Source organism: Schistocerca gregaria, chromosome 2 (genome assembly GCF_023897955.1).
Source record: "Schistocerca gregaria isolate iqSchGreg1 chromosome 2, iqSchGreg1.2, whole genome shotgun sequence".
Classification (NCBI taxonomy): domain Eukaryota; kingdom Metazoa; phylum Arthropoda; class Insecta; order Orthoptera; family Acrididae; genus Schistocerca; species Schistocerca gregaria.
The window spans coordinates 786,872,928-787,016,501 of NC_064921.1; the positions used below are offsets into that span (position 1 = coordinate 786,872,928).

At 42.0% G+C, this 143,574-nt stretch overlaps 1 protein-coding gene across 1 annotated transcript; it reads left to right on the forward strand.

The window, feature by feature from the left end:
• The first annotated feature begins 29,128 nt into the window (after nucleotides 1–29,128).
• Nucleotides 29,129–95,895, forward strand: LOC126335045 (probable cytochrome P450 6a13). Its single transcript, XM_049997915.1, has 6 exons — nucleotides 29,129–29,848; nucleotides 43,363–43,687; nucleotides 66,035–66,275; nucleotides 77,630–77,851; nucleotides 85,836–86,075; nucleotides 92,382–95,895. Exons 1-6 carry the CDS (start codon nucleotides 29,538–29,540, stop codon nucleotides 92,564–92,566), a joined length of 1,524 nt encoding a protein of 507 aa, XP_049853872.1. The 5' UTR covers nucleotides 29,129–29,537; the 3' UTR covers nucleotides 92,567–95,895.
• Nucleotides 95,896–143,574: the final 47,679 nt, after the last annotated feature.

The following is a 143,574-nucleotide window of genomic DNA, read 5'->3' on the forward strand; positions in this document are numbered from 1 at the left end:
GTCGTATTCTTTTGCACGGAGTGACAAAATACCGAATGAGATGAAAGCAGTGCTCCCGGTCAGGACTTGACAGCCGTGTTCAGATTTCCTTTCCGCGCACCTTATATCGTCCGTCCAGACGCTCCAAAACCGTTTTTTACTCCTGGCGTCCGAGCGACGTCAGCGCAGTCTTCAACTATGGTGGCATCTTGAACTAACATGTGCAAACAACAATGTGCGTTCAGCGAGTCACTCGTGGGCAGGCATTGTTAAGCAGCGGACGTACTCCGTAGTGTTTCAGTTGTTGCGTCACATATCGCAATGTTGCAACCAGCACCGATTCGATTTGACGTTTTCCGCGGTAAAAATGCTACGGAGACACTTGAGTCCACGAAAAAGGCTTACGCCGACACTTCTGGAAGCATGTTTCAGTAGTTTAACCCTGTTAAAGCGCAGTTATCGGGCGAGAACAACGAGAGATCAGGACATCCCATCTCGAGTTCATTCGACGGCAACAATAACAAAATTTGTAATCTTTTAAAAACCGATCATAACCCATTAGGCAGAAGAGCCATTGATGAAGATATGAACATAATCAAAGTGTTCAAGACATTCTGCAATACGTTTTGAAGGAGAGACACGTGTGTGGTGTGTGAAAATTTAGCTCCACACACCTCGTTCTCCGATTAAAAACAACGAACTGTTTGCGGCTGCTGGGACTTGGCTCAAATGAAAAACGCGGACAATTCGTCCCCAGAAAAAATCGTTACGTTTGAGCATACTTCGTGTTATCAGTAGCAACCTACCGGAAAACAACTGGTGGAATGGGTGCCTGATGTTTCGCCAAGCCCGAAGAAAGTGCGAATAACAGAACTAGTAAGTCATGACAACGCTCAGGGCCTTTTTCTGGCACGAGATTATCGACAGAGAATTTGTTCCTACCGGTACCCCTGTAAATTCCATTATTTGAGTGCGCAGAATCGGTCACACTTTAGGATTTAGAGGATTCAATCCTCGTAATGGGAGGTGAGTGCGTTCTTCTTGCTGCACAACATATGCGTCTGCTCAAACTGCTGTATTTGCAGTGCGGTTTCTAACTGAAGTGCCAGTTCTCAGTCACATCCATATTGACCCTGTTTGGTGCCGAGTGAATTTTTTATTCTCAGAAATAAAAATTCCAACATTCAAGTCCAACATGTCAAACAACTTCTCTGATTGTTCCGCATGGTTGTATGAAGGTACTACGCGTTGTGCTGAAATTGCGAGAGCATGTATAACACTTGAAGCTTTAAAATCGCTTTTTTTTACTTTTATTTGTTTTCTATTAATCTAGTCCCGAAGTTTTCGGATTGACGTGATAATTCAATCTACGTGGTGACTGACCGTTGGAATGGAGTTTTCATCGAAAACATTCTCAAATACATCATACGTAATATATTTCTCTGACCTTTTTCAGGATTTTCTGCACCTAATTTAAACGTGTGCGGGCCATGAAGTTACCCCATTGACTTTCATGCGAGTGACATGATTGCATTATTAGCTATGAAACAAGAACTAGATGCATTACAGTCTCAGTATGTTGCCTAGGAAAAAAGACCGAGGTCTCTCGTTGCATCGGCGCTCTAGAATAATAACAAAACCTTAAAACACAACAACAGCTTATTATACAGTGGCGCCACACCACGCAGTCTATGTACAATGCGCTCAACGATCTGTCACCGATAGTGCGTTTGAACTAAAGCTGAAGTTAGAAGAACAACGAACACAGTGTACATCCCTCTAAAAAAACTGTGTCTAATATTTGGACAAAATTGGAGGTCACACCCATCTGCAGTAACGGTAGCAAAAGTGATACGCACTACCACTGACATATTAAAATATAAAATTTGAATCTCACCTGAGACTTCTTGAGGTATCTACAACAGAACGACCTTCTCCATGCTAGTCAGTATGCATTCCGAAAACATCAGTCACTGCATCAAAGCAAACAGGTAGGTGCAACAGTCCTTGAGTTCCGAAAGACATTTGACTGAATGCCACGACAACTGTTACTCACGAAAGAGCTCCCTGAAGACCTGCGTCTAATCAACATGATTGCTCTGCAGGTCACAATTACATGCCTGGCACAGGTCATCGAACCAAATTCACACAATTTTTCTACCAATCCGTTTTCGAACAGCGCATGGGACAAACGACTACATGCTGTGAATCTTTCCTTGTGAACTCTGATTTCTATTACTTTATTACCACGATCTTTTCTCCCATTGTAGCTGTGGTAGTCAAATTGTTTTCGCCTGCGGTGGAGGAAGTTTCAGATTGAAATACCGTGAAAATATGAAGCTGCAAACTAAAACGCCCTTATGTTAATGACTACCATCGAACTCGCGTACCATATCCGTTATCCTCTCCCCCGTACTTCGCGTTAATACAAAACGAGAAGCCCTTCTTTGGACCATGCACAAACCTGATGCTGTCCAACAACAGCGGATCGCTAAGCCAACTAAAACAACTAAAGAAAAAAGCGGAGAAATAAATACAGAATCTTACGATACAGGAGCCATAATAACCGATCAACCATGGCTAGATGAAAAATTTTAGGTGAGACAAGTGTTTACCAGATTGGCAGTACACGATTTCCACCATCTCATCCGCAATGAAAAAGGTGTAACCGAATTTGCGAACATTACATTTAGAACTCTGTAATATAAGGATCCGATCAATGGATGGCTATGCAAACCTCGATCTTCAAAACTTCTACTTTCTAGTGTTATTATGACTCCACATTGAACTTGAACAGCTGTTTGGTTCCAATGAGTGCAACACTATTAACGAAAGTAATATAATATTATCTGTTACAACAAGACCGCTGGGTGCCTGCTACCTCACGAATATACTGTTGCCTCTCACAACTGAATTCATTAAGACACATTTAAACCAATAATTGACAGTTTTAGGATGCGGATAAGGTCGGGTCCAGTTAAGAGCAGTTATTATTATCTTATCACGAACACTACGGTTTATTACGTAAAGCACTTCTTATAACAAAAATATTTTCAATTAATATTTCGCCTAACCACACATGACATCGATTTTTTTGCACTGGACCTCTCAAGCAAACAAACGCGGCGCTAATCACCATATGCAAAACGAATAAACAACTTCAGCCGAACAACGCATATTCCTAACCTGACTGCTCGCCTTAGAAGCTCAGACCACGACACTTGTTGGACATCCACACTAAGTCCTCGCGCCTAGCAACAGCCATTATCAGATATTATTCGAAACACTGTCAGTGGGCAGCGATTATTTTATAATTCTACTTCGACGAAACCAGAGGTAGCTGCAGTGTAGTCACTACGATTAAACAGTTATATGTTTACTCTCAGTCATTAGAGACCGTACTAAATATTCTGACATATGACAACATAGGATGCTTACACACCCCCGGATCTCAAAAAATAAACTTCTCATCGAAATTTAGGGCTACATAAAGTTTCAGTATGAGACTACTCTCTGAACAAGGGCCGCAGCAGACATGAGGGACAAAACAGAATAAGGATATTTGCAATTAATGCGAAGCTATCAAACTGTTCACTCTGGACGGGTGTAAACATACAGAAATTTGTTCAAAGAAAGAGTATGTGTGACATTACCAACAATTTCTTTATATTATGATAATGAAAATGTTCGTAGAGAAAGATGAAAACAAAACTATTAACCACAAATGTCTGTGACAAACGACAGTAAGTTTCACTGATACAACAGGCACCCTTTCGGTGCGTAACATCTACCTCTCCATGTCTTTTGACGAAAAATTATGTTTTAATTTGGAAGAACAGTGGTTAGCAACGTAATGATAAGAGAAAATTAAAGGTGTCTTAACTAATCGCAATTAAATTTTTTCTCACGGAAGACGTTATCAGCGTATAGTATTCTCTTTTTTCCGTTATTCATTAAGGAACCACCATAAAGATTAACAAACGTTATATCAAGGAGAATAAATTTTGACATTAATGTATCATTTCAAACAAACATTGAATGCGTCAATCGCGACAGAAGGAAAGTAATAAAATGAGCAATATATATATATATATATATATATATATATATATATATATATATATATATATATATATATATATATATATATATCACTAGAGTTAATAACTAAAATAAGGAATGAAGGAACAGAAGGTTCACCATTAAGTAGGTGGCATGCAGTGCACAGATCCAGTTACATGAATACATAAATGTCTTAAAATTTGACAAGTCCAAATATCCGTATTGTCTGATAAACATTTTTATCAAACTCTTGTACTGCACTTGTGGGTATTCCACCGGCCAATGTGGCGAGTGGTTCTAGGCGCTTCAGTTTGCAACCACGCGACCGCTACGGTCGCAGGTTCGAATCCTGCCTCGGGCTTGGATGTGTGTGTTGTCTTTAGGTTAGTTAGGTTTAGGTAGTTCTAAGTTCTAGGGGACTGATGACCTAAGATGTTAAGTCCTATAGTGCTCAGAGCCATTTGAACCATTTGTGGGTATTCCGTTTTCTGTAATGTAGCATAACCGGCACAATAAATATAACTTACTTTAACTAGAGGGTTCGTGACGTCACTCCGACGCACTTGTCTGTGTTGATAAACAAACTGCCACCAGGTTGCTGCTGGGGAAGGTGACTGGACAGCCAGTTGGAGCACTGCGTTCACGCGTGTCTCCTTTCAGATTACGCTGATACTATAGCTCCCTACTTAGCACTCATATACAACCGCTCGCTCACCGATAGATCTGTACCTACAGATTGGAAAATTGCGCAGGTCGCACCAGTGTTCAAGAAGGGTAGTAGGAGTAATCCATTTAACTACAGACCTATATCATTGACGTCGGTTTGCAGTAGGGTTTTGGAGCATATACTGTATTCAAACATTATGAATCACCTCGAAGGGAACGATCTATTGACACGTAATCAGCATGGCTTCAGAAAACATCGCTCTTGTGCAACTCAGCTAGCTCTTTATTCGCACGAAGTAATGGCCGCTATAGACAGGGGATCTCAAGTTGATTCCGTATTTCTAGATTTCCGGAAAGCTTTTGACACCGTTCCTCACAAGCGACTTCTAATCAAGCTGCGGAGCTATGGGGTATCGTCTCAGTTGTGCGACTGGATTCGTGATTTCCTGTCAGGAAGGTCGCAGTTCGTAGTAATAGACGGCAAATCATCGAGTAAAACTGAAGTGATATCAGGTGTTCCCCAGGGAAGCGTCCTGGGACCTCTACTGTTCCTGATCTATATAAATGACCTGGGGGACAATCTGAGCAGTTCTCTTAGGTTGTTCGCAGATGATGCTGTAATTTACCGTCTAGTAAGGTCATCCGAAGACCAGTATCAGCTGCAAAGCGATTTAGAAAAGATTGCTGTATGGTGTGTCAGGTGGCAGTTCACGCTAAATAACGAAAAGTGTGAGATGATCCACATGAGTTCCAAAAGAAATCCGTTGGAATTCGATTACTCGATAAATAGTACAATTCTCAAGGCTGTCAATTCAACTAAGTACCTGGGTGTTAAAATTACAAACAACTTCAGTTGGAAGGACCACATAGATAATATTGTCGGGAAGGCGAGCCAAAGGTTGCGTTTCATTGGCAGGACACTTAGAAGATGCAACAAGTCCACTAAAGAGACAGCTTACACTACACTCGTTCGTCCTCTGTTAGAATATTGCTGCGCGGTGTGGGATCCTTACGAGGTGGGATTGACGGAGGACATCGAGAGGGTGCAAAGAAGGGCAGCTCGTTTTGTATAATCGCGTTATAGGGGAGAGAGTGTGGCAGATATGATACACGAGTTGGGATGGAAGTCATTACAGCATAGACGTTTTTCGTCGCGGCGAGACCTTTTTACGAAATTTCAGTCACCAACTTTCTCTTCCGAATGCGAAAATATTTTGTTGAGCCCAACCTACATAGGTAGGAATGATCATCAAAATAAAATAAGAGAAATCAGAGCTCGAACAGAAAGGTTTAGGTGTTCGTTTTTCCCGCTCGCTGTTCGGGAGTGGAATAGTAGAGAGATAGTATGATTGTGGTTCGATGAACCCTCTGCCAAGCACTTAAATGTGAATTGCAGAGTAGTCATGTAGATGTAGATGTAGATGTTATATGCCGCCTGGAACAGCTCGCACACTGTGGATCCACTGTGGTGTGACGTCTCTCGCTTCCCATAATCCTCCTAGTTGCACGGCCCGACTAACGTTACGATGACGTACCGTCGGTTGCCCGCAGCTGACGAAAGTAAAAAGCTGGATAACTCCAACACAAATTTCGCTCTTCGCTTCGTAAAATTACCACTCGCACGAAAACATTAGTTTAAAACAGTGTAATACGCTCACCTATGGAAACATGAAATATCTGTGTAAAGAAAACTTCAAATATGTTACAAAAATTACAAATTACGGTTATAGCTTTAACCATAAATTAACGGTTTGACATATGTTCTTTTAGACACGTCCTCGCCAATTCAAAGATAGCAAAAATTATTTTCAGTAAGGCCGTTAACATTAAACATTCACTAGCGACTGGGTGAAACATGTCAAGAGGGACATAATATATGTGACAATAAGATAATCGTTCACCTTGTAGGACTATGACGGAATGCCTACTTTTGCAAATTTGAATATCATTTATTACAGACTGTTCGTCTCATAGTAGACGGGTCACTGAAATTTCCAGTTACAGTACCGTTTTACATACATGTTTAATGGTGCTGTACACATCGATACACAAAACATGGCATAAAAGTGATAGCATCTTGGCATATGACAATAATAGCTGTATCCATATCACAAGGATATCTCATAACCCGAGTCTAGGTTACTGATTTAAAGTAAACAAGCATTTGTAACCTTGAAGATCTGAAGGTAGCGGCTTAGCCGTGCCGAATCTACTAATCCAGTGTACCTACATGCGATCGAGGCAATAAAGACTTCATATCTGAAGCCTTCTTTATGCTGAATTCGTGCCCCCTCTTCAGCTAATAATCTTAGGTATCCGTAATATATATCTGTCTGTCTGTCTGTCTCTCTCTCTCTCTCTCTCTCTCATTGGACATTTTGCTGGATGTATAACTTTTGCCTGGTGATTGGTGCTGTGTAATGACGTCTCCTCACGTGCGCGAATAACTTATAGTGTTGATTGTTTCTTTCTGCTGCATGGGCTACGTCAATACTTCTGTCTGATGTCGCGAGTCGCTTTGTTAACGTCAGCTTAAGTACAATTTTAATGTCTTCCCCTTTTCTGTTCTGTGGCGTAACAGCACACTGTTGACAGGGGTAACTGGTACGTTATCTGCTTCACGAAGCTTCTCATATAAACTCTTGGTGTTCGCTGTAGTATCCAGAGTCCAATTATTCGTTTATTCAATCACTGGATTCAAAGATTCAACTACAAATTGCACTTCATCTCTCAGTAATTCAGTTTTAATATCTTCATATTTGAACCTAATCATTTGAAATCTGGTATCAGACTCACGAAACTGTTCACATGTTATGGAGGGGGACGCATCTGAAACTACATCTAGTCTACTGGTGATATCGCATGTTGTCGGTGTCTTGTTATCTGTATGCCGCAGCAGTGAAAGGTTCCAAACTGTTACATCATTCATCACCTGCTTGTTCCACGTAGCACAATCATTTGCCTCCTCGTGTTATTACGAAATCGTTCATTACTGCGCACATTTTCGCGAGTGTTCACATACTTGCGTGTCTCGGTACCACTATTGACTGTCACTTTCTTGACTGCGCGGTCGAAACTATCTCGTCATGGAGTGTCACATTCCTGAAAATGTTAATGAGGATGTGAGACGTTTTTCACCGATTCAACAGGCGTGTCTTCACGGTCAATATGTTCTGAACAATCTACAACTCTTAATAAAGCTTCACAATCATCAAACGTTCGTGATGATGCCAACTGTTTTCTTATTTTCCATGGTAAATGCTTTATAAAAATTATGATTAAATCGCTTATAGAATCATCCAGATAACTATTACTCCCCCAGTATTTCTGTAGAAAATTACGCGTCGACCCTTCGTGGCAGGCGTACTTCTGCAGGGAAGATAATTATGATTTGATGCTTCATTGTTTCTCGTGTGAGCAATATTTGAAGAGAAATGCATTTGCAAAGTCCACAAGTACGGAATACTGATCGGACAACTGTTTGCCTATTTTCTAGCACCTAGACTCATGTGTTGTATACAAATATGATTTTTTAACTGATTCGCTCTGAAATGCTGTAAACACAACTCTTAATTTTTTCGTGAATTCCATATGATGTAACGGTTTGTATAGATCAAATAATTAAAATTATCCTTTACTAAGCATGTCATCGACAATAATATTTCTACAAAAAACTGTACCAAGAATATCTTGCATGACCGTTTCATCCTATTGTCGGATAACACGTATATCGGCTGGTGCGTTGGATATTTTTACATTCTTCATTCTCTCTTCCAGTCCTCGCATTTTTACTCTAAATCGGAACGTTGTTGTTGTGAACCCGACACTACTTTTATCTGTCCTGGCCACACTAAGTCGACAACAGCAGGAATTATAATGTCGAAGGAACGAAAACCAAATCGAGACCACAACACAAGGCAGATGTCTACAGGGCATGTAACTGAGAGATCAAAAGAGATTTCCCTAAACATGCAAACGTGACAATCACTTAATATAAGCACGCCAAACTGCTAAGCTACTAAATACACAACTAACTTCAGTCGGCGTCTGCTGCCATTCTTCCCAATTCGGTGCGTGCCCACATCGTTGGTTCTTCGTCCTCCTTTGCCATGGCTCTGTCGGCAGACGCGGGCACGTAAAGATAAAAGTGCCCAGGCTTTTTTTATTTTTGGTCATCAGTCTACTGACTGGTTTGATGCGGCTGGATGTTTTCCAATCTCTGTCTTCCTCTATAGTTTTTGCCCTCCACAGCTCCCTCTAGTACCATGGAAGTCATTCCCTCATGTCTTAGCAGATGTCCTCTCACCCTGTCTCTTCTCCTTATCAGTGTTTTCCACATATTCCTTTCCTCTCCGATTCTGCGTAGAACCTCCTCATTCCTTATCTTATCAGTCCACACAATTTTCAAAATTCGTCTATAGCACCACATCTCAAATGCTTCTATTCTCTTTTGTTCCGGTTTTCCCACAGTCCATGTTTCACTACCATACAATGCTGTACTCCAGACGTACATCCTCAGAAATTTCTTCCTCAAATTAAGGCCGGTATTTAATATTAGTATACTTCTCTTGGGGAGAAATTCCTTTCTTGCCATAGCCAGTCTGCTTTTGATGTCCTCCTTGCTCCGTCCGTCACTGGTTATTTTACTGCCTAGGTAGCAGAGTTCCTTAACTTCATTGACTTCATGACCATCAATTCTGATGTTAAGTTTCTCGCTGTTCTCATTTCTACTACTTCTCATTACCTTCGTCTTTCTCCCATTTACTCTCAAATCATACTGTGTACTCATTAGACTGTTCAGTCCGTTCAGCAGGTCATTTACTTCTTCTTCACTTTCATTCAGGATAGCAATGTCAACAGCGAATCGTATCATTGATATCCTTTCACCTTATATTTTAATCCCACTCCTGAACCTTTCTTTTATTTCCATCATTGCTTCCTCGATGTACAGGCCTATGACTTAAGAAGTGTGGGGAAGGATGAGGGACAAACTGGAAGCCTGGCCAGCGTTTCGAAATACGGCAACCGTTCATCTCGTCCAACGGACTGTGGAGATGGCATCGGAAGGAGTTAATCAACCTCATTGGTTGTTCCTGACACACTGTGGAAGACAAACACCGCCGTGATCTTAAGTCATACTCAGGTTGTGGGGGTGTGGAGTCCTGTTGCCGCATACGCAGGGGGTTAAAAACTGATGTCGACCGTACAGAGTAATGACACTGGAGGTGCTCCTGAGGCGGTGGCTCACTACGCTCCTGTCGCAAGCGTAAACGGTTCCTGCGTCTCATGCACCTATCGTCTCCGACAGCGACCACAAAATTTTGCCGACCCCTGTGCTGGACTGTCATCCTCTATGTCCCGTCTGGTAGTCGCCCAAGCGTTAGAACACGAACCATCGTACCCTTGTGGAAACTGGGCGTAAAACAAGACTGCTTGGGACGCACGTGTGGCACAAAGGATGCAAATAGGTTTTAGGCTGTCATCTATGCATGAGTTCTGCCTGACTACGTCCATTTACCAGGCTGGTGCAGAACCTGGATAATAAATGCGGAAGCATATGGGTCTTAAAACTCCAAACCATCTGCCTGGCCTCAGGGATTGCTACTGGTTGAAAACGAGTAGTGATCAGGTGTAGGGTACCATTGTTTCAACAGAATGCCTGTAACTTCGACGCAAAAACCGGGGGTCATTATCTGAGGCCGGTGTGACTGCCGCACCATCTGTGGCAAAAATAGCTGTAGGTGCCATGATGGTTGATCTTACTGTTGTGGTTAGCATCTATTCTATACAGCGGATGTTTCACAGGGTGTCCTCCAGTACGAAACAAATCCCCCCCCCCCAAAAAAAAAGAGAATGACGAAATCCACGTGTACTCTGCAAGACTACACTGGTCTTGTGGCATTGATTGAGGCACTAAAGTCGACTGTGTTTACATCTTCACAGCAAACCCTTTTAATTAGTAACCCTTCCAGTCGTCCTCTTGGCCCATACACCTGTTTAATTGATTCTGCATCTCGAAAATGATTAGTGTTGTTGGCATGCATTAGAGGTTATCATTTTTATCAGACTGTAAATAACCTGAATGCTCAAGTAATTTAATGAAATGGTGGGCTTGTAATTACTATAATCAATTACTGATCGGTGGTTAATATATCAACATTTGATGACCTCTTATAAAAATTGTGGCAAAAGTTTACTGATCATAAAATAAGACAAACGACACAAGTTAAGCGAGATAGTAAGTTAATCACGAACAGTTGGGAACACAAATAGATGCAACAAATGGTTAACACTCCACTGGAGGGTGACTGGTTGGGAAAGACTAAGGTTTGTCTGTTTAATCTATTTACTCTGCTCAAAACAAGGATAACGTAATCCGAAATAGAGTTGGACGTTGGTGCAGCTGAGAATGAGTGGTGGGATGTAATTCTGTTTGCCTTAACAAGCCGGTACAGCAATGTTGTAGCCATCTCTCTATGTGTAGCGCTGTCTCAGGTGAGGGTCGTGATGCAAGCGTCTCCAGAGTAGCGATGTGTGGCGCCCATAATTTGCTACCGCGGACACGAAATATGCAAAGTCACGCCTGGCGAAGTCTCAGATAGACAGCAATTACTGTCTAATAGAGTTCTGAGTTCTTCGCAGTTTCCATCTCGTGACATTCCCATCCGCTGGCCATTATTGGACCAATCTGATTCACTTACATGGCAGTGTGCATAACGAGATCAAACGTCAAGGCGGCAGACCTTACACGAATTAGATTGCCCTCAGCACAGTGAGTTGTTCGAGATGACTGAGGTCGGAACTATCGGTACAGCTAAGTCTCCATCACAGTCTCCCCAGTGAAGACCAATGCCAGAGTGAAGTCACGCACAGGTCGAGTGTTCATGTACAACCCACTCATAATGCAGTCAAGACCAGAATCCTCTCCAGGGCGTAGTCTGAAACAGAAGAGCAAGTTTCTGAGCTCCTCCTTCCTATTAAACCTCGGTCAAAAACCCTCACAAGGATTTAGTGCCAATCACAAGACTCAACGAGCTCCATGCTTCCCCTCTAACTCATCTGTACCAGCCTTGGCCAATCCTAATCAAAGTTAATAACATTCTCCTCTTTTCTGGAAAAGCAGCCAATCCCAGACAAGTATCTTCGCAGACATAGAGGAAAGATGCTGCTCTCTCGACTTTCTTTTTCCACTGTCACTTTAGGCATAGTGGCTTACAGTGAACAACACGCTTATCACAGACATCATTATGTGGACAGGCCAAACGTTACAGTGTGTCCTACAAGGGGCCTCGGCGAAACTAAGAGAATTGCTTTTGTGTCCCAACACAGACAGTTTCAAGGTGACCATAAATGTTGCTTTCCTTTCTACAATTATTTCGAAGGCCTGAAGCTTCCGAAAAAGCTCGGAAGACATAGGGACAATATCATTTGATGGCTCCCTCGATAGCGCCCATTCCACAGTGAACATGAGAAGCTGGGTAATTTTATGGCTGCCATCCTTGGTCGCAAAGGAAGTTTACGACACTCTCGAAAGACCTTGGCTAGGAGACTTAAATTTCTACTGAGCCCTTGTGCCTGCCATGGCTAGAGACATCTAACAACTAGATCCTGACAGGTGTGTTTACTTCATCTCTTTGGCCAAAAGCGTAGTCTGCTCACTGGTGCGAGAAATTCTTGGGATCAGGGTTCTGTCCCCAGTAAGGGCTTTGAGATCTTATTTTCTCTAATAGCTGCACACGGCTTCCAAGCCCCAAATGTCCACTACAAGATTTACTGTTAAATTACCAAACTGCCTGCTGGTTCTCCACTCCAAAAAGTGCCATTTGAATGAAAGCCATCATAAAGATCCTGTATACATTAACGAAGTACACGCTCCCATCAAAACTGGCTCATGATGTTAACTTCCTGTCATCTCAAAAAAATGACGACGTGGTTGTAAAATCAACATTAAAGAAGAGCACTGAATATGAAAAGTAGCGAGAGAGTGAGACGTCCTCTCTCAACTCAATCCCACAGATGAACTGGCTGAGGCCAAGACAAAAACTTCTGGTGAGGGCTGCCTGGTTCTGCGAACAAGTGTGACACTGCGTCACAGCACGTTCGACATGAGTATTTACTGCAGGCCTCTATACATGTTGCTGAGCTAACACTTTCGTGCGAGAAAAATGAAGCAACTGAAGAACATGGGGACAGAATGACGGAGAAACTACCAACTGCCATTTATCATCCTCTGTTGTAAGCGACAACACTCCCTGAAATGCGCTGGACTTTTGTGAGACTGAAATAAGAACGAAAATATTGACGGGTGTCCTTAGGTGGGTCCAAAAGCCATCCCAACTGAACTGTTGCAACAACACTGTTCAACAATGGGTCATGACTTATGTCTATCGCTACTACCCTGGCAGTTATGGGAAAACCTTGCAACACCGTATCTAACACATCGTCGAGTGCAAGACAAACAATGTCCTAACTATCAAACTGCATTGGGACGCACTGGGAACGTGGACATTGCATCAGCATTTGGATGCTGTGTGGTGGATCGAAAACAGATATGATAAAAACAACTGTTAATAGTGCCCAGCTATGCAGTATCTGAGCAGTCTTGTCAGGGAGCCGGCCGCGGTGGTCGTGCGGTTCTAGCGCTCCAGTCCGGAACCTCGGGACTGCTACGGTCGCAGGTTCGAATCCTGCCTTGGGCATGGATGTGTGTGATGTCATTAGTTTAGTTAGGTTTAAGTAGTTCTAAGTTCTAGGGGACTTATGACCTAAGCTGTTAAGTCCCATAGTGCTCAGAGCCATTTCTTGTCAGGGAGGTCAGTATTAGGATGGAACAATGATACCAATGGTTTTTGATCTGTGGCTAAGTGAAATTTGGATCATACAGGAAAAGGTGTATTTTCTTAGCACCATAGACTATGGCCAGCGCCTGCTTCTCGATTTGGGATTAATTCCTTTGGAAGTGCGACAGTATCTTAGACGTGAAAGAAATCCATTGCTCTGATCTATCCAGAACTCTGTGGGACAGTACAGCAACAATGCCACACAGAGGTGTGTCAGCAGCCAGTAATAAGCTTTTGACCGGTGTGTAAACAAAGTTTGAGCAACAAGAAAAGTCACTGACAAGTGTACGACCAGATACGTTTCAAATATTTCTTACGAAGCTGACTGAGAGGTTGTGAGACATCCAGTTCATTGGGTATGAATTTGTTATGTTAGTTTACCTTGCTAAGGAACAACTGCTTCTTCAAGTTCTGAGTGGTGGGAAATTTATCAGTCGCCATGATGTGGTCATCGAATGATTTAATGCCCTCCCTCCCTTTAACACATGGAATACATACTTGCCCCTTCGTGCAAACTGCCTGAAACACTAGCAGCATGTTTCGGAAACGATCTTCCCATGTGGCACTCATGACAATAAAATCCTCCAGGTAAGTTGCACACTTTGGGATATCTCGAACTTTCTGCTCAATAAAACGCCGAAAACATTCTGGGACTGATGCAACACCAGACGGTAACACGTTAAAGATGTAAAGCACAAACGCTGTTTTAATACCGAAGAACTGCAAAACTGCTGTACTCACTGTTGGGAGGCAACTTTAGAGAGGCTTCCCCAAAATCAGTCTTTGAAAAATAGTATCAACCAGCCAACCTCGCCAATACTACCTTGATGCGAGGGTTTGATTAAGCTAGTCCTCATTGTGGGCATTAACTACGGATTTAAAATAGCCACACAGCCGAATTGTATTACGGAGGTTTTAATCACAACGAAAGGGGATTCCCACTGAATCAGTGCTACAAGTGAAAAAAAACTTCTAAGTCCTGGAGTCTGTCCAATTCAGTTTCAACGACGTACTTCATGCCAAATGGCAAAGGTCGAGCATGGTGAAACTTAGGGGTTACAGAAGGCTTACGCTGTATGTGTGCAAGAAATTCTTTTTCTTTATCCAACGTTGGCTCAACCAACTGTTTATAGTACTGAAAAAGCGACTCATGGTCGTGAAAACTAATTACTGGAGACGCTAAATTAATGTGATTAAGAACTTGTAAACCAAATGTCCCAAATGGGCCAAACCACCAATAATATTACTTGACGCTCCACACCTTAATATTTTGCCGCCACAACCAACTGACACTTAAGCGTAATGCATTGGTGGTTATAGGAAACCACTGCTTTTTCACCTGCTTGTAATGGAGGGCTCTGGGTAGGTAACCATATCGATGAACGATGCCGCAGCCCCAGTATGAACCTGAAACTCAATGGAGAGTTCCAAAATGCAGAATTGCATTTCAGATGACAGGCTTGGGGGGCGGATATGAAGACCGAAGTTTCTGTAATAAAAATCGCGACAAAGTGTCAGTCGAGAATCTGGCGTGCTCACATATAAGATGGGTGTGTGTCATCCGTCTTGACAGCAGCAGAATGGTTCTAGTTTCGGCACTGACCGACAGATGGCGGTACTTTAAAATGAGTACGGTCAGTTTGGCGTCCAGCCATATGACGGGAAAGCTTAATGGCCGGCAAGTGACTCATAGCGGGCTTTCTCCGGGCCGCTTTGAGCATAGAGCTAAAGTTAATGTGTTGTTGTTTTTGTTGTTGTTGTTGTGGAATTCAGTCCTGAGACTGGTGTAATGCAGCTCCCCATGCTACTCTAACCTGTGCAAGCTTCTTCATCTACCAGTACCTACTGCAACCTACATCCTTCTGAATCTGTTTAGTGTATTCATCTCTTGGTCTCCCGGTACGATTTTTATCCTCCACGCTGCCCTCCAGTGCTAAATTTGTGATACCTTGATGCCTCAGAACATGTCCTACCAACCCGTCCCTTCTTCTTATCAAGTTGTGCCACCAACTAGTCTTCTCACCAATGCTATTCAATACCTCCTCATTAGGTATGTGATCTGCCCATCTAATCTTCAGCATTCTTCTGTAGCACATTTCGAAAACTACTATTCTCTTCTTGTCCAAACTACTTATCGTCCATATTTCACTTCGATATATGGCTACGCTCCATACAAATATTTTGAGAACCGACTTCCTGACGCTTAAATCTATACTCGATGTTAACAAATTTCTCTTCTTCAGAAACGGTTTCCTTGCCATTCCCAGTCTACATTTTATATCCTCTCTGCTTCGACCATCATCAGTTATTTTGCTCCCCAAATAGCAAAACTACTTTACTACTTTAAGTGTCTCATTTCCTAATATAATTCCCTGGGCATTACCCGACTTAATTCGACTACATTCCATTATCCTCGTTTTGCTTTTGTTGATGTTCATCTTATATCCTCCTTTCATGAAACTGTCCATTCCGTTCAATTGCTCTTCCAACTCCTTTGTTGTCTCTGACAGAATTACAATGTCATCAGTGAACCTCAAAGTTTTTATTTCTTCTCCATGGATTCTGGTACCTACTCCGAATTTTTCTTTTGTTTCCTTCACTGCTTGCTCAATACATAGATTGAATAACATTGGGGAGAGGCTACAACCCTGTCTCACTCCCTTCCCAACCCCTGCTTCCCTTTCATGTCCCTCGACTCTTACAACTGCCATCTGGTTTCTGTACAAATTGTAAATAGCCTTTCGCTCCCTGTATTTTACCCCTGCCACCTTTAGAATTTGAAAGATAGTATTCTAGTCAACATTGTCAAAAACTTTCTTTAAGTCTACAAATGCGAGAAACGAAGTTTTGCCTTTCCATAATCTAGCTTCTAAGATAAGTCCTAGGGTCAGTATTGCCTCAGGTGTTCCAACATTTCTGCGGAATCCAAACTGATCTTCCCCGAGGTCCGCTTCTACCAGTTTTTCCATTCGTCTGAAAAGAATTCGCGTTAGTATTTTGAATCCGTGACTTATTAAACTAATTGTTCGGTAATTTTCACATCTGTCAGCACCTGCTTTCTTTCGGATTGGAATTATTATATATATAAGAATGTTGTCTACTACGGGGGCCTTGTTTCGACTCAGGTCTTTCACTGCTGTGTCAAACTCTTCACGCAGTATCGTATCTCCCATTTCATCATCATCTACATCCTCTTCCATTTCCATAATATTTTCCTCAACTACTTTGCCCTTGTATAGACCCTCTATATACTCCATCCAATTTTCCCTTTATACAACCTTCTTTTATGATTCTTGAACCAAGTGTTAGCTATGATTAAGTTGTGCTTTGTGCAAAATTCTATCAGGCGGCTTCCTCTTTTATTTCTTAACCCCAATCCATATTCACCTACTACGTTTCCTTTTCTCCCTTTTCCTACTACCGAATTCCAGTCACCACGACTATTAAATATTCGTTTCCCTTCACTATCTGAATAATTTCTTTTATCTCATCATACATTTCTTCAATTTCTTCGTCATCTGCACAGCTAGTTGGCATATGAAATTGTACTACTGTAGTAGGCGTAGGCTTCGTATCTATCTTGGCCACAATAATACGTTCCCTATGCTGTTTGTAGTAGCTTACCCGCACTCCTATTTTTTTTATTCATTATTAAACCGACTCCTGCCTTACCCCTATTTGATTTTGTATTTATAACCCCGAATTCGCCTGACTAAAAGTCTTGTTTCTTCTGCCAACGAACTTCACTAATTCATACTATATCTAACTTTAACCTATCTAGTTCCCTTTTTAAATTTTCTAACCTACCTCATCGATTAAGGGATCTGACATTCCACGCTCCGATCGGACAGTGGAAAGTGAATGTATGACGTAGAAATAAATAAAAACAGATCACAAGGCGGCACAAAGGAACTTGTAGGCTCATTTTAAAGCAGATAATTTGCCGGTTGTGCTCATATAAACAAGCCTCCAGTCGCCCTAGTAGTTTTTGAATTATAATAAATTCAGTATTTTTATAACTAAGTAAGATTGTAAATTGGACATCTTGGAGACGCTTCGACAAAATTTTCGAACGAGGTGTCAAATGAAATGTCTGAATGAGTAGTATGAAGTTAGCTATGTAACATTTTTACATGTTTTGAAGATTCAAATAAGGAGCCGGAATGCTGTTTTCGTGATTAAAAATGAAGAATTGTGATAGAAAATAAATGCGAACTATAAAGATAGCGGCAGTACGGAAAAGTAGACATAAGGAAATAGGTAATACAATAATAATATCAGTTATTTATAGATTGAAATTATTTTAAATAATGAAAAGTTCCATATAAAAACAAATAAATTTTAATAATATGAGAATAAGACCTAGTACAGAAATTCTGTTGATGAATCTGAATTCAGCGGAAAATTTCCGTCAGACTGTAAGTGTTACATGCATTTTATTGTGTCTATCTTAAGTGTAAAAATAAATTTTATGTGCAAACAAACTTGATTTGACTTCAGAGTGTTCTAACCGAGGGCTTTTAAGGGCATCCATTTTCTGTGGTTGGGGGCAGTTTTTCAGTTGAGCTGGAAGGGGTAGCACGTGTGACTGGCAAAAGTCCGTGCACGAATTGGACTTAGAATATTTTCGTACCGGGAAGACGTGTGGAACTTGTGATTTTCAGCAGTTGGGTGCTGCTGGATTTTGAAGAATTCTCTGCTGTACGTATGTGAGACTTGTGAAAATTCCGCGCACGAGAATATTTTCGTACCTCGAAGCCGAGTCGAACTTAATCTCTGAACAATCGCTGTGGGACACAGTGATTTCAGCTTGCGGTTGTACTTCGGGTTGTGTCTGGTTTATTCTTATTGTTTTTCAGGAAGTATTCTCCTCTCGGAACTTTGATCTCCTAGGGGTTTCAGCTATTTTAAAAGAAACGTTAAGTGAATAATTGCTGAATGATTGTGATTAATATTTGAGCGGCGCTGTTGAGCTATCTCGGTAAATGTCTAAGGTCAAATCTGGAACACTTAGCAGTATTTCAGTCATATCTGTGGTGAACAAGATAAAATAAACTCCAGTTAGTTAAAACTGTGTTGTGTTCACGAAAAATTATTCCCGTCTGCTAACATCTATTTATTTAAAATTATTGGGAATAGTGCAGCGGGTGTGGTTCGAACCCCAAAGAACTGACGTAGTTAATTTAATTAATAAGTCCAACCACATTTTACGGAACCCCAAGGGGATGCATGCTATGTAGGTGCTTGGGTGATAATTGTTTTTTTCGTGCTTTTTTACTAGATAGCTAACTTTGAAATAAAATAATTGTGATAACCCAGGGCAACCAGTGTGTTTCTGCAGATGTCGCGCATAGAGAGAAACCGTAGCACATCCCAAATGTTTTTCTCGGCCCAGCGAAGATCGCAAATGGATATTTCTCGTCCGTAGTAACTGGACTGCAGCACACGCTTATGTGCCGTCTGCCAGATGTGTGAGCTTGGCGCGAAAATGGCAACATTGCTCAACATTGCGAACAAGACGCTGCTTAGTACAGACACCAGTGCTGCGTTGCACTTGAAACAAATTTCATTTTAATGCTGACATTTCCCCCACTTCAGTTTGGTGAGGCAGCCGGGACAAGTACTAGAATCAAAGGAACCATCTGACGCCGAGGAAGAACTGCCGTTACTGTCTTCCTTACGGATCAAGAATTGCGACGACCACAGCGCCTTTTCCGAGGAAGTCGATCCGACGACCGGGAAAACTGGCTTCTGGCATCCACCTTATTAAGGTGATTAACAGAGTGGCGGTGAGACCGCTTCTGGACAATTAAAGGTGACCCAGGCACGTCAGGCCCTAAGGAACGAGTATCTGCTGTCTCGTCTGACGACGTACTACAGGAAGAACTACAGTCCTCTTCCGTTACGTGGTACTCATCAACAACAGCTTCGTGGGCCGCCGCAGACGGCTTGTACGACCCCTCGGGCCAAGCGAATAACTGCATCAAGGATAAGCGGAACCTGCTGGAGATACACCACGCCGAATACATTCAAACTTGCAATCTCCAAACAAACACTGTAACTCCGTTACCCTCTCCGCGTATGACTCGTTATTCTACTTTCGATGTTGACTGGATGCAAGGTACGCTGCCGCATCATGAGATTTACGTTGAAAATGGGGGCGGAAGGCGGCACACAACTTATCAAAGTTCAACGAGGCAGGGTTCATGTGCAGACAAAGCTTCGGTACCGAACTGTATAGAAAGGAAGACAGGAGGGGTGCACCCGTATGAGCCTCTTTTATTCCTTTGCTGGAGAGGAAGAAACGCCTCTGGTAATTGTCCCACCTCTCTGTACCTACGTGAAATTGCCCAAAATCGGGGGGGGGGGGGTGGAGGGGGGGGGGGGGGTACCGGAGACGGTGGCACCAGTTGCCGAGGTTGCTCCCGTGATTCCAACACCTACATAGGCTCAGCATGTTGTTGCAGTAGTTGCTGCTGTTGAATTTACATACGCTGCTGCCGCAAATCAATAAAGCCATCAATGTGCAATCAGGCCGCTATACGCGGGTATGAGACTCGCTGGTGTTATCCTGTCCCGGCCACTCCAAGTTGTCAACAGCGGAAACGTCCGAATAGCAAAAATCAAGTCGAGACCGGTGCGCAAACCAGAACGTCAATCACGTTCGAAAACAAGACATCGAACGATAACAGTTATAAATCAATAAAAACAGTCTCGAGAGCGTTTCCAAATTATGTATTTGTAGTCAACCGCTTTCGGCCCTTTCCTCGGACCATCTTCAGGTTTACACCGCAATTACGGCTGCAGGTGGCGCAGACGGAGCGAGATCCGTAGAACTACAACTGTCCGTATTTCTACGGATTTCACTTGCCAACAAATAAAAGATCGGTTGAAAACGTGATCTAGATTCTTTTTATTGGTTTTCAACATTTTACATCTATCGCTGTGTTCCATTCAACAATGCTTTCTACAATTTTAAACAAGAAGAAATTCCCCTAAACATGCAAACGCCTAAGTGACCGAATATCGGCACTTGAAGCTGCTAAGATAATAATCACACAACTGACATGAATGAGCGGCAGCCTCAACATGGCGTCTGAGTTTACTTGTGTCTGAATCTTAACTACAGCTGCTCCTCTCTGCTTGCAGTATCTCATGACCTAGCTTATAAACTCTGATTGTTTCTCGTCGAGAAATTTACTATATTCCTGCGCAAAATTACAGAACTGAATATGTAAAATTTTATGAAAATCTGCTGTGTTTCCCTCAAACCTTTTGTCCAAATCTATTTCACTGATTGACTACCTTCCTACAGTATTTATTCCGATTTTCCTCAAAATCATCGATCTTTCTGCTAGTGTCCTTAAGGTATTCGTTCAAACCCGTGCTCAAGTTTTGATTATTATCACCGAGTTTTATTATCATAGGTGTCATGTTTGGTATTCCAATTTTGAAAAAAATCCTGTAGCATATTCTCTCTTCCTTCGACGTCAACTTGATTATTCTCTATCTCTGCCTCAGATGGTTAAAGATCTACGTTGGAATTTGGATTTCCATTTTCCGCCGCATCTATATTTTCAATTCTCCTAATTTGTTCCTACTCATTAATAAGGTACATTCCAATACTGTCCTCATTGCCACTGTCATCTCCATTAATACCCTCACTATTATCTTTAAGTCCAGCCATTGTTATTTAGCTTTACACTGAACATCTAATTTATAATCAAGGTAACTGTTGAAACATCCTGGCAGATTAAATCTGTGAGCCGGACAGAGACGCAAACTCGGTACCTTCGTCTTTCGAAGGCAGGGACTCTATCGAATCAGCTAGCCAAGCACGACTTACGACCCGCTCCTCACAGCTTTACTTTCGCTAATACTTTCCAAACTTCGTAGAAGCTGTCCTGCGAACCTTTTAAGACTACCATTCCTGGAAGAAAGGATATTGCGGAAACGGCTTATCCACAGCCTGGGGGATGTTTCTTGAATGAAACTTTCTCTCCACTGCAGAGTATAAATTTCACTCTCAAAGTAACTGTTCATAAACTGCCCTAGTTGTCCCCACCAACGATGCTGTAACGCGACCGCTGGGTCCATGTTACGTTACTACGATACAGTTGCCTCTCACATCTCCATGAATTAAGAAACAGGTAACCCAGTGCGAGACAATTTAAGGAAGCTAATAATGTCGAGTCCGATTTAGAACCGTTATTGTTAACAGATCAGGAACAGTAAGATCCATTGTGGAATGTGCTACTAAAAACGAACACATTTAACAAAGATATGGTCAGGTAATTATATTCCGTATGCTACCATATGACATCGAACTTTTCACACAGAAACGCTCAAGCAAACAAACGCAGGGTTAATGACCATAATGGAAACGAATTAACAACTTCAACCGAAGAACTACGGCCGGTGCATGGCGCCAACCCGACTGCTCGCGTTGGACACGCAGACCTCAACACTTGCTGGACATCCACGCTATGCGCTTGCGCCCTGCGACGACGATCAGACTTTTTGAAACATTGTCAGCGGGCTGCGATTACTTTAAAATTCTGTCTCTACAAGACCGGAGGTAGCTGCAACATAGTCACTACGATCAAGCAGTTTGATATACTTACTCTCGAATGTTACAGGTAATAACGTGTGTCCTAACACGTGACGACTTGGGATACTCACAGTATCAAACGTAATTTGTAACTGTATTGATGAGTTTTTAGTTGGGAGGATACAGCACGTAGCTGTGGTTGACGATTCATGGAAACATTTAGAATTACACTCAAGGGCCCTTGTCCTTCACGTCATATGATAATGCCTAAGAAGGTGTGACTTAACGAGCTTTTCGCTCTCGTTTATGTACATACATCATAAAAGTTTGGCATCATCCTAGTTCCCAGGACTCCTGAAGATAGACATTGACTGTGGATATTGTATCACAGACACAGTCCCTTTGACTGTTCAGAGATGTCAGTAAACCAACCCAAAGATGTAAACAACCATGCATGAGCAGCGCCTATTAGGCGGAGGAGGTCCGACAGCCGATCAGTTCCAGTCATTCCACCAGGAAGGAGGTAAACGGCTCGTGTTGTCTGTAGTTCAACTGTGCCTAGACAGTCAATACCGCGGTTCGATCGCTTCCGCCTTGTAACTTTGTGCCAGGAAGAGCTGACAACAAGGAAAGTTTCCATGCGTCTCGGAGTGAACCAAAGCGATGCTGTTCGGACATGGAGGAGATACAGAGAGACAGGAACTGTCGATGACATGCCTTGCTCAGGACGCCCAAGGGCTACTACTGCTGTGGATGGCCCTTACTTACGGATTATGGCTCGAAGGAACCATGACAGCAACGCCACCATGTTGAATAATGCTATTCGTACAGCCACAGGACGTCGTCTTAGTGCTCAAACTGGGTGCAATAGGCTGCATGGTGCACACCTTCACTCCCGACGTCCATGGCGAGGTCCATCTTTGCAACCACGACACCATGCAGCCCGGTACAGACGGGCCCAACAACAAGCTGAAAGGACCGCTCAGGATTAGCATCACGTTCTCTTCATCGATGAGTGTCGCATATGCCTTCAGTCAGGCAGTCGTCGGAGACCTGCTTGGAGGCAACCCGGTCAGGCTGAATGCCTTAGACACACTGTCCAGCGAGTGCAGCAAGGTGGAGGTTCCTTGCTGTTCTGGGGTGGCATTATATTGGGCCCATTTAGGCCGCTGGTGGTCATGGAAGGCGCCGTAACGGCTGTACGATACGTGAATGCCATCCTCCGACCGATAGTGCAACCATATCGGCAGCATGTTGACGAGGCATTCGTCTTCATGGACGGCAATTCGCACCCCCATCGTGCACATCTTGGGAACGACTTCATTCAGGATACCGACATAGCCCGACTAGAGTGGCCAGCGTGTTCTCCAGAAAAAAGCCCTATCGAACATACCTGGGATAGATTGAAAAGGGCTGTTTATGTACTACGTGACCCACCAACCACCCTGAGGGATCTACGCCGAATCGCCGTTGAGGGATGGGACAATGGTGACCAACAGTGCCTTGATGAACTTGTGGAGATTATACCACGACGAATACAGGCATCCATCAATGCAAAAGCACATGCTACTGGGTATTAGAGGTAGCAGTGTGTACAGCAATTTGGAACACCACCTCTGAAGGTCTCGCTGTATGGTGGTACAACATGCAGTCTGTGGGTTGGATGACCAATAGAAAGAGCGAAAATGATAATTATGTTGATCTCTATTCCAATTTTCTGTACAGGTTTCGGAATTCTCGGAAACGAGGTGACGCAAAACTTTTTTTGATGTGTGTATGTGACCGAAAGAGACAGCCCTTCAGGAATTGTGAAACCCTGTCGTCCAGGACCGTGTGTCACGAAAAGCGCAAATTCTCCATGAGATTGGGAAATTAATAGGCGTCTATTGTGCTGAATGAAGCCTAGGCACGCCGGCAGCGGTGGTCTAACGGTTCTAGGCGCTCAGTCCGGAACCGCACGACTGCTACGGTCGCAGGTTCGAATCCTGCCTCGGGCATGGATGTGTGTGATGTCCTTAGGTTAGTTAGGTTTAAGTAGTTCTAAGTTCTAGTGAACTGATGACCTCAGATGTTACGTCCCATAGTGCTCATAGCCAGTTTGAAGCCTAGGCGCTGTAGTGTGCGAGTGAGACAGACGAGAACCTACGTCACAGGGAAACCCAGTAGAAGCTGTTGAGGCCAGGGAGAAGTATCAGGGTTAAATGCGGTTCAAACCCTAGACGAGTCTGAGTCCAGACGTTCCGAAACTGAGGAACCGCATGTGAGCCCGAACATCTTTGGGATGCTAGCTCGCGCAGACAATGTTAATAGTAAGCTCAGATTTTTGTCAGATGTTGCATTTACTTAGAAAGAAGTAGAATTTGAAAAAGTTGCACAAACATATACTTGGATTTTGATGAGACTGCACGCACGTTCGTACAATGACAGGCCACGTGTTTTAAATTTTTAAGAAATGTAAAGTTTTGCAACTCACAAAACGAAAAAACTATTGGTGTCCTTTGACTAAAGTACCACTAAATCAGGAGTATTGTCAGCTCTGACAAATATCTGAATGCAACTAGCTGCGGGAAGCCGTAGTAAAGCAGTTGAGAAACTGCAGTTCTTTGTTCGGATGCTGGTAAAATGGAGTCAGATTGCAAAGAAGGGTTTACATAACAGTTGTGTGTTCCGTCGTACAATATTACGTAACTGTTTAAGACCAATCCAAAGAGACTAAGATGCAGTTATGAACCAGTTCAATGAAGGGTAGCGTGAATGGACGAATTTTCGTATGACCCACCGGAGACCGTCATGGAACTACTGAATAACCTGTCCTGACAGACGCTGAAACCAACTACCATGCGAAAATTTACAAATTTAAAATAACACATTTTTATGAGGACTCTATAAATGTATTTTCGCCCCTCACTTATCACTCCAACAGGGACTATGAGGGAAAGGTATCTATAATAACTACGCTCTGCGCAAAGGCATTAATAACACGGTCTTCTTAAGATCCTTACGCGAATGCGACTGGGTTCAACCATAATGTTGGGTACAAAGGGGCTACCTTGGGCCATGTACTTCATAAGAGTACAGAAGTACATGTAGATGGCCAGTTACTGACCAAGAGCTTCCGTGGGAATAGTACACTTGAGGCTAAGGAAGACGATTGGCATTTGTAAGTAGCCGTAAAAAAGTTCCAGTTCCGACTCTGCTAAAAACCTGACATTTAAACCATTTTATTGAAAGCAAACTACCTTACTAAATTATATTTTTTTCCTTGCCTTTAGGGCTAGGGAGGCGCGATCCCCTCCCTCCCCCCGATCCTCCACCTCTCTCCTGGCAAACGGCGATCTCTGTACAGACAAATAAAGAGATGTCTCCAATTTCGTGACTCCTCAGGAATTGGCAGCAGCGCTATACTATTGGCAGTGAAATGTTCAGCACACTTCTCCCTATAGCTCCGTTGGCAGTATTATTACAGTGTTCTGAAAAGTACCGTTCTAAGACAATCGATAAATACCATTTACGCAACGGCCTGCTACAGGAGGATGTGACACCGAATGAAATTCAACAGAGAATGTATTGCACAAGAAAGTGTGGGTGCATTGTTGTTTCTCTCCGTTGTCGGAAGATCTGTGTGCACAATGTGTCTCCGAGATGCTAAGGCTTGAAATGAAGATGCACAGACTCCAGGAACTACATTCACGTTACGAAAATGACAACGACTTCATTCTGCCTTCAGTTGTATCAGAGAAGGAAACACGAGTACAGCACTACGAACCAGAGACGAAAGGTGAGTCCCTGGACTGTCGACACAAGGGAAAGCGCAAAGAAACAAACGCAGGATCCAGTTGCCGTCTCTGACAATCATGACATGACGTTACAAATGATGATTACCCTGAACATGGGAAAAGAAGCAGTTGAGAGCGACGCATCACAACGCTGTAAACGTTAATACCACGGCTAAGGAGGATCTGACAGGAATGGGGAAATGTTTTCCCACAGTACAGCAATGTAAGAGAAATTCATCGCAACGAAACGTCTACCACTTTAGTTCACCACTGCAAGGCACTCCATACTGTTCAGAGTTGGCCCCATCTGATAGCACTGTTTCCAGTCATGGAAGAACTGCGGGGACAGTACTGGTGAAGAAGTTGAGGCAACTATAAGAATCTGGTTACGGAAACAGAATGGAAACTTCTTTGCTGATGGGCTCTGGAAACATATTTCTCAGAAGCGTATAGAAGTCAACTGTCTTGTGATCATGTGGAAAACTGAATATCAGTAATTAAAGTACAAAATCTAAGGAGAATATCTGTGCCTTATCTGCTAAAATACTTCCACCGAAACCCAAGTTACGAATGAGGAAACATTACCTTTTCATTCAAGCATCAAGGATGTAAACGACTTAGCGATGTGACAATTTTCCGGTCAGAGACGTACCCTTATGAGAGAACCATACAGCGGTTGGACCAGAAACATAACACTTTACCATGTCTAATACATATTGGCATCTCATGAATACGGTGATCAAAGGAGATGCGACAATTCCTGCTAGTGTTCACAAAAGTAGACTGGGACGATGCGAGCTGGGTGAACAGTAGCCTTGTCGTCGTGGAACATAGCATCACCATTGGGGAACAAAAGTTGTACCATGGGATGGATCCGATCAGACAAAATCTTCACATAATTCTTGGCAATAATGCAACCTTGCAAAACATCAATGGGACCCTTGGAATACTACGAAATGGCTGCCAAAACTATCACCGAATGCCCACCATCTTTCACTCCCAAGACGTAAACTTGGCCAGACTTGAAAATAGTATTGAACAAGACTTATTCGACCAAATAAGGCTATACCATTACTTCATAGGCCAGGCATCTTCCTGTTACGGGCATTTGCAGTACCGTCGACTGGTTTGGGAATCGCAGCCCGCCGTGTAATTCCCTGCTTACGGAGTTCCCTTTGTTGTTTAGGTTCTGCAAGTTTCGTGACGGTGAAATACAGTTCTGGAGTGACCTTTTGAGCTGTTGTACTTAGTATTTTTCGCCAAATTTCTCTTCAGAGACCCTCCGTGACCATCACTTAACACACACATTCGTCCAGGTTGTAGCTTAGCAAATGATGTTTCCCCCCTTTCCTGTATGCGGTATAAATCTTAGATACCAAACTATTCGGCTCTGTTGGTTACGGAATGACCCCACAATATAACCACCAACAATTTGCTCACATTCGAATTTATTTAGCTCTGGCATAATGCACTCAACTACGAGGGTGAGTCAAACGAAAACCTTAAATTTGTAATAAAAAATCGAAATCTCGCGCCGTTATCCTGTAAGTTGGTTAGCGTGCTACAAACAGCGTGCAGAATGGCCTGTAGGTGGTAGCATAGTGCACACGCACACATACCGTCGCAGTATCAGTATAAAGATGGCTTGCGACTTGCACCAAGGAAGAACAGCGTTCTGTTATTCGGTTTTTGCGTAGTGAAGGTGTGAAACCTATTGAAATTTAGCAACGAATGAAGGTTCAGTACGGTGCTGCATGTCTGTCACAGCAGCAAGTCTACGAATGGAGTAGGAAGTTCGCAAATGGTCTGACTTCATGGAAGATGCTCATCTTTCAGGTCCACAGAACATTGCAGCAGTTGAAGCCATGGTGAAGGAAAACCGCCGAGTGACACTGAATGACATTGCAGCGTGTTTACAGATTAGTCATGGGTCAGTACACCACATTGTGCAGATTTCACAAAGTGTCTGCAAGATGGGTGCCACGGCAGCTGACTCCTGAAATGAGAGAAAGACGTGTTGATGCATGTGAAGAACTTCTTCGGCGCTTTGAACGAGAAGGTGATGGATTCCTTGCAAAAATCGTTACTGGAGACGAAACCTGGGTTCACTTCCACCAATCGGAAACGAAGAGGGCGAGCAAGGAATGGCACTATTCCTCATCACCAAACCAAAGGTATTTCGAACAGAAACATCAGCAGAGAAGGTTACGCTGACTCTCTTTTACGACGAAAAAGGCGTTATTTTGGAGCATTACATGCCTAGAGGGACCGCTGTCACCAGTGCATCGTAACCAGATCTTCTAAAAAATCATACGTGGCCTGTAATCAAATCAAAGCGACGTGGATTGCTGTCAGGGGGTGGCCTTTTGCATCATGACAATGCAAGGCCCCACACTGACCGTACAACGGTTGCAACACTCACAGACCTGCAATTCGAGTGTATTCTTCATCCACCATACTCACCAGATCGTGCCCCAAGTGATTTCCATATGTTTGGACCACTCAACGGGAGGAAAGAAGTTCTGTTCTGATGAAGAGGTACTCCACGCGGTGTATGAGTGGTTGCGCCGTCTACCAAAAGAATTTTTTTCTAAAGGAATTTATACACTTTGTAAGCTCTGGAGACTTACATTGAACGTGGGGGAGATTATGTTGAAAAGTGATACAGCTTTGTACCAGTTCTTCACAAGAAATAATAATTTTAAAAAAATATTTAAGGTTTTCATTTGAATCACCCTCGTATACAGAACTCTTTCCCGAGACCGACTAACTCTCACAGAGTACTGAGTACATTGAACAGGCGGGTTTCGTGGTCAGATACAACAGTACAACCTGAGATCTTGCCTATCACCTGCATTTATCTTCAAGCACCCATTTCTGGCGATGTTTCTTTAATTTCGTTCAACCCGTGTATCTCTATGGCCACGTTCAGAAACGCAATGAACACAGCTCCTTAATGACCTCTTACTGTCACTATGCTATGAACGCCATGTGCCATTAATCCAACCGGCACAGTTTGTTCGGTTTCAGCGCTTACGGAAAAGCTGTTACGAAGTGAGAGCTTGTAGGACCTGGGTCTGTTCGCCAGCAGCTGCGGGAGTCTTCAGTGTGTGCACAGCAGATTGTCTCGCGATTATATTACGTCACTGCCTCGGTCAAGTTCAAAATACTTAGTTGCAGTGACTTGCGCGGTCCCTTATCTGCCCTCCGACACCGCTGCGTATCCGAGGCCGTCCTGGCGTATTCAGAGGCAGACAGTAGCCATCGCAAGCTTCACTCGTCAAAGACCGATTCGCGATAGACATTCCGCGGCAATCAGGCAGCGCTTGCCTAAGTAGGAGTGAAAGGGCGCGGGGTTCGTGTCGGATGACGTATCGCCGTTCTGGATCTCAGCAGCGTTCAAACAACAGTGCGAGATTCCTGTAAACGTGCCTTATGCGTGATCGATGCCATCTAATTAACGCGTGGTAAGCTACGAACATTAACTGTTTCCTACGTAAGTTACGCTACAGCGTGTGCCGAATAGTAAATGCGAAAACCTTCGATCTGCAGCTAAGAAGTAGAAACGTTTATCCCCCCAACTAAACTGTTCCCTGCAGAGTTGCTGGTCAGGCACATCACTGCATCCAGTTGGTGACTAACGAATGCAGACACTGCCCCAGAATGTGGCTCTGGTACAGTCTTGTGCTGCTCGTAGTGGCTGCTGCCTTGTTACTTCTGTACCTGTACTTCGTCAACCAGCACTGGAGGAAACTCGGGATCCCGCACCCCAAGCCGGAACTCTTCTTCGGAAACACACGCCGCTTTTTTCTACTCAAGGAATGCCTGCCAGAGGCACTGGACAGGGTCTACCACCAGCTGGAGGGGCTGCCGTTTGGAGGGTTCTACCTCATGATGACGCCGTGTCTTGTCGTGAGGGATCTCGGACTCATCAACAGAATATTTGTTGGGGACTTTGGACATTTCCATGACAGGTAAGAGCATACCATTGACAAACACTTGTACAGGAGAAATTGATTTTTTAACCGTTTTGTTATGGCAGATGTGCTGAAAATACTGTCTTAAAAAACGATAATTTTTCTAACCAGTTGTTGCAGTACGAAATATAGGTACGTAAGTGAATCCACTCTTTCTCAAGTTATGAGAGAGCGGAAGCTTATCTACATATTGTACAGTACCAAACCACAGTTCTTAGAGTCGAAGCAGATGAAAGGAATAGGTTGGTCCCGGCGGAGGTTCGAGTCCTCCCTCGGGCATGGGTGTGTGTGTTTGTCCTTAGGATAATTTAGTTTAAGTAGTGTGTAAGCTTAGGGACTGATGACCTTTGCAGTTAAGTCCCGTAAGATTTCACACACATCTGAACATTTTTGAAAGGGATATGGCGAACGAGGAGTGAGTGAGATATCATTGTAGCCTAGTGTCCATTTTATTCATTCTGTTCGTGGATCCGCAGGCAAGGAAATCTAAGAACAAATGTTTATACTCACGATGTCGGAGATGACAAACAGCTAGAGTGGACTGGACTGTTGATCGCAATAGAAATAGTGTCTTGAAAGGAGTATATTGTACGAACATCACCAAAAGTAAAATAATAAAAATGAAATCTAGTATTGTAAAGTGGCTGATGCTAGGGCAAGATTATAAAGTGAGGCACTACAAATAGGAGGTCAGATTTACTATAAGGGCAAGTAAGTAATTAACAATGCATGAAGTAAGCAATAAACGAAAACATTAAGTAGCAACAAAAAAATTTTCAGAAATTTTAATAATTTAACATCAAATACAAATTTAGGTACTAGGAAGTTTCTTCTGAAAATATTTGCCTGATATGTATCGTTGCATGGAAGCGAAATGAAGACGATGAGCTCTGTCGAAAAGTGGAGAATAGATTTTTTCAAAAATAATAACATAGACGAACCTTGAAGATCAGATCTCTAGACTGTGTAAGAACTGAAGACCTTTGACAACCTCTCGGTGCAAATGGCACCACAGCCAATTCGAAGGCATCACAAGGTGCTAGCGTCAATGATTAATGCACAGAACAGAAAAGTTGTGACAAGTACTTATAACGAAAATCAGCTACTGAAGTGCCGGTATGAAAGCCAACGGACTTACACGAAGGCGAATGGACATATGTGGAGGAAAGGATACGGGAGGCTACCTTGAAGCAGCCCTCTGCGCCATTATATAATGTGGAAGTCGAGTCACATCTGCACAGTTACCGCTTTTTTATGTTGTAAGTAAGGTGCCTGTTACTCGTCTTTTCAACTGAAACTTTCACCTCTCATTTTTCAGCAAGTTGTTTTAGACGTCATCATTGGCTTTTATGTCCCCTTTGTTCTTTGTATGTCCATTCGCGTTTGTGTAAGGGCGTTGGTATCCACGCCGACACTTCTGTACCTGATTTTCTTTGTAAGTACCTGTCACAACATTTCTGTTCAGTGCACTAAACATTGACGCTAGCCCCTTTGGATTCCTTTCACTTGGCTGTGATGCCAGTTGCACCGAGAGATCGTAAAATGTCTTCAGTACTTACACAGTCTACATATGAAATCATCAAGTTTCTTTTTTTTTATTATTGTTCAAAAAATTGTGTTCTCCACTTTCCGACAGAGCCCATCATCTACGTTTCACTTCCATACTACGATATTTTCAGAAAAAACTTCCTAGCACATACATAATTGTATTCGATGTTAAACTATTACTCTTTTAGAGAACATTTTTTTCTTGTTATTTAATGTTTTCATTTACTACACTCCTGGAAATTGAAATAAGAACACCGTGAATTCATTGTCCCAGGAAGGGGAAACTTTATTGACACATTCCTGGGTTCAGATACATCACATGATCACACTGACAGAACCGCAGGCACATAGACACAGGCAACAGAGCATGCACAATGTGGGCATTAGTACAGTGTATATCCACCTTTCGCAGCAATGCAGGCTGCTATTCTCCCATGGAGACGATCGTAGAGATTCTGGATGTAGTCCTGTGGAACGGCTTGCCATGCCATTTCCACCTGGTGCCTCAGTTGGACCAGCGTTCGTGCTGGACGTGCAGACCGCGTGAGACGACGCTTCATCCAGTCCCAAACATGCTGAATGGGGGACAGATCCGCAGATCTTGCTGGCCAGGGCAGTTGACTTACACCTTCTAGAGCACGTTGGGTGGCCCGGGATACATGCGGACGTGCATTGTCCTGTTGGAACAGCAAGTTCCCTTGCCGGTCTAGGAATGGTAGAACGATGGCTTCGATGACGGTTTGGATGTACCGTGCACTATTCAGTGTCCCCTCGACGATCAAAAGAGGTGTACGGCCGGTGTAGGAGATCGCTCCCCACACCATGATGCCGGGTGTTGGCCCTGTGTGCCTCGGTCGTATGCAGTCCTAATTGTGGCGCTCACCTTCACGGCGCCAAACACGCATACGACCATCATTGGCACCAAGGCAGAAGCGACTCTCATTGCTGAAGACGACACGTCTCCATTCGTCCCTCCATTCACGCCTGTCGCGACACCACTGGAGGCGGGCTGCACGATGTTGGGGCGTGAGCGGAAGACGGCCTAACGGTGTGCGGGACCGTAGCCCAGCTTCATGGAGACGGTTGCGAATGGTCCTCGCCGATACCTCAGGAGCAACAGTGTCCCTAATTTGCTGGGAAGTGGCGATGCGGTCCCCTACGGCACTGCGTAGGATCCTACGGTCTTGGCGTGCATCCGTGCGTCGCTGCGGTCCGGTCCCAGGTCGACGGTCACGTGCACCTTCCGCCGACCACTGGCGACAACATCGATGTACTGTGGAGACCTCACGCCCCACGTGTTGAGCAATTCGGCGGTACGTCCACCCGGCCTCCCGCATGCCCACTATACGCCCTCGCTCAACGTCCGTCAAATGCATATACGGTTCACGTCCACGCTGTCACGGTATGCTACCAGTGTTAAAGACTGCGATGGAGCTCCGTATGCCACGGCAAACTGGCTGACACTGACGGCGGCGGTGCACAAATGCTGCGCAGCTAGCGCCATTCGACGGCCAACACCGCGGTTCCTGGTGTGTCCGCTGTGCCGTGTGTGTGATCATTGCTTGTACAGCCCTCTCGCAGTGTCCGGAGCAAGTATGGTAGGTCTGACACACCGGTGTCAATGTGTTCTTTTTTCAATTTCCAGGAGTGTATTTACTTCATGTGTTGTTGATTACTTAGTTGCTCTTATAACAAATTTCACCTCCTACCTGTAGTGTCTCATCAATCACGTTACAAAATTAAATTCCGTTTTCCAAATTTTATTTTTGGTGCTGTTCTTATAATATCCTCTTTTCAAGATACTGTTCCTATTCCCAGCAACTGTCCATGAAAGCTCCTTGCCATCTCTGACATCTTAAGTTTAAACATTTGTTCTTAGTTTTCCTTTTCTACTGATCTACGAGCAGAATGTATCAAATGGACACTAGGGTACAATGATAGCTCTCTCATTCCTCGTTCATCATATTCCTTTCATGTGCTTCGACTCTGAGAACTGTGATTTTGTACTGTTTAATTCGTAGGTAAGCTTTCGCTCTCTCATAACTTCAGAAAGAGTGGAGTCGCTTATATACTGGTACTTAATATTTCGTGGATAGTGTGCTATGAATTGCGCGTCAAAGCGCAACTCCCGCAACCACACTTCACACTATAGCGCCTTCAAATTAAACGAAAGACTTGCTCTTGGACGGACAGAGCTAGCTCTTTGTAATACGCCACAGTTACGCATAATCTAATCGCAGACTAGCTAAGACAGTAGTTTCAGCTTTTCAGAAATGCAGCGTATTATTCTTTAAACAGAAAACATTGGTCGTGCCACTCCCATCTCTGTAAACTGTTTATTTCACAACCTCTACTACACCTATTATGTTGAGGAGTTTCATCATACTGTAGAAGTATAACTGTTCACGCCTCCAGTACCTTTCGTGGAACATTTCATTTTCAATCTTAGTGACTCGTGTAAAAGTGAACACTGATATCCAATGTACGCTGCATGTAGCTCTTGTTGTTCTGGAAATCATAAATGAAATTCTTTTGTATTCCGGTTGCTAATTGCTGTGCTTCAGGAAGAAACTGCTCAAATTGAAATTTCATTTTAGATATGACGTAGCTTTTATGTCAAGAAATGCATCACAAATTCCTTGTACTGAATTTCATACATTCCTTCCTGCCGGTTTTCTTTCTAACCCATCGTCCAGGAAATCATAGGAACAATACAATTTTCACATGTCATACTACATGCTACTGGTGCATCTATACTACATTTTAAGTCAAAACACATACGAAACGATCACCGAGTGGGTCACTATGGCATACTCAATTGGTCAGTGAAATTTGGATGTTTTACTTATGTCAAATTGAAATAACGGACCAATTTTACACCTCATACCGGATTTTACCTGCAAAAAACTTCGCATGTGCCTCAGTTGTACAACACGGGACGATAATGCAGACACGTTACAGCATATTTGTCTGTGCTACGTCACTTAATAAACAACGTTTTCGTCTCACACCAGGTTTTAGATCTTTTACATATACAGGTAGCATGATTTTGAACCTCCGTATCTCGGAAATGGATAAAGATATCAAGAAATTTTTTATGTTGTTTGAGATTTGGCTCATAGGATTATATAGTATAAATTAAAGCCATTTGTTGTACGTAGGCATCTAGGATTCCGTCGCTCGGTTTTGACATGAAAACATGGTGAACAAGTGCTTTTTTCCACGTTTTCTCAGGAACTGTCCATGAACTAATGATGCCTCCATAAACCCCCTAAAAACACTGTAGACCAGATGAGATGCAAAGAGAATCAACCGATCTGTTCCATTTTCCCAAGTGTGAGGAACTGTGTAATCTTTATAGTTTTCCCAAGTACTGAGTATAGTGACAGTAAGACGGTCCTTCTGTTGAGTATACAAATGGCCCCCAGCCCAAGGGCTATCATAAAGAAATAGCAGTACCCTTCTGTCACCAACAGAACAAAAGGTATGAGCAACTGAAAAATCCCATTCTTACACGTTGCGTTTTGAAAGATATTTGTTAGCATGCTGTCGCACGCGTATCGATTCTGTGCAGGCTACCTACCGGTGTGCAGAAAGGTACTTTAGTAACTCTACAGACCAGCTTTCGGCACTTCAGCTGCGAATGTTGCGTAGCAGGAATGACAGCTGGCAAGCCACTGTGTGAGAGCGACTGTTTCTGATTTTCTCGTCATCGTCATTTCGCGAAATATGCGCTGTAAAACCTACTATGTTGCCTTGGGATCCACGCTGTCGCGGTTTTGACAATTTCCACACAATTCTCGACTCCTCTAATTGCATCAGCTGTGTAATCTTCAGTGCAACTATATCCAAGTCATGATGACTCTTCGTAAATAAAATCGCACGTGGTACCACTTCTCACTACAGATAACAACAAACTGTTAAACTGTCAGTAATGTCAAGTGGTACAATGTGTGATTTTATTTACGATGAGTCGTCATGAGTTCGATATAACTGAAGATAGCTACAAAGTAGCCGAAAGCGATCTGCAGTAAACAGATCAGAAGCTTACGACCGATGCTGTCTCTCCTCCTACCTTGTATCTGAAAACTCAGAGTTTTTTTTTTTTGTATGTTCACTCATGCCCATTAACACGACTGTCCATGATATTTAACAGCTTGCCTGTAGTAAATAAAATGTAAGCGAGAAACCACAATGTTGTTCTTCTACTTTTGCAACCAAAATTACTGAATTACTCAAAAAGAAATTAGAATAGTTATTAATTTTGATATTTTTCGTCAATCTTACAAGGTTTTAACACTCAAATTAACCTTGGATTTTGGCGAAGTGTTCACTGCAATAAACTAGTCAAAACGTTTGATTAATATTGACATGCCACTAGAACCAAAATAAAATAACAAACAGTAACAAGTTAAACGTCATTTCTTCTTAGTTATATGGGCGTTTCATTTATACTACTATTTCGTCGCAGTACTGTACAGGCATTTATCTTGTATTTCGCCGCAGTCGCATAGTTAAGACGACCTACTAATGTAGATGCACAAAACCGACTGCCGCCGTCACCGCCGTACAGTATTTTAAGGCCCTGAATTATCTGCTCGTGTACACTGGCTGGCGACAGCACTGCACCGTCGTTATCTACAGCTGACTGCCACTGAATGCTAGTCTCTTTAAGCAGTGCCCTAAACTCCGAAACGTAGGACAGCCCGGACTTTTGAGGCCGAAGACAACGGTCATAATTTTGTTAGGAAATCCTTCTCTCCGGCCGATATCAGTTATTTACAAACAAGAATAAAGAAAACAATATAATGTACAACATAGTTTTGAATTAAGTAATTTTTTGCCATCAGCCCTTGCGGCGGGCATCATGTGGCGCGCCACGAATTCCTTTCCTTTGTCAAATTCTTCATCCCAGAACAGAGCTTGCATCTTACGTCCTCAATTATTTCCTGGATGTATTCGAATCTCCGTCTTCTTCTACAGTTCTTACCCTCTACAACTCCCTCTAGTACCATGGAAGTTACTCCCAGGTGTCTTAACAGACATCGTATCATCTTCTCCCTTCTTCTCGTCAGTCTTTCCCACAAATTCCTTTGCTCTCCGTTTCTGCGCAGAACCTCTTCATTCCTCACCTTATCAATCCAAGTAAATAAATTCTTCTGCAGCACCACATCTCAAGTGCTTCAATTCTCTTGTGTTCCGATTATCCCACGCTCCAAGTTTCACTACCGTGCAATGATGTACTCCAGACGTACATTCCCAGCAATTTCCTCCTTACGTGAAGGCCTATGTTTGATTGATACAAGTTGATTCTCTAGGCAAAGAATGACCATGTTGTCAGCAGTAGTCTGCTTTCGATGTCTTCCTTCCTCCGCCCGTCATTGGGTATTTTGCTGCCTAGGTAGCAGAATTCCTTAATTTCCTCTACTTAGTTGCCATCAATCCTTGTGTTCAATTTCTCACTGTCCTCAGTTCTGCTGCTACTCATTACTCACGTCTTTATTCGATTTATTCTCGATTCTTCACCCCTCCCCCCATGAACCATGGACCTTGCCGTAGCTGGGGAAGCTTGCGTGCCTTAGTGATACAGATAGCCGTACCGTAGGTACAACCACAACGGAGGGGTATCTGTTGAGAGGCCAAACAGACGCGTGGTTCCTGAAGAGGGGCAGCAGCCTTTTCGGTAGAAGCAAGGGCAACAGTCTGGATGATTGACTGATCTAGCCTTGTAACAATAATGAAAACGGACTGGCTGCGCTGGTACTGCGAACGGCTGGAAGCAAGGGGAAACTACGGCCGTAATTTTTACGGAGGGCATGCAGCTTTACACTATGATTAAATGATGATGCCTTCCTCTTGGGTAAAATATTCCGGAGGTAAAATAGTCCCCCATTCGGATCTCCTGGCGGGTACTCCTCAGGAGGATGTCGTTATCAGGAGAAAGAAAACTGGCGTTCTACGAATCGGAGCGTGGAATGTCAGATCCCTTAATCAGGCAGGTAGGTTAGAAAACTTAAAAAGGGAAACGGATAGGTTAAAGTTAGATATAGTGGGAATTAGTGAAGTTCGGTGGCAGGAGGAACAAGACTTCTGGTCAGGTGACTACAGGGTTATAAACACAAAATCAAATAGGGGTAATGCAGGACTTGGTTTGATAATGAATAGGAAAATGGGAATGCGGGTAAGCTACTACAAATAGCAAAGTCAACGCATTATTGTTGCCAAGATAGATACGAAGCCCACACCTACTACAGTAGTACAAGTTTATATGCCAACTAGCTCTGCAGATGACGAAGAAATTGAAGAAATGTATGATGAAATACAAGAAATTATTCAGAAAGTGAAGGGAGATGAAAATTTAATAGTCATAGGTGACTGGAATTCGGTAGTAGGAAAAGGGAGAGAAGGAAACGTAGTTGGTGAATATGGATTGGGGGTAAGAAATAAAAGAGGAATCCGCCTGGTAGAATTTTGCACAGAGCACAACTTAATCATAGCTAACACTTGGTTCAAGAATCATAAATGAAGGCTGTATACATGGAAGAAGCCTGGAGATACTGCCAAGTTTCAGATAGATTATATAATGGTAAGACAGAGATTTAGGAACCAGGTTTTAAATTGTAAAACATTTCCAGGGGCAGGTGTGGACTCTGACGACATTCTATTGCTTATGACCTGTAGATTAAAACTGAAGAAACTGCAAAAAGGTGGGGATTTAAGGAGATGGGACCTGGATAAACTGAAAGAACCAGAGGTTGTACAGAGTTTCAGGGAGAGTATAAGGGAACATTTGACAGGAATTGGGGAAAGAAATACAGTAGAAGAAGAGTGGATAGCTTTAAGGGATCAAGTAGTGAAGGCAGCAGAGGATCAAGTAGGTAAAAAGACGAGGGCTAGAAGAAATCCTTGGGTAACAAAAGAAATATTGAATTTAATTGATGAAAGGAGAAAATATAAAAATGCAGTAAATGAAGCACGCAAACAGGAATACAAACGACTCAAAAATGAGATCGACAGGAAGTGCAAAATGGATAAGCAGGCATGGCTAGAGGACAAATGTAAGGATGTAGAGGCTTATCTCACTAGGGGTATGATAGATACTGCCTACAGGAAAATTAAAGAGAACTTTGGGGATAAGAGAACCACTTGTATGAACATCAAGAGCTCAGATGGAAACCCAGTTCTAAGAAAAGAAGGGAAAGCAGAAAGGTGGAAGGAGTATACAGAGGTTTTATACAAGGGCGATGTTCTTGAGGACAATAGTATGGAAATGGAAGAGTATGTAGATGGAGATGACATGGGAGATACGATACTGCGTGAAGAGTTTGTCAGAGCACTGAAAGACCTGAGTCGAAACAAGGCCCCCGGAGTAGACAACATTCCATTGGAACTACTGACGGCCTTGACAGAGCCAGTCCTGAAAGAACTCTACCATTCGGTGTGCAAGATGTATGAAACAGGCGAAATACCCTCAGACTTCAAGAAGAATATAATAATTCCAATCCCAAAGAATGCAGGTGTTGACAGATGTGAAAATTACCGAACTATCAGTTTAATAAGTCACAGCTGCAAAATACTAACGCGAATTCTTTACAGACGAATGGAAAAACTAGTAGAAGCAGACATCGGGGAAGATCAATTTGGATTCCGTAGAATTATTGGAACACGTGAGGCTATACTGATCTTACGATTTATCTTAGAGGCTAGATTAAGGAAGGACAACCCTACGTATCTAGCATTTGTAGACTTAGAGAAAGCTTTTGGTAATGTTGACTGGAATACTCTCTTTCAAATTCTGAAGGTGGCAGGGGTAAAATACAGGGAGCGAAAGGCTATTTACAATTTTTACAGAAGCCAGATGGCAGTTATAAAAAGTCGAGGGGCATGAAAGGTAAGCAGTGGTTGGGAAGGGAGCGAGACGGGGTTGTAGCCTCTCACCGATGTTTTTCAATCTGTATATTGAGCAAGCAGTGAAGGAAACAAAAGAAAAATTCGGAGTAGGTATTAAAATACATTGAGAAGAAATTAAAACTTGAGGTTCGCCGATGACATTGTAATTCTGTCAGAGACAGCAGTTGAACGGAATGGATAGTGTCTTGAAAGGAGGATTTAAGATGAACGTCAACAAAAGCAAAACGAGGATAATGGAATGTAGTCGAATTAAGTCGGGTGATGCTGAGGGAATTAGATTAGGAAATGACACACCAAAAGTAGTAACTGAGTTTTGCTATTTTGGGAGCAAAATAACTGTTGATGGTCGAAGTAGAGAGGATATAAAATGTAGACTGGCAATAGCATGGAAAACGTTTCTGAAGGAGAGAAATTTGTTTACATCGAGTATAGGTTTAAGTGTCAGGAAGTCATTTTGGAAAGTATTTGTATGGAGTGTAGCCATGTGTGGAAGTGAAACATGGACGATAAATAGTTTGGACAAGAAGAGAAGAGAAGCTTTCGAAATGTGGTGCTATAGAAGAATGCTGCAGATTAGATGGGTAGATCACATAACTACTGAGGAAGTGTTGAATAGGACTGGGGAGAAGAGAAGTTTGTGGCACAACTTGACCAGAAGAAGGGATCGGTTGGTAGGAGATGTCCTGAGGTATCAAGGGATCACCAATTTAGTATTGGGGGGTAGCGTGGAAGGTAAAAATCGTAGCGGGAGACCAAGAGATGAATACACTAAGCAGATTCAGAAGAATGTAAGTTGCAGTAGTTACTGAGATATGAAGAAGCTTGCACAGGTTAGAGTAGCGTGGAGATCTGCGTCAAACCAGTCTCGGGACTGAAGACCACAACAACAACATCTCGATTCTTATTACAAACTAATTACAACTGTTTATTTCACACAGCAGATTTTGTAATTCTTCGCATTCACTGAGTATAGCTACGTCATTAACGAATCTTATCACTGATGTATTTTCATGTTGAATTTTAATTCCATTCTTGATCCTTTCTTTTATTTCCATCGTTGCTTCTTCCTTGTATAGATTGAACAGTAGGGGCTAAAGACTACATGTCAATCTTACACCCTTTTTAATCCGAGCACTTTCTATTTGGTCTTCTACTGTTGTTATTCCTGTTGGCTCTTGTCCATGTCGTACACTATCTTTCTCTCCCTGTAGTATACCGCTGTTTTCCTCAGAATTTCGAACATCTTGGACCTTTTTGTCGTTGTCGGACGTTCCAGATAGACAAATCCTTAATTTAACTTTCACCTTGCTTCTATTATCAGCAGCAACGTGAGAATGGCTTCTCTGGTATCTTCAACTTTCTTAAATCAAAACTGATCGTCACCTAACACACCCTCAACTTCCTTTTCTATTCTTCTGTATATTATTTTTGTAAGCAACTTAGATGCACGAGCTATTACGTTGATTGTGCGATAATTCTGGCACTTGGTAGTTCTTGTAGTCTTAGTGATTTTATGGACAATATTTTCCCGAAAGTCAGATGGTATATGGTCAGACTCCGTACATTTTACACACCAAATTGTATAATCGTTTTTTTGCTACTTTCTCCAATGATTATAGAAACTCGGATGTAATGTTATCTATCCCTTCTGCCTTATTTAAACTTAAGTCTTCCGTAGCTCTTTTAAATTCTGATTCTAATACTGAACGCCCTATCTCTTCTATATCGGCTCATGTTTCTTCTTCTATCACACCAGGCAAGTCTTCCAAATCATAGAGGGATTTAAGGTACTTATTCCACGTAAATTTATTTCGCTCCAAGGTACTTGTATATCTGTATTCCTAAATTCTCATGAACATTTTTGTACTTCCTTCTTTCAATGATCAGCTGAAATATGTCTTCTGTTGCCAATGGTTTCTTCACAGTTACCTTCTTTGTATTTATGTTTTTGTTTCCAACAACTATGATCGCTATTTTTAGAGATTTCTATTCCTCTTCAGCTCAAGTGCCTTCTGAGCTATTCCTCAAAGCAGTATCATATATATATATATGAATTTGGCCAGCTATGGACCGCATACAACTTCAGACTTATGGTGTTTCTTTTTCTTCCGTTCTTCCCAGTACTTCTTGTTATTCTCGCCAACTGCTCGTCTCTTCTCATCTGTACACACTCTCTTGGGTCGAGGTTTGGCTCATCTTCTTCATAGTTTGTGTTTTCTATAAGTAGCCTAAAGTGATTCTTGTCACGTATTATTTCTTCTGTAACACCTATATATATATATATATATATATATATATATATATATATATATATATATATATATATTCTCTATCTATTCACCGTCAGCTTGCGACGTCGACATGTATACCTGAAATGTCGTTGTCGGTGTAGGTTTCCTATCAGTTCTGATAGGAACAAGCCTATCACCGAACTGTTCAAAATTAAATACCCTCCATCCTGCCTTAATATTGATATCGAATCCTACTCCCGTTACAGAATTTTCTGCTGCTGTTGATAATGACCTGTACTCATCTGACCATAAATTCTGGTCTTCTTTCCAATTCACTATGCTGAGCCTGGCTATATCTACATTGAGCCTTTGCATTTCTTCTTCAGATTTTCTAGCTTCCATACCACGTTCAGACTTCTCACATTTTGTGTCCCACTCATAGAACGTTATCCTTTCTTTGGTTATTCAATCTCTTTCTCATGGTGACCTCTCCCTTGGCAGCCCATTCCCGGAGATGCGAATAGGGGACCATAACGGAATATTTTGTCAATGGAGAGATCATCATTACGCTTTTTCAGTTGCAGTCCATATGTCCTGTGGAATCACGTTATGTAAATTTAATACAATGGTTTACATTGCCTTCTGATTATTCAGCCCTTCGGGGTAGTTTCCCACTCCAGGGACCGGAGAGTGCCCTGAACGTCTTTCCGCCCTTCCGCCCTGTCCTACAAGGACGTTGACACAATGAGGGTAGCTTTTTATACCGGAAAGCTTCGGATGCGAAAGCTGATGATTTTTATTCAAAACTTTGTTCGAACCCGGGACCACTGACGGGTTTGCTCCGTGATGAGATTGTCAGCACCCATGTGAGGTGGGGTTGGAAGACGAGATTGACCGAAAAACAGAGGAAAGCATTGAGTTTGAACAAGCAGTAACAAGTTTTATAATTACTTACCCAGTCCTACAAAAGTTTGAAAAACTAGAATTTTACCAAATTAGATGAGTGTAGACCGAAGGATTAATAGGGACTGATCATACGAGAAGTGATCTCGTTATTACGAGTTACGTTTCTCTCCAAATCCGTCCATCGCCTAGTCATCTCAGAAGTCTGAATTATTCTTCACGAACCAGAAGCCTTCACTGGCACCTGTTGATTCAGAGTGACTCATGAGAGCATACTCAGCGCTACCAACAGGATCACTAGCAATTCACTACACACACTTTCCCAACAGACATTTCCTATTTGGTAATGCAACTGAAATCACGGGCACAGTTGGAATAAGTAGAGTACAATAAGTGATCCGGCACTGACGCTGTGACTGGTAGCCAAGATGTTAGACCATTTAAACACATATCTCACCACTCTGGCCAAGCGGCTCTGAGATGTCTGAGACAGCTATTTAATTCCATAGTTTAATGGCAAATATAGATTAATAACGCATTTCTCTGTAGTTATTGTTTCTTAAGTACTGCTGTGATTTCATGCAATGTGTTCGACACACTGTTAGTTTTAACACTGTTCCAGCAGGCAGCAGCTATTAACACGACTGAGACAAGAGGCACTAAATTTTATGACAGACAGAGTAAGTCTCACCAGAAGGAACCAGTACAGTGTCACATTTGATTTGCTTTACTTCCGGTGCTACAGGATCACACATTACATCTTACCGTTACTGAAAAAGTATTTTATAGTGGAAGTAGTTGTATGACGCTGTGTGCTAGGAATCACGATAAAGCTAAGCCATCTGGAAGTCTGCTTCTGTTGTTGCGATGAGACCACCCATAGTTCCCTAGACGCATGTGTCACCTCTTGTCTGGCAGGATGAACTTCCCACATTTCAAGAGGGACCCCATGACGCACCACCTGTTCACGATGGGCGGCTCCCTGTGGAAGGAGATGCGTCTGCGAATGTCGCAGGTGTTCTCCGTGGGCCACACGCGCCGCGTCTTCTTCCTGGTGCAGGAGTGCTGCTCGCGCCTCCAGAAGTCCGTGGATGCGGCCGTCCGGCGTCAGCCTGGCTGCGAGGTGGAGCTCAAACAGCTGCTGTCCACGTTCACCACTGACGTCATCGGCGTGTGCGCCTTCGGTATCGAGTGCGGTGCCATTGATGACGTCAACTCGCAGTTTCGTCGTATCAGTAGCATGGTGAGTGCCACACTCTTTCTACAGTGGCTTCTAGGCAGACATGCGAGGCTCCGAGCGAAGTGGTGCAGTGGCTAGCACTCGCATACAAGAGGACAAGGGCACAGCTTCACGTCCGGTCAACCTCATAGACGTTTTCCGTGATTTCCTTAAATCCTGGCAAATATTGGGATGGTTCCATTGAAAGGTCCACTCCGATTTCCTTGACCATTCTTGAAACAGTCTGTGCCTGTGCTCCGTCTCTAATTGTTAGTTTTGGATATTATTTTGGTCTATCTATAATTTCTGTTCCTTACGGAAAAACTGATGCGTGTAGCTCACACAGAGCAGAACCATGCAGCTAAGTAATCTTTGACTAATGCTGCAATATCTTTGTGTTGCTAGAGCGCCTCTGCTTGACAGCGCTAATATTGAGATGCGTACCTCACATTGAGCCAAACCATGCAGCTGAGTAATCTTTGACTGTTGATACAATATCTTTATGTTGCTACATCGCCTTTGTCTGAGAGCGCTAACAAAGTTACGCGCATGCTTACATAAGCATTTTTGAGTAGCAGATGTGTTTTCAAGAATTGTCAGGAAATGTTATTTGTAGCTGTGAATTGAGATTGCTGGAATTGGAGTATGATTATTTTTAATTCAGTTATGAACAAGGAAGCTAAGAAGATTATTTATGAGTTCTGCAATGTTGACATATTGTGATAAGCACCCTGCCACACGGCATTGTTTTGTGTTACTGAGATTGTTGTAAAGAAGCTCAGGTAGTTGGTTTGTTATATGAGTTGCTCTGATAGGAAGATGAGATTAATGTCATGTTATGTAAACCATGTGATCAGAAATATCTGGATATGCCCATAAACATTAGCGTGCGTACTGCCATCAGTAAAATTTGGAGCGGTGGTGTTATGGTGTGGTCATGTTTTGAGTTTTTCTTGGAGGGAGCTTGGAGCCCTTGTTGTTTTGCGTGGCACAATCACAGCACAGGCCAACATTGATGTTTTAAGCAGCTTCTTGCTTCCCACTGTTGAAGAGCAATTTGGGTATGGAATAACATCCCTGTAAAAGACTGACCTGCACAGAGTCCTGACCTGAATCCTACAGAACACCTTTAGGATGTTTCGGATAGCCGACTTCGTGCCAGGCCTCACCGACCAACATCGATACCTCTCCTCAGTGCAGCACTCCGTCAAGAATGGGGTCCCATTTCCCCAGAAACTTTGCAGCAACTGACTGAACGTACGCCTGTGAAAGTGGAAGCTATCATCAAGGCTAAGGGTGGGCCAACACCATACTGAATTCCAGCATTACCGATAGAGGGCGACAGGAACTTATAAATCATTTACAGCCAGGTGTCCGGATACTTTTGATCACATAGTGTAAATACTATTACGAAAATTCAAGTGATTTTTAAAGCGTTACTCTTGAATATAGAGTTTCATTTGAAATTTTAGCGCAAATCAATTCTTACCAGTTAAAATTCCCAGCCTTTAGTAGGTTTATGTCCGCCTCGATAGCTGAGCGGTGCCGGCACGGTAGCTCAGCGTGCTCTGTCAGCGGGTTAGCTACCGTCTGTAATAAAAAACTGCGTGAACGGATCAACAAAGAACCTGGAAGGGTGTCATCGGACGTCCGCTACGAACAAATCCAACGAACTATACAGAATAAAATGAGACAGCCTGCCGTATCTCGGCGTGTTTGGTCAGAGGGGTAGCTGCCCTCTGGGGTTCTATTCCCGCCTGTGTCGGAAATTTTTCTGCTCCCAGGAACTGGGTGTTGTGTTGCTTTCATCACTATCTCATCCCTATCGACGCGCAAGTCGCCCAAGTTGCGTCAGCTAGAAAGACTTGCCCTATGCGACCGCTCTACCCGACGGGAGGCCCTGGTTTATTACGTTTACTCGGAATCAGAGCACAGCATACAGCAGCAGCAGCAGAGCAACATTTAAAAAAACTACAGCATGAAGTGGAATGTATGCACGTACATAATTAACTGAATGAAGGGTGGGAATTTTAGTTGTAAAGAAACAACTTCTGACGAAATTCAAGTGATATTCTGAACTCAAAAGTAATGATTTAAAAATCAGCTAAATGTTCACAGTAGTATTTATATAACACGACTTTAAGCAAGGGGAATCGTATCTTTCCATCAGAGGAATCCATATAACAATCAAGCAATGTGAACTTCGTTACTACATTCTCCATAACACGCAACAATGCTACATGCTTGTGTGCTTACCTCGATCTCTCAACATTCCTGAAAAATTAACAAATATGTTCTTTGGCGTCATCAAAAATAGTCATACTCTTAATTCCAGCTATCTCATATCACACTTACAAAGAAAATTTCCTCACCATTGTTCAAAATCCTTCTGCTACTCATCACTGCCCAGTTTAGGTAAAGATAGTGTAGCAATAGTCAAAGATTACTCATCGACATGATTTTGCTCCATGTCAGCTGTGCATATCGATATTTACGTGAAAACCCCAATTTCTAGAATGATCTAAATAATTTGAATACCTTACACAATCACCGCGATTTAGACAGTTCATTAAATCTTAATCTTACTACCTTTCCATCATAAGAGATATGTTTCATAATACATCGAACTTCCCTCTTTCCTTCGTCAACCAGCTAAGCGCGAGACACTTTCTTCGGGGGAGATATGGTAGGGACATTCATGCGCAGACGTGAAATCTTTCTGGCCAGCAGAATGTATCAGTCCCTGGAAATGAGCCTATGTGTCGGATTCCAGTAAACTGTGAAATAAAGGAAAAGCCGAGCAGTGACATTGAATAAGATTTGGCAAAGTGCTTCGGCTATATAAGTGCAAACAACTTGCAAGACTCATCAGGCTTTCGTGAACAATGCCATGAACAACTCATGCACGATGGAGGAATGACTGCACATCAGTGGACGTTTAAGCGAATTCAGCAAAATTTTGAAAGGTCGAAACGACAGCTTCACTGAACAAGTGCGAACATTAGTGACGAAAGGTCGCAGCACCATAGAATGAGACCCTGCGAACAAGATGGAACTATGCATGGATCGGTATATTAGGTTTTTATTTAGGCACGAGAAGAGTGTCTGCAAAATTCGTACCGGAGCAGCTGACAGTGGAGCAGAAGCACGCCGTCTGCAAACCGCACAGGACTTGTTGAACGGTGAAAATAGTAGGCCGCCCGCTGTGGCCGAGCGGTTCTAGGCGCTGTAGTGTGCAACCGTGTGACCGCTACGGTCGCAGGTTCGAATCCTGCCTCGGGCATGGATGTGTGTGATGTTCTTAGGTTAGTTAGGTTTAAGTAGTTCTAAGTCTGGGGGATTGATGATCTCAGATGTTAAGTCCCACAGTGCATAGAGCCATTTGAACAATTTTTTAAAATAGTAGTCCCAACTTGGAGTTCGCAGGCGTGATGGAGGGTCGCACTCTGACGTCAGCACCACCAGTCGCTGGACATTACGTGTTATTTCAGATACACTGCAGTGCTTTTCATAATCTCCTGATAGTGACTCTTCAAGACAGTTATTAAAAATGTCTAGCGTAGTATTTTTCGTTTATTTATTGTCTTCTGGTACCTAAAATTTACGTTCAGTGGACATCTGTGTGGCGTCTACATTCTCGTGTTTCCATACGGGTGCCTAGCATCTTTAAGTTACCCACACAGCTCACCGAAAGATAAGTTATCAGCAATTATCAATGTATTACAGTTTAAGTGTGTGTTAGTACTTTTTAGCTTACTGTTAAAGTAGCGTCATGGGTGACGATTTTGGATGTAACCGTGGCTTATTAGTATGAGAGAAACATGTCAGGACTCTTGGTTGATGTTTCACTGGGATGATTATGTCGAGGAAGCCATTGACGTAACAGATGGGGGTCATCCATGGAGTTGTAGATCACGTAGTCGAGTGAAGAGTGCCATGGAAAAGGGAAGAACGATTTGTGCCCATCACGTAGAAGTAGAAATGGCGTATTCTGAATTTAGACGGTGACAGAGGAAAGAACTATTTTCTAGTTGGGAATTTGTAAAAAGTAATAAGCAAAAGGAGGAAACCTTAGAATTTCCCATTTCTGTTAACAATCAGTTCGACTCGTTAGTTGAAATGAGAGAGCAGCCTCTAACAGTTCTTGAGCAAATTAGAGTGCAGTAGACTCATACGAACAACTTTAAGGCTACATTAATAGAAAAGTCAAGTGGAAAGAACAGAGTCCTTCCGCTAGATACTATTCATGGGAGGCATGTCTACCAAATTCTACAGGAAAAGCTAGAAGTGGGATGCTACGTCACAAGCATAATGACATCTAGTTGCAAGCCTTGCCAGGTGAATAAGAACGTAGAGCCTTTGGGTAGCGCTTTTCACGAAAAGGATCATGTACTTATATGAAGAGGAGCTGAAAACAGTATGGCTAGCAACCTATAGTATAAAATAAGAGCAGCAACAGTGCACGCACATCTGGATTTTGTAAATGTTTTACAGCACCATCACCAATCCTGTGTTAAGATTACTGTCAGCCATGTAAGCAAGGAACTCAGTGACTTGCTTTTGAGTGAATCAGACTCCCACATCTGTGCTATTGCTGCAGATGAAAGGTAGGGAAACGCAAATCATGACCTCCACCTAGACAGGAGGGAAGGAAAGATTAACTTTGCATCTTGCAGAGAGTGTAAGGGATACCACAAGAACATAGACAGAAGGCTGTGGTTACTGGAGTCATAGGCTCGCATTTTGTTGGTTAGATTCAGGTTACAGACAGACTGTCCTCAAAGAAATTAGAACAGTACAAGACCATAATACAGGTGTCAACACCGTGGTCACGTGTGTTTATACATGGGTATATGGGCAAGTACCAAAAACCAAGATGCAGCCGTGGCAGGAGACACATCCGATATTCTCGATGCCACAAACTTCACTGCAAGTCCGCAGCAATGTCAAGGCCACGTCGATATATACTAAATGGCCAAAGAAACTGGTACCCCTGCGACATATAGTGTAGGGCCCCCGCCAGCACACAGAAGTGCCGCAACACGACGTGGCATGGACCCGACTAATGTCTGAAGTAGTGCTGGAGGTAACTGACCACATGAATCCAGCAGGACTGTCCATATATCCGTAAGAGTATGAGGGGATGCAGATCTCTTCTGAACAGCACATTGCAAGGCCTCCCACATACGCTCAATAATGTTCATGTCTGTGGAAGTTGGTGACTAGCGGAAGTGTTTAAAATCAGAAGAATGTTCCTGGAGCAACTCTGTGGCAATTCTGGACGTGTAGTGTGTCACATTTTTCTGTTGGAGTTTCCCAAGTCCCTTGGAATGCAGAAAAGACATGAATGGATGTAGATGATCAGACATGATGCTCACGTACGCGTCACATGTCATTCGTATCTACAAGTGTCAGGCGTCACAAATCTCAGCAATTGCACACGCCCTACACCATTACAGAGCCTCCACCAGCTTTGAACAGTCCCTTGCTAACCAGCTGGGTCCTTGGATACATGAGGTTGTCTCCATGTCCGTACACGTCCATCTGGTCGATACAATATGAAACGAGACTCGTCCGATTAGGCAACATGTTTCCAGTCATCAATAGTCCAGTGTCGGTGTTGACGGTCCCAGGCGAGGGGTAAACCTTTGTGTTGTGCAATAATCGAGGGTACACAAGTGCACCTTCAGCTCCGAGATCCCATAGCGAAGAAGTTTCGTTGAATGGTTCGCCCACTTACTCTTGTTGATGGCCCAGCATTGAAATCTGCCGCAGTTTGCCGAAGGGTTTCACTTGTGTCACATTGAACGATTCTCTTCAGCTTCCGTTTGTCCTTTTCTTACAGGATCTTTTTCTGGGAACAACTATGTCGAAGATCTGGTGTTTCACTGGACTGCTGATATTCACGATAAACTCGTGAAATGATCGTACGGGAAGGTAGCCTCTTCATCGCTACCTCGGAGATGCTATGTCCCATCACTCGTGCGCTATTATAACACCATGTTCAGACTCACTTAAATCTTGATAACCTGCAATTGTAGCATAAGTAACCATTCTAATAACTGCCCCAAACACTTGTTGTCCTATATAGGCGTTGCGGACGGCATCGCCGTATTCTGCCTGTTTACATATCTCTATGTTTGAACATGCATGCCTATAACAATTTCTTTCGCTTCCGTGTATTTCGTCGACGCTGATGGTGTACTGCATTATGAGTATGCACCTGCAGGCCAAAAAAATCTCACCGGAACATTACTAGCAGGTCCTTTGTCAACGTCATCATGTTGTTGTGCCTGAAAAGAACGAATTTGTAGCCACGAAAAACTTGGCAGCTTCGTCATGATGACGCTCCCAACCATTCTGCGCATCTGATTCAGACTTTCAACGCCAAACAAAACATTTCTGAGGTTAGTCAAGCTCTATAATCTACCACCATCGCTTCGTATTACAAAAATGTTTCCAACAGTGGTGGAGCGGCAGGAGAAGTGTGTGCATTGCGAAGGAGACTATTGCGAAGAGGACAAGGGATTTTATCTTCAAGTATCGTGGCAACCGAAGATTTGATAGTTTATTACTCCGTAGTACGTGGCAGAGACTACTTCACACGTATATTGCCGATTGAATGTCCCATTGCATTCGTGTACAGTGACGAAAATACGACTGCATTTTCCCACTGCACGTGTCCAAGATGTCTTTCATTTCTCCCCTTGATAGATACACGTATGTGGCAGGAGAATTGTAGCGCTGCTTTTCCTCTGGTTCCTTAAAGCTCGAGGGAACTACATCGGATGCCTTAGAAAGACTCATATTTATGTTCCGCAAGCATCTCTGCAATGACAGAAATAAAGGAAATGTTCTAGGTGAAAGGGTACCATTGCTACGATTCGCTGGTGACATTACTATCCTGAGTGCAAGTGAAGAAGAATTACAAGATCTGCTAAATGGAATGGACACTCTAACGAGTACAGGATATACATTGATAATAAATCGAAGAAAGACAGATGTAATGAGAAGTAGCAGAAATCAGAACTTCGAGGAAGTTAACATCTGGACTGAAGGTCACGAAGTAGATGAAGTTAAGGAATTCTGCTACCTAGGCAGCAATATAACCGATGACGGACGAAGCAAGGAGAACCTCAAAAGCAGGCTAGCACTGGAGAAAATGGTATTCCTGGCCAAGAAAAGTCTACCACTATCAAACATAAGTGTTAAGTTGAGGAAGAAATTTGTGAGAATATACGTTGGGAGTACAGCATTGTATGGTAGTGAAACATGGACTGTGGTGGACTGATAAGGTAAAGTATGAGGAGGCTCTGCGCAGAGTCGGAGAGAAAAGGAATACGTTGATAACACTGATAAGAAGAAGGGACAGGTGACAGGACATCTGTTGAGACATCAGGGACTGACTTCAGTGGTAATGGAGGGAGCTGTAAAGGGAGAAACTGTAGAGGAAGACAGAGATTGGAATATATCCAGCGGGTTTGAGGACGTAGGTTGCAACTGCACCTCTGAGATTGGCACAGGAGAGATATTTGTCGCGGGCCGCATCAAATCAGTCAGATACGTTCTGGTGTCGTCTTATAGCCAACTATATTACGTTTCTTACATTGCTGTTGGTGTTACCTTGTTCCTGAAATCGTAAGGTGCGACACGATTGGTTATGCAGCGAACATCCCGTCTGAAGTCGATTTCTTGCAATAATCGCGGCAGCGCATCAGGCGTGAGTTGCTGAATTGCGAGACAGGTTCAACCTCTGAATTCCGGTGGAGAATCCGGTAAGCGTAGAACAAACACTATATCCTTGATGAATCCCCAAAAGAAAAGTCAAGCTTTGTTAGATCCAGTGAACATGGGTGCGATGCAATTGGCGCACCTCAGTCCGTCTGCTTACCAGGAAAGGAGACATTTAGGATATCCCAGACGTCAGAGAGGCACTATGGTAATGCACCAACTTCCATTAACTCTAAGTTTTGCACTTATTCATCAACGACAGTATGGCGGATGAAATTGTCTTCCAGCCTATCTAAATACACTACTTCACTGATACTTTTCTCATCTGAAAAGGAAAGTCAGTATACATTGTTCCTCCTCAGAGCACAAAACACAATACATTCTGAGCTATCACGTTCATGCTTCTGGGATTTCCTTCGATTTACAATGCCCCAGATTGAACAGCACTGTTTATCAACCAAAAGTCGACTCTTCATTAAAGATAATCTTTCCTATGAAATCTTCATCTTTATCCAATCGATGTAACATTTAAATACAAAAGTCATTACAAGTCTACAATTATCATTTACTTTTTGCCCCATTGTAAACTTGTGTCATTTGAAGTGCAACCATTATCTTAACACACTCCAAACAGCCATGTGTTGGACGCCTGGTTCTCGAAAAGCTTCCCGGGTCGATTTTATAGGACTGTTCCCAAAGTTTTGCCTCACTTGCTCCACGACGTCATGATAACGCATGGGGATGGCCTAATGATTTGTTATATCTTGCCGAAAATCCAGTTTCAGTATAATACTTGGCCACTCGTAAATGGCAGGCTTACTGAAATGATCTTTACCATTGTCTCTACAAAAATTTCGTTGCATAGTTGTGGTGGACGTAGCCTGTTGAAACCAAAACAAATAGCGAGCACACTAGGAACTGGTGAAGTCTGCCATTGTTGCTGCAGCTGCTGCTAGCGCGATTCGATAGTCGCGTACCACGTGAGTCAAAACCGTTTTCCTTCAAAATGACGTAGGACTAAGTCAGTAAGTCGTATAAACAAGTTTGTCAGAATTTTCTAAATTGTAGAGTGACAGTGGTATGATGCTGTTTTCCTGACAACGTAATATTTCGCGGCGACATTGTTGAATAAAAACTTCACGGATTGCTTGTCACGTCAGACTTGAATTCTATCAAGGGCCTTCTGCTTTATCATCTTTTAAACAGCTCTTCTGTTTGCTTGGTGCTCCATTTAGTTGGTCACATTAAATCATGAGATATTAATTCACTGACCTTGCATATGCTGCCACAAATTATGCCCTTATAGATGACGGAAAAACAATGGTAACAATTTCGATTTCGTTAAATGGCGGGTTGCTAAGCTACTTTCGGTGGTCAATTTCAGCATCAAGCGCCCGTCTCCAAGTACCACTTAATTGTTGCATGTTCTGAGTTCAACAGCTTCTTTGATGACAGAATTCCAGTAGGAAGTGGCATGGAGTAATATTTCCGTGCCATCAAACGTAAGCCTATGTTTGTTCATGAGGCTGTGATCGACAACACCAGATTTGTCGCAACTGCGGATTTAATGTGATGTCTAGAGTTCTGAAACAGTTCATATTGAATATAGTACCATGTATATTCATCAGTCAATACGATTTCAGAACTTTGTACAGAGCACCGTCTCCACAGTAAATATCGCGATTTCGGCAAACCTCCTGCAGCCGAATCAAGCCTTTTCCTACTAGAGTTGTCTGATAATAGAAACCATTGGCTTACGGACGTTCCGTTACTTCGTGACGTCGAAAGACGAATGAGCAGATCGCTAACGGAAAGTTAAACGCAAATCTGTCTCCCTTTCTTTGTCACGTTGATAAGCAGCCTCAGCTGCTGGAACAATGCTTCTTCTATAGCTTTCCCACTTTCCATTAGTTCCTATTGTTTGAATACGTAATCCGTTTAAATGTGAAATCCTATCTTCGCTGAACGCGAAAGAATCTAATAAATCGCAACGTTCGCAGAGCTAAAATTGCTTAGATCCTTTCGACAGCTGCTGCGAATTGGTTAGAAAAGGATAGAAAATTGCACTGTGATTCCTTTTTTTGCAGCCACTATTTTGCTTCATCTGTTCCACTACTATGATTTCACTACTACGATTTACTATGGAACGAGCTAAAAAATATATAGCAATTTCACTGAAACGGATTAAAGAAGTATATTTTGCATTTAATGCTCGCCAAACACTCTTATCCCAGCATACAAAACAAAGGAGACTTTTCGATTCCTTTTCATTATTTGAAGGACAAATAAAAATAATTTCGTCACATTTCAGACAGCGAGTAAAATTATTACGGATTTAAACGACCTCGCTGCATCTCCAGTGCAGCAGAAATACTTTACTACGCCGGAGCCACTATTTATTCTCTTGCATAAAACAGATACATGCTGTTGATTGGTTGTATTAATACCTAGTATGTGATTTCATTTGAGGATACACTGCACATTCCCGGAACTCTTTAAACTAATTTCTGCCTTCTGTTCGTCTCTCTACCATTTGTTTTACGTGTCCTTAATATTACCGATAAACATTTATATTTTATAATGTGATTCAGATGTTCTCAAATAGCGTCCTAATGGGATATCTCCAGATCGTTTTCTGTGTTATAGGTAATATTTGGTACTCATTCATTTACATTTATGTTTACTGAGAGAATTTTCATCATTTCCCATATTAGCCAACATGTAACACATATCAAATCGTAATATATTTGGCGTACACATCCGAAAGGTAGTAATAGTCAGAAGGAAATAAAGTTTGTACTTTTGAGTGTGACCTTTCCGTAGTAATCCATCGTATGATGAGAATGGTAAATATCTTCTTTAACTTAAAGAAGAAAGTTAATTGAAGAGATAACGCCACAGTTAGACATAATACAGAAGATGTGGAATTAGCCAAATTATTTTGCTACTTACTTTCCAAACAGGCAGAAAGTTCTGATTCACTAACACGTCATCCTATGATTGCCTGCTTCGGTTGTGTGAGCCGAAGAACATCTGGCGTTGGACGACACTCAGGACTCCACCACCACAACTCACCCTTCCCGTCGCGATGCTATGGCGAATACTATTTCTGAGCCTCGGTCTGACAACACCACTTCTGCTACTGAACATGTGCGCAAGCGCTCTACTGACAGCATTAATCAACACCGTGATTTCCCTAAATCGCTCCATGCCAATGCCGGGCTGGTCCTTTCAAAGGGCACGGCCGACTTCCTTCCCCGTCCTTCCCTAATCCGATGAGACCGAAGACCTCGCTGTCTGGTCTCCTTCCCCAAAAAACAACAACAACAACAACTAATGAATAGTTACCAATTGCTGCATCTGATTCTTGGGCGGATTATGTCAAGGATGAGCCACAGCACCAGGAGGATGCCGAGGGCAGAGATGCTCCCTCGGCTGCACCCAGCACCGACCAACCACAGTGACCTCCTAAACAACCCAGTTGTCTACCTGGCTGACCAAACATACCGTCTAGCGACGATTAACATCAACAACATACGTGCCCGACATAAACTAGCGATGCTACAAGATCTGCTCAACGCAGCAGACATCGACAGTGCGCTCCTTCAAGAGGTGTATGACGCAGACTTTAATGAACCCTGTGGGTACAAGACTTGGATCTCACATGCGTCGACAATTGGCAGTGGTGTGGCGATCCTCCTCCGGGAAGGTATATCCGCATAAGACGTCGAGTATTTCCCTGACGCCAAAGGCATGGCTATTACTATCCAAGGAGTCAAACATATTAACTTCTATGCACCGTCAGGATCTGGTCGGCGTCGCGAACGATCCACCTTTTTCGCTCATACAATCACGCTCTTCTGTATTGGCCGTCAGGACGCCTTGATATTCGGAGGGGACTTCAGCTGTAGCCAAGCACCTAAGAATCAGTTACCACATCATTATCCCTGCACAGAAGTTGCGACAGTTGTAAATACTCTTCAATTGGTGGACTCTTTGGAACATGTTTGTGGCGATTGGTCCGGATTTACTCACTACACCAGCCATTCCTCCAGCCGCATCGACCGGATTTACACCTCGCGCTCATAGCGGTGGGGACGAGAGCTGCCGAAGTTTGGCCCACAGCGTTTTCTGACCACATGGCCTACATCTGCGCCATCACCCTCGGCCGCCAAAAGGTATGGCACAGTCATGGTCCTTGGAAGGTGAACGTCAGGAATGCCGCCGCCTTATAGAGAACACGTGGAATTGTTACAGCCGCCGGTGTAGCACCTACCAGTCTACACTGTCGTGGTGGTTACTCTGCGCCAAACCAGCCCTCCGGAAGACCTTGATAGGCTACGGCCGAGATGTTGCAGCGTGGAAGAGACATACCATGGACTTTGACTACAGCATCTTAAGGGAATGTACAACACTGCCGTACTCACGTGCATGGCAGGTGACGGTGAACCGTGCCAAGGCACAGATCATCAGATTAATACGTTGCCACCTTGAGGGTGCGATCATGAGAGCGCTCACTCAAGACAGAGTGGCCCAGGAGGAACCGACCATGCATCACGTCATTGCAGAACGACGGCGCCGACGAAGGACACTGATCCAAGCTATCACGACGGAAGACGGACGGCGCCTTGATACCCAGCGCGGTATAGGAAACTCCTTTCATGCGCACTACACTAGGCTGTACTCGCAACATCGACATCCCCCAGAGGTAATCTACGAAGTCTCTCAACTAACTTATGGCACGACCCCTCGACAGCGGCAGCGGATTTCACTGCAGTTGTAACGGAAGAGGAAATCATTGAAGCAATACAGGCGGGGGCTGCTCATAGGTCCGCGGGACCTGATGGCCTTCCTCTGGAATTTTACCGGACATATCAACAATTGGTGGCACCAGCATGGACTGATATTTGATCTTATGTCTCCCACGACGCAGATCCCTGGGGCTTTCCTAGAAGGACTGATTGTGTCCATACACAAACCACGAGGCGGATCCAGGATCAGTGATTATCGCCCCTTGACCTTACTCAACAGTGACTTGAAGATTTTTACCCGGCTTCCGGTGGCACGTCTAAAGCGATCAGTACAATGTGTTGTGTCGCAGGATTAGGCATCGTTAGGTGGTGACCATAATATTCGCACTGCACTGTGCGATATCGAGATATGATCGCGCTAGCCAAAGCTCGCCAACTGCCAGGAGTTTTGGCCCACTCGACTTTAGTCAGGCCTTTGACAGAGTGAACCACACAATTTTGATGGAGGTACTGTGACACATGGGGTATCCGGACATTATAGTTAAGGTACTGATGCGTCTCCTACGCTGCCGATACAGATCCAGCGATCGGTGCGACAAGGCTGCCCTCTTTCGGCGATATTGTATGCCCTCGACTTGGAACCACTCCTCTGCGGCCTCCGACAACGCCTGACTGGGATGTCCTTTGGTGGACATAGTTTTTGCTGCACTGCCTATGCGGATGATCTGGTACTCCTTCTTCGCAGTAATGAAGATGTTCGTGCAGCACTGACGTGGGTGGCGACCTACTGCGCGGTATCGGGGAGCCTTCTCAGTGTCCACAAATCGCACTCCCTGTCTATAGGCAGAGGTCTACCCGACGAGAGCGTCCCACCGCTACGAATGTGACGCAACTCGCTGTCTTGTCATTGAATTTACATCTGACATGAAGCGTTCAACAGCCCTTAACTACAGGCGTTTATCGTATCAGATGAGAGCAGGAATAAGTGACCACCGTCCTAGACATCTAGACCTCCTACAACGGATACGATATGCTAACGTCTATTTGGCGTCACGTACCCCCATTTTGTATAGATACTCCCGATACCACCTACCCTGGCTCACCGCATGTTGGCGGTTTTGGGATCCTTTGTTAATGCGGGCATGTTATTTAAGATTCGTTACGATTTCCTAACCCTCCCGAGGAGCAGAGAGGTTTAGACCTTTGTCATGTTCAGAACAGAGTGAAGGCCCTGTTCGTCAGCTGTCACCTACAATTGTGGCGACGAAGTCCGACGTGCCTCACAAGTCTCTTACTGGAGGCCTTATGAGCAGTCTCACTCGCATCCACTGTGATGATATCGGATGCCCTTGCACCTTAGCCGATTCTTCCTTGAATTAATCTACATCCGCGCCGCACTACTACCCACACGCTTGAGGAGACGAGGGCGACGTATGGTGCCATGCAAATGAACAGGACGCCGAATGTGATTGAAAGCAAACACCCCACTACAAAGTGGCGTGCTGTGTGGCAAGCAGTGAATGCCACCACCCTTGATACTGACGTACAATCTGCACGGTACGTAGTTTGTTAATGGGAAACAGTTGTGCCAGTCCTGCCTAGATCACATCCACCTCGCCGATTCACCCTTGTGTGCCACATGAAAATTGATTGACACGGATGAACATCGTTTCGAATGCGGGTCGGCTAAGGACGTTTGGTATTCGGTGCGTCAGATATTGGATTTTCTCACACGCAATACTACCGACAGGATAACTAAATACCCGATCACTTCTTTTCCCCGATGGGATGTATTTCCGAAGAGCAAAAATGAACTCTGTGACATGGATTAGCGCCACGCTCTTCACTACCTATTCGGTAATGGCGAAAAGACAGTACCCGATTTTTGGTATTACCTCAACGAACGACATTGTACTATCGCCAAGAACCCTAAATATAGACAATATTTTTCTAATTTCCTTTGGAGCGCATTCCATAACCCGCCTCGCAGCTGGATTATCGATGACATGAGAAGATAACCATAGAACCTTTTCCCATTTCGTTTTTTTTGTAAGATTGAACAGACAACGGAAACAACACAGCAACGAGACGACAGGCATCGTAAAATTCGCAGCGGGCTATAGTATGGAGCATCCTTTGTTGTAACGGGACGACTTTCTATTATTCTGTTTATGTAGCCGAAGAGGAATGGCTTTCCTTTTATCCATTTGTATAAAACTAAAATAAAACTAAAATAAAAAATCAGAAAAACAAACCATCCAAAATCGTTTTTACTTTTTAAAAAAAGTGGTAATCGTCGCAAATTCTAAACCTACAGTCGTGTAAAAAAGTAAAAAAATTAAAAAAAAGGTTAGCATTTCTGCCTAGCACACAGGAAGACCTGGGTTCGAGTCCCGGCCATAGCACAAATTTTAATTAATTTTGTCTGCTTCGATCATTATCGTAGAACCAACCTCCTTTCAGAAAAAAGTGTTGCATCAATTATTGAACGTTCCTAGTATAATGGATAAGTCTTTTACTAGGAATTTCTGTGATACGAAGAACGCAATAAAATACTGGATTGCTGAATACTTCAGAGCTCTTGTAGCGCACGTCTGGACTTCAGTGCTGGGAAAGGGAATTCCGAGACAGACTGACCTGACAAACAGATATTGTTTTATGCGATTCAAGGGTAAGTGAGTATCGTGTGTAAAGGGGGAGACATTCTCTCAAAGCCGGCCTGTAGCATAATATTTTTACATAAGAGTGAAGCAACACAATTAAAGTGTTCAGGAGTACTTTCGGGCAACAGGTAATTTCTCACACATAGCACTTTGAATAAATGTCGTCACTGCGATTAATGTGTCAGAAGTAGAGTCATGCAGAAGAGTGGATCAGTGTTTAATTACACTGCTGTCCATTAAGACTTTAGCGTCATGACGGCGGCGTGCAACATACGTTGTATGGCACGAAGTTATTAAATGCTTGAACATGCACAAAAAAAGCAATTAAGCAGAACAGCATTTAGTTGGTAGCACCATGTAGAAGCATGAATGAAAAGATTGCACATTGGATTTCTTTCTCATTCAATAAACCACTTCAGTGTTTGCAATAAGATCTACTGGAATTTGGCAGAGTGGTCCCTCGAGACAACACTTCATCGTGTCACAATATTTAAACTCGTGTTGGTCGCAGTCCCACGCCAGTCTAGCGAACAAGGACTCAATGCGTTCAGGAGGAACATTCTTGACGCTAGTCACGAGATGTATCTTAAGTGATCTTTGTATGTCCATCTTTGTACAAGACGGTGGTTGGGACGTCGGTTGGTCACATTGAAGTAACATGACCTTCAGCCGTAAATTTTGAACCTTCTATCAAGCTACCGGTTTCCATGTTACATTACATAGTCAGCTGGCCCATACATCATCAGCAATACAGTAGGATGCCAAAAGCCAAGGGATACCTCCTGCTAACGTGTAGGACTTTCTTTCAATCGGTATAAAGCAGCATCACGACTTGGCATGGACTCAACAAATCGTTGTAAGTCCCCTGCAGAAATACTGAGCCGTCCATAATTGCGATAGGGTACAATTTTATGCACGGACTGTCCTCTCGATTATATCCCATTAATGTCGATTGGACTCATTTCGGGTGACCGGGGCGCCAAATCATTTCGAACTGTCCAGAATGTTTCTGAAGCCAGTCGCATACAACTGTGTTCCAGTAACATGCCTTATTCTCATCCATGAAACTCCAATCGTTGTTTGGGAAATTGAAGTCGATAAAAGGTTACAAATTCTCTGCATGTAGCCAGACATAACCTCTGCCTGTCAATAATCGGTTCAGGTGGACCAAAGAAGCCAGTCCATTCGATCGATATAGATTTAAAACCACTAGGGTGCCACTTTCCTAACGGATGCGTTCGCCCCGCACTGATTTTTGTGGGTATTCCATGCTGTGTTGCTTGTCTGTAAGCACTGACTGTTACACGAAAATACCGCTGCTCTCAGTCGTTAAATGAAGGCGATCGGTCACTGCGTTGTCCGCGGTAAGAGTTAATGCTTAAAATTTGGTATTCTCGACATGTTCTTGTCGCTGTGGAGCTCGGAATATTGAATTTCCTAACGATTTCCGAATCAGAATATGCCGTATGTCTAGCTCGAACTACCATTCCAAGTTCAGAGTCTGATAATTCCCGTCGTGCGGTCTTAATCACGTCGGGAAATCTTTTCACATGAATCAAATGAGTACAAATGACAGTTCCGTTAACGCACTGGCCTTTTTAACCTTGTGTACGCTGTACTACCGCCATCTGTATGTCGCTGTCCCACGACATTTGTCACCTCAATGTGCAAACACTCCTAACAAGCAACGCTAAGGAATAGTTTGGGACTGTAAATGTTGCCAATGTGTCATATAAGTCTTATAACAACCAATTATTACAATAAGGAAGTTAACATGAAACAATTACCAAATTCAGCAAAATGTCTACCAATGTCGATGCGATATTAGCAATATTAAAGTTGAATCCATATAAAATACTTAATAGTAATAGGAAACAGATTTACATTGTACCCGCAATATAAAAAGTATACCTTAACAAGAATTAGCACATATCATTTTGAAGTTAAAAGGCAAAAATTTGTCTCCTACACAGTAATAAAATAATCTCTAGCAGTCTGCTGTAGGTAACTGTAACGAACTTCCACTATGTAAAAATACTAAAGAAACATGTATAGGACGAATAGGCAAAATCACGAATAAAATGATACGTAAGTAAAAAGTATATTCATTAAGTGAATAAACCACATGTGGGCAGGTAGGTACTAGATCAAGTTGAAATTGCTTGTGCATGAAATGAGTATCTGTGTGTAGGGAATAACACTATTACACAACATAAAATTCGGGGAAAGAAGATTAATGATGTATGCGAGTTGAATGGAAAAGTAGACTAAGAAGACAGCAAAATTATCATTTAATCTAAAGAGAAAAACAACAAATTAGAAAACTGCATCGAAAACTAGATTACCGTGAAGTAGAATAACTATCTACATCTAGTCTCTACAATGCGAACGACTGTGAAGTGCTTGGCAGAGGATACGTCCCACTTTCTCTCGTTCCATTCACGTGCATAGAAAGAGCTTAAATTCATCAAAAACATTAAAGTGAATGGAGATACGTTTCTACATGGTGATATAACAAAACAGCTGATGAAATGAAAGAAGTGTGAGTTAGTTCAATAAGAATATTACAAATATAAATTAACTAACAGTCTGTGTGCAAGAAGGCAACAACACGTATCTGAGGAAAAAGCAACGTAAGATATAGCATATGAAGAAGAGATCGATAAAAACTACCAGGACACATGTATAAAATATCTACATAGAACAGCAAATAATAAGGAACTATTGTAGATAAAATACATGTTGTAGTAGAATGAATAAACTAGTGATAAAATAATAATATGAATTTTATGAAACAATGTAGAATACCTCACATATATCACGTATCGAGCAATGGATTAAGCCAAGAAGATAGAGAAGTACACTGTGATAAAAATCATGGGATGGTGATGTGCACTTACGCAGGTGCGTACACAAGTTATAAAAGGCTAGTATATTAGAGAAGCTGTCATTTGCACCGAGGTGATTCATGTGAAGCGGTTTCCCGGCGTGATTATTGTCGCACAACGGGAATTAGTGCACTTGGAAGGCGAAGTGGTAGCTGGAGCTAGACGAATAGGACATTCCACTTCGTAAATCATTATGGAATCCGACATCCTGACATCCACAGTGTGAAGAGTATACCGAAAATACCAAATATCATGCACTAAATCTCAACACAGACACCGACAGCCTTCACTTAACGACTGACAGCAGCGGCATTTACGCAGAAGTGTCAGTGCTCACAGACAAGCAAAAGTGCTTGAAATAACCACAGAAATCAGTGTGGGGTGTACGACGCACCTGTGCGTTTGGTTACCAAGCCGAAATTTGGCTTTAATGGGCTGTGATAGCAGACAGCTTATGCGAGTGCCTCTGCTAACAGCCTCCTGGATTCGTGACCATATCAGTCGATTGATTCCAGATTTCAGCTGCTAAGAGCTAAGGTAGGGTTCAAATGTGGAACAGACCCACAAGCCATGGAAACAAGTTGCCAACAAGGAGCTGTGAAAGGTGGTGGTGTTTCCATAATGGTGTGGACTGAGTTTACACGCACTGGACTGTGTACTCTGGTCCAACTGCACCGATCACTGACTGGAGATGGTTATGTTCCACTACTTGGAGACCACCTGAAATCTTTCAAGGACTTCGTGTTCCCAAATTTTTACAGATAACATTGCGCCATGTCACAGGGCCACAACTGTTCGCAATTGGGTTGAAAAACATTCTGGTCGATTGGAGAGAATGATCTGGCTACCATCCAAAATTTAAGGAACATAATCGAGAGGTCACTTCGTGCAAAACATTCTGCATCGGTAACACTTCGGCAATAATGGACGGCTGTAGAGGCAGCATGGTTGAATATTTCTGTAGGAGACTTCCAATGATACGTTGAGCTCATGCCACGTCGATTGCTGCGCCACGCCGGCCAAAAGGAGGTCCGACACGATGTTAGAAGGTATTGCATGACTTTTATCACCTCAGTGTGTGACGATGTAATGTAAAACCTAAACCGGTGACTTAATAAAGAGTTAAAAATTTACGGCTGAGGATGTAGTGCTTTTTACCTTAGTTGAGGAATTGTGCTTGTTTACAGCGAGACATCCACACCTGGAGTTCGATGACATCTAGCATTCTGCCGAGTCTCAGACTGGGGACCGTTGTTGTGCCTTCTCTTCACGGGCAGCAGAGAGAGGTTTGGTGACAGTGGTACGCCCAACAACAGAACTGGACGCAGTAGTGGCACCCTTCGTCTTTTCAGGTGGACCACGATTATGCGTACAGGATCACGAAGGACATACCCTAGTGTGAAAGCGCCGAAGAGAACAATTTTTTGCATATTATATTCTTCATCGTTATACGATGCTAACACCTGTCATGATGGTACGATATTTGCCACTGTGTACGCAACGCGGTCACGTCTGGTTTGTGTAGGAAGTAAACTGGCGAGCATATTTTACATTTATATCTTCTTACTGTCTGTGGCTCTGACCTCTATTCTAGTTTTAGTGAGGTTATCTTTCAACCAGATAACGGAAGTCCTCATGTTGTCCTTGCTTATTATCCTCTCCTACTTCGACACAGGGATTAGCTTTATCATCGCCACCACCTTCTTCACATCTAGGACTCGGAAATGGAATGGCCACACACAGGAACGCCGGCAATAGCCTGCCGCCGGCCGTTGTGGCCGAGCGGTTCTAGACGCTTCAGTCTGGACCCGTACGACAGCTACGGTCGCAGGTTCGAATCCGGCCTCGGGCATGGATGTGTGTGATGTTCTTACGTTAGTTAGGTTTAAGTAGTTTTAAGTTCTAGGGGACTGATGGCCTCAGAAGTTATGTCCCGTAGTGCTCAGATCCATTTGAACCGTTTGAATAGCCCGCCACTAAGAATGGCGGACTGTTCGCGGGGTTGAAGTAGCATGGAATGTTGTCCGTCACGCAGCTTAGTTCGACTGGATGCTTAGCCAGCTCAAGTCCATTGCTTCTGCTAGAGACGGCACCTTCGTGAGCTAAATTTCATACCATCTTTTTCCGCAAATCACTTACAAATATATTCTTTCTACTATACTCTATAAGCATATAAATTTTCGTCGTTTGCTATCCTTCCTGCTTCCTGGTGTCGCAATTGTAACGACAAACAATGCGTTATGCTATACAGGACATTTAATAATACACATTTACCGTGTGACAGCGTTCCATTTGTCAGAACACGGGAGTGAATACTGCCCGCTTTTCGGGCACAATTTGTGACGTTTCTGCCACTCCGCCGATGTCATCAGTTAGCTTTCCTGTGTAAAAATTACCCTCTGGTTTTCATGATTTCTTGAACGTGTACACTTATTGTGTCTGCCTGTAGTTCCTTTCTTATCGTTACGATGATATTTAGCATCACCTTCAGACCGCTAAATGTCACTAACAAAATTCAATCAGCTTTGGTCAAACTAAAAAAACTATGTTTGCTATGAAACCTGCAAAGCAGAGTTTGAGTGTGATTTTCTCTGCTGTCGGGCAGAGTTTAACGTAGGCGACTGATTTGCTTATGGGAATAGACATGACTCTAAACGGTATAAAAGAATTAGCCTACGGTATGCGCTGATGTGGCATCACATGATATCATGGGTACTTACGCATAGCTTCGCTATTCTGGTGCGTGATGCACTCAATTTATGGTGTTTATTCGATATTCTGAACGAGAATTCCTAAATTCATAAATTCTGTTCGTGTTCTCGTGTCCTTGGTACTTCCAACTTCGTACTTATCATGTAATTCTGCTGATATATATTTGCCAGCTTCGAACAGGAGGAGAACAAATTGTAAACTTATCTGTTCATTCCAGGTCGTCTGAAGTACATTAACTTTTACTGTGGTACGCCGTGTTGTAATCTCTGGGAAATTAATTTCTGATACTTCTTTTTTATTTTTATAAGCTTTTGTTTAGTATTAAAACGTTTTTATTTGTTTACATTCGTATTTTCGTATTGGTAAAACCAACCACGTTCACACAGTTTTGCAGATATGAAAAGCGATAAAAGGATTACTTATTTAAAAAAATTGTGAGTAAGTTTAAATACTTTTTTCATATATTCCTTGACCAATCATGCACATTAATGTTCATTTACAAAAAAATGTAGAATGAAGCCGTTGTAGTATTATATTTCCGGAGGTCTGCAAATTTCATTTTCGTTTTCTCCGCCTGTTCATCAGAATACTCAATTAAATTTTTAGGATTTATAACAGAACAAGAATTACGGCAACTTCGCGAGTTAATCGAAATTTACGATGCTGCCTTCTTTACAGTAATTTTTATTCCGATTTTCGGCTACAAAACGTCTTATTCCGGTTTCTCCAAGAAATACTCTATACACAGCTACATTTGCGAAATCTTCTTTATTTCCAAATTTATCCACAACGTAATAAGAATTTTGCATATTTCTGGGAGATAATATTGTGCAATTGAAATTAATTATCCTACAAATTCCATTTAACATGAGTTAGTAAAAATGTCACGTGTTTCAGATATTTTGCGAAGTTACGTTATTGTTCACGACATTTATTTATTAACTAGATAGAAAATTATTATTTTCTTTCAAAAAAACGTACTATACTTTTCATAAATGCATTCGCATTGTAGAAAAAAGCTAAACATTTATTGTTTTATACATATAATATATTTCAGAATTTCAGAAGTTAATTTCATAATTAGTTAACACAAGCATGTTATTAATTTTATGGTCACGTTTTAGTAATTATGAAAGGGTGACGTTTTGTTTCAAGTGTTCACTATTGAAAAACAGTAAGTCAGCGCAACTGTTATTTTGAGCTATTACCGTTTCTGTAACATAGTAGAAACCGTACAACTGTGGTTGAGCATATACTGTATTAACAGAGACTAATGCTAGCACAGTATGTAATTCACATTCATAACTACATGAGTGATCCTGACGTAAAAGAAGGAAAGAGTGACATTACAATGCCTCCAAACTCCAATTTCGTGTTCTCCGCATATTCACCAGATGTCTATCCGAATTTCACTTGCGTCCCTTAAATCTTCATTTAACATTATTTCATTGTGTATGTGTATATAATAATCTATTTGGTACCTTTCTCACTCTTGTTAAAATTCTTCAGTGTCTCTCTAATTCCTTGGGTGAACAGGAGGAGTAGACATAGAGCCGGAAAATACCCATTTCTGATAATGTGCGATGATAATGATAACTGCGATAAATATACTTTTATTTCTTACAGGTTTTTGACACATCGACCCCAGCTGCATTTCGGCAAGTCGTCGCACAAACATTACCAACTGTTGCACTGCTCCCCGGAATGAGTTTCTTTTCCAGTCACGTAAAGGAATTTTTCGACAGAATTGCAACAGAAACCTACCAGTACAGAGAAAAACATAATGTTCTTCGCGATGACTTGGTGCACTTGTTGATGACGCTGAGACAAGAAGGGAAGCTAACTACAGAGGAAGGGGAATGTGTAGGTGAGTAGATGACCTGTGTTTGCATCTCTCACTTGGTGGCTCGGACAGCTACGAAAGTTATCAATTGTCTTTATTAAACGAACCATTATCATAACTGTCTTATGCCCGTTATTAAAGATTTCACTTCAAGTGGGGAAATGTGTAACTCGTCAGGGTCAAGCAACTCTATAGCATACTTTCATTTTTCGCTTGATTTGGAAAGCGCACAGCCGTGAAAATAAAATCTGCTTCCACACTTTGTTGCTCCATCCTGTGCATTTTGAGATACTTAAACCCTTTTTGGCATACTGTCCACTAGGTGATTCAGACATTTCTGCCCAAGTCGTCTCCACTCTTAGAATGTCGCACTCTTGATGTCATCAAACGTGTGTGTACGTTTTTCGATGACGGTCTGCTGTTTTCATGGCCCAAGCATGCCGAGTTGGCCTGATGCCAGAAAGATACCGCATGCCATTAAATCATTCTGCTCGTTTAATTCCTGTTTCCTAAAGATCAGTGTGCGAAGTGGGATCGGTTTCCAAGTGCTCTATCGTCGTGAAACACGAACGCATCGTAGGCAAGTTGACTGTGAGACTGCTTAAGTGGTGGGAGCTCCCTGTCCAAACTGGTTGGAGCTTCCTGTCCAGGTGATACGTGATCCTGATTACCTTCTACAGTGATGGCGAAGTTCAGATGTCTTTGTGCGACACTGGTCCAAAGCAGATGCATCCACGCCCTTCTGAATACATGTGATTGCGTCCTTGAGATCTGCCAATGGGCACTCTTCACACTCTTCTATGAGGGTCACCAGTCATCAGACAGTTCCCTATCGACGCCACTGGTCCATGTTCCATTCCAGTTATCCCCTCACTCATCTACTTGACCAACCACGCCGTTGGGAAAATCCACTGTCGTTCACCATGGGTTCGTAATAGTCATGTTGATGGAGTGAGTAGTGTCCAGACTGTCCTGACACGGTCTCAAGAGGGTCCAGGGAGGTTGGCCACAGTTCTGTGGCAAAGATACTTTGTGGCTAATCTTAAGTGTTATGTATCTCATGATAGTGGTTGAATGTTCAACCTTCCGTGGTAACAACGCTGTTGGCTGCGACGGTCTAGGTTTCATATGACAATTACACGTCTGTTGACAGACCTAAATGGCGTGCACAAGTGTTCATCTTGAGACTGAAGAATTAGTGTCCGTGTTTGCTTGCAAATAAAGTCGTTTTTGGGTGGAATCCTCCTTTAGAAAATAAAATCTTTCTTGTTTTTACCCAGACATGATTCGTTGAAGTTTCGTCATCATAAATGGTTTCTTTTTATTTTATTTTTATCAAACAACAGGAAGATTTCTCTTTACTATATGTACATACACAAAATTGAATTTTTAGGAATGTGCCCACGAATTTCAAAACAGGAAATACTATTTACGTATGCTTTGTTACCACAGTCTGCTATTGTTGTAGTTTTCTATGTTTTGCGTTACAGTTCTGTTGCCTCGTCAACTGCAACCATAGAGAACTTAAAATATAGTCTTTTAACCCCAAATTTTACGACTTGTAAGTGTTATGGTAAACATTGTTTCATTCTGTGTGTAAAAGTGTGTGTCTCTGCGTATTTGTGTGTGTGTGTGTTTAGGCACGTGCTTTTTGGACTTTTACGTCACTGTCTACAAAACCATGAAAATAAGATGGCGGACAGGGAATCTGTTGTGGGAGATGTAGATCCGCACGCTTACACGCACGTGCGTGAGTATGTGTGTGTGTGTGTGTGTGTGTGTGTGTGTGTGTGTTTACCTTCAACAAAGACTTCGTGTATTGCGTAGTTTTACTCAGTTCAAAAATGGTTCAAATGGCTCTGAGCACTATGGGACTTCACAGCTGTGGTCATCAGTCCCCTAGAACTTAGAACTACTTAAACCTAACTAACCTAAGGACATCACACACATCCATGCCCGGGGCAGGATTCGAACCTGCGACCGTAGCAGACGCAAGGTTCCGGACTGCGCGCCTAGAACTGCGAGATCACCGCGGCCGGCTTCCCTCAGTTATGTGTTTTTCTGTTCATGGCTGTTCCTCTTTGTTTCACATGCATTAGACGTTCTGCGAATGCAGAATGGTGGATGTTAGTTACGTTTTAGTCCCCTTCTGTAATCTGTTTGCCTAATACTGAAATATCTGGTCGCTGTTGTCCACTATAAATTCAACTGCAGTTCTGGCTTTTCAGTCGATAAATACGAGATGTATTCGTCTGTGTGGATATTGGTTGTCGTTCGTTTTCTGTGTATTGAGTTATATGTAATGTAGGATAGTTTTTAGTCGTTGTTTGTTCAGTATGTTGCCTACCCTGTGGCCTGTTTTCTATAGGTGAGAGTGTACCATTTGCTCGTTAGCGTTGATATTCGTTCTTCATATGTGTGTGTCTTTGTGTGTGTCTCTTTGTGTGTTTGTGTGTGTGTTGTGTGCGTTTTGTACATGTTTGTTTTCTGTATGTCTGTATTCTGTATGTCTGTGCTGGTGTGTTTATGATGATCTGTTTGTTTTGGTCTGTTAGGTGTCCCTCCAATTTTTAATTTCGTGATTTAATTTGGCTATAACGTTTGTGTGCATCCAGTCTTAATTTTTGTAGTTGTCTTCACTGAGTGAGGTGCAGAAGCCCCATTGTACAGTTCACGACTGGAAACACAGTGCATATCAGAGAGACATGACTCTACAGCCATGTTCACAATTCCACAGTCAACGTTTCTACATGTTTCAACACCTAGTCCTAGTCCACCATGTGAACTACACTACTCAACAAAAGCTTGGAATAATATCTTAAAATGTAATCTACTACACAAGAGGTCTCATTGACGCACCTCGTACATTATTCAAACTAGAGCCCGTATGCTGGATAATGTTTACTAATGACATGCTTTGTGGCCGTTTCCCAGTCATGTAAACACACCACAGTTGCAACGGCACACAAAGAGAAATCCAGTGTCAACAATAGCTTCATTCAGTTTTTGTTCAACACTGCAGCGACATGCCACCCACAGACATGCAGCACTTCGATAGAGTCAGGATACTGGCTTTGCTTTCAGTAGGTCAATCACAGAGTAGTGTGTGTAAGATGTGGAGAAAGTACAGAGAGTCGAGAAATGTAAAAGATCCCTTCGCAGTGGGCGTCCTCGTATGACAACACCAGTTCAGGGTTGTTTCCTCCAACTGTCGGCTCATGGGCGTCCAACATCACCTGCCATATGTATTGGAATTGACAATAGGGACTCGTATTTCAGACCACACAGTGCGTAGAAGTCAGCATCAGCGTCGTCTTTGTTCTAGAAGGCCTATGCGAAGTTTTGCAACGAACCGACGGAACCGGGCACCAGACATGTCAGGGTTTGGAGAAGTGCTAGACGACACCAATAACGCCGATACTTTCAGGAAGTCCATCCGTTTGCAGGTGGAAGTGTAATGTTTCGGCGTCAATGATGGAACTGCAGACCCCTCTGAATCTCACCTAGCGGCAATTTGACTGGTCTCCAATTACCTCCAAGATGTGCTAGAAACGACTTAAGGCCCTACAGCCCAGTAGTCGTCGATCACTTCATCATAATCTATGACAATGCAAGACGGCACTGTACTCTACCAGTATCCCGCCATCTTCAGATATGCAACATCAACAGAATGCGTTTTCCAGCACATTCCCCAGATATTATTGCATCTGAGCATACGTAGGACCTGTTGACGGTGGCCATTGCACAGCGTTTGAATCCACCTGACAATCTTCATGACTACACTGTGGTATAGGACCTCATACCCCAAGATAAACTTGATGGTCTCATGCAGAGCATACCTCGTAGAGTGGAAGAACTCTTCGATGTTTGAAGAGGACGTACTCACTATTAAATCACCGATAATCATCATCATGAGACAAAGATTTTCACCGTCTCAAGATTTACACTTAAGAGAGAGCCCGCATTTTTTTGCAATGATTTGTCGTAACTAACGGAAATCGTTTTTATTATCAGAAGTAATGATATTTGCTTTGCTAGTAAGGCACTGTGCAAACCTCAGTGGGTGTAGTATAAGAAGTCACTGTAGTGAACTCTGTGATTTTCCAAACTTTCATTGTGCTGTGTACATAAATAATGCATGTACACCCTTACCTTCATTACGGAAACGGCTGCAAGAAACAGCACTGTAAAGTACTGAGGAAAAGATTTCGGAGAAAAATAGAACTTGATCTATGGAACTCATGAAGGCGGTGTAGGACTTTGTGTAGTACTTTTTTTTTATGATGACGTGGCAGTACACAAATGAAGATCTGAATGAGAAACAACATACAAATGTTACAATTACTAGCACGAAACAAGGTACTGTCTTCGGGATTAATATTTGGGGAAATGCTGATCAGTGACGCAGTGTTAACGGCATGGTCTGGGAGTGTTGACTGAGGCAGATCGTGTTCTTACTGGTTGCCCATTAGACTGAGGAGCAAAACGCAATATGTCTGGGAATTCATCCCATCAGGTCGTAACGCCAATGCTGGTCTCTTCCTGGAAAGCCTCAAGAACTGAGATGGGACTTTGTAACACAATTTCACTCCGGATTACGACAGATTATAGTGAGGCATCTATCTGCATAACATTAGAAAGAAACAGCAAAGGCCTGGCACGAAATGTCTATCATGTGGCCCGCAAGGGACTCCTCTCCTGATTAAAGGACCTCAAAGCAGCCCTTGCATCCTACATCGTTATTTATTTATTAGATATAATCCAGTCTGTCTCTTTCCGTACAGTTTCTACCCTCTACAGCTCTCTCTAGAGCCATGGGTATCACCCTGACCCTTCTTCTTATCAATTATTTTTCCATCCTCTTCTCCTCATGGATTTAGCGCAATATCTACCCATTTCTTTTGTTATTAGTCAACCTGATTTTTTACACCCAACGATGTGCTCCTAATTTGCTTTCTTTTGAAATGTTTCTGCTATTTAATACCCATGTTCGATACCCATGGGCATGAACTTTCTTTGCCGGCCGCGGTGGTCTCCCGGTTCTAGGCGCGCAGTCCGGAACCGTGCGACTGCTACGGTCGCAGGTTCGAATCTTGCCTCGGGCATGGATGTGTGTGATGTCCTTAGGTTAGTTAGGTTTAAGTAGTTCTAAGTTCTAGGGGACTAATGACCACAGCAGTTGAGTCCCGTAGTGCTCAGAGCCATTTGAACCATTTTGAACTTTCTTTTCGCCTGCACTGTACTGATTTTTCTGCCCCCCATGTGGTATCTTGCTTCCAAGATAGCAGACTTCTCCCTCCTCGACTACTTCGTGCTTCCCAATCCTTTTGAGTTTACTGATAACTGCTTTTCTGCTACTCCTCATTATATTCGTCTTTATTCGGGTTAGTATCAACTCATTTAACACGTGCCCAATTCTTCTTCCCTTTCATTGTGGATGTCATAATGGATTCTATCACTGGCTGATCCTACGTTATAAACAAGTAATTAACCACCAAATGTGCTGGCCCGACGAGAGGGATTGTTGGGAGACTATGAACAGTGCTCCATTCCTGTAGCCTGGACTGCTACAAAGAGCCCAGTAGCTTTCTTTAAATTCCAAATTTCAAATAAGTTCTTGTGCGAGTAGTGCTCCTGGAAGAACAGATATTACGGAAAATTAGTGTGAAGCCTGGAAAGAACGAAAGTGATTCTGTAGGAACTAAACCACGGAGAATGAGTGGTGGATAGCTCAGTCGCTAAGAGAATTTCCCGAGAAATCAAGGCTCTGTGTTCGATTACTGGTTTGGCATACCGTTTTCCACTACCAGATAGTCCTGTAACCAAAGCAGGCAGTCACAGGCGAAGAAAGCCGTCCTCAGTAAAACAGCTCGACTGATGTTAGATATTGACACTGAAGTGACGATGAATTTCCTCGAAGCGTGCTTCTTAAATACAACATCGTGTGTAAGGGCAAAGTGGACTTTGAGAATTCAGGATATGAAGAAGCTAGACACGATTTAAAAGTAATGCTACTGAGGACTGTTAAAAATGTAGTCTACAATCAACTAAGAAACAAAGACGGAAACCTTACCAGAACGAGAGAGAGGTTTGTGTATCGTCTGCCGTGGAGTCCCGGAAAGTCACCATAGTAGGTGGAGAAGAAGAATGGAACATGCAGAACAAATTGTACTGGGTGTATAGTGTCGTAGCTATGTAGACATGAAAAGATTAACAGAAGATAGGAAAGGATGGTGGGTAGCAACAAATCAGTCGAAATGCTGATGGCTTAAAAAACCAGTTACTAAATTGTCACCAAAATGTTTTAGTCTTTCCCGTAAAGAAAAGGCCCTTATTCAGTTACGAGAAGAAATGTGAAGTCTATCGTGAACACGGATCATGAAGAAATTTATGACACGGATCATGAAGAAATTTATGACGCCATAACATGCAGTTTGACCGTTAAATCTATTCACCGGCGTATTAAACATATACGATAACGTTGACGCGCTACGATATCCAAATGAAATCGAGCGGACCCCATATTCAAATACTGGTTACTAAACATAAACTGCTGCGTTTTGTATTATACACTACTGCCCACTAAAATTGCTACAACACAAAGATGACGTTCTACAGAGGCGAAATTTAACCGATGGGAAGAAGATGCTGTGATATGCAAATGCTTAGCTTTTCAGAACATTCACACAAGGTTGGCGCCAGTGGCGACACCTACAACGTGCTGACATGAGGAAAGTTTCCAACCGATTTCTCATACACAAACAGCAGTTGACCGACGTTGCCTGGTGAAACATTGTTGTGATGCCTCGTGTAAAGAGGAGAAATGCGTACCATCACGTTTCCGACTTTGATAAAGGTCGGGTGGTAGCCTATCGCAGTTGCTGTTTATCGTATCGCGACATTGCTGCTCGCGTTGGTCGAGATTAAATGACTGTTACCAGAATATGAAATCGGTATGTTCAGGAGGGTAATACGAAACGCAGTGCTGGATCCCAATGGCCTCGTATCACCAGCATAAATGACCTGGTGGATGACATCGGAAGTTCACTGAGGCTTTTTGCAGATGATGCTGTGGTGTATCGAGAGGTTGCAACAATGGAAAATTGTACTGAAATGCAGGAGGATCTGCAGCGAATTGACGCATGGTGCACGGAATGGCAATTGAATCTCAATGTAGCGAAGTGTAATGTGATGCGAATACATAGAAAGATAGGTCCCTTATGATTTAGCTACAAAATAGCAGGTCAGCAACTGGAAGCAGTTAATTCCATAAATTATCTGGGAGTACGCATTAGGAGTGATTTAAAATGGAATGATCATATAAAGTTGATCGTCGGTAAAGCAGATGCCAGACTGAGATTCATTGGAAGAATCCTAAGGAAATGCAATCCGACAACAAAGGGTAGGTTACAGTACGCTTGTTCGCCCAATGCTTGAATACTGCTCAGCAGTGTGGGATCCGCACCAGGTAGGGTTGATAGAAGATAGAGAAGATCCAACGGAGAGCAGCGCGCTTCGTTACAGGATCATTTAGTAATTGCGAAAGCGTTACGGAGATGATAGATAAACTCCAGTGGAAGACTCTGCAGGAGAGACGCTCAGTAGCTCGGTACGGGCTTTTGGTGAAGTTTCGAGAACATACCTTCACCGAAGAGTCAAGCAGTATATTGCTCCCTCGTACGTATATCTCGCGAAGAGACCATGAGGATAAAATCAGAGAGATTAGAGCCCACAAAGAAGCATACCGACAATCCTTCTTTCCACGTACAATACGAGACTGGAATAGAAGGGAGAACCGATAGAGGTACTCAGGGTACCCTCCGCCACACACCGTCAGGTGGCTTGCGGAGTACGGATGTAGATGTAGATGTAGAGTCGAGATGACAGGCATCTTATCCACATGGCTGTAACGGATCGTGCAGCCACGTCTCGATCACTGAGTTAACAGGTGGGGACGTTTGCAAGACAATAACCATCTGCACGAACAGTTCGACAACGTTTGCAGCAGCATGGACTATAAGCTCGGAGGCTTTGGCTGCGGTTACCCTCGACGCTGCATCACACACAGGAGCACCTGCGATGCTGTACTCAACGACGAACCTGGGTGCACGAATGGCAAAACATCATTTTTTCGGATGAATCCAGGTTCTGTTTACATCATCATGATGGTCGCATCTGTGTTTGGCGACATCGCGATGAACGCACATTGGAAGCGTGTATTTGTCATCGCCATACTGGCGTATCACCCGGCATGATGGTATGGGGTGACATTGGTTACACGTCTCGGTCAACTCTTGTTCGCATTGATGGCACTTTGAACAGTGAACGTTACATTTCAGATGTGTTACGACCCGTGGTTCTACCCTTCATTCGATACCTGCGAAACCCTACATTTCAACAGGACAATGTACGACCTCATGTTGCAGGTCCTGTACGGGCCTTTCTGGATACAGAAAATGTTCGACTGCTGCCCTGGCCAGCACATTCTCCAGATCTCTCATGAACTGTAAAAGTCACTACCCTTGATGAACTGTGGTATCGTGTTGGAGCTGCATGGGCAGCTGTACCTGTACACGGCATCCAAGCTCTCTTTGACTCAATGCCCACGCGTATCAGTGCCGTTATTATGGCCAGAGGTGGTTGTTTTGGGTACTGATTTCTCAGGATCTATGCACCCAAACTGCGTGAAAATGCGTATCACATGTCAGTTCTATTGTAATATGTGTGTCCAATGAATACCCGTTTGTCATCTGCGTTTCTTCTTGATGTAGCAGTTATAATGGCCAGTAGTGTAACTTCCAGATTATGAAATTATGCTGTTTATAGGTACCGACTCATTAAACGTGTATAAAAGACGCGCACTTTCTGATAGCACTGCGTAGATGTGTCTACTTTGATACGATATCTCATAATGAAATAACTGGAAGTGGTACGTAGCTGGTTAAAATTGCTATTATACCTTAAGTTACATGACAGACGCTGAGAATACAAGCTTCACCAGACTCAACTAAATAGCTACGCGCTCCATATATCATTTCAAAATTATTTTCGTAAAAACGATAGAAAACGAGGCAGTTTAAATTATACCTCTACTTGATTAATTTTAACAACAAGGAATATATGTTTTCCAGTCTTGCTCATGCCGATATACTTAACACTTTTTTTTTAGAGATGCAACAGACTTTAAATAAAAATCCTTTTGTAAAGTAGAAGAATTTTTTCTGAGGAAATGATTTTTATTTGGATTTAAACCCTGCTCTACTCCTTTGCTTTGTTACTGGGCAAATGATTAAATAAATGTTTTACGTATCTTGAACTCCTTTCTGAGGATCTGAAAGTTTTAATAATAGGTAACAAAAGTTATTTTTTCCTTTTACATTGCTGACATTGATAAAACTATTCTTCTCAAATTCTGATAAAGTTAGGATAACTACTTTTACTAGCGAAAATGTGTATATATTCGAAGATGCAGTTAAAATGCACAACCCCTTGAACAGATACCAACAAATTAATCTAGAATAAACGTCAATTATTATTCACTTGCCCTCTTTTCTACAGTTAATACTCACTTTTTAAATGGTGACTTACCTTTGAAAATTATTCCATAAATCAGATTTGAATATAAATACGGAAACTGTGTTAGGGGATTTACTCACTTGTTTCCAAGTTTTACAAAATGCATAACACTATACTGTCTGTGATTGTTTTATTAAGTCTGCAACCAGTTTCGGTTCTAAACCATCATCAATGACAGCTGTACAACAGACAAAAGTGGACAATGTGACAATTCCAAACGAAATAAGAAAAATAGGTAAAACTGTTAAATCGATCGAAATATTCACAAACATTATCACAAATGTATCACATGTCATATGTGCTTTGACATAAGTTACCACTGGAGCCTAAAATTCCCGATAAAAAAATTGTAACAAGATTAAAATATGATGGCACATTGACAAAAGGACAACATGTGATGTACAGCAATACAAGTCAAAGAACTTCAAAGTCAACGATGAGATCTTGACAAAACAAACGAAGTTGTCATTAAACACTTTTGTTGTAATCAAATTACAAAACTGAAGTTCTACATTTGATTGACGGTACATAAAAAATCAGTAAAATAAAGAATAAACTAACAGAATAACAGGACCGATGACTGTAAGAATATACAATATTTTACAATCCAATCAAAAATGTAAGCATGTAAAATACAAGCTACATGGCAGTCCAAGAAATTAAACTCAGTCGAGCCATATCTGACTTAAGTTCACATTAAAAAAGTTAATACGAAGGAAATACAATTTAGGAGCCTAGAAAAATAGAAAGGAATTCAAAATATGTAGATGTAACACATCGAAAATTTTTATATGTTTGCCACAATTTAGCCATTTTTTTAAAATGAAGAAACATGGTATACATCTAAACTGCTCTGTAAGTTACTATACTGGTTATCTGTAATGGAATGTTATTTTTTTCTTTCAGTAGTAATCACGTTTGCGACCATTAACACTTCCACAATGGTATCCGAGATTTTTTTTGTGAATTGCTAATAAATATAAATCAGTTGAAGTAGCTGCGTATTTCCATTTTCTAAATCTAAATTTGTGTGTTTGGTATAGCACATGGAACCAGTTGCCACTGCCCACAAACGATGATGGCACATATGTCCTATTTGATCTATCTTGGCAAGACAGTAAGGATGTAAGAACCAGTGACCAGTAACCAGTGCCCACATCCATAACTATATCTACATCAACATCTATGACAATGTAGACATGCATATCTGAAAGAGAATCTACTTACACAACCAAGTCATCGTCTTATGGATACCAATCACTGCTTATATATGTGTCTAAGAACATCCACACATCCTCACCTAATTGAAAATCGCCATACAAACCCAGATCCACATTCCTGTACATACCTACATCTACATTCAGATCTGTACCTAAGGATTTTTTGGTATCGACATCCTAACCACCAAAGGTTGCATACATGTCCTACATCCATATCCACATTAATATTCACATTAAAGTATAGATGCACATATGTACCTGCATTGCTGTCAATATTCCAGAGTATGATCCCACATTCATGGTATATGTCATGACCATGACTACATCTATATCTATGTCCACACCCATGTATATATCCACATCAGGATGTATAGCTATCCACACACACAGTTTGCATCTAAGTGTATGTCCATATCGACCTTGTGCATCTACATTCAGATCCTCGTCTGTATCTATATCTACATTCATGTTTGTGTTCACATCCATATAGATTTTCATGTCTTGAGTGAGTATGGGCTTACATGCAGCTCTCTGGAGTGTTGTTCATTGGACATATACTTGGAGCCTCACAATGTGTTTCAGAGATCAGTGACAAGCTGATGGCGGCGCACTTGCTTATGACCTTCGCGCTCGGCTTCGAGATGACTTCGACCACCATGAGCTTCTGTCTACACGAGTTGGCAATGAACCCGGACGTGCAGATCAAGGCGCGAGTCGAGGTGGATGCAGTACTCAGCCGACATGGCGGAGAAATGACGTACGAAGCCTTGCAGGAGATGCGTTACCTTGACATGGTGGTAGCAGGTAGGGGCTCAGCACGTATGGTGTTTTTCCATAGGCAGTATATTAACCTTAACGTTATTGCTAGCCATAGGTCAACAACGATCACGCTCTGAAGAATTCACTTTCTTCTTCGTGTTTATAAATCATGAAATTTTTATGGTTTTCGATTAATACACCGGTACTTTAGCAGCTCATGCACAAGCTTCCCTTACATCATTGAGGCTACGTTTACTGGAGAAGCAGAGTTTGCCTGTCTTGGATCTGATCTAATTCACAAAGGATTCACGAGGGATGTCGTCCTAGTCCTCCAGGCTCTCAAGGGTCACCACAGTAGCCTGTGGCCGATTGAGGATTCTCCAGGAACCCCATGCCACTACCTTCTCGGTATTATCGTGCAATGATGCATCTTCATCTACACATAGACGAATATTTTGCAAGCTGCTGTACACTGAATGGAAGAGGGTACATCGTACCAGTATTACTAACTTCATGTCCTCTTCCATTCGGTTACTGGGTGAGGAAAGAGCGACTGTCCTCACACATCCGTCGCAACCTAATCTCTGTTACCTTTCTCTCGTGAGTCATACGTAGGTTTATGGTAGCGTAATGGTCGCATCGTCACCTTCCTATAGGGATTCACTATATTTAAACACTAGGTTAACTGGCAACCACATTCATCCAATTTGAGTTCCCCGTGCATATCATATATAATTTCGTATCACCTAAACTGAACTGTTACGATCTTAGTACCGCATCTCTAAATTCGTTCGATGTGTGTTGTCAGGCGAACTCTAAATACTGGAGACATTTTCTAGAACCGGTAACAGTAGCATCTTCTGTTGAACTACCATTGCAATAATAGCTGTAAGTGTTCGATTAGCCTTCCATAGTAATGCTTCCTAAAGTAATACTGAAGCTCTTACAGGATGGTCAAAATGTTCACCACTAATCTTTTAATCAGATACGTTCTGAACTTTCTGCGAGTTCTTATGACGATCTTTTCCTGTGAACAAGTGCATCAATAGCGAACAATCTTATACTACTCCTGGCCATTGTTATGAATCGTCAGACTTAATACTGTGGTTGTGTCCTTCAACTAAAATACTCATGTAACTCTTTACTCTACTCCAACCCTCTCCGCTGAGCTTCTTCATTACGAGACAACTACTGCAACCTACATTCATCTAAATCTGCTTACTGTATTCTTCCCTACGTTTCATCTGCAATTTTATCCCCTACCCCTCTCCCACACACACACATACACACACACACACACATACGCACACACACACACACACACACACACACACACACACACACACACTTTTTACCAAACTGATTACTCCATCATGCCTCAGTGTGTGTCCTATCACCCGACACACTTTTTCTACCAAAATGTGCCCTAAATTCTTTTTTTCCCCAGTTCAATGTAGTATGCAGTACCTCCTCATTATATACTATCCGCCTCCCCCCCCCCCCCCCAACGCAATATAATCTTCTGGATTCTTCTGTAACATCACTTTCCAAAATCCTCTGTTTGGTTCTTGTATGAACTGTTTACGTCGACGTTTCACTTCCGTACTGGGCTACATTCCAGGCAAATATCTTCCAAAAACACTTACATTTATCTACTACTGTATAGAGGGAAGTCTTTGTTTGACGTTGTTACCAAAAATCTTGAAAAATTGATGACCGATTTACATCAAATTTTTATACGTTGCTCTAACAAACTGTCTAACGGGCATAGGTTATATATTTCTTTAATCGACCCACTACAGGTTTTCTGTTACAACCGACGGCATATATAATTTATGTAAACAGCAATATGTTTTTTTCTGTTTTATTCCTACATTCGGTTTCAACAGAAAACGAAAGTTGCGTTTATGGCTTACTGGCTTCTGATTAGAATACTACTATGGAATCTGAATCGTCAGAAACTTTGTAGTCCTACCCGATCACAGATTAAAGGTAAGCGAAATATTTTCTTTACAGTTACTATCCTGACAGACCCAGTCCTTCTAAAGGTCTCTCTCACACCCTGTACAACAATGATCCCAATCGATTTCCCGATTCATTTTTAGAGATTTCACTGCCCAATTAATGTTTTCTTTGCAACACCTATTGACAAGCTTCAAAGTCCAAGAGAAGTGGAGGTGGACAGAGAAGAGGCACGAAAATTACATAGAGGTTGGGGGGGGGGGGTAAGGAAGAAATGGACAGAGAGGGAGGAGAGGAGGAGATGGACAGAGAAATGGCAAGGAGAAGAATGGCAGAAATAGGAGGGACAAGGTGATGGGCAGAAAAATGGGAGGAGGAGGAGGATATGGATAAATAGAGGGGAAAAAATGGTTCAAATGGCTCTGAGCACTATGGGACTTAACTTCCGAGGTCATCAATCCCCTAGAACTTAGAACTACTTAAACCTAACTAACCAAAGGACATCACACACAGCCATGTCCGAGGCAGGATTCGAACCTGCGACCATAGCGGTCGTGCGGTTCCAGACTGTAGCGACTAGAACCGCTCGTCCATCACGGCCGGCAATAGAGGGGGAAGAATAGTGGAGGTAGACAGAAAGGTACATACAAGTCACATAATAATTTAGCTACTGAGAAGTGTTACTGGGTGCACTAGTATTATATATTTGCAAATTCTTCTTTGTCAGAACTGCTTTTCTTGCTGTACCAGTTCAAATTTTACATTTTCTCTAATTCCGCCGCCATCAGTTATTTTTCTGCAAAAATAGTAAATCTCATCTACTACTTTTGGTGTCTCATTTCCTATCCTAATTCCTTTATCACCGCCTGATCAGTTCTACTGTAATCCGTTGTTACATTTGTAGTTGTTCATTATATAATATCTTTTCAAGCCACTCTCCATTATATTCAGCTGTTTATCTAAGTCCTTTGCTGTCTCCTACTGAAACACAGCGTCATCGCAAAGTTAAAGTTTTAATTTGTTCTCCCTGAACTTTAAGCCCATGAATGCCCAATGTAAGGAATGAATAACACTGGGGATGGGCTACAAATCTGTCTCACTCCTTTCCCAACCACTGCTTCACTTTCATGCGCTCCAGTACTGCTAACTGCCATCTGGTTTTTGTGGGAATTTTATGTAACCTTTCGCTCCCTGTATTTTACAGTTTTAATTTCAAAATTTCAAAGAGTGTGTTCCAGTCAACATTGTAAAAGGCTGCCTCTGAGTCGACTAATGCTATACTAAGTTTGTCTTTTCGAAAATGCCTTTCCTTAATCTATCTTCTATGATATGATAATCCTCACAAGTCAAGATCGGTAAGAAAGCATTTAATTGAATGACTGGTTTCGACAGAGCTATGCTGTCATCATTGGGTCTTAGGTTTTAACATTTCTACAACATAGTGTCCATCAGTGTTGTGGGTCGCTTCCAGACCTGTGACTGGCTTGAGGACTTCCTAGCAAATAGAATATAAGGTAAAGGCGGGACAGACGCCGCACATTTTTTCAAAATTAATTTTTATCAAAATATAAACACTTGAATCGCAATAAAATTAGGCAAGATTGATGGTTTGAACATAGAATTTTATTATAGACACCATCGCATTACAAAAAAACTTTATAACATAGGAACATTCTTATGATGTACAAAGGCTTGCAAATTCCAGTTAATTAGTAAGTGGCGAGCAAGACGACACAGAAGGGAGGGACAGATGGCACAGGCAAAATACATTGAAAATGAGAGTTGTTTTTCTAGTTTATTTTTAAGTCGTCCACACAAACCACACATGTTCTCATAGAGAGTGCATGTTTCATGAAGCCACCTACACCATCCTACACATTTAATCCAGTCAGAGGTAGACGTTGTCTCTTGATAAAGTTCAAGGCACCCCCGTGTGGGGAAATATCATCATCACCTTCTTCTGAAACTGAGTCTTCAAACACACGCTTCTTTGCCGGTTTTTTCCCTCTGCTTTTGGCTGCTACATTTTTGTGGGCAAGACCTTTTCCTTTCTTGTTTCTTTCGGTGATTTTCTTTATTTTGGTTTCTATAAAAACGTCGGATGTTATATTTGTTGCTGATTGCTTTCTTTTGGATTGATTTCCCTGTGGTAGTATAGTAACAGGTGAAATCTTTTGCAGCAATTTTGATGGAGTCTCTCTGTGAGGTGTCACTGAATTGTCATTTAAAATGGCTCTCAGCACTATGGGACTTAGTTAGCTACTGAGGGCATCAGTCCCCTAGAACGTAGAACTCCTTAAACCTAATTAACCTAAGGACATCACACACATCCATGGCCGAAGCAGGATTCGATCCTGTGACTGTAGCGGTCACGCGGTTCCAGACTGTAGCGCCTAGAACCGTTCGGCTACCCTGGTCGGCAGTTGTCATTGACACAGCAGCCGCTTTGATCAGTTGGTCGATGAGTAGGCAAATTTGTGCAAGGTAGGAGGGTGTTCTCTTAACACATTTGTTTCAGACCTTGATGTCGTTGGCTCATCTGGAGTCACATCATTGGAGACATCCGCAATAGTTGGGAGTTCAGTATTATGAATGTCTGAAACGAAGGCGTGGTTTGGAATTACTGCTCTGTGAGGCAGGATAATTCCAGAAGCTCTAAAACCGGATACACCAATCAGGACAGTGGCAGCGCAAGTCCATGCTTTGAAGAGCAACATTCCATATTGCTGCCTTGTAATTCTTCCATCTTTGCTTGCATTACCTACAGTCCATGAACGACAGGTCTCTTTAGAGTAGGATTTCAGCGGCTTGAAAAGTGATCGGTCTAGTAACTGTAAAAATTGTTGTGTGGCTAGGCAAACAAATTATCAATACTTCATTTTCAAAAGCTATATTCAAAAGGGTGACTTAAATTAGATGAGAGGTATGACCATCTAACAGAAGCAGAGTAGGGCCAGGCGCCTTTCTAGGAAGGAAATGGTTTTTGAACCAGTCCATGAAAATATTACTGTTGACATAAGCAGATTCTCTCCTCATAACAACAACAGATCCTGGAGTGATGTTGTCTTCAGCTTCTTGTTTTTTATTCACTCCTCTGTAAATGCAGTAAGTTGTATGAAATTTCCCTCGCTATTACATCATGCAATAGCTGTTATTGTCTCCCCTGTTTCAGCAGAAGTAATAACATGGACATCTCTGCTGCCTTTTGCCGCAACGCCCTTCCCATTCTCACCAGTTACGTCTACATTGTAGTTATACCTGGTTTATCCAACAGCCCATTTTCGGTCAACGTTTGTGTTAACAGATCAAAAGAAGAATTAACTGCGTCGTTGTTCATTCCAGTAGCTCTGGCTACCGAAAACCCTTGAGCTTTTCTGATGCTTAAGCCCTCATTGCGTTCTAAAAATGAGAGAAACCAATCTTTCCCTACAAATTACTTTCCCTTGTTGAATTTGTTGTTTAGTCCCATCTGATCACCTAAATTGAAAGCTATTTACTTGACGTCTGACGGTTTGGGAGCAAAGCCACATCATTGCAATTTCTTTATATGGACAACTAATTTCCTTTCTGCATCCTCACCAAGTATGATGATGGTCCACACCATGCTTTCCAGAAAATGTGCGTAGCAAGCCTTCTTCATAATGTTCGTTCTGGTATATTTTCCATTCGAGCAGCTTTCCTTTCAGCATAACCTTCCTCTTCGACTAGTTTCACGGCCTCTAATAGATTTTCTGCAGTCCATTTTCCCCTGTCTCTTGTCTTAATGCTTTTTCTCGGCATTTTTCTGTAAAAAAAAAAACGTATAGACTCATGTTAGCATTGCAAGCATTGCAGCATCTGTCCAACAGTACTGGTGCGTCATCCATCCGTTTTCGTAGGGACAGATACCGCACCCCCATTTTCACCAAAGGTGTTCGGAAGAAGCCATTATTCGACCGACATAACCTACAATGTTTCTACGTCACAATCTAAACACAAGTTATGAGCTACTAGGCGTGTATCTACTAGTACGTAATATTAAAAAGGAATCGTGAAAAATTTCCTTGATTTATCTTGGCCTCGAAATGCTATTTTCTTAATTTTCACCTCTAATTTCCGCTCCTGATTTACCAAAACTTGGGAGTAAACTGACCTCACCAGCGGTTACAACAACAATGAGCGTCGCGCTCACAACAATGTCTGCTGATGAATTTCTTGGAAGTGCGGCGTCTGTCTTCCCGCGCCATCTCTCCTGCTTTTACCTTAATAAATATCTTACGAAATGATAATTACTTTTTCCATAACACATTAGATAGTTACAACTTTTGTTAAGTCTTTTAATTGCGTATTTAAATCAGTGTCATTTATGAAATTATATTATTTTAATAAATAAATAGAAAAAGTTTACTTTTAAATGACAACAAATAGGAAACTTCAAGAAGATATGCATAAATAGAATGAAAACACCTTCCAATTTCTACATTAAATAATGAAATATAATGGGGTGCCTAGTTAACTGGTAACCTTTACAGGGTAACTCAAATAAAATTACCCCCATTAAATACAGTATAAGATTAATTATATCAAAACTAGACATAATTGTCTTATTTGGGCGTTCCACGATCGTTCATGAAATAAAATATTGCGTTTCAGTCTTCGATCGCTATTCTTTATTTTCAATCAGTTACCGGTTTCGGGCTAGCTGCTCACCTTTAGATCTGTTAGACAAAGTTAAAAAAGTTATTAATAAGAGAATTACAGTCAGTGATAGAAATATCTTAGTTTACAAACAGAAATTTAGGAACGTATTAAATGCCAACATACCATATGTTGTAGCTACAGAGTAACTTGTCCGTATAGAACACACGGTTCACTGTCATAAGTAAAGTAAATTTCAATCTATTAAAACATTATATCGCAGTTTTTAAGAGTAACCTTATTGGTAACAGTCAAATTGCCCTCTACCTATAACAATTGTGCATCTGTTATTATTTCACCATATATATTACTGGGGAATATTCTTTTTAATAAATCAGTTTTTAAGGTAATAACATATGAATAATCTTTTTGAGTGGACCATGAAACGATAAAATTTACATTAATTTAAAATTTCTTTATAAAGAAACTTAACATATAATTAAAATCTAGATATTCTTCCGAAAACGTCCGTTTCCTCTTCTTTGTTTTGATTGGTGGTGGAGTCGATTTCCCTACATTCTGACGTCATTAGGTTGTCTCCATACCCGCACACGTCCATCTACTAAATAGAACTTGAAACAAGACTCTTCTGATCAAACAACTTATTTCCAGTCATAAAACGTTCCATGTCGGTGTTGACGGACCCAGGCGAGGCGTACAGCTTCGTGTCGTGCAGTCATCAAGCGTACACGAGTGGGCCTTGAATGGTTCGCACGCTGACACTTGTTGATGGCTCAGTACTGAAATCTGCAGCAATTTACGGAACTGTTGCACTTCTTTCACGTTGAACGATGCTCTTCAGTCATCATTGGTCCCGTTGTTGCAGGATATTTTTTCGGCCGCAGCGATGTCGGAGATTTGATGTTTTACCGGATCCCTGATATTCACAGTACACTCGTGACATTGCCGTATGGGAAAGTCACCACTTCATCGCTACCTCGGAGGTGCTGTGTCCCATCGCTCGTGCGCCGGTATAAAACCATTCAACACTCACTTAAGTCTTGCTATCTGCCATTGTAGCAGCAGTAACCGCTCTACCAACGGCGCCAGATACTTGTATTCTTACCGACTGCAGCGCCGTGTTAAGCCTGTTCACATTTCTCTGTATTTGAATATGCATGCCTACACCAGTTTCTTTGGCGCTTCAGTGAACAAGAGATTTCGACTCTTTAAAGAACGAAGAAGTTATGGGCTGTATGATAAATGTTCTACATTCGGCACGTTGGGTGGGTACCTAAGGGTATCTAGGAAGTTGGCAGTGAGCGCTCACTTATAGAGAGGTGCAGAGGAACATGGACAGTGTGATGTTTCTTAACCTGTTATCCTGTTGGGGAGAGGACAACGCGTTCTAGTACTCTGTGCAAACGCCTCCATGAATCTCTGTTGGCAGAAACTCTGCGCCTGTACCCGCCGATGGCCTACCTGATGCGGCAGTGTACTGAGCCGTACCAGGTGCCGGGCAGCGATCTGCGCCTGCGCGTAGGGGACGTGGTGTACGTGCCGCTGCTGTCGCTGCATCGGGACCCGGCTCTCTTCCCTGAACCGCTGCGCTTCAACCCCGAGCGCTTCAGCGGCGGCCACGCCCACCCAGCCTACCTGCCATTTGGTGACGGACCACGAACCTGTCTCGGTGAGTATGCGCAACTAACGTGAGCCAGACCCCGAGTCCCACCAATTCCAACGATAGTTCTCGAGCAAGTCGGAGGCCATTCGTAAACGGATTCGATATAGCTGCCCTTAATTACTCCATCGTGACAATTCATTGAAAATTACTTAATTACTTAAAGTTAGGTTTCTACTTTGGTCTAGGCATAATATTATGAAATACAGTGATTGGACAGAAATATGAAACTGCCTCGACAATTGTGTGCTTGAACATAAATGCAGATACTATCCAAGGTTGCAAGTTGCGCTGTTGAAATGAGTCATTAACAACAACTACGCAATATCGTCAAGACGTTTCAAGTGTCAGCCGTTTTCAGAACTGTTTTCTGTAGGATGTCAAATTAAACACATTCAGTCGTCAAGTTTCCAAATTTGTTTTACTTGGCTAGCAGTTTCGGCGATTTGCTATGCAATCTTTAAGACCCTGACATACGTGAAGGAAGATTCTACCTCCATTCTGATTAAAACAGGTCCAGTAGTATTATTATAAGTAGATTTCTGCTTGCTGTAGCGATCATCCCAACCACCAAGGTTGAAGTGACCGCTATGAGAAGCAGAAATCTAATATTACCAGTATTACTGGCCTCTATTTTGATCAGAACCTACGTGGAATCTTCCAGCACTTAAGTCAGGGTCTTGAAGATGGCGTAGTAAAGCGTCGAAACTGATAGCCAAATGAAAGCGGTTCAAAGGGCGGCTGAAAGGTGTTTGGTTTGACATCCTATATCGAACAGCCGAGTCCCGCAACCATCTCTGAGAAGAGGGACAATCAGTGTTCTGTGTAGTTTTTGGTGCATTACACCTGAGCTAAGTGAATTCGTACGTGGGCAAATTTTTGGGGTTCGTATGTTGTATACTTCCGTAAACATCTGTTCTACGTTTCAAGAGGCACAGTATTGAAGATTTATACCGTATACAGGGAAAGCAGAAAAACATCATACGAAATGATGAAAGAGTGCTTTGAATGATCGTGGCAGAGGCTTTTGACGAGAAATAAGGAGCTTACAGTTGCAAAAGTATCTGCAAAATTCAACATCCCACTCCCACTCTTTCAGCAGCGAAACAATACGAAGTTATCTCCACAAATCATTCGACTGTGGAACCATGGATGGAAGTCATTTGGTCGGACGAGTCTTGTTTCACGCTGTTCCCCACTTCTGGCCAATTTACGCCCCAAGAGTGATACACGTCGGGTGTTTGGTGTTGATTTGGGAAGCTATATTGTAGTATTCCATGTGTCCATGGGTGTTCTGCAAGGTCGCATTACCGCCATCCCAAAGTTTCTCCCCAAAACACCATGCTGTCCTCCTAGAACAAAGGACTGTGTTCAAACAGCACACATCGTCCAAGACTGGTTTGGCGAGAACGAGGATAAATTGTAGCGTCGCTCTTGGCCACCGTAATCATTAAATCTCAATATTAATGATCCCTAGTGGCCTGCTTTAGAGAGAGAACTACATGATCACTTTCCACCTCCATCAGTTTTTCCTGAATTTTCCACTATTTTGCAAGAAGTATAGTTAGTGATTTTACTGAAAACTGGACTGGAAGCTGTTTGGAATGCCAATAGCTTTCCTACACTAATTCACGCTAGGTAATGTGCTGTGCTTTGGATGTTTCCTTTTATGTCCACTGCCTGTATTGTTATAAAAACGTATACTTGATTTCACTTTCATATTCTGTTTTAAATCATTAACTTAGCTATATATTTAAGTAGCAGTGTGCACTAGGAACATTATCTATAAGCAGTTTGTTAGTGGTTGTGTCCTTGAGAAGAATCACTTAAGTCAAATAAAAGCATATGCCATTATCTGATTCAACGAAGACCAATTCACAAAATTAAAATATTCAACCAAACAAAACAAAGGAACTTTGGTATGCCTTTTCAGATTCTTATATAAATTGCTGGCCATTTTCCCCATTGTTTCGGCCACTCGTTCGACACATACGCGTTTTTTGGTCACGTTCCCTCCACTTAACCCTCTCTGTCCACATTTTCCAGCCCATATTTCCGTGCACCTGATCCTGCCAGCACGTTTTGTCCATTAGCTCCTCCCGCAGCTCTTTCTCCATCTCCTCAGCCTCCTCTCTCTGACCATATCATCCTCTCTGCTCTGTCTGTTCATATCCTCTTCCTCCTCTCTCTGTCCATAACCTCCACTCCCTCTCTCTATTTCACCTTAACACTTCCCTCTACATCTCCCACTTGCCTTCAGCATCTCCCCCTACTCCTTCCTCTCCCCATCGATATACTCTTCCCAATGCCCTCTAGTTTTCCATCTTCTCCTCCCCCTTCTTTCTCTGTTAAACTACTCTTGCCGCACTGTCTGTATCTCGTCTTGCCCCATTTAACTATACCTCATCCATTCCTCATCCTATCGATGTCTACCTTTCCCCATCTACCTGTAGATCTCCTCCTCCCTCTCCCCATTCATCTCATTCTCCTCTTCTCTCTGCCCCCCCCCCCCCCCCTGCATCATCTCTGTGCTCCTTCCCTCGTCCTTTCCTCCCTCTGTTCATCCACTCCCACCACCCAATCTCTGTCCATTTTTCCACTCCTCTATACACCTCAAACTACACCAACGTATGTAGCCCTTGTGAAAAGGTCGATAAATACAAAGCAGGTCGATAAGTCAGGATGATGCTACTCCAACATAGCATACATGTCATGCGGGGTAGAGTAGACAGCAGGGACTGGGAAAACCTTTCTTCCCTCTGACATGTAGGATGCCCTGCAAAGCGCTTTAATGAGGCAGCCACACAACATGCTTGTCATTTAGGCAGCATCTATGGCTGAATCTGAAACAAACCTGTACTGTGTCCTGTAGCCCCGCTCCTATTGGAGGTAGAATGTTACAAACATTACAGTACTGTTACTCATAAAGTTCGTTGTTTGTGTGCAAGATTATGTTGAAATCGATACAGGAGTCTGGGAGGAGATCCCCAACATACATATTAACATCCTTTTGTCTGCTTTGTGTATATCGTAGATAAAACATATACAAACAATCCAGCAATTTATAATTGATAAAGAAAGCATTAAGTCCTGCAAGAATGGATAGTATTCAGCGAAATAAACATTTTTATCATGATCATTGATTTAACCTGATAATTTGAAGCATTTTTCATCAGACAACAGATTGTCTACTCACTCTGTCTTGTATTTTCACATGTAAGTTATCTCTGGAGTATCCCAAACTGTAGACCAGTGGTAGTCTACCAAAATAGAGGGAGTCTTCTCCTTTGCGAATCTGTTCCCCATGACTACAGTATTATGAGGAATAATGCACCATGTCAATAACGGCACTGCGACTTTCAGAGAATAAGTCAAGGTGAACATAAAGGAAAGGGATTCTCAGAGACATGTTATATCCCAGCTTTTCATAAAATTATGACAATTCACACACGAACTTCTTAATTTTTTTATCCTTCATTTACTAAGAAAAATAAACAAACACATTTAAAACTTTCATAGGTAGCCTCATCACCTTATGACATTTCATCAAAATGCTTGTCTATCTGTGAGCTAACAATGGTACCGTCTTTGACTTTTAACTACTTTAGTCTTGAGAACTCTTCTCGTTAGTGTTTTCCTTATTTTTGGTAGGAGTAGCTTTAATAATATCCAATTGAATTTTTAACCTATAACTTAAATCCACATCTGAATCATCTATTTCCTTCTCCAGCCAGTAATTAAACAAATACAGAAAACGTATGTTTTCGAGCTCCAGTACATATCCCGCGGTGGCCGAGCGGTTCTAGGCGCTTCAGTTCGGAACGGCGCGACTGCTACAGTAGCAGGTTCGAATGCTGCCTCGGGCATAGATATGTATGATTTCCTTAGGTTAGATTGATTTAAGTAGTTATAAGTTCTAGGGGACTGATGACCTCAGATGTTAAGTCCCATACTGCTCAGAGGTATTGTTGAACCGGTATATATCTAATTTTTTTCCCGTGTAAACTACCCCTTTTATTCCTTTAACAATTACTTCTATCCTTTCTGGTCGTTCTTCTAGACGAGATCATTCGGGAACTTTAATTTTTCCTCTCATTTCCTGCATGACACTGTTGTTATAACACTCCCTTCTGCTGCACATTCCTGCCGTATTTTGGTATACAACTTTAATTTTACAACTTTTGCAAACGCATTGGCATTAAAGTTTGTTATTGCGTTGATTTTAAGCTATGAAAACGTATGTTCTGTTGATAAATGTATGACATCGACTCCACCACATACACATAATGTATCCGTCCTTTTTAAGCAGCTCTAAGGGGAGATGGAATTCGTTAAATATGTTTTTCGTGTGTCCTTTAACATAGTAAACATGCTCCCGTCCTTCGTTTTCGGCCAGTATTCCAACACATGGCAACTTACCACTGCTCTTTATAGTAAATGCTATTATCTTAATTCCCCAGTCGTAGCTAGATTTCTGTATATACTGTGTTTAAAGCCATACGTAAACTTGACTTTCACATCCACTATAGCCTCTTCCTTTTCAATCGCAGCTTATATTTTTCCTTTATAGCAGTTGTCTTCTCTATGTAATCTATTTTTTTTTTTACTTCGATGTCTTCAATTTACAGTTTCCTTTTCCGTGCACATAACTCATTAACAGTACTTAAAAGCGTAATTTTTTTAACGGGAAATGGTTTAAGTCTGTGTGATATATATACTTCTTTTCGTAGGACTTGTGGAATAACGTTGCTCGTTTCTACCAGTCCCAATTCCGGAATATCTATATCGGACGGTATTGAGGAGAACAGTGCTGCAGACTGAGAAAAATAAGTTTCGTCTGCTTTAACATAACACTTCTGTATAAAATTTATATTGTCTTTGTTCGAGTAAGAGTTAAGAATCTCCAAATAGTTTATAGGTACATAATTAAATCTGTATGCCGACAAAACATAGCTGATAATCTTATTTCTGTCTGGAGTATCTGAATGACGAACTTGTAAACCTGTCAGTATTTGGGTATGCTTATAATCGCAGTACACAAACTGCAGAACGTTATTAAACACAACACTTATTCTGTACGCTATCCGTTAATTGACGGCACATTGAAGCAAGAGGCACAGAGTTAAGTGGTGCACATTCCAAAACTGTTTATTTCTCTCTAATTCACGTAAACACACGTGCACAGTGTCGAATATACGATCCATTCTTTAATTGTATATTGTAACCACGCTGTTTAGCCAAGGAAGACATAAAAGTTTCTCCTAGTCACATGTCTGGACACATTATAAAATCTATCATGTGGTTACCAATATCTTGTGAACTGGCATATAAATTGGAGCTTAACCATGTTAGACAGTCTATAGCAACTGTCTTATCGTTGTCCACAATCACATTGTTGCTGCCCTGGTGATCTCCTTCCATGCAGAAGTCCTCTGTTGATATTAAGTAGTCGCACATCTCCATTTTGTTAAAAAGTCCGGCGAAGATTCTTCAGACATGAAACTTCCTGGCAGATTAAAACTGTGTGCTGGACCGAGACTCGAACTCCGGACCTTTGCGTTTCGTGGGCAACTGCTCTACTAAGTGAGCTACCCAAGCACAACTCGCGCCCCGTCCTCACAGCTTTACTTCTGCCAGTACCTCGTCTCCTACCTTCCAAACTTAACAGAAACTCTCCTGCGAACCTTGCAGAAGTAGCACTCCTGAAAGAAAGGATATTGCGGAGACATGGCTTAGCCACAGCCTGGGGCTGTTTCCAGAATGAGATTTTCACTCGGCAGCGGAGTGTGCGCTGATACAAAACTTCCTGGCAGATTAAAACTGTGTGCCGGACCGAGGCTCAAACTCGGGACCTTTGCCTTTCGCGGGCAAGTGCTCTACCAACTGACCGCACACTCCGCTGCAGAGTGAAAATCTCATTCTGGAAACATCCCCTAGGTTGTGGCTAAGCCATGTCTCCGCAATATCCTTTCTTTCAGGAATGCTAGTTCTGCAAGGTTCGCAGGAGAGCTTCTGTTAAATTTGGAAGGTAGGAGACGAGGTATTCGCAGAAGTAAAGCTGTGAGGACGGTGCATGAGTCGTGATTGGGTAGCTCAGTTGGTAGAGCACTTTCCCACGAAAGGCAAAGGTCCCAGGTTAGAGTCTCGATTCGGCACACAGTTTTAATCTGCCAGGAAGTTTCATATCAGCTCACACTCCGCTGCAGAGTGAAAATCTCACTCTTCAGTCATATTGTGAATGTAACACATTTATGCTGAAGACTCATGCTTGTTTACTGCAAACCACCGTAACACTTGTATGGTGCTGTCCTGCAGGTCAGAAGTTTGGCCTGGTGGAGGTGAAGGCCTGTCTGGTGGCGCTGCTGTCGCGCTTCGAGTTCCGCCGCTGCTCGCGCTCTCTGGACAGCCCAGTGCCGCTGGAACCTCGCAAGATCATCCTGGCCGCTGCCAGCGGCCTCTACGTGCGGGTCACCCCCAGGGCCTGGCTGCCTGTCAGCTAGCCCCCTGAAGACGCGCTGTGCGCCGAAACTTCACAGCGGGAGCTCTAACGGGCTCGTCTACTCTTAAGGCAGCAGCCTGAAGTCATCCCAGGGATGGGCAGTGGACTGTACGTGCGGATCCCTCTCTTACCTAGTTACCAGATTATGAGCGGCGTTGTAAAAACGTCGCAACTGGGAGCTCCACCACTGTCGCACTAGGAGTAAGAGACCCACCACGTTAGCGCCGCACATTTAATCATGTGAGGATGCCCAGGGTATTATGCTGCGCTACAGTAGGAACTCCAGTTGTGTACTACAGTCTCCAAACAGCACGTTTCCACTGCAGGTGTGCAGACAGGCAGAACTTACCGGTTACTTCCAGGGCCTGACTGCCTGTGGTCTAATCTGAAGACGTGCTACATTACAGAAACGTCACCCTGGAAGCTGCAACCGAATCCTTCTTCTCCATGCTCAGTGACATTTGAGTCGTTTATCGTCATCTTAGCTCTCGACAGCAGGCTGCATGAGAGGCGTCGTTTCGAGGCTGTAGCTACCTCTGCTTGAAACATAGCATCACCGAAATGTCACTGCTGGAGTTCCTACATCAGACACTTTTCTCGAGATCTATGATATCAAGGGTATCTTCCTTTGGGTAGCGACATGAACGTGCAGGTCACTTCCGAAGCCGTGCTACTTCTTGTCTCAAGATGTGCACTAATGCACGAACGTCACAAGGGGTAATGTATCACGCTTGCATATTCGACAGTCCCTTACCGAGTGACGTAAGAGAAGAAGACAGTATGTTTGAGTCACTTCCCAGGAATTTTTGCTTCAAATCTAACCACTTGAGGTCAATGAGATGTGTTGAAATATCACACTTCTAGCTTCTATACACTCACGCAGTTCCTTTCAATATGCGAAAAATAATTCCGGTGGCAACAAGTAGGCTGTACATTCAGGTCCTTCACAGGGCCTGCCGTCCTTTAATTTTACCATGAAAACGCACAGCACTGCAGGGAGGTCCCATTGGCAGCTCCAACATAGTCGCACGCTTTTTCTTTAGTACTGTGCCCCTGGTGATTGACATAATCATTTGACGGCAGCCAGCAAACATCCATTTCGTGTCTGTCCGGGGACTGGGTGTTTTTCTTGTGCTCGTCATTTCATCGTCATCATCATTATCATTATCATCATCATTATTTGTGATAGTGGCTACAATGGTCTAAGGGCGCCGATGACGGAGCAGTTGAGCGCCGCACAAATCAAACATCATCATCATCACCCAGTTTGTCGCTATCTTATGCACAGTTATCTGAAGATATACGGTGTTGCAGAAGCGTCACAGTCTGGACTTCCATCATAGTAGTACATAATTTTGAGGATAATTGTCATAGCGGCCAGCAGGCAGCACATACGAGCCATTACGAGGGTTGTGTATGTCACATTTACTCACCTGAAGATGAGATGTACGATGAGACGTCGCCGTGGGAGATAGGGCAGTCTGCTGGCTACACTGGTCCGCTAGATCAGAGCAGTAGTGTAACCTTCCAGTATAAAACTCATGAAAACTGATAAATTTTTACGTAAGCCGCTCTACGCCATGGACCTGCGAAAACAATCTGAATAAACTGAAAAATTCTTACCTCCTAATGGTGTCGCCGGATAACGCCGTCTATATATCTGCTCGTAAATGGCACAGCTTAGTGCAAGGCTGGCCTATCTACTAATACTGGACAACATTTGACTGAAATCTGAATTATTAGAAAAGCTGACTTTGCTAATTGACATAGCTGCACAGCTGGTCGTCTGATTACAGAACACATCACTGATCTGAGAAAATTTTTGAAATATTGAAATTTAAATAAATGACTGGATCGGGACTGGTAATGACTTAAGGCAAAATTATTCCCTCCATATCTGTAGTCTGGTAAACATTAAATTCTGAAAATCCTTTACAGTATTGATGAAGATCTACAACCCATTATATGAAAAATTCAATATTACAAATCTGGGTCAGCTGGTGCTAACGAATCACAGAAAAGGTTGAAACAAAGTCATATTAACGTATCAGACAAGTGACTTAAGTACGGGTATGGCAATAAAAATAATAAAATTTACCTTACAACACATGGCTATGAACTGCGCTGTACCAGCGATAGACCACAATTCCACTGTAGCAGCGAACGACTGCAGCAACTGCCGAGAGCCCCCTGACCTGCGACTCTATTGCAGCAAAGATATTTTCTCTCGCAGGCAGCGAGTGAGCAATACGTCGAAATTACAATTGCTCCAGAAGGGTGCTGGACCCCTTACAGTATCATCATGGTAATACGGCACTGCATTGCAGAAACTTCTAAATGGAACCTCCGGGACAGGCGCGTGCTGTTCCAGAACCTTCATTCCACCAGAGTTACTCAAGAATGCCGCCTCTCTGTGGCATGCACGTCGTCCCTCCTTGGGGCACGCTACGTCTCACCTAGTCGCCTGATTTCGTGCTGTGTCACAGAAACATCACTGCTGCAGCACAATTTCAAGGACCATACCAGTAGCGCGATCCATTAGAGGTTCGACATTTCATCGTGGCGGAAGCCACAGGCATGCAACTAGTCATTTGAAGATGCGTAGCGGTGCAGAAACGCCATAGTAAAACCTATAGCACAGATTCCTAGTCTTCCGGCAGCGCCACACCACTGATTCTGACAGCAGCTGAAAGCAGTATGAGGCTACGATTCATGTAGTGACCTGAAGACTTGCAGCGAACCAGAAAAGTCGCAGTGCGAGTTCCAGCAAAATTATGCTCTTCTGGCGGTACCACCCGGCTGGAAGCGCTTCGTCACGTCCCTAGCAATAGCCGGCAGGCACTGGCTTTGTGCAACACCCAGAGCAGTGCAGTCACCAAACCACGCAGCTGAATATACTTGGTGTTGCACAGACGTCGCAATGGAGTTCATCATCTGCTCTCCTAAGGGAGACACCTGAGAGGCGAATACAGTTCATCGAGTAGGGTATTATATACGTCGCTTAGCTCAGTGATTTTTGTAATTAGAACAGCACTTAAAGAACTGAGGAATGTGACTTGCCTCATGAACTAAGGCGCTTAGTAACCACGAACACATGGAAAAGTCAGAATTAAGAAGATGCACGTTTTTTATGCACTACCTTAGAACGTCTTTGCTTGGTATCAACTGAAGATTTATTTCTGCCACTTTTTCTTAGTTCTGAGACCTGTCTGTTTCGGACAGCGTTAATTTGAATGAAGAATGTGATATATTAGTTTGTTTTCTACAAATCTGTCAGCAGTGCTTGTGTAAGAATTAGAAATAAGGAATAAAATAAAAGATTTTCTATTACGAGGCTACAATTATTTTAATTCTCTCGAGCAACCACCTGTGTGCGTATGCAGAAAGTGAATAGTATACAGAGAGTACAACCGAACAAAATACCGTATCTGCGTAATGACAAAGCTTGAGATGCAAATGTAGAACATGCTAATGAGGGAGTCGATTTTCTCTATTACATGCAAACTGTCACTTTATTCCTAGGGGAAAATGAAAAGTTGTCAGCCCATGAGTGTCAGAAAACGAAGAATACGCTTATTATATGATATCCTTGGGAGGAGACGAGATACAGACAGAATTGAAGCTGTGGGGACGGCCCTTGGGTCGTGCTTGGGTAGCTCAATTGGTAGAGCATTTGCCTGCGAAAGACAAAGATCCCTAGTTCGAGTCTCGGTCCGGCACACAGTTTTAATCTGCCAGGAAGTTTCACGATGGTGAATGTTCCAACACCTCCTCCTTGTAATCCTTCAGTTTTCACTCTGCTTAGTTCCTCTTTCTCGTAGATGCTTTTCCTGGTAAATGGATGACTTTGTGTGTGTGTGTGTGTGTGTGTGTGTGTGTGTGTGTGTGTGTGTGTGTGCGTACTTCAGTCCGCTACCTCCGTACAACTGCTCCAGATGATTTTAACAGTATTCGCCATTAGTAGTTTCCCTCTTCGTAAAATAGGACTGCAAAGAATACATTTTACGTCACAAACAGCAATGGCTGTATCTGAAGTGACATTCCGAGCTTTCTCTGCCAAACTGATGGTTTCCAATTTTTGGGTTTATGTTCGAATTAATGGTGTTATTGTACTTCCACGATGTTTCAACAGCATCCCTTGCTGTCTTCACCTGATGTTGAGAGCGATTTTCGCTGCTAGCTTCAGGGTTCAGCTAACACTGCGGTAGGTGAAACTACTCGGAGATAGCTGTTAAAAGCCCTCTGCTAAGCAGGGTGAGGGCATCAACACCATTTAAGTATTGCATTCTGGATGTCGATAAATGTGAAAATATATCGTAAGTTATGTTTACAAACAGACTTTATGCACATAAAAAACTGAGAACACTCAGTGTTATGGTTGCTCTGAGATAGAGAAGATGGAACAGGAGAGGCATTTGGGGCAGCTGCATGACACAGTCAGAATCACAAAGAAAAGTTAATAATTAAGATACCTGTACACTTAAATGAATGCGTGATGTCTGTCTTATCGGTCATGTCAGAAGGAATAGACACCATTCGTTCTTTCGGACGAGGAACCCATACCTGTGGTACATTTTACGTGAATTGAAGGTGGAGGGAGCAGAAAGGAAAGGTAAGGGAAAAGAGTGTTGACGTCAGTTGCATCGGGACTTGAGGTGGAATCTGCGGCGAGGAGTGAAAATTTGTGCCGGACAGAGGTTTGAACCCGGGATTTCCTGCTGACTGTACAGTTGGGTTAACCATTGCGGCACGCAGACACAGAGTTTATGTCAACTGCGCGGACTACCTCGGCGCACCTCTCAGCCGGCCAAAACTCCCGCCTAGCGCCACCCATCAGCAGTGTCTGCCCATACCTCCCATGCTCGCTACTTAGAGATTCCCGCAGGCGGTCGGACTTAATTTATATAATGTGGAATCGATGCCCTCCTTTGGCCCCCCAACTGCTGTAACTGGTCCTGTAAATCCCGAATATTGGCACTGGGACAGAGTCGACGTCCAAACTGGTGTCACTAGTGCTATATCAACGGCAGATCAGGGGACCACGCGCCACAGGACTACGTCAACATCGCGTAGAAATTTAGCAGGGCCAAGTGACATGTGTGAACGAGCATTGTCCTACAGAAAAATGACACCACGACACTGCTGCGAAAGGGGACGCATGATGTCGCTGACTGGCCACTGTGCTGTCGTACTTCCATCAATCATTACCAGGAGTTACGTGGATGCGTATCAGATGGATCACCACACCATGAGTAACATTGCTGTGCCTCTCCAAAGCACTGAAAAAGTGGTGCTTCTTCCCAATGGGGAGCCATACTGGCCAACAATGGTCGTCCGTTGTAGCGCAAAACTGCTATTCAACAACACAGAACGCAGTGCGGCGCCATTCATCAGCAGTTCAGACAAGCAGGTCCCACACCTCTTCAGATTCTGTCGCCTACATTATCGTGCTAACACCAGCTTACTATGTTTTCTTGTTTTGAATCATTAGTCTTCTAACTCGTTTGATGCGGCCCGCCAATCAACTCCAGTGCAAACCTTGTAATCTAACAGTAGCAATTCCAAACGATGTCCTGAATTATTTGCTTGATAAATTCGAATCTGTCCTCCTCTACATTTTTTTACCTTCAGAAGCTCCTTCTAGAACCATGAAATTTATTCCCTCATGTCTTCACAGATGTCCTATCACTCTGCCTCTTCTTCTTGTCGGTGTTTTCCATATGTCCCTTTCCTTGCTGATTCTTCTTTTCCTCCACGTCAAAAAATGGTTCAAATGGCTCTGAGCAGTATGGGACTTAACATCTAAGATCATCAGTCCCTAGAACTTAGAACTACTTGAACCTAACTAAACTAAGGACATCACACACATTCACGCCCGAGGCAGGATTCGAACCTGCGACCGTAGCGGTCGGGCGTTTCCAGACCGTAGCGCCTAGAACCGCTCGGCCACCGGCGGCCGGCTCCTCTACATCCCTTACCATATTAGTCTATCAAATTTTTAACATCCTTCCGCAGCACCACGTCTCAAATGCTTCAATTCTCTCCTGTTCAGGTTTTCCCACACACCTTTTTTCACTAACATACAGTACTGTGCTACAAACGCACATTCTCGGAAATTCCTTCCTCAAATAAATATCTTTGTTTGGTACTGATAGACTTCTCTTCGCCAGGAATGCCCTTTTTGCCAATGCTTTGTGTGTCCTACTTGCTCCGTCCATCATGAACGCTGCCAAACTAGCAGCACTACGTGGATCTAGAAGTGATGGAAATTTCTCGCTGTTTTCATTTCCTCTACTTCTCATTACTTTCCTCTTTTCTCGATTTACTCTCAGTCTGTATTCATTAGACTGTTTATTCCTTTCATTACATCCTGTAACTGAACTTTACTTCCATTGAAGATAGCAATGTCATCAGCGAATCTTATCATTGATATCTTTTCACCCTCTATGAATCCCACTCTTAAATATTTCTTTTATTTTCGTCTCTGCTTCTTCCATCTGTAAATTGAAAGGAAGCGTCTTGGGACATATAGTGTATTGCACGTCTTCCCCTACAACTTAAACCTAATTTTCTCAGATTTTCTAACATCTTGCATCAGTTTACACTGTCGAACGCTTTTTCCAAATCGACAAATCCTCTCAAAGTGTCGTAATTTTTCTCCTATCTTGCTGCCATTAACGACTGCAAAGTCAGAATTGCCTCTCTAATGCCTTTACCTTTCCTAATGCTGCATTGGTCGTCATCTAACAAATTCTCAGTTTTCTTTTCGTATCTTCTATATATCTTTCTTGTCAGCATAATGGATGCACGAGCTGTTACGCTGATTGTGCGATAATTCTCGCACTTGTCATCTCTTGCTCTCTTCGTAATTCTGTAGATGATGCTTTCCAAAACCGTCATGGAATATCCTTATAGCGGTTATTAACGACACTGTGAACAGTTTCAATACTTATAGTAACCAAGTAGGGTGCACCTGTGGACCAAGGTAAGCGTCTTTGATTCATAATCAAAACATGTTCGGTTCCAATCCCGCCGCTGCTTAAATTTTGATTGATAAACAGCATTTTTGGCCGAAGACTTCCGACATAAGAAGTCACCATCATCCTGCCAACGGCCTTGTCAAAGAGAGCGGAGGAGCGTACAGAGGTTCAGGGCACTCTCTTGTCCTAGGGTTGGGAAACTGCCCCTAAAAGGCGGAAGAAGCATTAACGATCAACGGCATGAGGATGCAGAAGGCAATGGAATCCACAGCATTAAAGACACTCGACGTGTATGCACAAGTCATATAGCCTGTAATTGAAGAGGTGTCATGATGATCTCTCCATTGGCAAAAGATTCCAGAATAGTCCCCCATTCGCATCCCAGGGAGGGGACTGTCAAGGGGAAACTTACCGTGAGAAAAAGATTCATTTATCAATGGAAGGATAACGTACTACGTATCTGGGCGTGGAAATTCAGAAGCTTGACCGTGGCAGGGAAAGTAGAAAATCTGAAAATGAAAATGCAAAGGCTCAATCTTGAACATGTGGAAGACACTGATCAGGAGAAGGGACAGGATGATAGGACATCTGTTAAGACATGAGGTAATGACCTCCATGGTACCAGTGGGAGCTGTAGAGGGTTAAAACGATAGAGGAAGACAGAGATTGGAATACACCCAGCAAATAATTGAGGACGTAGGTTGAAAGTGCTACTGTGAGATGAAGGGGTTAACACTGGAGAGGAATTCGTGGTGCAACGCATCAAAGCAGTCGGAAGGTTCATAACAAAACATAGCTTTCAGTCAACAGTGAATGTAAAAGTGGTACTACAACAAAAAGTTCAAATGTGAGAGAAACTGTAAGGTTTGTAACTAGTAGGCTAGTATATATATTGCAACTGTTGATAGAACGTTAACGAACAATTTGAGAACTTTAATAAAGTCGCTGGTTCCTTGTCAACAAGACGTTTAAACTGATGCACTGATGGAGTATCTCCAGTTTCATACATTCTAGACCGTAACGTGAATATTTAATTTGTTCCGCTTACCCTAATGACTTGAGAAATTCTAAGAATAGGCAAGAAGAAGGGTTTCACAGTACATGTAAAGGAAAAAGATCAGAAATCTGTTAAAGGTTTACACAAATTACGGCAACCAGTCGCCTATTGTTTAATTATTCAAGTTTTATTTTCAATCACTGGTTTCAAATAGTCTAGCGATTCATCATCAGATGGTACATGGTCATTGCATGTTTGCAGCATTGTAGGGTCTTGGATCAGTTGCAACATGAAAAAACGGTAAATGTACGGTATCGATTTAGTCGGCATTTCTTACAGTTAGCAGTATCTATTGATTTGGTCTTGGTTCACACATTGCTTTAGAAAACAAAACTTACGTTTCCCAGTAACGTAAATTATACACCACTTCACAAATTTAGTCACAGGTAACAACTTCCACAGCCTTTGAAAAACTTAGGAAACATCATGATTAAAGTTACATTCTAAGAGTTCACGTTGGAGCAGAGAGTGTCTTTGTTCAGCACTTGTTTTGCACATTAGTGACAGTAAGTATGGATCAATTTATATTATACACAACGTGACCAAAAGTATCCGGACACCCCCTAAAACAGATGTTTTTCATGTTAGGTGCATTGTGCTGCCACGTTCTGCCAGGTACTCCATATCAGCGACCTCAGTAGTCTTTAGACATCGTGAGAGAGCAGTATGGGGCGCTCCGCGGAACGTACGGACTTCAAATATCGTCAGTTTAAACGCAACCTGACTTTCAGTAATCGCTACAAAGAATGGCACTACAATGGCGAGTATTACAACAATGCCAACCAGCCACTGACTGCACACAGCACAGCAAGTGATTTTTGATACAGAGCGCTATGTGGCGTTACCAATATAAAAACCTAAACAGCCTACTTACACGTGAAGGGACACGTACAGCACGAAAGCGTACAGGCCGACCTAGTCTGTTGACTGACAGAGACCACCGACAGTTGGAGAGGGTCGTAATGTGTAATAGGCAGACATCTACCCAGACCATCACACAGAAATTCTAAACTGCATCAGAAACCACAGTAAGTATTATGACAGTTAGGTGGGAGGTGAGAAAACTTGGATTTTATGGTCGAGCGGCTGATCATAAGCCACACATCACGCCGGTAAATGCCAGATGACGCCTTGCTTGTTGTAAGGATCGTAAATATTGGACGATTGAACAGTGGAAAAACCTTGTGTGGATTGAAGAATCATGGCACACAATGTGACGATCCGGTGGTAGGTTGTGGGTATGGCGAATGCCCAGTGAACGTCATCTGCCAGCGTATGTAGCGCCAACAGTAATATTCGGAGGCTGTGGTGTTTTGGTACGGTCGTGTTTTTCGTGGAAGGAACTTGCACCCCTTATTATTTTGTCTCGCACTATGACAGCATAGGTCTACACTGATGTTTTAAGTACCTTCTGGCTTCCCACTGTTGAAGAGCAATTCGGGAATGACTATTTCATCTTTCAACACTATCAAGTACACGCGGAGTGGTTAGACGACAATAATATCCGTGTAATGGACTTACTGCACAGATTCCCGACCTGAATCCTATAGAACACCTTTGGGGTGTTTTGGAACGCCGACTTTGTGCTAGGCCTCCCCGACCGACATCGATTCCTCTCCTTAGAATTCCGTGAAGAATGGGCTGCAATTCCCCAAGAAACGTTTCAGCACCTGAATGAACGTGTGTCTGCGAGAGTGGAAGCTGTCATCAAGGCTAAAGGATAGGCCAACACCATATTGAATACCAAAATACCGATGAAGGACGCCACCAACTTGTTAGTCGTTTTCATCTAGGTGTCCGGATACTTTTGAAACATAGTGTATTTATTCTTGCAAAAATAACATAAATTTGCATTAAGAACTTGAAATATTCTGCTTATAAAACCTATTAAACATCGAGCTTGCATGATACTTCAACTACTAGTTTAGTGCTGGAATTACGTTGGACATTTATCTTGATGTTTAATATACGTTCATCATATCTTATGGGATAACCATTATGCTCTGCATTAAGTGTTTGCGTTTGCGCGCGCGCGCGCGCTCGTGTGTGTGTGTGTGTGTGTGTGTGTGTGAGAGAGAGAGAGAGAGAGAGAGAGACAGACAGAGACAGAGATTAAAGATACTTTGAAATTTTGAAAAAAATAGGTTGTTTGCTGATACCCTTCATTCAGTTAAAATGGTGTGCGGCGATTTAATGCTATGAGTAGGAACCTGTTATTGTTCCAGAGGATGCCTCTTTATTCCTTTGTCGACACTGTGTACGATACGTAGGTTTTTTTATGTCGGTGTAAATGAATGAGTGTTTTGCGCTAGCTGAGCTGCAAAAAGGGGTTTATTCAAACGTTTGAAACGGAGTGCGTCTTTGTGCCATGTTACGAACGCGGTGCCGGCTCGGCAATATCGGGCCGGGCGCTAGTGGTTGAATCGTTGTACGTGAGAGCACATGCGCGGGGCGTCCTGCAACCTATCATGTGATTGAGTGGACGCTGTCAGTTAGTTTGACAACAGGCGCAGAGTGAACGTGGTTTGTGGTTTATGTTTCAAGTTTCGATGTCAGCAATTTTCATCACTGCTCTAAAAGAACGTAGTGTTTGTGGGACAGGAGACATAAAATGATAACAATCATTTAATATCGTACTGTAAATGGGACGAAGCTGCCAAAATAACTGGTACTACAAGTAAGTACATATGACATATTTATTTAATAGTTTACTTTGTATTCCTTGTGTAGAATTTTGGGGAAAACCCAATTTATAATTTACCCTCCACTTTACTGTTTGTCAAGATGAAGCATTATACACTGTCTGATAAGAAAAGTAACGAACATCTACATCTACATTTATATTCTGCAAACCACCCTACGGTGTGTGGCGGAGGGCACTTTACGTGCCACTGTCATTATCTCCCTTTTCTGTTCCAGTCTCGTATGGTTCGCGGGAAGATCGACTGTCTGAAATCCTCCGTACGCACTCGAATCTCTCTGATTTTACATTCGTGACCTCCTCGGGAGGTATAAGTAGGGGGAAGCAATATATTCAATACCTTAACCAGAAATGCACCCTCTCGAAACCTGGTGAGCAAGCTACACCGCGATGCAGAGCGCCTCTCTTGCAGAATCTGTCACTTGAGTTTGCTAAACATCTTCGTAACGCTATCACGGTCACCATATAACCCTGTGACGAAACGCACCGCTCTTCTTTGGATCTTCTCTATTTCCTCCATCAACCCGGTCTGGTACGGATCCCACATTGATGAGCAATACTCAAGTATAGGTAGAACGAGTGTTTTGTAAGCCACCTCCTTTGTTGATGGACTACTTTTCTAAGCACTCTCCCAATGAATCTCAACCTGGTACCCGCCTTACCAACAATTAATTTTATGTTATCATTTCACTTCAAATCTTTCAACACGCATACTCCCAGATATTTTACAGAAGTAACTGCTACCAGTGTTAGTTCCGCTATAATATAATCATACAATAAAGGATCCTTCTTTCTATGTATTCGCAATACATTACATTTGTCTATGTTAAGGGCCAGTTGCCACTCCCTACACCAAGTGCCTATCCGCTGCAGATCTTCCTGCATTTCGCTACAATTTCCTAGTGCTGCAACTTCTCTGTACATTACAGCATCATCCGCGAAAAGCCGCATGGAACATCCGACACTATCTACTAGGTCATTCATATATATTGTGAAAAACTCCCCTATGGCACGCCAGAGTTTACTTTTACGTCTGTAGACGTCTCTCCATTGATAACAACATGCTGTGTTCTGTTCTTGCTAAAAACTCTTCAATCCAGCCACACAGCTGGTCTGATATTCCGTAGGCTCTTACCTTGTTTATCAGGCGACAGTGCGGAACTTTATACAACGCCTTCCGGAAGTCAAGAAAAATAGCATCTACCTGGGAGCCTGTATCTAATATTTTCTGGGTCTCATGAACAAATAAAGCGAGTTGGTTCTCACACGATCGTTGTTTCAGGAATCCATGTTGATTCCTACAGAGTAGATTCTGGGTTTCCAAAAACGACATGATACACAAGCAAAAAACATGTTCTAAAATTCTACAACAGAACGACGTCAGAGATATAGGTCTATAGTTTTGCGCATCTGCTCGACGACCCTCCTTGAAGACTGGGACTACCTGTGCTTCTTTCCAATCATTTGGAATCTTCCGTTCCCTAGAAGAGTTCGTGGGATGTCAATGAAAAAAACCTGTGTTTAGAACCATAACTTTTATCCTTACACTATGTTTCAAAAGTATCCGGACACCTAGACGAAAACGACTAACAAGTTGGTGGCGTCCTTCATCGGTATTTTGGTATTCAATATGGTGTTGGCCTATCTTTTAGCCTTGATGACAGCGTCCACTCTCGCAGACACACGTGCATTCATGTGCTGAAACGTTTCTTGGGGAATTGCAGCCCATTCTTCTCGGAATTCTAAGGAGAGGAATCGATGTCGGTCGGGGAGGCCTAGCACAAAGTAGGCGTTCCAAAACATCCCAAAGGTGTTCTATAGGATTCTGGTCGGGAATCTGTGCAGTCAGTCCATTACACGGATATTATTGTCGTGTAACCACTCCGAGGGTACTTGATAGTGTTGAAAGATGAACCGATGCAGGATCCCCTCCAAAGTGTTCAGAAACCAGAGTATCCTATTTCTTCCAAACTAGTAATTTATTTCTGTGTATTAAATGTGCCAAAATTCAGTGCCAGTCTGGGTAAATATTACTGTCTAAAATACCTGCTTCACAGGTGATGAAAAAGGCACACAAACTCAACTTATTTGAAACATAATTTAGCCTTGATTGCTATCACAAACGATTTTTTAAGTTAATCGAGCTCAGTGTAGAATAATATGCTTTGGAGGATGAAAACATAAAATATTCCAAGTGAGGCTAAGAATTAAATTTAGCTGAAATGAATCTTACTACTGAAATAATGATAGAGTTTGACTAGTGATACAGTATTAGTTTATGGGTCCCGTCCATATTCTTCTCATATTAGAAAGATAATTGGAATATTATCATTGGTAAAGAAATCTGCTACATTGCTAAAAATGGGAGTATAAACAGTGTAATTGTAGTATTCTCTAATTTTATTTGAGATATTTATACACTCCTGGAAATTGAAATAAGAACACCGTGAATTCATCGTCCCAGGAAGGGGAAACTTTATTGACACATTCCTGGGGTCAGATACATCACATGATCACATTGACAGAACCACAGGCACATAGACACAGGCAACAGAGCATGCACAATGTCGGCACTAGTACAGTGTATATCCACCTTTCGCAGCAATGCAGGCTGCTATTCTCCCATGGAGACGATCGTAGAGATGCTGGATGTAGTCCTGTGGAACGGCTTGCCATGCCATTTCCACCTGGCGCCTCAGTTGGACCAGCGTTCGTGCTGGATGTGCAGACCGCGTGAGACGACCCTTCATCCAGTCCCAAACATGCTCAATGGGGGACAGATCCGGAGATCTTGCTGGCCAGGGTAGTTGACTTACACCTTCTAGAGCACGTTGGGTGGCACGGGATACATGCGGACGTGCATTGTTCTGTTGGAACAGCAAGTTCCCTTGCCGGTCTAGGAATGGTAGAACGATGGGTTCGATGACGGTTTGGATGTACTGTGCACAATTCAGTGTCCCCTCGACGATCACCAGAGGTGTACGGACAGTGTTGGAGATCGCTCCCCACACCATGATACCGGGTGTTGGCCCTGTATGCCTCGGTCGTATGCAGTCCTGATTGTGGCGCTCACCTGCACGGCGCCAAACACGCATACGACCATCATTGGCACCAAGGCAGAAGCGACTCTCATCGCTGAAGACGACACGTCTCCATTCGTCCCTCTATTCACGCCTGTCGCGACACCACTGGAGGCGGGCTGCACGATGTTGGGGCGTGAGCGGAAGACGGCCTAATGGTGCGCGGGACCGTAGCCCAGCTTCATGGAGATGGTTGCGAATGGTCCTCGCCGACACCCCAGGAGCAACAGTGTCCCTAATTTGCTGGGAAGTGGCGGTGCGGTCCCCTACGGCACTGCGTAGGATCCTACGGTCTTGGCCTGCATCCATGCGTCGCTGCGGTCCGGTCCCAGGTCGACGGGCACGTGCACCTTCCGCCGGCCACTGGCGACAACATTGATGTACTGTGGAGACCTCACGCCCCACGTGTTGAGCAATTCGGCGGTACATCCACCCGGCCTCCCGCATGCCCACTATACGCCCTCGCTCAAAGTCCGTCAACTGCACATACGGTTCACGTCCATGCTGTCGCGGCATGCTACCAGTGTTAAAGACTGCGATGGAGCTCCGTATGCCACGGCAAACTGGCTAACACTGACGGCGGCGGTGCACAAATGCTGCGCAGCTAGCGCCATTCGACGGCCAACACCGCGGTTCGCGGTGTGTCCGCTGTGCCGTGCGTGTGATCATTGCTTGTACAGACCTCTCGTAGTATCCGGAGCAAGTATGGTGGGTCTGACACACCGGTGTCAATGTGTTGTTTTTTCCATTTCCAGGAGTGTATGTCTGTTAAGTCAGAAGCCCATCCATGTCTAATTTTAGTTCGGTGCTTCCCGCAGTAACATCTCAATATTGAGTCAAGTAATGATCGTGATTGTGACTGTTATTATTATGAGTTGCGTATAATATTGCTTTCTATGACTGCTGGTTTGTGCATTAATGGTAACTACTGCTACCCATAACTTAGATCACCCTGTATTCGTGTATATATAAGGTGCTATTCAAAGGGAGTCTTAATGAAAGTCACAACAACAACTAATCTTTAATTTTCTTGAACATAATATTTCAAATTAATGTGCCTAATTGGGCTGGCGACCGTTTATTGTTTCATTCAAATGAACTTTCTACTTTCATGGAACCCCAAAGTTAAAGCCCGTTTAGTTTTCCTGATAATTACAATATATATTCAAATTACTGTACGATAGCTTCATCCATTAGACACATGCACGATCAGAATTAAAAATCCTCCAAGAAGGTAACATTGGTTTGTGTCACAGCAAGCGAGTGTTCTAGGTCAAGGTGCCGGCCACCACAAGGTTGATTCTTAGTACTGTGCATCGAGAACATTGTAATCCTTTCACTTCCGTGCCAGTCATCCGACATCAAGTAATGGATTCATTGTATTATTCTGTCTCTTTACAGCAATATTCGAAGCACAGTAGCGGGGCAATGGAACTACCGTAGGCTGCCATTAACACCACACCAGAAACGGCTGTGGAATAAATTTCACATAAATTTTCTCAGCATGTTAGTCTTAGGTGGAGATCTCAATTTACCAGATATAGACTGGGACACTCAGATGTTTAGTACGGGTGGTAGGGACAGAGCATCGAGTGACATGATACTGAGTGCACTATCCGAAAATAACCTCTAGCAATTAAACAGAGAACAGACTCGTGGAGATAACATCTTGGACCTACTGATAACAAAAAGACCCGAACTTTTCGACTCTATATGTGCAGAACAGGGAATCAGTGATCATAAGGCCGTTGCAGCATCCCTCAATATGGAAGTTAATAGGAATATAAAAAAGGGAGGAAGATTTATCTCTTTAGCAAGAGTAATAGAAGGCAGATTTCAGACTACATAACAGATCAAAACGAAAATTTCTGTTCGGACACTGACAATGTTGAGTGTTTATGGAAAAAGTCCAAGGCAATCTTAAAATGCGTTTTAGACTGGTACGTGCCGAGTAAAACTGTGAGGGACGGGAAAAACCCACCGTGGTACAACAACAAAGTTAGGAAACTACTGCGAAAACAAAGAGAGCTTTACTCGAAGTTTATACGCAGCCAAAACCTCTCAGACAAACAGAAGCTAAACGATGTCAAAGTTAGTGTAAGGATGGCTATGCGTGAAGCGTTCAGTGAATTCGAAAGTAAAATTCTATGTACCGACTTGATAGAAAATCCTAGGAAGTTCTGGTCTTACGTTAAATCAGTAAGCGGCTCGAAACAGCATATCCAGACACTCCGGGATGATGATGGCATTGAAACAGAGGATGACACGCGTAAAGCTGAAATACTAAACTCCTTTTTCCAAAGCTGTTTCACAGAGGGAGACCGCACTGCAGTTCTTTCTCTAAATCCTCGCACAAACGAAAAAATGGCTGACATCGAAACAAGTGTCCAAGGAATAGGAAAGCAACTGGAATCACGCAACAGAGGAAAGTCCACTGGACCTGACGGGATACCAATTCGATTCCCCACAGAGTACGCGAAAGAACTTGCCCCCATTCTAATAGCCATGTACCGCAAGTGTCTAGAGGAAAGGAAGGTTCAAAAGGATTGGAAAAGAGCACAGGTAGTCCCAGTCTTCAAGAAGGGTCGTCGAGCTGAGGCGCAAAACTATAGACCTATATCTCTGATGTCGATCTGTTGTAGAATTTTAGAACAGTGCCCCAGTGCCCCAGCAGTCAAATATGTAAAAATGCCATATCTTGGAATAGTATCTGACAAATTAGCAAGACTATTCAAAAACACAGAAGTAAAAATTAGCTTCAGCACCAACAACAACCTAAGTAGGAAGCTTAGCCACAATATAAAACCACCAGATAGAAGTCTTGATGCATCTGGCATTTACAAACTTTCCTGCAGCCTATGTAATAACTATTATATCGCTCAACCAGGCAGAAATTTCAGAACCCGATTCAAAGAACATTTAGACTGATACAGGCTTGATAAATGTGACAAATCAGCAGTAGCAACTCACATTAAAGACACAGGCCACCCTCTGAAAATAGAAGACAACCCTTGAAATTTTACACAATATAGGAAAAAGTAAAAGAATGGATATCATGGAAGAAATGAAAAATTTTCATACATAATACAAAGCATGGAGATAACATTCTTAATGAAATAACCATATTCAAAAACTCAAAATTCTTCAACAGTCTTAAGCCAGTTCTAACTCAATAGATACACGAAATGTCGATGTAAATAATCTACCAGAAACAAGAATATCGATACAAACCCTTGATTATCGATACAGACTCACATGCTACGGTCCGCCATCTTGTGTTGTGTGTACAACGTCGAAACAATTTGTGCAGTGACAAAATAATGCGCAATAGTGTGATGTCTATCAACAGCTCCGCCATTACACCAGTGATACAAGTGAAGCAGCAAGAGGATGTAGCTGTAAGTGATCAACTGCCATATAAAAGCCTTTCACACCATTTTCGTAACACATAACTGATGGAAATCTATCTGCATCCGACAAAGGCTGTGAGATACATAACCAACAACAGAGAAGAAAACCAGCAGAAGACATCACGGACTTTGATCTCTATATATACACTGCCCCCCTACTTCCCCCCAAATGCCACACCAGCAGCTACAGTAAAAAACAAAGTGTTCTAGATTAATCTAATTTGAAATTGTTTATTTTAAGTAACATTTCTCGATGTATATATGTATGTACAAACGCTTGAAAATGAACAAAATATGTTCGAAACGCTTTGCGTTATGTTAGATTAAACATAAAATAAAAAGTGACTGGCAGCAGAAACTTGAAATAAATAATTTTCCCACACAGTCATGGTATACAAACATTAGCCATTATAACTGAAAATAAACATGTTTTTTGCTCGAGTATAATGTCGTTCTTGGAAACCCAGAATCTACTCTGTAGGAATCAACATGGATTCCGGAAACAGCGATCGTGAGAGACCCAACTCGCTTTATTTGTTCATGAGACCCAGAAAATATTACATACAGGCTCCCAGGTAGATGCTATTTTTCTTGACTTCCGGAAGGCGTTCGATACAGTTCCGCACTGTCGCCTGATAAACAAAGTAAGAGCCTACGGAATATCAGACCAGCTGTGTGGCTGGATTGAAGAGTTTTTAGCAAACAGAACACAGCATGTTGTTATCAATTGAGAGACGTCTACAGACGTTAAAGTAACCTCTGGTGTGCCACAGGGGAGTGTTATGGGACCATTGCTTTTCACAATATATATAAATGACCTAGTAGATAGTGTCGGAAGTTCCATGCGGCTTTTCGCGGATGGTGCTGTAGTATACAGAGAAGTTGCAGCATTAGAAAATTTTAGCGAAATGCAGGAAGATCTGCAGCGGATAGGTACTTGGTGCAAGGAGTGGCAACTGACCCTTAATAAAGAAAAATGTAATTTGTTGCGAATACATAGAGAGAAGGATCCTTTATTGTATGATTGTATGATATCGGAACAAACACTGGTAGCAGTTACTTCTGCAAAATATCTGGGAGTATGCGCGCGGAACGATTTGAAGTGGAATTATCATATAAAATTAATTGTTGGTAAGGCGGGTACCAGATTGAGATTCATTGCGAGAGTGCTTAGAAAAGTAGTCCATCAATAAAGGAGGTGGCTTACAAAACACTCGTTCTACCTATACTTGAGTATTGCTCATCAATGTGGGATCTGTACCAGATCGGGTTGATGGAGGAAATAGAGAAGATCCAAAGAAGAGCGGCGCTTTTCGTCAAAGGGTTATTTGGTAACCGTGAAAGCGTTACGGAGATGTTTAACAAACTCAAGTGGCAAACTCTGCAAGAGAGGCGCTCTGCATCGCGGTGTAGCTTGCTGTCCAGGTTTCGAGAGGGTACGTTTCTGGATGAGGTATCGAATATATTGCTTCCCCCTACTTATACCTCCCATGGAGATCACGAATGTAAAATTAGAGAGATTAGAGCGCTCACGGAGGCTTTTAAACAGTTGTTCTTCCCGCGAACCATACGAGACTGGAACAGGAAAGAGAGGTAATGACAGTGGCACGTAAAATGCCCTCCGCCACACACCGTTGGGTGGCTTGCGGAGTATAAATGTAGATGTAGATGTAGTCCATATTCACCTACTATGTTTCCTTCTCTCTCTTTTCCTATTACCGAGTTCCAGTCACCCATGACTATTAAATTTTCGTCACCCTTCACTATCTGAATAATTTCTTTGATTTGATCATACATTTCTTCAATTTCTTCGTCATCTGCAGAGCTAGTTGTCATATAAACATGTACTACTGTAGTAGGTGTGGACTTCGTATCTATCTTGGCCACAATAATTTGTTCACTATGCCGTTCGTAGTAGCTTACGCGCATTCCTATTTTCCTATTCATTATTAAACCTACTCCTGCATTACTCCAATTTGATTTTCTGTTTATAACCCCTTAGTCACCTGACCAAAAGTCTTGTTCCTCCTGCCACCGAACCTCACTAATTCCCATTATATCTAACTTTAACCTATCCATTTCCCTTTTTAAATTTTCTAACCTATCTGCCCGATTAAGGGATCTGACAGTCCACGCTCCGATTCGTAGAACGCCAGTTTTCTTTCTCCTGATAACGACATCCTCTTGAGTAGTTCCCGCCCGGAGATCCGAATAGGGGAGTATTTTACCCCGAAATATTTTACACAAGAGGACGCCATCATCATTTAATCATACAGTAAAGCTGCATGCCCTCGGGAAAAATTGCGGCCATAGTTTCCACTTGCTTTCAGCTGTTCGGAGTACCAGCACAGCAAGGCCGTTTTGGTTATAGTTACAAGGCCAGATCAGTCAATCATCCAGACTGTTGCCCCTGCAAGTACTGAAAAGGCTGCTGCCCCTCTTCATGAACCACACGTTTGTCTGGCCTCTCAACACATACCACTCCGTTGAGGTTGCACCTACCGTATGGCTATCTGTATCGCTGAGGCATGCAAGCCTCCCCACCAACGGCAAGGTCCATGGTTCAATCGGGGGGGGGGGGGGGGGTCATCAACTCTATCCCAAAGAAAATTCTTCGATATCAATGACCAGTGAAAGTAATTGCGATGCAGGTAGCTTTGAGAGATTTATTGCTCGCTCAGTGCGAAGTCAAAGTACTAGTTGTATGTCAGTTGCTGACCAAGGTACTACTGACACGTAATTTTGACACTCACAGCGTTTAAATGTCCTCTGCTTCTTGAGTGGCATTATCAAAAGAATTACAACATATTTTGATTTTATAGCTTGACGAAAGAAGCTAGCCCAATGTTTTGTCTCAGAGTGACTGCTAAGAAACGACGACATTGTGAAATTACATTTTGGGGGTAAGTAAACGTGAGAATCATTATAAGAAAACAGCACCTCATTTGTAGTTACACAACCGTATGTGCTCAAAGTGTTTTACACATTTTTTATTAATGCGAGCGTTATGGTTACGATTTAACAGATTGACTGGTTTGCACACTGCAGCCTACATCTTCAGTGAAATTCCAATTCTAATCTATTAAATAAATAAATAAATAAACAACTGCGGTAACCATCAGTTTGGTACGCTGGTATCACACATTGCAGTTCATGCGAATATAAAAGGCAGCAAGAAAAACTACCAAAATAATTCATAATTCAATAACCGAATTGTGTATCATGTGGCACAAATGAAAATAAAAGATCATTTATAGTATCTTTGAAGAACGCATTTATTGTGGCTGGTTTAACAGCGCTACTACATGGTCTGTAAAAAACTTCCATTGTATTGTTTTGCCCTTTGTATTAAATGAAATAAACGTTTTTCTGTTACACGTATTCTTTATTCTGAATGAACGCTATGAGAGAAGAATTCCCACAGTCAGAAACTTCATCAGTGGAGCTAACAAGTGAGGAAATAAATGTTTTACTTTTCTCTGTGAGTTCAGTTTAAAGTTTTTCATAATTCAATTTTTTATCTAGGCAAATAGAGTGTTGGTGTATAATTAGAATATTTTCAGATTTTTTGGTAGAAGAGATTGCATGTTGCGTGAACACTGTAGTGATGTGTTTTGCTGAATTACTACATTCCTTTGTTAAAGCAGTTTTAGAACTTAATTCTTGCACTTATAGACAGAGATATTTGTATTATTAATTGTTGCTACATTAGTTAAATAGTAATGTTTGCGGGATGTTACGAAATTTTAATTTGTTATGGTAAAAATAGTCAAACAAGTCTCAACGGAAAGAATTGATGAATTAATGTACACTTTAATGTACACTGAAAATGTTGAGTCAGCTGATACAAGCACCTAAGCAAGAGATTAATTAACGGAATTTTTCCAGAAATAGGAAGTGTTCTCTTAAACAATGACATCAAAGCTTATTCGTATCTCTGTTGTGTTGGCAAAGCAAGGGACTATGCCGAAAATACAAGAAAAACAGGATATTAGTGGAACTTTGAGGAAGAAGATTTCTGGAATCTTACCTGAAACATAAACTACAGTAGCAAATTAAATTTCCAAGTCATGTAACAGTGAACTAAGGAGTTAACCAAATGATCATGATCTCAAGTGGATATAAGGCAGATGCTCTGTCAGTCATAGTAAGTCAGTGGAAGAATCAGAAAGCGTCAATAGCAGTTAAAACCTTCATCCAGCTCCATTCCACTGAAGAACTGTAAAAGTAAATACATGTGGTTCAACACTATGTCTTTGATCAACTTTATGTGTTTGTCTGCGTATGTTTACTATTTCTTCTTCTTTGTTCAGCAGCCTCCAGGATGTCCAGACAGTCAGGAGCCTCCAGTGTGTCCGGACCAGGAGCGACCTCAGGCTTGTCAGGACCTGCAGCACCATGGGATCCTATAACGCACCTGACCATCATGTTCGAGCGGGACACTGGACTGCTGTTATCCATCCCCTTTGTCAAACTGCATAATGAAGACACCGAGCCAGCACCAGGCTTCCAGAAGAAGAGCGCTGGATGTAGTAACCCAAGCAATACAGGTGAGTACTGGTCTACAATACACGCACCATCCAAGAACATCCCAGTGTTACTGCAAGGACGCAGTGCTGGTGAGAGGATAAGAAACTGCCAGTTACTCCCAGTTCGCTAATGTTTCTCACGTCAACTTACAATATAACAACTGTCGTTTCAAAACACATAAATATTTGTATAGAAGCTGTAAGTAGGCTGTTTAAGTGTTTTTATTGGTATCGCCAACGCCACGTAGCGCTCTGTATGAAAATCACTGGCTGTGCTGTGTGCAGTCTGTGTTTAGTTTGCATTGTTGTAATACTCGCCATTGTAGCCCTGGGCACCTGGATGTTAACAGCGCGTAGCGTTGCGCAGTTTGAGGTGAGCCGCCAGCAGTGGTGGACGTGGGGAGAGAGATGGCGGAGTCTTCAAATTTGTAAGAATTGATGTCATGAACTGATATATATATATATATATATATATATATATATATATATATATATATCTATTATGACTACTAAGGTAAATACATTGTTTGTTCTGTATTAAAAACTTTCATTTGCTAACTGTGCCTATCAGTAGTTAGTGCCTTCCGTTGTTTGAATCTTTTATTTAGCTGGCAGTAGTGGTGCTCGCTGTATTGCAGTAGTTCGAGTAACGAAGGTTTTTTGTGAGGTAAGTGATTTGTGAAAGGTGTAGGTTAATGTTAGTCAGGGCCATTCTTTTGTAGGGATTATTGAAAGTCAGATTGCGTTGCGCTAAAGATATTGTGTGTCAGTTTAAGCACAGTCTAGTAAAAATTTTTCTAAGGGGACGTTTCATATGTCGACCCTTAGCCAAGGATACCTCACTGGAATCTTCTGATTTTTTCTTGTAGTTTGTGTAGTTAGAGTAGCCTTTGTTTATAGCTAGCGCCTTATCACAGAGAGAATTTCCTTTGTAGTTGCAGTCTTTCATTGTTGTACAGTAAAACAGTTGTGGCATTCATGTAGAGCTGCACCAAGTATTTCGCAGCTGCGCTTGCAATTAACTAGATATTATTTTCTATGTTAATGTATTCTCTTAATTTTGCTCTTCAAATTGTGTTTTTTCTGTGTTGTCGTGTGAAATATTGTGACAATAGTGGCGTGTGAAAAACGTAATACTAGGCTCCAAAGTAAACAGAGAAATGACAGTGAAGACGAAAGCAGTGTGTTAGCGGCACCATGTAAAGAATTAACTAATGTTCAAAGTAGTAATGTGGTAATTGTGCATAGGGAAATGGAGCGGGTTGCAAATAATGGTGTAGGCAGTGAAAAAATTAGTGAACAGGGAAGCATTATCGATCGATCGGTTGGCAACAGCTCGCCTCAGGATTCCGAAATGACAGGACACAATATTGCAAATACTGTAGATTCAGGTTTTGCGTCCTCACCGTTTTCTCAAATAAGTCAAGACACATTTTCTGTTTTTCAAACTGCGAATATTGCCGGTGCAAATGCATTGCCGAATAGGACTAAGGAACATGTTTCAGACACCAATGCATTGTTATTACAATTAATGCAATAAATGGGACAAAAGCTTCAAAAGTTAGACACAATGGAACAAAATTTCAAAAGTTAGACACAATGGAACAAAATCTTCAAAAGTTAGACACAACGCTTGAACAAAATCAGAAACAAATGGAACAGAATCTTCAAAAGTTAGACACAATGGAACATAATCTTCAAAAGTTAGACACAATGGAACAAAATCTTCGGAAGTTAGACACCACACTTGAACAAACACGTGAAGATTTAACTACTGAGTTACATAACATTGAATCGAAATGCCAAAAAATCTGTAATGACGTAAAAACACAAATTTGTGAGCATTTTCAACCTATGTTTTCACGGCATGAAAATGCATTACAGAATCACGAAGCAGCCATAAAAGAATTGCAAACTGTTGTTCGTGAAAATCACGACACCTTACAAGCTAAAATGGACTCAGTTGCATCCACCGATTCGGTTACGCAACTTGCAAGAACTCAGGAAAAACTTAAAGGTCACAGTAGATTCGATTTCAACACAAATGGACACTCTGAAACTTGGTTCAGAAAAACACACTGAGGAAATGTGTTCACTATCGGAGAAAGTAGCCGAACTATCAGATCAGTTCACTAACTTATCTACAAAGGTAGATGATGATCTGAATGATACAGAAGAGTGCGAAATTAAAACAAAATCAGAATCAAATTAATACACAACACCAAAGAGAAATCCGGGAAGTGCAAGATCAGCTGACACAGGTAATACAAGAATTACGTATTTCAAAGGACAGTCGCGCTCCAACACGGGAAGAGGGACTTATAAATACGGAAAAGCCACAAAATAATAACACAGGGCATTTCGGAAATTGTGAAAGAAATTGGCAAGGTGCACCGAATTTTGAGATGGAACTGCCGACACGACGTATCAATGAACGATATGCTACCCGCCGACACGATGATATTGACTATAAGCTGTTCATTACTACACGTAAATTCAAAACATTTAAGAATTCTGGCAACGACATTCATCCACAACTGTGGCTCCATCAATTCTCTCATTGTTTTCCTCCCAACTGGTCACTAGAGCACAGATTAGAATTTATGTGTGGCTACTTAGAGAATGAACCAGCTGTAAGAATGCGATCGGTCATTCACGATTGCCACAGTGAAGGAGAATTTTACCATGCCTTCCTCTCAGCATATTGGTCCCAAGCCACACAAGACCGAGTAAAACATGGCATCATGATGATGAAACCTTTCGAACAATCTGAATTTTCCAGTCTTGTGAAATATTTTGAAGACATGTTGCAAAAGAATCAGTACCTGTCAAACCCATACAGCCCGTCAGAACTCATCCGCATTTGCTTAATCAAACTTCCTGAACATTTACGACAGATTATTTTAGCAGGACGATGCAAAGACGACATTGAAGCTTTTCAGGGACTGTTACAAGAACTGGAAATTGACACTGACAATCGCGGAACGCGAAAACAGGAGCACAACAATTACAGGTCACACCTGTCACAATTCCGCGATGACAGAAATAATACACGACAAGGCTATTCGTACAACGTAAATCGTGACCAAAACAGACACCACCCGTATGACAACCGTTGGCACAGTAGTTATTATTACAGGGAAAGATCACCTCTCCGCGGTAATGACTATCACAGAGACAATCAGAGAAACAGACAATAAGGAAACCAAAATAATTTTTATCAAGGGAGACGGAATAACTTAAGACGCAACGGTCCAGCGCGCAGTTACTATTCAGGGAGAAATTCTTCACCACGTGACCGACAAGAAAGAAACTATGGAATCTACCGACATGACGACACACGATATGATCGTAACGACAGACCTGAATTGCAGCAGAACTGGCGGGATTCAAACAGAGCAGGGCCCTCTCGACAAGGTGAATTTGTAGAAGTTAGGTCTCCAAATCCCATTAACGACTCGCGCCAACAAAGACACAATAGGCAATGACTCACACCGCTGGCAGCCACAAAACGTAGGCATGAAACTGACGACGCAGCTGCCGTAGCTAGTAATTACGTAAAGATGGAAGACATTAGGGACATCTTACTCCAGGAACAGGACGTAAAACATAACAACATTGTATATCCTGTGATTCACATTACAGCAAATGACGTAAAATTTACGGCAGTACTTGACTCAGGCAGTCCCATTTCAGTAATTAGTGAAACAGCTTTTAGTAAATGCAGCAAATCGAAAGATTGTCCCACACTTCCGTTACGCAAGATTAAATTACAAGGTGCAGTCATTGGAAAAAGTGTAGATGTACGCCAACAAACCAACTTAGAATTCTTTTGTCAAAGCCACAGCTTCTCTATGAATATTCTTATTGTTCCATTATTGTCGACGGAAATTATACTGGGAGTAGACTTTTTGAATGAATACAAAGCAATCTTAAACTTTCACGATGCTGAAATAAGCTTAGAGAAAGAAGGTAAGTCAATAGCTTTGAAATTTGAAGATTGGCTCTCAAACCATGACGAGGAAATTAATCGGCTTTACCTTCTGTTAGACAACAGTTCGGAATTTTCTACGGAACTAGACACTAACAATCACTCTGCAAGTACTGACAGGGATGATATCGACGGCATATTTGAAACTAATGAGTTAATTAAGAATAAAATTCAAAAAATTGAGAATTGTAATAACACTGATAGGCAGGACCTTTTTGAGATTTTACAAGCACATTCTACAGTTTTTACTCACAAAACAGGAACAATCAAGGGATTTCAATACCAATTTCGCGTTCGTGAGCATACTAAATTTTGTGTTAGACCATACGTAATTCCAGCACATTATAGGGACCGTGTTAGAACAGAAATACAATCTATGCTTGACGACGGCATTATTGAGACTGTAGTAAGCTCATACAACAATCCATTACATGTTGTTGAGAAGAAAAATGGATCGATCAGGCTTGTCTTAGATTCGAGACAAATCAATTCTATCATTATTCGTGAAACAGACAGGCCGCAAACGTTGGAAGAACTTCTTCAAAATTTTAATGGTGTAAAAGTGTTGTCTTCCATTGATCTCAGATCCAGCTTTTATCAGATCGAACTTCATCCAGAATGTAGAAAATACACAGCTTTCCTTTGTTTCGGCGTTTGTTATCAGTTTCGGAAACTTCCTTTTGGCTTGAACATTTCTTCGGCGGCATTCATTCGCGGGCTAAATTCCATATTACCTGAGTTCTTAAAACGTCACATCACCTTATATGTGGACGATATTCTGATAGCAGAAGCCTCATGGGGACAACATAATCGCATCCTCAACAGCGTGTTACGTATTTTTGCAGAATCTGGAATTACAGTTAACTTGGAAAAGTCTGAATTCGGTAGGACAAAGGTGAAGTTTTTGGGACATATTATTTCCTCTGAAGGCATCCAGCCGGATCCTGAAAAGTTAGAAGCAATCAGAGCCATTCCAGTTCCATCCACAAAAAAACAAGTCCGCAGTTTTCTAGGTCTCGTAAATTTTTACCGTCGTTTTCTGAATATGCAAATTCTAGTTACACCAAAACTTTGTTCTCTCACTGGAAAAAATACTATTTGGAACTGGGACGAACAAGCACAGTTGGAATTCAATTCTTTGAAAGAATCGTTACTTAACACGCCAATACTAGCTCATCCAGATCTCTCACAAGATTTTTGCCTTAGCACAGATTCTTCTAAAGTCGGTCTTGGTGCCCATTTATTTCAAGAAGCCACAGAAAATGACATTACTGTTCAGAAAACCATTGCTTTTGCTAGCCGAGTGCTAACAAAATCTGAAAAAAATTATTCCTTTACTGAATTAGAAGCTTTAGCTATCGTTTGGGCATTTAACAAATTCCGTTTCTTTCTTTATGGTAAGCACGTAAAAGTATACAGTGACCATCGTGCATTACAATTTCTTATGTCTTCAAAATTAAATCATGACAGGTTAAAACGTTGGGCATTGTTTCTGCAAGAATTCCACTTCACAATAGTCTACATTCCCGGCAAGGAGAACATTGTTGCGGACGCACTGTCACGCGCACCGGCTGGGCTTGAGAAAAGTAACGCAGAAAGCAACCTCGAGAGAAATTTCAGTATTCTTTACATCCAGAAAGTTGCCTTTGAAAACTTCATCACCACATCTTTAAAGGACATTGCTCATGAACAAGATAAAGATCCGATTTGGAAAGACATGAAAAGTAAATGGCATGAAAAGACACACACACAGATTCGGCATTATTATCTGGTTAGAAACAACATACTGTTCAAACGATGCACTGTTGATGACAAGCTATGGATACTTCGCATTCCAGACGATTTTGTTAATAAGCTCATTTGGTACATTCATTTCAGCTATGCACATTTTGGTCCACGAAAATGTTATCATATTCTTCGAACGACTTGTTATTTTAACAATATGGAAAAGAGAATTCGAAGAGTCTTGTCTATTTGTAAACTTTGTCAAAAAGCGAAACCATCTACTGTCTCTCATCGTGCTCCATTGTTTCCTATCATTCCTTCTAAATTAAAAGAATTTGCTGCTGTTGATCTCTTGGGACCGCTTGTCAGAACATCTAATGGATTTTCGTACGTTCTAGTCGCTGTTGAACTTACATCAAAATTTGTTTCTTTCACTCCGTTACGTAAAGCCACTGGACGGTCTGTATCCAACGCCTTTGTTAGAAATTTCTTACGTGAAGTTGGACACGTTAGTAAAGTAATTTCAGATAACGGACCGCAATTCAGATCTGCTGTTTGGTCACGCATGCTTCGTAACCATAAAATCAAATCTGTTTTTATTTCATTGTACTCACCACATTGTAACCCGTCTGAACGGATTATGAAAGAAATCAATAAGCTTTGCAGACTTTATTGTCACAGAAAACATCAGCATTGGGACAGATATTTACACTTATTTCAAAACGTGCTGAATGAAATGCCTCATGACTCCACTGCTTTACCACCTGTTCTTGTACTGAAGAATAAAGAACCACCAAACAGAATCAGAGAGCTTGCACCTTTTCCGAATACACGTAAACTTCGACACAAAGACATAATTGATTTGGCTATTAAAAATATAAATTCTGCTGCAGACAAAAGGAAAAAATTACACGGTAAAGCAAATGCAAAGAAATTATATATTGGTCAGAAAGTTCTCATTAAAGCTCATCCATTGTCACATAAGAAGAAACACTTGAGTCACAAATTCTTTCTAGTTTACAATGGACCTTACAGAATCCGACATATACCACATGATAATTGCGTTGAAGTTGAAACTCTGCGTACTAGGAAGAGTAAAGGTTTACACCACATTTCACATGTAAAACCGTTTATTGAAAGATAATCTGCTTTTTAACTTGGTATTTGCCATATAACTTTTCACTTCATATTACTAGTATGCTTTGTCAGACTTATAATCTCTTAACATGCAGCACTATTTAAGTTAAATATCCAATCAAGAACCAAGAGAACTTATCTAAACAGAAATTACGAATGCATTGTTACAGTGAACAGATGACACAGTGTCATTGTGTGTGTGTACATTCTTGCTTGTTAGTGGCACGATTATGTAACGACCATAAGGCTGACGTACTTAGAACATTTACCAGTACTACTAATGAGATTTTAATGCAACATTTTGGTTTACTTGCAAATACATTCTGGATTTAAAGTACTATCTGTGAGATACCAGATGACACAGTGGTTAGTATGTGTGACAGCTACACGATTATATCATGACGCTACTAATGAGTGACAATTTACAATGTTGCTTTTGCGGTGTATCTGTTTTATATCTGCAGTTTTTCTGAATAATTCTGGAAAGTAAAACATGTTTTACTAGTAACTTTTGTGGTATAGCTACAATGAGACAGCCTTTTCTGTAGCACAACAATACGTTACAGTACAGTACTTACTTCATCACAGCAATAAGCGTAGTAACTACGATATCTATACGCAAAGCATTTCACTTTTGTTTATCATGAGGTAAGTACATTGACTTCTGCAGAACTTAGCTTTCGGAGGACAATAACTACGACACTTCCACAGAGATTGTCTTACAGCAAGACGCACATTTAGCGCTACAGGACACGCACTAAACTATTTATTTTTCAACATATTTGAATTAGAAAGAAAGTTTTCCATGATACATTTCATTCCATTGCTGTAATCTGTAACACCTGAGGATATAATTACATTAATCCTCAGGGGGTACACGCTTACTTTGTGTACCATGTGTTTGGCAAGCACTAGGAGCCCTAGCTAATATGGTATTTGTTTATACAACTTTACACATCGGTACCATATTTCTCTAACACAGAAATTACATAGCTATCTGATCATTTAACTGAGAGAGACAAACATTTACTTTACTACATCAGTGACAGATGTTTACGTATTACACCATTGGATACTTCACACTTACGAAGTTGTATTTTGTCTGTACTTTGTGAACTGTTCATATTTTTTCGGAACCATTGTGATACTATGAGAGCTTTGAATGACATGTTTGGTATGCGATCATGATTTTTAAAGTACGTTTGAGGTAGATGACACTTTTGAAATGAGCAGAGAATTTTTTTTTAGGTTTTGAAATAGGAAGCCACGACGATTTTGAGATTTGGTTGACGTTTTCTGATGTTATGATGACGATGTGTATTACGCTGTTGTGGTATGTTTATGATCAATAGGCAGATGCTGTGTGAGGAATTTGATTATGCTATGTATTTCTTATGATTAAATATTGAAGAAGTGTCGACAAATATGTATATGTGTAATAAAGCAAGGAATAATGAGTAGTGGTTAGGGACTCTTGACTTGTGAAAAAGGATGCTGGAAACCAAGAATCGTACTTTAAGAGTTATGAAATGTTTGTAAATGTGTGAATGTATTACAATGCCGATGAAAATTTTTTGGACACAATTATATTTAAATGATTTTATTTCTACAGATTTGTAACGCAAATTCTCAACCTGTGAAAATATTTTATTTAGGTTTTGAAATTTTTGGAGGAAGCTACGGAGATTTTGAGAATTTGACTGTGGTGTTATGATGTTATTATTAAGACGACGATGTGAATTATGCTGCTGAAGTATGCTTAAGCTGATGCTATATGAGTTATTTGGTTATGCTACGTATCTGTTATGATGACATATTGAAGAAGTGTCGACGAATATACATATGTGTAATAAGGTAAGGAATAATGAGTAGTGGTTAGGGACTCTGGTTTGTGAAAAAGGATGTTGGAAACCAAGAATCGTACTTTAAGAGTTATGAAATGTGTGTATACGCGTGAATGTATCACAAGGCCGACAAAAATTTTTGGACACTGTTATATTTACAGGATTTTGTTTCTACATATTTGTAACGCAAATGCTTGACCTGTGAAATTTTTTATATGAGACAGCCACTGTAGCGAAAACTGGTGTCGTAAATATTTCGGTAAGAAAGTTAAGTGACCACCTGAACGTAATGCGTCGTGGGCGCCCAGCTGGGCGACAGCCACCAGGAAACAAGCCATTAGTGTGTGCCTTTCAGAGGCACAGGTAAAAAAAAAAAAAAAAAAAAAAAAAAAAAAGGTGTCATTATCCTCGCTGTTGACATTTCTTTGTAGAAAGCGTCGCAAATACGACACGCTCAAACTTGAAAACATATGATTACACTGTGGAGCTCTTAATTTATGATATTTACTAAAATGCCTAATGAAACGACGAGAAACATTTCATGGCTATTGTCCTGCTAGTTGAGAGAAATGCCATGTGCCTGGCTTTATGCATTTATTTACTCATTTTGTTTAATATCTAGTTTCTAACTGCACTGAAGCATTGGTTAAAATAAATTTTATGGATGTACTAATATAAATATTTTATGCCTACGGATCCAGTAAATAATAAATTTATGATGTACTTAAAAAAAACGAAGTAGCACAAAAAGACATTTCCCTTCACAGAAATTGCATACAGAATTGTCTTTTCAAGTACATGGTAATATTTTTTTACAATAAATTTTTGTGGTGCACCACTTTAATTGCATAGACATTAAGATGTGAATAGACATTGTCCTTATCTGCATTGTTGTCTTTAGTGTAACATTTTTTCTGATTGAGCTTTGTCATGTTTAGGTATAAGTTATAGCATTTGCTGCAGCTGTTTGCCATTCATAGTGCTACTGAATGTCACTTTGTATTACTAGGTTAAGCCAATTTTATTACTGATTTATTTTTCATGTTTGCTGCGCATTGCCTTATATTAGTTGTAATATTGCTGCCTTTTTTGCCAATTTCCATTTTTAACATTGCTGTTTGTGTAAATTGTTTTGTGCTGCTGCATTGCCTCATCCCTTAGTTAAGCATCTGAGCTCAGTAGATTTAAGTTAGCTTAAGAGGGGTAGCCTATATAAGAGAATGATTTGCGATATATTGGAAGAAATGCATTGAGAACTTATACGAAAAAAGTACAGAAATCAGGTATAGATAGGACTTTTTGGAAATAATGAAGAACGAAGGGAGATCTCCGAGAAGTAAAGAAAGTTTTGTTTGCAAAATACTGCAGTAAAACAAACCCTGTCCTTTCCTTTCGTATTATCCTTCTATGTGTTTATGTACCCTTGTGTATTTATCTTTTCCTGTCTTTATGTGTTTAGCTAATAAGATTTATGTTGTAGAATTTTTCAAATACTATGTTATTTTCTTTGTAAATATGTTCAGACATTATTTATTGTGTTCTGTTTTAATGCTCCTGTGTGAAGTTGATGTTTCAAAACTTATTCTGATCTTTTATGTATGTACTTATGTCGTAATTTTTGTAACACTGATGTATTTGCTATTTCGATTCTTTTGTAAAGCCTATACTACTGCAAATGTTATCTGTATTGTTATATTCTTTAAAGATGTATTTTGTACCTTTGTTATTGCATTCTTATGTTATAAAATTGTAATTGACACCAGTTCATCAAATTCAGTAACTTGTAAATTACATTTCACAGCACACGTTTCTGTTGGTCACAGTATATGGACAATATGTGAGAAGTAGGGACTGATAGTGTTGGCACGTGTGTTAATAACTCAGTAAGGGACTGGATAACAGCATTGCTGGTTCTAAGGACATTTCAAAAACAATTTTTCTGAGTGCACAAGTGGTGGTTATGGACTTGTTATATTATCTGCAAGCCTCTTCAATGGTGATTGTGCACCTGCACAGTTGCAACAGATGGCTGCTGGCCGTCTCTACAAGGACTACAGTGGGTCTGCACCTTTGATGACCCACCAATACAATTATTTCTACAAGGACTGCAGTGGGTCTGCACCTCTGGTGGCCCACAAATACCCTAATCTCTACCAGGACTACAGTGGGTTTGCTCTGTTGTGGCCCATTAACTGTCTGCATCTCAAGAGTCAGCACTATCTGTCCGTTGGAAGGACAACACTACTTCTTCAAGACTGCTTAGAAATCCACTACTTCCAAGTGCATTTTCTTTTACTACTCAGACTTTGAGAAAAACACTGCAATTTTACTTTGATGAATGATCAGGACTGTCTTTATGGACTGTGAGAAAATTTTAGCTTTTGACCAACATTGTATCGATAAGTGTGTGCATTTCATTTCTTTGTCATTGTAATTATGAAAAAAAATTTCTAATCTGTATTGGCCACTGCCCAAAACAATTTGTAAATTTTTTTGTGGGGAGCATGGGGGCTATGTAAGTAGGCTGTTTAAGTATTTTTATTGGTACGCCAACGCCACGTAGCGCTCTGTATGAAAATCACTGGCTGTGCTGTGCGCAGTTTGTGTTTAGTTTGCATTGTTGTAATACTCGCCATTGTAGCGCTGGGCAGCTGGATGTTAACAGCGCATAGCGTTGCGCAGTTTGAGGTGAGCCGCCAGCAGTGGTGGACGTGGGGAGAGAGATGGCGGAGTCTTGAAATTTGTAAGAATTGATGTCATGAACTAATATATATACACTCCTGGAAATGGAAAAAAGAACACATTGACACCTGTGTGTCAGACCCACCATACTTGCTCCGGACACTGCGAGAGGGCTGTACAAGCAATGATCACATGCACGGCACAGCGGACACACCAGGAACCGCGGTGTTGGCCGTCGAATGGCGCTAGCTGCGCAGCATCTGTGCACCGCCACCGTCAGTGTCAGCCAGTTTGCCGTGGCATACGGAGCTCCATCGCAGTCTTTAACACTGGTAGCATGCCGCGACAGTGTGGACGTGAACCGTATGTGCAGTTCACGGACTTTGAGCGAGGGCGTATAGTGGGCATGCGGGAGGCCGGGTAGACGTACCGCCGAATTGCTCAACACGTGGGGCGTGAGGTCTCCACAGTACATCGATGTTGTCGCCAGTGGTCGGCGGAAGATGCACGTGCCCGTCGACCTGGGACCGGACCGAAGCGACGCACGGATGCACGCCAAGAACGTAGGATCCTACGCAGTGCCGTAGTTGACCGCACCGCCACTTCCCAGCAAATTAGGGACACTGTTGCTCCTGGGGTATCGGCGAGGACCATTCGCAACCGTCTCCATGAAGCTGGGCTACGGTCCCGCACACCGTTAGCCCGTCTTCCGCTCACGCCCCAACATCGTGCAGCCCGCCTCCAGTGGTGTCGCGACAGGCGTGAATGGATGGACAAATGGAGACGTGTCGTCTTCAGCGATGAGAGTCGCTTCTGCCTTGGTGCCAATGATGGTCGTATGCATGTTTGGCGCCGTGCAGGTGAGCGCCACAATCAGGACTGCATACGACCAAGGCACACAGGGCCAACACCCAGCATCATGGTGTGGGGAGCGATCTCCTACACTGGCCGTACACCTCTGGTGATCGTCGAGGGGACACTGAATAGTGCACGGTACATCCAAACCTTCATCGAACCCATCGTTCTACCATTCCTAGACCGGCAAGGGAACTTACTGTTCCAACAGGACAATGCACGTCCGCATGTATCCCGTGCCATCCAACGTGCTCTAGAAGGTGTAAGTCAACTACCCTGGCCAGCACGATCTCCGGATCTGTCCCCCATTGAGCATGTTTGGGACTGGATGAAGCGTCGTCTCATGCGGTCTGCACGTCCAGCACGAACCCTGGTCCAACTGAGGCGCCAGGTGGAAATGGCATGGCAAGCCATTCCACAGGACTACATCCAACATCTCTACGATCGTCTCCATGGGAGAATAGCAGCCTGCATTGCTGCGAAAGGTGAATATACACTGTACTATTGCCGACATTGTGCATGCTCTGTTGCCTGTGTCTATGTGCCTATGGTTCTGTCAGTGTGATCATGTGATGTATCTGACCCCAGGAATGTGTCAATAAAGTTTCCCCTTCCTGGGACAATGAATTCACAGTGTTCTTATTTCAATTTCCAGGAGTGTATATTATGACTACTAAGGTAAATACATTGTTTGTTCTGTATTAAATACTTTCATTTGCTAACTGTGCCTATCAGTAGTTAGTGCCTTCCGTAGTTTGAATCTTTTATTTAGCTGGTAGTAGTGGTGCTCGCTGTATTGCAGTAGTTCGAGTAACAAAGATTTTTTGTGAGGTAAGTGATTTGTGAAAGGTATAGGTTAATGTTAGTCAGGGCCATTCTTTTGTAGGGATTATTGAAAGTCAGATAGCGTTGCGCTAAAGATATTGTGTGTCAGTTTAAGCACAGTCTAGTAAAAATTTTTCTAAGGGGACATTTCAAAGCATCCGTGGATAGTCACTGGCATGTTGTGTTAGAGACTGAAAATGCATTGGGAAGTGCTGAAGTAAAGTTTACTGAGTTGGAATTGGATGTACTGTGTCATGCAGAACTCGGCATCAATCAACAGATGACCACTGTGTATCGTTCATCTCGTTCACTCCTGGATATTTACTGTGTTAGCCGGACGATATCTATAATATCACTCATGGTGAGATCTAGATGTCGATCCATTTATCTGCAACGCTCCACCGCTACAAGCTTGTTCGGCCTACAGTTGGTAGAATCCCTTGAGTTGCAAAGACTTAACAGATGGTTGCCTTACATTCAGTCTGTTTATGTAGATACTGTGAACTATCTTTCATGTATAGTGTCCCTGCAAGCGATTCAGCACACTGCATCAATACTGTGTCAAAAGAAAAGGCTAAAGGAAAACCCATTAGCATGAGAGAATTAAAAGTTGAATTCCTTGCATACAGTAAACCCTTAGTTGCTAAATACTGTACTGCTGTGAATAATTATCCAAAGAATTATGCTGATCTATACCACTGCTGATGTGCAAATAAAAAAGTGCTATCACATTTCTTTGTTGTTTTTCTTATTCAACTTCCCTGTCATTATATAAAGTAAGTTGTAGCCATTGTAGCTCAGTTGGTGAGATGAGTGCACTGTAGTGGCTACACGTGTAATAACACAGACACAATTTCATTCTTGGGGTACAATTTGGTTCTTGAAGTACAATTTGGTTGTAATATTCAACGCAGTAATAGGTTTTTTTACACAGTAACAAAAGAAATTTCACTGGCTGCTATGGTTACAATAAATCTACGCTAAAAGGTAGTGCAGAGGTACTTTTATTCTTACACTACAGCTAAACTTCATAGTTCCTATAGTGGCAATTGCGTGGTTGTTACACAACAACAGTTTTGATGGATCTTGATCTATGTATATATACACTTCCACACTTAAAAACTATTCAGCCTTGGACAGGCAGTGGCAGGTGATACATAAAAACTACTATGTTTACATGACGAGTGACGTGAATCTATATATTTCCGACCTACAATATTTTGTCCATCCATATGGTGCACAGATATTAAACAAATACAATATTTGTTGAGAAACATGGCGTGCAGAATTTATATATATATATATATATATATATATATATATATATATATATATATATATCACCAAAATATTGTAGGGCAGAAATATAGATTCATGTCACTCGTCTTGTAAACAGCGTAGTTTTTAAGTATCACCTGCCGCTAGCTGTCGAAGGCCGACTAATTCCTAATTTTCATGGTGTGAATAAATAAATAAATATTTACATGACACACACACACACACACACAAACCATATTACTTACACTATGTTAAAAGTATCATACTATTCTGCAACATTTACACCGAGTCTCATACTCCCCCTTTCACTCAAGAGTTCCTCATCCCCCTCTCTCTCAACAATGAATAATGTGAGCATGGGAATGTTTCAACCCCGTCACCCACCTTTTATCGTCATGAGGTGACAACCCGACTTCAGATTGCAGCACAGTGAATTTATAGCGTCCTCTCAATGGAATACAAGTTTGCTGCACCAAAAGCTGCAGTTGAGACACAGCACTGCGAACAGCGCTGTACAGGCACTGCAAATAATATTCGAAAGAGAGGGCTCTCGATACTGTACATTGCATCGTTTCGTAAGCTCTACTGCAAACTTCACATTCTACAGCAACGAAGTTCTCATTGAATATTATGATCCATTTAAAATTTTGTCTGGGAACGCATTTTCTTATGGCACAGCGCCCATCCTATTCGATTCTAATCAAAATTTCACGATATTCTATTAAAATCTCCACTGTTTTTTCCGAAAATTGAATTGTTTATTAATTTAAAGTAATCTTTCTCAAAGTTAAACGCCTCGGAAGCACTCAGAGCCATATTCAAATATACATAATATACATATATACATATATACATATATACATATACATATATAATGCTAGGGGCATTGCTTGAAGGAGGTAGCTCAGGCGATTCTAAGGAGCCTCATCCCCTGTCTGAGACATTTCAGGAGATTATGAAAGTGCATAACGTAGCTCCACTTATGTCCCAATGTTGTCATCAGTTTTGGGTTGAATCTCCTTGTGGAACTAGTTGCTCCAGATACTGTAGCAAATCGGCCCGAGTGTCATGCAAACTAGAAGGGGAGGTGGGTTCTGCCTCGAGCACATCGGAATCAGTCGCCACAACCTCGATTTTTCCAACTAATCCCTTTCATTCTTCTTTGGGCAGCCACGAGAACTTGCCAATCAGCAGTGATAGTTGCATGGTGTGCCTTTATAGGTTATTAACGTCAAAGTACAAGATGTAACTCGAATCAAGGGCCACATTGAATCTCCAAACATACGAAGGTTATATTTTTGGCGTGCCTATGGACACATTGACAAAGTCCCGTCACAGCCTTCACTCAAGGAAAAGAAGCGAGCTAGCATCGGTCATTATCTTGATGGTATGCTTTGTTTTCTTGTGCATTGCATCCCAAGTAAACCCAGGTGCTGTTTAGTAAAATGTAGGACCTGGAGAATATGTGGTCATGCTTAGACTCCCGAATTTCTCGGAAACATCCATGAACAAATGTACATAGGTGTTCATGTGAAGCTGTGCATTCTCTCCTAAAGTGGAGATGTTAAATTTCTGTCCGACCTTTGCATCAAGCTCATACTCTGCATCGATTATGCGTCACCTGTAAGGTTGCTGGAGAATGCTATTTTAGCTAGCTTGATTTCGTTGAGTTTTGTCACACTATCCAGGCCGCACATGGAAAAGTGACCATCCACGTACAAGTTGAAACATTTCCTGCTCGGAGAATGCAGCTCAGGCGATGTCCATATCCTTCTGAGGCACATTTTCAAAAATCTTCTGGAGTGGTGCCTGCATAAAACGCAGCGAGTCAAGGAAGCAGAGCTTACTTCTTGGCGTCATCGGTTTGGAGAACAAAATATATTTTGCAACAGCCTCAGGTGGAACACTGACCTAATCCTTCTCCATACCAAAATTATCCAGGTTCTGAATAAGAAAGTGAGTGTCATGCCTGCTTAATTTATGAAAAAATTAGTGGTAATTGATGCTTCAAGTTGCATGTGTTACAGGTAATGCCACAGAACGTTCCCGTAAGATGAGACTGGTTCGTATGAGGAGTTTCTGCATTTCTGTCTAACAGAAGCCCAGAAATATAACAGTCAATCGCTTCGTTGTAGAAATTTTCCTTCTCTTTCGATTTGGTAATGGGAATGACGTTGCTGAAATCTTATCAGCCTCCTATGACATATTTTCAAGCATTGTGAGAAGAAAATCCGCAGGATTACCCCTGACATAAAATTTGTTTCAGTTAAGACTCGAATCATACGGTGATGCAGTCGTGTACACTGTCGCATATGGTTTGTGTTTTCCTGTGCAGGTAGTGTGTGAGGTCACAGGACTGGGGAGGCATTCAAAATTGGCGTACACCACTAATGGGCAGTGCTATTTAATAGTATGCGCTCTTAAACTTTTGAATTTGTTTTCCTCAGTAGGCATAACAAAATGTACAAAGTCCTTGGAAGTTTAGTCTGCTAGATGCTTTGCTAATAACATATCTGAGGAAAAGGCACTGAGGTAAGTCAAGCAAATTTGCTTTTTACACACGTGTTTACTTAATTGGAAGCAAATGAGTTGGGACCTGCCCCTGAGAAGCAGTAATAATAAATGTATTTCATCTTATTTTACTTATTTCAGAATAACAGCATGGTCACTTGCTTGTACGCTCACCTACAAATTCTGAGGAATGGAGGGGTCTGATGATTTACATGTTTATCATGTTTGTAATATAACGCTTAATCGAACATGTCTTCAAAAGAACATATTTCTACAGTACTATTACATTATCAAAAGTACAATGACAACTGAAAATCTAATAGGTCGTAGTACGTCAAATTAAAACACGCTAAATGTTGCTGTTGGCGTGCGTGGAATGAAAAACGGTTTTTATGTATTTGTATTATTTGTTTTAAATATATACGTGTTAAAATGTAACAAGAAAACCAGCGAATCGTTCTTATTAGCCACAATGAAGGAAAATTCACATTTTGTGAACAATTTCAGGCACAGACATTGTGGAACTTGAATGAATGCAGCCATAATTAATAGGTCAAGAAACCTGTTTCTACTGGGCAGTTTATAGTGTCTCCAAAGATTTATTACCAGTTTCTTGAAAAGTGAGAGAATTTTTTATGCTTTAGTAGCGGCCTTGTCCGCTGATGGCGCGTCGGAGTTCAACTGCCCACTGATTCTTGAGATCCAACGTGAGAAGAAATACACACTACAGCTCGACCAAACGGTTATTTCGAAGTATCAGTTACCACGGGTACGACTATTTTTTATAGCAGTTACTTTTAACAGTTGTTTATGACTGTAAGTTTTTTTACTACCGAATTCACCAAACGGGGACTGAGTTAAATAACTAAGTAGCTCTAATCCATCAGTTTAGTTTATCAGTATAATTAAAACTGCTGGTATTGCGAACTGGCAGAAATATCGGCTGAACCGTGGGACAACCTTAATTAATTAAATGTTCATTACATTTCAGTTGATGTTTAAAAGGTTTTCGGTGTTTGATGTTTGATCTATTTTGGCTATCAGTCACTAGTAGAAATCAATTGTCGAAGTTACTACATAAGTTACACGAATTATTGCCACAGAACTATTAAAACTGAAATATTAAAGATGTGCTTTTGCAAGTATGAACTAGTATCTCAGCCTAATATTGTAGGAAAAGTTCGAATCTGTATATCTGCCACTGTTTACATAGTGCTGTTATGAAACGTCTACTTAGAAAAATTTTACATGACTGTGCTTAAACTGAAACACAATACTTTTAGCGCAACACAATCTGACTTTCAATAATCCCTACAAAAGAATGGCCCTGACTAACATTAACCTATACCTTTCACAAATCACTTACCTCACAAAAATCTTCGTTACTCGAACTACTGCAATATAGCGAGCGCCACTACTGCCAGCAAAATAAAAGATTCAAACTACTGAAGGCACTAACTACTGATAGGCATAGGTAGCAAATAAAAGATTTTGATAGCGAACAAACAATGTATTTACCTTAATAGTGTTCAAAAGTCATAAAATATATAGCATTTCATTATATCCAGTCTTAGAAATTTACTGTCTCTGTTGGACACACGTCCAGATCGTCCGCTCTCAAAAATACGACATATCACTTCACCACATGCACCACTACTGGCCGCTCACCTCCAAGAGCGCAACGCTACGCGCTGTTAACATCCAGCTGCCTAACATTACAATAGCCAACAACAATGCAAACCGGCCACAGACTGCACACAGCACAGCCAGTGATTTTCATTCAGAGCGCTACGTGGCGTTACCAATAAAAAAACCTAAACAGCCTACTTACACTGTAAGTGTAGGGACATGAAATACAACACAAAAGTACATCTACATGACTACTCTGCAATTCACATTTAAGTGCTTGGCAGAGGGTTCATCGAACCACAATCATACTATCTCTCTACTATTCCACTCCCGAACAGCGAGCGGGAAAAACGAACACCTAAACCTTTCTGTTCGAGCTCTGATTTCTCTTATTTTATTTTGATGATCATTCCTACCTATGTAGGTTGGGCTCAACAAAATATGTTCGCATTCGGAAGAGAAAGTTGGTGACTGAAATTTCGTAAAAAGGTCTCGCCGCGACGAAAAACGTCTATGCTGTAATGACTTCCATCCCAACTCGTGTATCATATCCGCCACACTCTCTCCCCTATAACGTGATAATACAAAACGAGCGGCCATTTTTGTACCCTTTCGATGTCCTCCGTCAATCCCACCTGGTAAGGATCCCACACCGCGCAGCAATATTCTAACAGAGGACGAACGAGTGTAGTGTAAGCTGTCTCTTTAGTGGACTTGTTGCATCTTCTAAGTGTCCTGCCAATGAAACGCAACCTTTGGCTCGCCTTCCCGACAATATTATCTATGTGGTCCTTCCAACTGAAGTTGTTCATAATTTTATCACCCAGGTACTTAGTTGAATTGACAGCCTTGAGAATTGTACTATTTATCGAGTAATCGAATTCCAACGGATTTCTTTTGGAACACATGTGGATCATCTCACACTTTTCGTTATTTAGCGTCAACTGCCACCTGACACACCATACAGCAATCTTTTCTAAATCGCTTTGCAACTGATACTGGTCTTCGGATGACCTTACTAGACGGTAAATTACAGCATCATCTGCGAACAATCTAAGAGAACTGCTCAGATTGTCACCCAGGTCATTTATATAGATCAGGAACAGCAGAGGTCCCAGGACGCTTCCCTGGGGAACACCTGATATCACTTCAGTTTTACTCGATGATTTGCCGTCTGTTACTACGAACTGCGACCTTCCTGACAGGAAATCACGAATCCAGTCGCACAACTGAGACGATACCGCATAGCTCCACAGCTTGATTAGAAGTCGCTTGTGAGGAACGGTGTCAAAAGCTTTCCCGAAATCTAGAAATACGGAATCAACTTCAGATCCCCTGTCGATAGCGGCCATTACTTCGTGCGAATAAAGAGCTAGCTGCGTTGCACAAGAGCGATGTAACATAACCATTAGAACGAAACTGGGAGCATGGTAACGACGTTTTTGTTAGATTTCAGAAACTGCTAGATATAATCAAACTCTTTGCAAGGTCTTAACTTTGTAGTGCAAGACACGCCTTTCAGACGGACTAAAAAGTATAAAATAATTTCTCCGATCCCATACTGATTTCTAACCCCATACAGATAGTCGTAAAAATTTGTCCTTGTGGATTTTTTAAATAAATAAAAGACAAACGTGGGCCACATGTAATAGACAGTTGACGCATGAGCAGTTCGCTTAAACGCAAAAAATTTTATTGCGCTGCAAATGATATCAACTGTTGTGCGGCTCTTTCTCAAGGATAACTACCCTCCACGCTCCATACTTTTATCTACTGCACGTGCCCACAATTTTTCGTTTTACATTTTTCAAGTATTGTCATAGCTCTTAAAATTTCACAAGTACAGGTTTTCAGGGCGGTCAGTATGAGGCTGGGAATCTGCATGGTCCTAGGAGAAATTGTTTTATACTTTTTAGTTCGTTTTAAAAATGTGTCATATCAACAAGATTTTTATTTAAATAACTGTGTTCTTTTTTCTAGTCTTTAATTTTTAGTTTTTCAATCGATTTCAAACTGTTTAATGACAATACATCACATACTTGTAGATTTCAGGTTTATTCCAATTTCTTTTCATCTTTGTTCATCTTTGTAAACCAATATATTGCTTTCCACTACGCATATACCGTATTGCGAGAAGACAGTGAAGGTAAAAATGAGAGAGATTCGAAGTCACACGGCGGCTTACCAGCAATAGTTCTAGCTACGGAATACTCGCGACTGGAGCAGGTAAAAGAGGGAGATAGCTGTGGTACGAAAACTACGCTCGGCCACACAAACCAGAAAGCGAATTAGTTTTGCATTGTCATTCGCTTCTAAGATGTGTTGAACCTTTCAAGTCTCTAGCTCATCTGGAAGTTAGTTTAAAATCGATGTGTACTGAACATGAAGCAGACGGAAGAACAAAGTACGATTCGTCTCACACCAGTCAGGAACTCGAGTTAATATCGCACTATCACCCACTTCTGAGCCATGTCGGAAGTTTAATGTCTCTACCTCATCGGGAAGTTAGTTTAAAATCAACTTGTATCAGACATCAGATAGGCAGAAAAACAGAGTTCCCTCCGCCGCACACTAGAAAGGAGAGCGAATTAATGTTGAATAGCCATCCGCTTCTGAGCTGTGTTGAAAGTTAAGATCTCTGTCTCATCGGGAAGTTAATTTGGAATTAATTTATGTTGGGGGGGGGGGGGGGTATGTAGCTGCCAGTCTGTCGAGTATGAAATTACTTATTTAACTCCAGTACCTATCCTTTTTGCAAACAGCATCGTCTGCTACGACCTACTGGTGTCTGAGACACGCTCATCAACTTCAATGTTACCTGTAATGGTAGTCCGTAACTTCCTCAGACAAATAACTGAACGAGAAGTAACTACCCCAGAAAAGTAACTTACAAGTACACTCATCTACTGACGGTTGTTTCTATAGATGAATCGCTGTCTGACAGTTAAAACCATGGAACATAAGGTTATAACACACACAGAAATATAACTGATTAACCATCTACTGACGATTTTTCCACTGTGGCAGGAATTACTTATAGTCTCACTAAGTAGTTATATAGCACGACGACGAAGGACACACTTCGATAAACAGATGGCATGCAGCCTGACAGCTACGTGGAATTAAGAAAAGAAGGTAGTTGTCATTTCGTCATAAACTTGAAGCCGATGTCCACCATCGCAAGAAGCTCAGAACATTAGTTGCACCACACTCATACCTCCATGGTTCACGGCTGTGATATTTCTCCGTGACGTGTTCGAGACTAGTTTCGACCGTGTTGGGAGCATTGATTGTATGGAGACGTACTTGTTTCACGAAACATGCCAGCTTACATTGTGTACTAATCGATCCGCTCGTAAGCTAAAGTTTAAAGTAATCATAGTTCATTCGTTAGTGTACCCGAAGCAATATTTTCTTTTGTACACATGAATTACGGTTGCACAGTTTATTCCGTTGTAAGGGTCTTATTTCTGTCATTTGTCTTTAGATTTGCCGTACTTCACTCAGTGTCTGTAGTTTTTCTTCTTTCCTGTGTTTTTCATTGCCTTCCAAATAAATCGCAAACCTCCGACATCCGAGCCACACGTATCAACGGGCTCGTCCCTGCACAACGCACGGCTACGTAAGCACGCTGATTGTTGGAGCAGCATCTCATAACATAAGTTCCTTCCGCCAGTGGTTATTCATATTTCACATTTCCTCACCCTTTAAAAAATATTCTGGTGGGTAGAGCAGCCGGACACAGCGGTCATGAGTCTGAGATTTGTATGTATGATTGTATGACTGTTTATGTGTGCTTTGCGTCCTTCCTGAAGAAGGCTAAGGCTGAAAACTTAACATGAATACTCATTCCGTCGTGCCTGCCCGCTGCTTGGCGAGCGAGTAGCACTCTGTCCATTTCGCATCATAGTTACATCCTCATGAAATTCGTTTTAAATAATCCACTATACTTCAACAGGAACAATGACGTATGAATTACAATACCAGAAGAAAAAAATATTCATTACGCCACATTAAAAACTAAAAATTAGTAAGTGATCAGCATGGAGACATATTTACAGAAAACAATTGACGTCAATGTAAATGATTTGTTGGGCGTCATTATGATTTATCGTGCAAATTTCAGTGGAACATGGAACTAACTAATTAACTACTGATATATCACAAAGCATCGTTTAGGCTTATGTACTCTGAACAACTCAGAATGAAATTCGACAGTAAAATCAAGCAGACGATCTTAGTAGATGTACATTCCAATTCTGTGTTTGGTGGTTCCAAGAGAACTGACAGAGTTACTGGCGAGAAATATTCCGGAAAAAGGTAGATTGGGAAGTTAGGTCTACATCTTACACTGGTTAGGCTATCATTAAGAAAGAATTTACTTACGTATATCTTAAAGCAAAATATCCATTTACGGGGCCTTAAGAGTTTGAAGCTATTCCCTTAATCAAATTTATAACCTCCACAATGTTGGAAGACGTTTAAAAAATTATTTCTTTTTTTATCCTTTAAACTGCCATTATTGGCCACACACTGAATGAGGTATCATATGTAAGATATCAAAGTGTGAAGACGTGTAAACTATAGCGAGACTAATGCACTGACAATCTAGTAAAACAAGAACTCTACTCTGCGTGAAGATACACCTCTATGCTGTTCTATTTCAATAATTGTTCACTTTGTTGACATGCATGAGATACGATAGCATGCCTTGCTTCTAACCTCATTGCACACGTCTATGGATTAACAAAGAACGCATAGGCAAGTTTTTAGCAAAATTTATAGATTACAAAGTTTGTGAATACGAGTTGAAAAATGACAATGAGACGAAAAAAAGCAGTACAAGTAATCAAAAAAGCCTTGGTTTCGGAGTTGAAGCTTCATTTTCTATCACTACAAATAATATAAAAGTTGAATGAAATGCATTACGAAAGCATATTTTTCACATCACATCCTTCTCTTCTTGGTTATTCGAAATATATGAACAAAAGATAGTTACGTTAGCGAGGATACTCTGTCGTATTTCTAGAGTAAATATTCATTCCAGAAAAGAGAAACGTTCCAAATTGCCTTGTTCATGTAACCACTATAATTTTTAGTACAATAGTGGCCATTAAAATTGCTACACCACGATGACGTGCTACAGACGCGAAATTTAACCGACAGGAAGAAGATGCTGTGATATGCAAATGATTAGCGTTTCAGAGCATTCACACACGGTTGGCGCCGGTGGAGACACATATAACGTGCTGACATGAGGAAAGTTTCCAACCGATTTCTCATACACAAAGAGCAGTCGACCGGCGTTGCCTGATGAAACGTTGTTTTGATGCCTCGTGTAAGGAGGAGAAATGCGTACCACCACGTTTCCGACTTTGATAAAGGTTGGATTGTAGCCTATCGCGAGTGCGGTTTATCATATCGCGACATTGCTGCTCGCGTTGGTCGAGATCCAATGACTGTTAGCAGAATATGAATTCGGTGGGTTCAGGAGGATAATACGGAACGCCGTGCTGGATCCCAATGGCCTCGTATCACTAGCAGTCGAGGTGACAGGCATCTTATCCGCGTGGCTGTAACGGATCGTGCAGCCACGTCTCGATCCCTGAGTCAAGAGATGGTGACGTTTGTAAGACAACAACCATCTGCACGAACAGTTCGACGATGTTTGCAGCAGCATGGACTATCAGGTCGGAGACCATGGCTGCGGTTACCCTTGACGCTGCATCACATACAGGAGGGCCTGCGAAGGTGTACTCAACGACGAAGCTGTGGGCACGAATGGCCAGACGTCGCAGTCACCTCTTGTTCGCATTGACGGCACTTTGAACAGTGGACGTTACATTTCAGATGTGTTACGACCCGTGGCTCTACCCTTCATTCGATCCCTACATTTTAGCAGGATAATGCACGACCGCATGTTGCAGGTCCTGTACATGCTTTTCTGGATACAGAAAATGTTTGACTGCCGCCCTGGCCATCACATTCTCCAGGTCTCTCACCAACTGAAAACGTCTGTTGAAAGGTGGCCTAGCAACTGGCTCGTCACAGTACGCCAGTCACTACTCTTGATGAACTGTGGTATCGTGTTGAAGCTGCATGAGCAGCTGTACCTGTACACGCTATCGAAGCCCTGTTTGACTCTATGCCCAGGGGTATCAAGGCCGTTATTACGACCAGAGGTGGTTGTTCTGGGTAATGATTTTTCAGGATCTACGCACCCAAATTGCTTGAAAATGTAATCACATGTCAGTTCTACTATAATATATTTGTCCAATAAATACTCGTTTATTTTCTGCGTTTCTTCTTGGTGCAGCAATTTTAATGGCCAGTAGTGTATTTGAAGCAGCTGTGGCATGAAAAAGACATGAATAATGAACAAGAAGCAATCGTAATCAGTAGCCTGCAAATGTTTGGAGCTATTTAAGATGGCGGCAGGCCCCTCCCACTCTTAACTTCAAAACAACATGCAATGTGTGTCTATGGCATACGTGAGCGACAGAGGCGAACAACAGCGAGCGGCGTGTGGATACGCGGCACTCCAGTGACAACCAGCAGGACCGGCTGAAAAGGTCCGGTGTCCTACGTACAAGCAACATGTCGCGCTACAAGATGGCTGCTTAGAGCCGACCACGACTACACTGTAGGGTACTGTAGCTGGAGAGTAAGGCTACGAAATTAGCTTTGCTTAGGAAAATAAAGCGAAAAGGAACGCTGTGTATGAAATTCACAAAGGGAAGAATCTTCATGGAGAATTTCATAATTTATATCATCAATGCGAAGATCACCGGACAATTCTTCGAATACACGTGAATGAGCAGAGGAGAATTGCACTATCTCATCAATAAATTAAATACAAATGTTTTTTTTACGTGATCAAGAACTTTTAACAGCTAATAAATGCGGAAGAATGACTCACTAGACAAAATAACAGGCATGAACGCTTACTAAACATAGTGAGTTCTGGTGTAAGAGTAGTGTTCCCGATTTGAGTATGCAGCTGCTGAAGGGTCGTAGGATCGATGATTGGTCCCTGCCACTTCCTACATTTTAACAGAATCAGCTACAATCCGTTATACTAAGTCTTATACAGGGAGCGAAAGGCTATTTACAATTTGTACAGGTACCAGATGGCAGATATAAGAGTCGACTCATGAAAGGGAAGCAGTGGTTGGGAAGGGAGTGAGACAGGGCTGTAGTCTCTCCCCGATGTTATTCAATCTGTATATTGAGCAAGCAGTGAAGGAAACAAAAGAAAAATTCGGAGTAGGTATTAAAATCCATGGAGAAGAAATAAAAATGTTGAGGTTCGCCGATGACATCGTAATTCTTTCAGAGACAGCAAAGGACTTGGAAGAGCAGTTGAACGGAATGGATAGTGTCTTGAAAGGAGGATATAAGGTGAACATCAACAAAAACAAAACGAGGATAATGGAATGTAGCGGAATTCAGTCGGGTGATGCTGAGGGAATTAGATTAGGAAATGAGACACTTAAAGTAGTAAAGGAGTTTTGCTATTTGGGGAGCAAAATAACTGATGATGGTCGAAGTAGAGAGGATATAAAATGTAGAATGGCAATGCAACGAAAACGTTCCTGAAGAAGAGAAATTAGTTAACATCGAGTATAGATTTAAGTGTCAGGAAGTCGTTTCTGAACGTATTTGTATAGAGTGTAGCCATGTATGGATGTGAAACATGGACGATAAATAGTTTGGACAACAAGAGAATAGAAGCTTTCGAAATGTGGTGCTACAGAAGAATGCTGAAGATTACATGGGTAGATCACATAACTAATGAGGAAGTATTGAATAGGTTTGGGGAGAAGAGAAGTTTGTGGCACAACATGACTAGAAGAAGGGATCGGTTGGTAGGACTTGTTCTGAAGCATTAAGGGATCACCAGTTTAGTATTGGAGGGTAGCGTGGAGGGTAAAAATCGTAGAGGGAGGCCAAGAGATGAATACACTAAGCAGATTCAGAAGGATGTAGGTTGCGGTAGGTACTGGGAGATGAAGAGGGTTGTACAGGATAGAGTAGCATGGAGAGCTGCATCAAACCAGTCTCAGGACTGAAGACCACAACAACAACAACAACAAGTCTTATGTACGCTGTTCACACTGCATCGCGAAGTATATTTTCATGTCATGACAAAGTACTTGATATTTATGTGTTTACACACCTACCCCAGTATTATCACACACCTTAAATTGCTAATAAATTACAACGAACAACCTTGAAATTTTATAGACATTTGAAGTTGCGTATGTAATTCATCAGCAGCCAGTGTAAAGGCGAAGCAAATGGTTGAAATCACTCTAAGCACTATGGGACTTAACATTTGATGTCATCCGTATCCTGGACGTAAAACTTCTTAAACCTTTCTACCCTAAGGACAGCACACACATCCATGCCCGATGCAGGATTGAAACCTGCGGTCATAGCAGCCTCGTGGTTCCGGACTGAAGCGCCTAGAAACGCTCGACTACAGCGGCCGTCTAAGGCCAAGAGTATCAGGTAATCATAAAACTCTGTAAAAGTAAAGGATACAAAATTTTTGAAATAAAGTCACACGTTTTGTGAAATGATTTGTCTAAACGTATGAAATAAAAAATATTAGGGAATAGTTTGATGCACCTAATTTTCTGTTCATGATTTCGAGCATCATTCAAAGGCACGTAAAACATTTCTCTGGTCTATTCATATCCAAATTTATTCAGAAAACATGATTTTACTGACTCCTCGTTTGCCTTCCTAACGCCTTCGGTTCTGGAAAATACTAACTTTGGACCTTGATTCGAAGGGAGCATTTCTGGCATTTAAATAACGCACCAGTGTATCTTTTTGTGTGCAAAATAGCTAGGCCTTGAACAGATGAAATGTTTGACACTTCATTTACACTGCTTGGCAGCAGCTTTTGTTGAAATATCTAAATTTTTCCTCAACTCATTAATGAAGTTTTCCTTAATTACCCTGATTACTTTCAAGCAGTTACATACTTTCATGCAAAAATAGATCCCACGCTGGTCCCTTTCATACTCCACTAGAATATTTCTCTCTCTTTGTTTGGCTATGAAAATGTGGAAAAATCCCCTTTGTGTAATTTATAGAAAGTCTTCTTTTCTCTCTGCTCACGCACTTACAAAAGTGAATCGAGTGTTAATCAAACGATAATATAGTCGTTTCTGCATGCCATCATTTCCAAAAAACGTCGTATCGATATCTTGAACCGTTAATGTGATACAACGATTTTTATGACCACTTGATACCCGAAGCGCAGGGAATGGTTCGGACGCGCCGTGAGCGACCCGTCCGCGGATCTAACAACCAATATATGAAGTATGAAGAGAGATATCATTCCGGTCTCAACTTTAAATACAAGTTAGATGTATGGGTTACTATTCATACGCAGTAATGTATGGCCTTAAATGAACTACATGGAAAGTCTACGCAATGTGATTTTACCTGTGCAAATTCTTAAAAACTTCGTGCACTTATGTACTCAGTTACGTGCAGCATAGTAACTATGACGAGTAACGAAAATAGATTCAGACCTTTATCGAGAAAAGACATCAAGCTATAAGATGCGGCAGAATCAATTATTTTCACCCAACAGTTTTCTTAAAATCGGATGATAAGTACTCCACAGCTACCGTCGCGTCCGCTCCACTGCTTTGCCGAGAAGATACGTGGCTGAAACGTCGCTAGTTGCAGCAGAGAACAGGCAACGCCACGTAGGACACTTCCGTAACTATACCGAGCGGTTGTGTTTTGTCGCCTGAAGCTGTCGCGCGGTGTCGGTCGCTTCTTTCGCTCACGTAGGACACGACCTGCCCGTGGTCAGGTCTCTCTTGATGCGACAGCCTAGCATAGTACGCTCTTCGATAAACAGATGGCACCACGAATTATTGGCAGTTATTTGAATAACCGTTAGTAATAGATGTGCGGTTATTACGGTAAATGCGACTTCTGAGTAAAAGTTTATTTCCATCAATTAAGTTATTTTTCTCTCTGTAATACATACTTTACTCTTAGAGCCTGACAACCAAAGTTTGTCGAATGTAATGCCTTAGACTGATCGTTAAGAGTTGACATATTCTGAAATTTGATTTTGGGTATAAGTAAAGGCGAGAATTATTAGAAGGAAACTGATTTCTAATTAGACACCCATCTATGTCCAAAGTGTTTTAAATATAATTAAGAGATTTAATTAAAACATAAATTAATAACGAAAAAAACATGACAGTGGTGTAATATCTTACAATATTTCTTATTTTAAAAACACGTTCTGGGCTGTTACGTCATCTTCATATAGAGCGTAACAGCCAAACACCGGTTTGTAAAATAGTAACTGTTGTTGAGTATTACACCACCGCCGTGAGCTTTTTCATTCATAATGTATAAAATATTCCAGAAAGATTCGCCAGAATAGTCAGTTGACGCAATCAGTACGTACGTAATGGTTGTGGTTTAGAGCGTTGTCTTTTAAAATGGTTCAAATCACTCTGACCACTATGGGACTTAACATCTGAGGTCATCAATCCCCTAGCCTAAGGACGTCACAAACATCCATGCCCGAGGCTGGATTTGAACCTGCGACCGTAGAGTTCGAGCAGTTGCAGACTGAAGCGCCTAGAACCGCTCGGCCACAGAGGCCAACGCGTTGTCTGTTGTGCGTATTACAAACAACGCCTTAGGTAAAAATTTTGATTACAACCTATCAAAAAAAAAAAAAAAAAGGCGATAACCGTCAGATCGGAGAACTAGCATCAGGCATT

Coding starts and splice junctions, on each gene's coding strand:
- LOC126335045 (XM_049997915.1), top strand. CDS start 29,538: ATGTGGCTCTGGTACAGTCTTGTGCTGCTCGTAGTGGCTGCTGCCTTG. Junction 29,849..43,362: donor TTTGGACATTTCCATGACAG/GTAAGAGCATAC, acceptor CTTGTCTGGCAG/GATGAACTTCCCACATTTCA. Junction 86,076..92,381: donor CGGACCACGAACCTGTCTCG/GTGAGTATGCGC, acceptor GCTGTCCTGCAG/GTCAGAAGTTTGGCCTGGTG.